The sequence below is a fragment of the Mchenga conophoros genome, linkage group LG12, assembly GCF_057382185.1.
Source record: "Mchenga conophoros isolate Kocher_MC1m ecotype Shallow Benthic linkage group LG12, M_conophoros_male_GT1.1, whole genome shotgun sequence".
Classification (NCBI taxonomy): domain Eukaryota; kingdom Metazoa; phylum Chordata; class Actinopteri; order Cichliformes; family Cichlidae; genus Mchenga; species Mchenga conophoros.
Window position 1 is genome coordinate 33,519,292 of NC_140537.1, and position 108,158 is coordinate 33,627,449.

At 39.5% G+C, this 108,158-nt stretch overlaps 4 protein-coding genes across 17 annotated transcripts; 3 read left to right on the plus strand and 1 right to left on the minus strand.

Moving 5' to 3' along the window:
• Window positions 1-688: 688 nt before the first annotated feature.
• On the minus strand, window positions 689-7,277 carry LOC146563053 (uncharacterized). Its single transcript, XM_085295406.1, has 9 exons — window positions 7,067-7,277; window positions 4,809-5,080; window positions 4,125-4,278; window positions 3,772-4,018; window positions 3,422-3,510; window positions 3,086-3,236; window positions 2,067-2,224; window positions 1,615-1,707; window positions 689-916 (listed from the first exon to the last, which is right to left on the minus strand). Exons 1-9 carry the CDS (start codon window positions 7,147-7,149, stop codon window positions 799-801), a joined length of 1,365 nt encoding a protein of 454 aa, XP_085151532.1. The 5' UTR covers window positions 7,150-7,277; the 3' UTR covers window positions 689-798.
• LOC146563054 (uncharacterized) lies at window positions 2,114-19,845 on the plus strand. 12 transcript variants are annotated; one of them, XR_014894709.1, is made up of 8 exons: window positions 2,114-2,285; window positions 4,855-4,983; window positions 5,673-5,727; window positions 7,719-11,116; window positions 11,861-12,101; window positions 14,911-14,985; window positions 16,006-16,125; window positions 16,535-19,845. XR_014894709.1 is itself a non-coding variant. In XM_085295410.1 (7 exons), the coding sequence occupies exons 6-7, from the start codon at window positions 15,864-15,866 to the stop codon at window positions 16,687-16,689; spliced, it is 417 nt and encodes a 138-aa protein (XP_085151536.1). In that variant the 5' UTR covers window positions 2,114-2,285; window positions 4,855-4,983; window positions 5,673-5,727; window positions 7,719-11,116; window positions 11,861-12,101; window positions 14,911-15,863; the 3' UTR covers window positions 16,690-19,845. The 12 variants fall into 12 exon arrangements, 10 of the variants coding, with proteins under 10 accessions (XP_085151536.1, XP_085151539.1, XP_085151535.1 ...); XR_014894708.1 differs by having other exon boundaries at window positions 11,861-14,985; XM_085295410.1 differs by having other exon boundaries at window positions 14,911-16,125.
• A 19,212-nt stretch (window positions 19,846-39,057) lies between these two features.
• On the plus strand, window positions 39,058-40,220 carry ier3 (immediate early response 3). Its single transcript, XM_085293187.1, has one exon. The coding sequence runs from the start codon at window positions 39,154-39,156 to the stop codon at window positions 39,739-39,741; it is 588 nt and encodes a 195-aa protein (XP_085149313.1). The 5' UTR covers window positions 39,058-39,153; the 3' UTR covers window positions 39,742-40,220.
• Window positions 40,221-68,114: 27,894 nt separating this feature from the next.
• ddr2l (discoidin domain receptor family, member 2, like) lies at window positions 68,115-105,840 on the plus strand. Of its 3 annotated transcripts, none has more exons than XM_085295419.1 (20): window positions 68,115-68,465; window positions 89,612-89,710; window positions 89,889-89,991; window positions 90,304-90,373; window positions 91,458-91,610; window positions 93,808-93,955; window positions 94,318-94,423; window positions 94,503-94,683; window positions 95,625-95,865; window positions 95,948-96,025; window positions 96,263-96,405; window positions 96,895-97,006; window positions 97,156-97,272; window positions 97,832-97,906; window positions 98,328-98,572; window positions 98,657-98,784; window positions 99,279-99,476; window positions 99,603-99,837; window positions 101,225-101,374; window positions 101,649-105,840. In XM_085295419.1, the coding sequence occupies exons 2-20, from the start codon at window positions 89,650-89,652 to the stop codon at window positions 101,781-101,783; spliced, it is 2,679 nt and encodes an 892-aa protein (XP_085151545.1). In that variant the 5' UTR covers window positions 68,115-68,465; window positions 89,612-89,649; the 3' UTR covers window positions 101,784-105,840. The 3 variants fall into 3 exon arrangements, with proteins under 3 accessions (XP_085151545.1, XP_085151547.1, XP_085151546.1); XM_085295420.1 differs by lacking the exon at window positions 68,115-68,465 and adding an exon at window positions 80,259-80,598; XM_085295421.1 differs by lacking the exon at window positions 97,832-97,906 and having other exon boundaries at window positions 68,116-68,465.
• Window positions 105,841-108,158: the final 2,318 nt, after the last annotated feature.

The following is a 108,158-nucleotide window of genomic DNA, read 5'->3' on the forward strand; positions in this document are numbered from 1 at the left end:
GCCAGTTTATTAAAAACAGATGTCTATGCTATTAATTATGTCTATGTGTGCTGCAGAAAAGCTTGTAAAACCCACAAGTGTATCGGAGCCTCGTGACTTGTATACGTATGTGTGTATGCGTGTGAGTATGGGTATTCCAGATTGGCCTCAACTTCCTGTTTGACCTAAGTCAACAGACTCACACATACAGCTGTAGCACTGCTGCTACGTCATGTTGCATCACTCGCCAACACTCACTGCTGCTGACCGTTCAATGTGCTTTCCTGTGCACTCAGAGTCACCTAGGAATTTTTTTGTAGTGAAATCTGAGGCTGCGTGCATTTTATCCAGTCGTGAAATCGCACTTTGGCGAAAAAAATAAATGGAGGAATGCAGAGGTCGCAGCAAATGTATGCAGGCCAAAATAGCTTAAACAGTGTACACCATGTGAGATTTTTTAAGAGCACAGACAGGTTGTCGTCTGAACTATCAGCTTATGCGGGCTGTCGTACATACATACCAGTATGATTAAAACTTCAACAGTGAGGTTTAATTGCCAGATTTGGATGATGACTATACCGTGCAGATTATGACGCGTGTGGGAATAAAACTTTAATCATTAATAATTCCTGAGACGAACACAAATTTTTAAACGCTGATGTTTTTCTTTATGTGGACATGACCTGACATACAGATTTGGACGTGTTAAATGCTTAAACGTGCTCTCAAGTCAGTATGTTTGTAGACAAATACATCAGCATTTAGAAGAAATGCAGGAACAGAATTCTAGGTTTTTTTATTTTCTTGCTGGATTTGGGTTCAGCAGACTGATGAGGTGGAGGGTCCTGCTTCTGCATGAGTGTCCCGAGAAGCCAGGTCAGATGGGTTAGACCTATCATCAGAGGCTGCGGTCAATGCCTTGTGACAGCCGGGTTTCCTGAGAGATTTATAAAGAAGCATAATGAAACAAAATCCAACCGCACAGTTTCTTTTTTAGCACTTCTAATTCTTAGAGGCACAAAAATATTATTGAGAAATGACATCACAACCAACAACCTAATTAATCTCACACTCCTTTTACTTCTGTTTTTGTCCTCTACCCACTCCAAAATCATACTGAGGATGTTGAACTCCCTAATGCTCCACTTTATTCCCTTTCGTAAGAGTTTTTTCTCAGCAAACGGCTGCCTGCTGATCAATGATGATGAGTCGTCTCTATTTTCTGAGGCGGCTGAGGTCCTTCGACATCTGTCTGACAATGCTCAGGATTTTCTATGAGTTGTGGCTAGTGCTATTCTCTATGTTGTTGCATGCTGTGGGAGCAGGTTCAGTGTCGCAGATACCAAAAAAAGACTCAATAAACTGATTGGCCAGTAATGTTGTGGGGATGGAGCTGGATTCCCTTAAGGTGGTGTCGAATGTTGTCCAAGATAAAGACAATGCTGAATAATACCTCCCACCCACTCCATGACATGTTGGCTAGCCACAGGAGCACATTCAGTGAGAGACTGAGATTACCTAAAAGCACCACTGAACGACCTGTGGCCATCTCCCTGTACAACTCCTCCATCTAATACACTGTAAGCCAGTGGCAGCTGGCTGCTGGTGGACTGATGTCCTGCACCAGAGACGTACCTCCATCTGGGTCGAGGTAAGAAGCCAAGATCGCCCGGCCTGTAGCGGCTCAACAAAAACAGTGGATCTGTGCCAAGGTTCAAAGTCTCTGGGCTGAGGACAAATAGAATGACAGGACTGTTGTTATTAATTAACATTTTTTTGCGTGTTATCATTTTCTACTTTACCTTAGCACTTTATCTTTTCTTTTTGAGAAAAAAACATATCATGGTGTTTTTGAAACCAAAACAAAAGTCACAGCAACTAAGCAAAAGCTTATTTATAGAGGCGTACATTGTTTTTTGACTATTTTGAGGCCAACTGGGAGATAATCTGGCTCTCATGGGCCTCAGTCGGGCAAAGATCCAGTTCACTGCTATGAAGAACCTGGCAGCTTTCAGCAGATATCAGGCCACCATTTTCACGACTCATTACACTAACATACACAAACCGGGCAAAGTGTTTCCAAGCACCTGACTGTTCTGGGGCCAGATGTCTGCAGTTTCTGCCCTCGACTGCTCTTCTCTGGGGAATTATAAAGAGCGGACTCTGTTCCATGGGATGTGTTGCTTTCCAGGATCTCACGCAGCTTCTGGATCTTCCCCTGAGCCTCAGAGAATTTCTCTAAGCCCTTCAGAGGACAGAGAACAAAACCATTATCTCGGTGGATGAGACAGTGTACACATTAGCGGGTAAGTCACAAAATAATATTTTGTTCTCATAATACTATAGCGTTAAAAGACAATAAGGCTAATCAGTTAATAGTGTTCACTTCACCCTAGGCCACCTAATGTGAAAGTGTTAGAATTTTGAGTTTCTTTTTGTGTTCAGAAAAAATCAAAGCACTCACCAGTAGTTGGCAAATTACATCTTAGTTAGGTGAAAGATTTATATGAAATCTTGCCTCTTGCAAAACAATAATCAATACAGTGGCTCAAAATTTCACCTAAAATGAATGAGGTTAATGTGAATAGAAGTAAACAAACTTGCAACAAATTACTGAATTTTACTCACATCTGAATCAAAAGATTAGTTCATTATCAGGCATCTGGAGAACTTCAAGACATATTGGGGAGGTCATTTAGCCATTTAAATGAGCTGTGTTGGATCAAGGACATGTCTAAAACCTGCAGGACACCGGCCCTCGAGGCCTGAAGTTCCCTGCCCCTAATCTAACGTATCACACACAGAATAACTGTTTCACGATACCATCGTTATTGTTGTGTATGTCTTATGATGCCATTGTATCATTTGTGAATTAACATTTATACCTTCATGCCAGAGTTTTACCTGTTGTGGAATATCTGGATACCTGGTTTCTTGGATGCCTGTCTCAATAGCAGAACATAGGGAGGATTTCCAGCAGTCTTCAATTAATACCAATCAAACTGGACCACCAAGCACAGAACTATCTCCCATACAAACATTATGATATGCTGTGGCTGCAATCAAATGGCTAAAGGCCATAGTTATTGTCAGGCTGTGTTCTTACCATCACAGCAGGTCTCAGAATGTTTGCTGCTTTCTCCATGTCTGCCTTGAGTTGCCTCCTCCTACTCATCTCCTCCTGGAGCTCAGCCTCCAGCTGAGCTGCCTCAGCTTTCTTTTGACTGCACACTTCAGAATCCAAGTTCAGCTGCTGTCTGAAATTATAACACAGAATAAAAGTTGACCCAATGTGGGTGTGGCTCAGTGGTAGAGCATCTGACTGTAGAGAAGCTGTCTCTGTTAAAGTCTCTATGAAAGCTTTTGTATGTTGCTACTATCAGGAAGTTAAAAAAATAATCTTGGAGAAACAGAAATAAATAAAAAGTAAAGAAGTAAAGACCTCAGGTCCTGTTTCTTGGCCAGCAAGAGGCTGTAGTTATTCAGCTGAACCTTGAGCTGCTGGCACTTCTTCGACAGGTCATCTTCTTTCTGTAAATCGGGTGATAAATATGGAGACATGAAGAATGAAAACGAGTTATCAGTTAAAATAGTGTTACAATATTTTAAGGCAATACATATCTTCCCACATGCCTCATTCTACATAATAATAAAAAGCAATAAGACTTGTATGTTGCATGTAGCAATGTAACATCAACTTTTTAAACAGAAGGCAGATGTACCAATTCAAGCTACCACAACCTCTAGGAATTACGCAGGCACATTTATGTCCCTTCTATGCAGACATCGTACCTCCTTGAGTTGGATGATGTCCTGGCTAGCTGCGTGGCTGTCCCTCTTCATGTTTTGTACTTCAAGACAGAGTTCACTCTCTTGGCATTGCAGGATGGATTTCTCTTTCAAGAGTTTAAAGCTCTCTGCTGTAAGCTCCTTGACTTTTTTAAGCACCTCTGCGTGCTGAATCTTCTCCTCCTCAACAATTGCTGAAACTTTATTTTTGATGGAGCTCCACACTTGTTTCTCACAGACTTGAAACACTCTGTTGTTGGAGAACAGGGGTCAGTAAGTCGACGCAGCATCCAGAGGGAACAACTCCTCCTGCAGTTATAACTGTAGCTTGAATTTAACTCTGCACTAGACCTTACTTTGCCCCCTGTAAATCCAATTGTTTCTGCAGTCTGGCGATGGCAGCTCCATATTCTTCCCTCGTAGTGTATAGCTGCTTCTCAATAAACTCCACGTAGGCCAGTCGCTGTGTCATCCTCTCCCTCTCCTTCTGCTGCTGGTCCAGCTTCTCCTCTGAGTGGTGGAAAGGAGGTGCAAATGAAAACAGGAAGCTAGAAACATCCCAGTGTAAGCTTCACACAGTCTCAACAACGGTTTTGCAAAAATCATGGTTTGGACACTGTGGTTATGATGTTTTTGCAAATCTCTCAAAAAGGCAGACACAAAATTTAAAACAGCAATTTTAAGGTTCAACCCACAATCAAATTAATATATTTTTCTCCTGGTCTGGCTATAAATGTGCACAGTGGTGCAGCAGCTAGCTCATTAGCACTGTTGCCTCTTAGTGAGAAGGTTCCTGGTTTCAAACTCCCGACTGGCTGGGCCTTGTGTGCTCGTCTTGTACCTGTGTGGGTCCAGCTAATCCACCTTCACCCCACCCCAAAGATACACATCTTAGGTTAACTGCTGATTCTAAATTGGGCATGTGGTGGTGCGTCTCTGTGATGGACTGGCCAACTTCTGCCCCATGTTTAGACCAGCTGACTTAACCGAACACAAGATGATGAAAAATAATAAATGATCTGACTCAGCGTCTATCTCACTTTGCAACGTGCTCTTTGACTTGAGTCTGTCCACTTCCTTCTGTAGCTCCTCCTTCTGCTGGTTGAGATGCAGCTTGAGCTCATCGGTTTCCTTTTTGTCAGCTTGCTGCTGATGCTCCAACACCTTACTCAGCTCCGCAACCTTTTTCTCTACTGCATTTGAGGAGTCTGTCAGGTAATTACATATATCGTCCCTGTCCCTCCCCATTGCTCCATACCAAATTCTGAGGTCATCTATCAGTTTCTTCAGCTCGTCACATCTGAGCTGACACCTGCAGTACAAAAAAGGACATATGGGTTTAGAATTTATGAATCTAATATGAGATGCTGAGCTGAAACTGCTGTAGCTGGTACATCAGAATAGTGAAAAAGGAAGTTTTAAGATTTTATAATTGAGGAAGAAATAAATTTACTTGGTCCTTACAGAGGGGTGAGGTGAGGTTGACAGGTTAAGGAGGTGAGTTGAGCCTAGAGTCTGAAAGATGGTTATCTTTTTGCCATTGTAACTTTTGCTGAACAGATAACCTGGTCCAGATCATGTCATGTTCAGAGTTTTGCTTTAAAATCATCTGGAAGCGCCACGTTTTCACTAACTCTTTTATTTACAGTATAGAGATATAGAGTCTCTGCTGATGGACTGCATTTATAGCAAATGTAGCTGTTAAGTTTTGTTGTTGTGAAATATGTGTTGTATTGTCATTGGAATTTGCATGTAGGTCTAATCATATTCAGATGGTGATACAGAAAAATTTCTTGTTATTTTATGCATAAATGCTATGTCATTGCCACACTGAAGAAAGTTTCAAGTTCTTGACTCTGATTCTGAAAAAGGATTGTAATGTTGCTTCCTTTTTTACACCTGAGGTAAAGATCATAAGGAAACTACGGGCTCAGATTCAGACGGAGGATTCAAACCCAGGTCAGCTAAAGTTATTCTTCTATATTTTACAGTAAATAGAATTTTTAGCTTTCATAATTAAATTATGGATTTGAGGCTGTTTGTTGTCACTATTTAATTTAATTTAATGTCTTTCAGATTTTTTTAAAATCACATGTAAGAAGAATTGCATAGCAGTTAGGCACCATGTTATTAGTAGCTGGTACTGTAGAAACCTTCAAGATAAAAACAGTCAGTCACAACATAGCTGCCATTTGATCCAAAAGCTGATGAAGCACACACAGATACATGTAACCTATGAAGCTGTTCTATAATCACGTGTTTAAAAGTTTTGGGACATTTTTGGTGGTGGTCAGAGGGCCCGGTGGCGCCTGTGTCCGGCAGCCTCGCCTCTGTCAGTGCGCCCCAGGGCAGCTGTGGCTACAATGTAGCTTGCTATCGCCAGTGTGTGAATGTGTGTGTGAATGGGTGAATGACTGAATGTAGTGTAAAGCGCTTTGGGGTCCTATGGACTAGAAAAGCGCTATACAAATGCAGGCCATTTACCATTTTTGTGTTATGTTAAAAGTCGTTTACCCAACAAGTCAAGTCAAGTCAAGTCAAGTTTATTTATAGAGCACATTTAAAAACAACCAAGGCTGACCAAAGTGCTGTACAGTAAATACAGATAAAAATACAATAGAACACAATTTCGTAATAACACCTCGCTGATAAAAATAAAATAAAATATATAAAACAAATAAATTAAACCTTTCTAAAAGCCAATGAAAAGAGGTGAGTTTTAAGAGCGGTTTTAAAAGTTTCTAGGCTTTTGGAGAGTCTGACGTGAGGAGGTAAACTGTTCCACAGTCTGGGTGCAGCCACAGCAAACGCCCTCTCTCCCTTTGTCTTTAATTTATACCTGGGAACATCTAAAAGCATCAGGTCGGCTGACCTCAAAGATCTCCTGGGGCGATAAGTACTAAGGAGTTCTGACAGGTAAGAAGGTGCAGTGCCATTTAAAACCTTAAAAGCCAGCAATAAGATTTTAAAATCAATCCTAAAGGCAACTGGGAGCCAGTGGAGAGAGCAGAGAACCGGAGTGATGTGGTCTCTTTTTTTTGAACCGGTCAACAGGCGAGCGGCAGCGTTCTGCACCAGTTGAAGGCGATGTAGACAGGAACGATCTAGGCCAGCATAGAGGGAATTGCAGTAGTCTAGCCATGAAGTAATAAAAGCATGGACCACTCTTTCTAGATCGTTCCTGCAAAGGTAAGACTTGACTTTGGCTAAAATCCGCAAATGATAAAAAGATCCCTTAACTACAGAGCTGATTTGTTTATCAACAGAGGAGCAGCAACATAGAGCAATGGTTTCTTACCTTTCCAGCTCCTTATCTAAGAACTGAATTTGTGTCAAATATAAAGCCTTGTCTCTGTCAGCAGGAACTGTCTCATCTGCCATAGTTGCTGATTTTTCCGCCTTGTTTACGATAAACTTGTTGGTGCTGTGTTTTATCTCCACTCCTTTAACAGCACATTTTCAAATAGCACAGAGAAACGATGTTAGTTGTTGCCAGGATACGCTGCATTCAGGGACCGCTTGAAATATTCAGCGCTTGATGTATTTGCTCTAAATGCAAATGTATATATAGTCTGCTGGTTGTTATGGTTCATTTAAGACTTCAGTTTGTTTTTCGTTTGTTTATTTGCAAAGTTGATTTTCAGTTTACAAATTTAGTAGTCACATTAATGAGATTAATGAATTATCTGAAAGGAAATCTAGCAATTCTAGCAACAATGCCCAGTTATACAGTTATTGTGATAATAATAACTGATTTATTTTATATATTATATTTTAGTTTGTTTTTTTAGTTTAGTTTAGTCATTTATATCATTGTTTATATGTATTGGGATTATCCTGAAGCACCTAATTACTAATTGCATGGTTTTATAGACACTTATAATCACTGTAACTGATAACTGTTTACTGCCCTTAGTTTTCATGCTCCTGAGCTTCTTATCTGTCTACAGAACCACCTTGCACATGCAGAGGAAACACAGCACCTCTCAAGCTGCAGAGCTGTACATGCTTGTCTGTTGGCTGACAGTCAGTCTGCTCTGGGTTTGATCGCATTACTCCCCATGACAAAAGCTCAGTACTGCTTTGTGAGGTAAAGAACACAAATGCATGGTCTCTGACTATCAACAGGCTTACATTTGTGGGCTTTTAAAGCGTAACTACACCTTCAAATTATGCAGTCACAGCAGATGCATCGCAACAGAGGAAGGAGTTATGAACACTTCACTGCCACTGAATATGTGTGTATATAATTTAGCCTTGACAGTTTTACTGCATTGTTCACCTTTTGTACAGAGAGCAGAGGTTGATGAAAGGTTACATGAAGACTTCAGAAGTTTTTATCAGTCCGTAGATTTTTTTTTTTCCCTCTTCTTCAGTTCTGACAAAATCCCTCAACACAAAAGACGCACCATGAGAGTCGTCCAACCCACGGATCTATTAATACCTGCAAATAGAGGTGCTCCCTGAACATGTGGCTGCCAAACCAAAATGTTTCTCTAATTACTCTGTTTGGTCTCAAACAGACACACAAAGTTCACAAAATCAAGTTGATCTCAATGACTCATTTACTTTGTTCTTTTTTTCATATCACTTGTTTGAATTTGTGACTTTGATTCAGTTTAATTTCTTTAATTTCTTGGTTTCAGGTTATGTTTCCAGTGTAGTTTTTATTGTTTGAAAATATTTAGTCTTCATTTAGTTTTTTGAAGTTGACTCGCAAGCTTGTAGACATCCGAAGTCAAAATTAACAAATACTAAAACTTAGGGTATTTGATTTTTTGGGTGATATGATTTTGTTTTAGTTAGGTTTACAAAATTATTTCAGTTGGTAAACTATAATAACCTTGATCCTTGGTCTTTTGCAGGAAACAGTAGGCGTACATTTTAAAAAGTGAATGTGATGTTTACAAGTTTCTATGTAACAAAGCGTGAAGTCTCATAAAAATCCTAATATGAAGACTACTACTTACTACTTAATTAAATAACAGACCTCAGTAGCTATGTTACAATATGACAACCACAGCTGGGCAAACTAATTATATCTAATTATATTATTTAGAACTAATTATGTGTTTTCAGTTTCTGAAGATTGAGCACGATCTTTCTTTTGGCACAAAGTAAAAATATCAATTCCAATATTCAGTCAGACCTTATAAAAGTAAAATGTTTGGTTAGCTGCGTGTGACTCGAACAGAGTTCAAACCCAGCATACACCTGTGTTTGCATACCTTCAGGTACAGTCAATCATAATCATTGCTGAGGTTTCTCCTATGCACATTGTCATAACCTGTGAAGTGTCCTGCACGCTACCTCCACCACCCACAGATATTCAGCCCGAGGCCGGCATACTGTAACTCAGCTGTCTCTGTGTTATTGTCTGTTTTTCTCTGTTGCATCGGCCCCTGGGAGGACGATGCTGTCAAAATAAAATAATGTGCTCTTTGCACGAAAAGTGAGATGGATATGTTTCCTCACTGGGAAAGGATTAGATGGTGGAAGACATGAGCAGAGAGACAAAACAGCTTGTGGTGGAAAGTGAGGGTGTGGAGGTTAAGACATTCAGCTCTCACGACACGAGTCGTGAGTTCATTTTCTAAAAATATATTTTCCTTTTGTGAAAAACTACAACTCTAGCACTAAGATATTTCATAGAAACTTTAGACAAATTAAACTCTCAGAAAAGGTTCATTCTTTTTTTTTTCCAATGAATTATAAGTTATCAATTATTCCAGCAAGATGCAAAAAACTTTTTGAGTTCTTCCTCTTGGCAAATAATCACTGATTATTTGCATATTAAATTTAATGTGAGTCGAGCAAACACGCACGTACAGAAAACATACAAAAATCTTCATTATCCTTGCATGTAATGCCTTGTCATATCTCACAATATTAAAACCTTTAGCCAGGACTGTCTGCAGTGACAGTTATGTCTCCATGTTTATGCAAAGATTTTTTGTTTTCTGGTATTTGCTGGTCCCAAACCATCTTTGGCTACAACAGCCAGCTTTATACCTCTCTCCTTGTCCTTTGATTACCAATATTTTAATTCTTGACTACTCCTGAACTTTGCCACAGTAAGAGCACCTAAACCTTAACCCTGTCCTATTAACATTAGAGTTTGTGTCCTAGTTGCAGCAACAACAGATAAAAAGAATGAGAGACGAGAACGTGATCTGCTGCAGGCCTCGGGCTGCTGAGCACAGGAGAGGCACACATCGAAATAGCTGCTTAAACAATGTTTTTACCAATCTGTGTGTGAATATGCTACCTGTTTGTTTCCCAGTTGTCATGGCAGCCGGTAATTAAACCTAAAAGCACACCAAGTGTTGCTGAACACAGCAATCAGCTTCTGCTCCTCCTCCAGTTAGTCTCATATTTTGTGTTGACTGGCTGACAATATCACAAAGAGATTTAAAGACATGAAGCGCATGAGACTGGCTCATTTGCTTGCTGTCGTAACACAGTTTTACCTGGCAACAGATGGAAAGTCAGCGCCATCAAACATTTACGTTTTCAGTTTAATTTTCCTTTAGTCAGTAAATCCAATCACACTGCTCTAAAGCATGAGGCCATGGGTATCTAACTCTCTAAAGTAGAATTTTATTAAATTACTTTAAACGAAAAAACCTTTAGGAATTGTTCTAGAGGATTGTGGTGGATGTTTGCAAATTTAAAGAGTGGCAGGTGGTGGCGGTGGTGGAGGTGGAGCATTCATCAGTTGTCATAACACCATAAAGTCAAATACGGACAGGCTGTTCAATTGAAACCCAGTGTGCTCACTGATAAATTCCACTTGGTGCTGCGATTATTATTATTAGCCTTCAAATTACAGGTTGTGCTTTTGGAACAAATATAAACGGATACCTTTTAACTGCCATGACAAAGAAGAACAAAACCTTTAGAAACCACTTACCAACTCAAATTACACCTGACCTTTACCATTTACAACATCCTGAATGCCACTGATGTTGTTAGGATACTAGAATGCTGCTCGCTTATCTCAGCTCAGAAACATTTAGATGTTCCCACAATAATTACAATATTTTCAAGTTATTCACTGCAGGAAAATGTTGTAAATAGAGGTGCACTCTGTAAAGTACATGTAAAGTAGGCCCTTGCATGAATGTAATGCAGTTGCATCTCTCACATGCCCTGCTTATAAAAAGGATGCAATGTTTACAGATGTTGCCTAATCACACCACAGTAATAATGTTGCAGTTATCTTTGTGAGGACCAGTTGGGTTCAGACCACGGCCATCAAACAGACCCCGGGACCAAAGTTGACCTGGCAAAGACTCCAATCTGGCCCACTCACATTTCCAGCTTTGGAAAATGTAAAGGAGTAAAGGTATAAATCTTGGAATTTTAACTGTATTTGCATATGATTTATAAAGTTTCCTACCGAAAAAGACCTCCTTCGTGGCCATGCATATCACACCAACGTAATTAAGTAGCAGATAAACAACTGGGCAATGAGAAACAGAACTTTTAAATTGAATTTACACATTTATCATGCAGAAACACTGAGGTGTACCATACTGTAAGATATCTCAGGGACTAAATGCATAGTTAAACTTCTTTACATTTACAGAAAGGAGAGTTTCACTGGTCCAGCCCCCCTTAAGATCAAAGTAGGCTGTGTGTTCTTTTTAATTATTATTTTTTTGGATGCCTCTCTTTGTTTTACATGGCTTCAGTGGTCTGAGGGATAAAACTTAGCTCAAATTGGTTAGGTAAATTGGTTAGGTAAATTGGTTAGGCTGCGAGTTTGGCACTAAATTGAGAGGGTTTCATTTAGAGGAGGTAGAAATGTTCTGATATTCAAACCATAATCGTGTTGGATGAAGTTATTATCCACCTACATTTTAAACCAATTATAAGAAGAGTTGGAACGAGGCCCATTTCACAATTTAGATGAATTGAAACTGGAATTTCCCTCTTTCGAAACAAAAGCTAAATAATGAAGCTGAATTCTTTGGGCAGGGTGTTAGCTCCTGTGATTACTGCTCAGGGAAATATTTGTCTGTAGCATTAGGCTGTAATAACTTTGATTTTCAAGCGCTAACCTGCCTTAACCTTTTGTTTCCTGCAGCCCAAAGGCCGAGCCTTTTCCTCTCAGGTATGAACCAGGAGATAGGTATTCCGTCTCCATGCCAGTACAAACGATGTGTAGCTGAGTCTGAAGCATCAAACAGCATTAGGGCTGCTGACAAACATGGAGGATTAAAATAAGAATGAAGGGGAGGAAGTATTGGTTGTCTGTGCCAATCGCATCCCCTCTGATACACAAAGACTTTCTGGTAATCCCACCGCACCAGGATCCCTTTTCCTAGGTAAACCACCTGAATGGAGTGGAATCTTTGGAATGCGTGCCTGTGTGTTCCTGCGCTGAAGAATATGCTATTAGGCAACTGAGTTTTAGTATTCACTAGTAAGCGTGCTTTATCATAAAAATGATGTATTTGTGGTAAAGGATGTGAGGCATTAAATCTCCTCCGGTGGGTTTAGCCTTGAGGGCAAGAGCATTTGAGCGTACGATGGGGGCATCTCCTACACGTCATCCTTCTTTTGCATTTTAGTGTTACAAAGTTATGGAAAAACGAACGCAGTTTTTACCAGAACTTGTTTGGTTTCTTTTAAGCAGAAAGCTCCTTGAATCACGACACTTTCAGTAATTTGAAAAAACAAAACAAACAAACCCGACAAACAACGAATGAATAAATTTATGCCTTGTTAGATACTGGGTTATGATAAAGATCCCATTTTCTAAATTGTTTAATCCTGCTGTGTGTCACAATTCTATTACTTTTAAATCAAAATTATTGTGGCTCTGTCCCTTTAGTTTATTTCTTTTAAACTTCAAATACAAATAAATCACATTTTGCCCTTTTTCAGACAACAAAAAAGCCATGATATAACATAAGAAACAGAACATGAATACAGAACTATAGAAAGTCCAATTTAATGTGATTTTATATTATTGTAGATTCAGACCCAGGTCTTCATATAGTTTGTACAGTTCATACAGTCTGTAGTTTTCCGTGCCATTTATAATATTGGTTTCTGCTTTTCTCTTTGTTTTATACCCACATGTAATTTTCCAAAACATGTAACTAAGGAGTCTTTGCAATTAACATTAATTTACCATTACCATTACCACCACCCATTTACCGTTTCATTTTAAGACAGAAGGATGAGCATGGTGTACCAGACTCGGCAAAGCCATGCCAGTACCTGTCCTACAGAGTCTGAATCATTTCCTTTCATTTGCACAGTGCTGAGTAAGGTTTCTCTAAAAGTTTATATCTGAACTAGGAGAACGCGATGATTAACATTCACGTTGAAATGTGTTACATCTCTAAGGAAAGTGTTTTCAAGAGAAAGAGAACAAGCTGCCTATAATAATATATCACAACCTCAAGTTATTCATGTCCAGCTATTAACAAATCAATGCCTATTATCAATTATGTTTCAACATCTAGCATGCTAGCCTCATTGGATTTTTTCTGTACAAAGTACACTTTAAAAAAAAACCTAAGAAAATAAAATGTATATACACAAAGTGTAGTAGGCTACTACTAGTCGCTTAAAAGTAAATACTGTCCAGAGTTGACCTGCTTTGGTGGAGGTTTGTGTTTTCAGAGTGCTTCTTGTTTTTAGGAAAACACTAAATTTGCCACAGTAGTGTGTGTTCACACAACTGTGTGACGTGTGAACCATTCACCGTAGAATGTTTTACCTGGTATAGTATGTGAACAAAAGAGTGACGCTAATGCTTCCAAAGCACAACGCGTGCACATGAGCTTTGTCTTACGCTACGTTCCTGCGCGCACTAAACAATGCTGATGACAAAAGCTGTTACGTTTTATTTTTTTATCTACCTATACAGGTGCTGGTTTTATTACAGTGTTTATTGTAAAATAATATTTATAAATGTATTTTTATATTATTTTACCCTAATGTTAACAGTCATTGAACAGTTGTGGTCTGTGGGATCAGCTGAGTGTGTTAACATCTTACATCTTTGTTGCTTTTTATTGTCAGTCTAAAATTGATGCAACTAACTGCAACCACAGCAAAAGGATTTCAACAGTATTTTTCTTCTTTTGTCTTTTATATCCTTTTCACTTTCTTTGTGGATCAAACATGAGCTTTGGGTGGGGACAGAAAGATTACATGAGTCTTAATATAAATAGGCTAAAGGACAATACTTGAGTGAAATATTTGTTCCCTTTGGTCAGGGCTTGAACCACTGACACTCCCTAAGTGAATCACAGCTTACGCTCACGTGCTCCTCGGATTTACCCTTTTTCCAAGCTTGGAAAATATTTCTTCTGATTGCATAGCGTGTTCTCGAGATTTTAAAACTGGAAAGCTGAAACAACGGATGCTACTGAGGATGCGTTGACCACACATTGATTTTGACTTGACATACTAAACCCAAACTAGATATAATTAACATACTAAATAAACAGATTAAAACTCCAATAAATGCTCCAAAATATGAGATTGATTATGTGTCATGGTTTGAGTAATTTTAAGAATTTATGATATAAAATGTTCATTTAAAATTGTGATTAGTTCAAAATGAGCGATTAGTTCAAAACCATAACAGTAACATCAAAACATGTTTTTGTTTAACTACAGCTTATCAAAAGAACCCGACAGAAGACCAGCACATCTAATACATGTCAACTGCAAATACAAAGTCATCACTTAAGAGCCTTTGCGAATGTGTTTGATTCATCATAATACAGAACACAGTAATCAATACAATCTTGACTGGAGAAGCAGATAAATAAGAACATATGGATTATGAAATGTTTGAAGGATTTGAGGCTCTGTGAGGCAACTTGAGATTTAACTGTTTGCGAGTTTTAACAGCACACAAAGAAGCTGTAAATGAAGAGAAAAGCAAAAAGTCTGTCTTTCTTACAACAGCCTTTCAAGTGCATGCGACTTATAATGTCAAAATTAGTGGAATCACTGCATGACAGTCGGTGTCCACTCACTGCCTGTTGCATGCAGCACTTTGGGATAAATGACTCTGCAGCTTTACTGTAATGCATTTGATGATATATTGTGTGTCGCGTGCAAAAATACAGACAAGAAGCTAATCAAAGCACCCTGAATACATTCCAGAAATTTCAGCAAATTTCTGTGGTCAAAGCCTGAGGAGAGAGGGAAGACACAAGTTCAGCCCACACGCAAGGAGAGGTGAGGAAACCTGTAGCTTTACTCTTTGAGCTCTAGAATTGTGTGCTTGTCTACTGTGCATCTTTTTTCTGTGGCATTCACCTTTATTGCAGAGGCTGACCATAAAACATGACTTGAATGTACTTTTATTTGATAAAAATCAGTTAGTTGGAGCTCCAGAAGATGTTTTGCTCGTGCTGCCGAAGGAACATATCCGCCAGTGATGATATGTAAAAACCAAAGATAAAAATCCTTCTGAAAAATAAAGTTCCTTCTAAGGAATTGTGGCGTTATACGTGGACCTGTTGAGTCCGTGAGTAAAAATGTTCCGTGTGTAAGGCCCCAGTCAAATGTATTATCAACAAGACACTGTTAGACACATTTCATTAAACTTCATGGCAGAATGGTGATGATGGAGAGTATTTAACTGAGCCAGCAATCCTCAACTTTGCCTTCTGACTTGAGGTGGTAATGCAGCTGCACCATGGATTTTCCCTACAGCAGGGATTTGTAGGGAGGAGGAGGCAGAAAAGCTTCCTTGGGGGGGAAAGGAGTTTGCGTGCATCCAAAAATAATCTTAACTCCTAACAACAATAATTCCCGAGGTGGGTGGCGTCCAACTGGCCAAAGGCAGACTGACAACACCTACTCTGCACATATTTAAAGAGTGTGTGCTTCAAACTCAGACCTAGAACCAGACTGGTGATGAAGATAGATAGGGCAAAACAGATGCATATGCTGCGTGCAAAAACTATCTGAAGTCTGACAAAGAGAAGCAGGAGCTGTTTATAATAGAGACTTCCTGATAATAATATAAAGGTATTAAGATCAGAATACCAAAGCACAGAGAAGCTGAAACATAAGACTAGCAGGACAAAGAAGAAGCTTAAGGGTCGACAATGCCTTTCTCTTCCTGCTGCAAACCTGTGCCTGTTGCCCTGGGGCCTCTGGAAGAATCCAGTACCCTGACAACATCCTACTCTTCTTCTCCACCTCCCTCTCCAACTCGGTTTCGCCGTCCCCGTCGGGTCCTGTATCCAGCCTTTCAGAGCAGGAGGCCCCCACTCAGGGAAGCTCCTGACAAGGCCTGTCGCTGTCTTCTGTTCCTGTCTGTGCTCGTCTTCCTGCAGATCTACACAGAGGAGCCACACACCTGCACAGGTTAGTTTGAGTACACTGACACGCACTGATAAATGAATCATTACATTAATGTCTTTATCTTTCAGAAGTCACTACAAAGTCTCCTTTATGACTGAATTTGATGCAGATCAGTAAAAATTAGTGTAGAGCACTTACTCGTGTCTGGGCGAAGGGTCGTTATGGGTTTATGGCTAAATGGCTATTTTATACAAGATGTCCATACATGTTTTAACCACAAATAAGGGGAATTTAAATAGGCATTTATAGAAAGTGTTGAACTTTAGTTGAACTTTGTTCTTTGAATTTGAATTTAAAATTGTCATTCTGTGGATTCACAAGATATTGGCAAATACACTGTTCATTTTTTGATCAATAATTAAGTGTTAACATACAATACTCTCTTTATATGAAATAAAAACTTATTTTACAGTAATTGAGAGCCAATGCCCAGATCCAGCAGTGTGTCAACTTGAGGCTGGTGATGGGAGCCTAGGCACATCCCAAGGATGGACAGGGGAGGAGCCCTGGAGGATTCAAACAGTGGATCGAGGATCAGAGACACAGGTGGAGTGTGTGGTGGCATGATGGAGGACAAAGTCACTAAATGCGAACAGAGTGAATGAGAAAAGGGTAAAAGAGAGGAATAGCCACACAGACAAGGTTAAGTTCGAATACTGTGTGGAGATGGTTTCCTCTTGAAAACATTTCTACATGCTAGTTTGATTGGGGATGGATAGTGGTGGTTTCCAAAGAATGTGCTCCACCTGTTCTGTCACCGCCACTGAGATGACACTCCAGCTCGACAACAGCAGTTATGTGGGACAGTGAAACGTGGATGAGTACAGTCAAAACTGATAAGAAGGGTAATATTTTCCACTGAAGATGTGTCAGGCAGATCTCAAAGTTAAACTGGTGTGACCACATTACAAACAAGGAAATGTGGAGAAGGACGAAAGCATGAAACAGATGTCACCAGAAGAGAAACAGAAATGAGAAAGGCCTAAGCTTACATGGTGTACAATGTGGCACAAAGACTTGAAGCAAATCAGTAGTGCCCGGCAAAGACACAGGATGACCTATTGTAAATAATAATGTTCAGTCAAAGGCTTACATTTTAACATTTCAAATAATTGTAACTATTTTGTGAATATTTCTGTCTGAGTGTGTAACCCTGTGGTAAAAAGTACGTATTTATTCAGAGAGTGTATTTTTATATAGCAGCACCATCCGTAATTTGTTTGCTACACTCATTTTAACACGCATCATCTGCTTTTTTAAAATAAAGAATAAATTGTTTATGCAAATGCCTCCATAAATATGACCATGCCTTACAGTACCTTTTTCCGTTAGTGTTATGCTTAAAAGATAATGTATTTTTTACTCAATGCATGTGACTAAAAGTATGTGAGTGCTTGTTTCACCACTGGTGTGCAGTAAAAACTCTTTGTATGATGACATGTTTCTGGTTTGACCTGTTCTCTGCTCCGAAACTGATCATTGTTGCAAGAGGCATTTTCAAACCAATCTTCACTCTAACTGCTATGTGAGGTAAACTGAGCAATGCCTGTGTGGGTGTTTACTGTGAGCACAGGGGTCTTTGAGTCACTGACTCATGGGTAATCCCTCAATCAGCCCACGCAGGCTGCTATAACAAACACACACAAGTCTGAGACTGTCAGGTGGAATACGCGACTGGCTGGTATCACTGTGAGAAAGTAGATGTGTTGGCACATGCCCGGTATGTCTACTTGTGTTGAGTTGTAACACCAGCTGATTTCTCTGATACAGTGTTGATGTCGTTATATATAATTTATATTCTGCATTAACTTGGATTACCTTTTGAACTTTAGACTGGAAGATTATGCTACAAAAACAAAAAACTGACCAGTGGCACAGAGAAAACTGCTAAAATTAAATAAAATAAAGAGCGTAAATGCAAATATTTGTACAAAGCTTTGTGCAAAAAGCAGTTTTAAAATCGTAATTGGTGTGAATGTGTGTGTGAATGGGTGGATGACTGAATGTAGTGTAAAGCTCTTTGGGGTCCACAGGGACTAAGTAAAGCGCTATACAAATACAGACCATTTACCATTTAATTAAAGCAAATGTGTTATGTTTAATCATTTAGCTTAAAAAAGGTAATGAATTGTAATTTCATGATATTAAACTTCTTTCCAAGAGGAGATTCTATGTGACTGGGGAAATTAATGATAACTTAACAACACAAATCACACGAAAACCATCATAAACCGTCACATTCAGTCTAGACATTCAAAACATTAGTAGTCAGAAGAAACGGCCTCAAGAAACGACAGAAAGAAGACATCTGCCTCAAGAAGATGATGTCAGTATGGACTCGTAATATTTAGCATTTGTGTCTTGCTGTTTTACATGTCTCTGCATATGATCTCATAAAATTAGTGAGTGCATGAGCTCATCGTGTCATTCAGCAATATGAGCATGTGCATCACCTCACGTCAGCAGGTCAACACACTGTCGGTTTGGAGTAGCAGATCGTGGAGCATGTATACCAGTGCACAAATGCATTTATAACCCCCTGCAGCTAATAATCGCATCAAGTCTGTGCTGCAGGTCTACCCCAGTCTGCCAGCATTTACCACAATATACCATAAATCATGTAAACAAGCCGAGCTGAGTGAGTTAGTGTGCCTGTGTGACTGCTGCAGAAGTGTTTTGTTGCTGATTTTATTTGGCACCTTTAACAGGAACAAAATGTAAGATATCCAAACAGCCCTTGAGGAAATACAGACACATTGAGTCCAATCGCTTTGTCAAGTGTAAAAGAAGGTCACCTGTTGAAATACCTTTTTCACGTTATAGTGTTCAAGTGACTGAGATTCCCATATTAAGGTCATCCCCTGTCAGTGATGTGAAGAGTAAGACAAAAACTGTCTGAAACCAGGCATGTAATCTGAAGCATGAGCTTTTGGCTCGTACAGAGTATTTGTATATACACTGACCTTGTTGTGTGAAACTTCAGGTTGAGTATGAACACCTACCATTGTAACGGTATATAGATGAAAGACATGGAAAAGCAGAGCAGGTCTAGTGCTCTGTGTGAAATTGTAAAAGTACAATTTGCTTTGTTTAGATAAGATCGGGCATACATATAATAAATTCACAAGCATCATAAACTATCATAGAATACACTTACGTAGTGTGTTCGTGTTCGATGTTTACAGAGAGGACAAAAAATCTTTCACAAATTGTACACTCAAGCTTATTGATGAGGTCATGCGACGTAATCTCAAAGAAGAAACAAAGAGGAACATGGCAAGCTGTTAGTAACTATCAATAGACTCATTAAACATTGACATGTGACATTTTTGTCACAGGTGTTTTAAAAGCACACTAACTTATGACCTCAATGGAGCTGTAAAACCTCACTCAGCTGGCATGACTGAGCTAAACAGAGCCATATTTAGACAGACAAGCACACAGAGAGATGTGGCTAAAGGCTGAGGTGATAGATTCAGCTATAGCACTGTGAGTGACTACTGAGGTGATTAAAAGTTAAAGCCTTTTAAAAAAGAAGAAGAAGAAGACATGGCGTCACCTCAGAGCAGGATGACAGTTTGATGAGCTGGAATGTCGGTTTCTGTCAGGGATTCCAAGAATGCGTGTGTGTGTGTGTGTGTGTGTGTGTGTGTGTGTGTGTGTGTGTGTGTGTGTGTGTGTGTGTTTGTTTCCTTCCGGCTGTCGCCAAAGTGCTTGCACATAGGGGGTCATATGATTGTTGGGTTTTTCTCTGTATCTATTATTGTACGATCTACTGTACAATATAAAGCGCCTTGAGGTGACTGCTGTTGTGATTTGGTGCTATATAAATAAAACTGAATGGAATGAATTGAATTGAAGTGTGTGTGTGTGTGTGTTTGTTGACTGTTGTGTATATATGATTCACAGATGTCTTAAGAGCAATAAAATATTTACTGTAGGTGTGTACGTGTGTGCAGGTGAGCGCACAGGTGTATGACTGTGTCTTTGTTCATTTGGTTCCCACAGTGTCACATTAAGGCACAGATGACATACACTTAGTAAGTTGGTCAGACTCCGGTAAAGGAAACTGTTGTAACATTGCAATTCTCCTTTGCCCTATTTACCCATTTGATCAAAAAAACAAAAAACAAATTAAAATCTGTGATAATTACAGTGAGTTCACACAGTGCCCTATTTATTCAGTAAGGTTGCAAAATTTGGGAGCATCTTATCTCTATGCTGAGCCTGGTTTCTGGTTTTGGTGTTTTAAAATTTGCATATTTTTTGTGGAAATCCCCAAGAGAGCATCCTGAAGGGCATTCCTCTGATCCAGTCTAGATAAAATAACCATGCAGGCCCGGGGGAAGGGAATGTCCATTCATCTGCTCATATATCCATCTTTTTCCAAGATACACCCTGGACAGGTCATCAGTCGATCATAGGGCTAACACAGAGACACAGATAACCACCCACATTCACATTTACACCAGGGAATTTTCTCAGACTAAAGATGGAATGAAATGCAAGGTTGGATCAACTCATCACAGATGGCTCCAGGAAAAATGGAATATGACACACACATACACATTAGGGAGGCAATAGCTAATATGCAGAAGTCATCCACTGGAACATCTTTTGTGGACAGGATATACATTATGTGAAGTGGAGGTGACTCCAGTGTACAGAGTCTGATCCAACCCAGCAAAGTAGGGTGACCACATGCCCCACTTCATGTGGGACACATCATTTTATTGGATCTAGTTTACCAAAGTTTGCAGACGTTGCTTAAAAAGTCCAATGACACTCGTAAAACAGTTTAACATGAAATGCAACAGAAAACAAAAATGCACACGTGTGCAAAGATTATTGTACAAGACCATTTGCACTGGGCCCATGGCAGTTCACCGTGACACAAGAAAGTGTTGTCAACTTTTAATCTCTGTGACCGACAGAAACTTGACACGGCTTGGAAAATTTGCAAGCTCGTCAACTAAAAATAGGCTGTGTGAAGATTTTGCTGTCAATCAGCCAACAATGACACTGCTCACATTGTCTGGCAGACAACCTTAACCGAGAGAAGGAAACACCCCTATTGTACGAGGAATATAAACACAGAAAGGTTATCAGATCAGAACAGGAAGCTTTTTTAGACACTAGAGATAATAATAAATGCAGTAGGTAACTCTTCTCTGTAAAAGCTGGACTCTATTTCCGATTTGTTGACTTTAAACCTTGATTTGGCTTTAGTTTACTGAACTTTTCTCATTGTGTGGTTCTCAATTAACATATCTGACATTTGTTGTGAGTGGAGAAAATCTCCATTAAGACCACAAGCATTTGTGTACCCGGCTGTACACATGTTTATTTGTACTATAAAGTAGACAAGGAGCATTTTAACATGAGATTATGTAGCGACTGACTCACCTCAGGAGCCTTCTTCAAATGGCCATTAGATAAGCCACATTTTATTTTATTTTTCGTGTTTTTCAGCTCTGGGGTTTTCCACATGTTAATGCCTGTGTCCCTGTGCGTGTATTAATGCCCAGAACTAATAGAAGCACACAGTAATTCTATTAAGGATGCATGCAAAACATATTTTCCTCTTCCTGGTTTTCATTCTGGGGTTTTTTTGCACGTTTGTGTATGAATGACTCTTTTCAGAAATAATCATGATTATCTCATAAACTCTCATGTTTTTCCTGTTGGGGAAATCCTTTGACGAAAGCTATCTGCAACCATCCTATTAACCATGTTGATAGTAAGTAAAGAGTAAGATGGAAATCATAAGTAAGCAGATTTGAGTTTGTCAGAAAGCCAAGAAGAGCTGCAGGATTCTACTAAAAGGTCTTGTAATATCATGAGGGGGCTGTAATCAAACCTAACAATACAAATGGGTAATTGGTATTTTAACATAACGAAATGAAATTTTCTTCTCATATTCCCTCATTCAGCCGGTCATTCAAATTTAGTATTTCTGTATAATAGGAAATTACATCAGCATGACACACTGTTAGCCAAATAATAAATAAATAAACAGGTTGCCAAAGCATGTCCCAACTAGTCAGACTCAGAACAGTCTTCTTTAAAGACAGACTCGAGTCCCGTTTTCTGCTTTACTGTAGAGATGTGTCTGTGGTGTACTATTTCTCTTTTGCCTACCTAGCTGATTGGCCAAGTTGTTCAGATGCACATCACCTTCACATCTCCCTTGCAGAAATCTTTGCACCATATCTGAGGTTTGCCTTTGGAACATTTTGTCTATGCCAGCTCCATAGAGGAGATGCTTGGGAGTACAGCCATCATCCATTGTCAGTACATGCCTGAGCCAGCACACCTCTGTTTCAGCAGGGTGCTGAATACTTACACTCCGGTGTAGTTAAGCATTTTTTTCTGCCCTGTAATGTTCAATACATGCTTGCAGCAGCACATATGAAAAGTGCTGAACTTCAGTTTCTGTCATATCAGTGTTCAGGTTTCGCTGTCTTACAGGAGAATACGTGTACTCGATCTTGATATAGTCTGTCATTAGTCTGTCACTTTTCGTTGGTATACCTTGTACCAGTTTGTCCTGTTGGTGCAAAGACGTGGCCCTCTTTCACTCCACTGTAGATAACGAACTTGTCTGAAGTTTTCCAGTTGATGAAGTTGAGTAGCTGGTTTGCTAACCAATCTTGCAGAGGCTCTAGAAGCGGCTGTCCCTGCTGTAAGGTTTATAAAGGTGATGAAGAGTGGCTGCTTCTATTCTCTGCAGCTTTCGAAAGGAGAAACTCATTTGATCTGTTGGTTTGGAATCTATCTATCTATCTATCTATCTATCTATCTATCTATCTATCTATATATATATATATATATATATATATATATATATATATATATATGTACATACATACATATATATATACAGCTGTTATACAATTGAAAAGCTTTGTGCAGTTTTTCCTGGAAAATCAGGTAGCTGCTGTGGAGAACTGAAAGATTGTTCATACAACTACAAAATAATATTATATCTCTTCAAAGATGTCAGTAACTCTATTTTAAAACGACTACAGTCATAATTTCTTCTGAACTGTCTTTGTTTCCTGACAGTAAGAAATTCATCTACATTTAGCTACATTTTCCTAGAAGGAATCTTTTTGTCACTGTGTATGATCAAACTTTTGCCTAAGACACCTCTGAATTTTTCCAGGTGCTGATGTTAGTCCAGCAGTTACAGGAAAAGGGGGAAAAATGAGTGACACAGCACCATCGTTTTTCTAGCTAAGACGAGTCTGGGTATTTGTGTTAATGATGGTTACTCGGAGTCAGAGCAGGTTACTCAGAGCTCGCTGAGGCCCCCCGGCCCCATTCTTTCCTCCCCCTCACACGTGCTCATCCAATCAGATCAAGAGAAAAAAGCAAACAAACAAACACACAAAAAAGATTTGATGCTTCCTTTTTGGCTTTAAAACAGTCCAAACGTAACACTTTAAGGAACAGAGAGATTGTTTCATACTACATTTTAAAGTGTTTTTTCATAAAGTTTATCATCAATGTGCACGCTTTTCACTAAATGCATTCTCTTGCAATTTTCTGTCTTGCTTTACAGATTTAAATTTCGTAGCAAACTTGCAATACACAAATCCTCAGAAAGAAGATGACCATAGTTGGGTGAGTTGTACAAGAAAGATCAAATAGTTTTACTTCGTGCTACGATGCTGCCCTGAAAAGATGGATTTATGGGATTAAGCAGACAAAAGTGATGACAGAAGCAGTGTCGGTAACTGTAGGATGCCCTGTTGCTGGAATCCCCAAAATTTCTAGACAGGAGGTGACGATTGCAAAGTCAGCAGTACAGTAGTCACAATAGACCCATTCATGGGAAACAGCCTAGGCTGAAATATGCTGGATTTATCCTTTGAATTCGTTTTGTTGTTAGAGCTACAGTAAAAAGGGGTTGTGTGCTAATGCACCCCTTCCTCCCCCTGCAGCTGTCGCCTGGACGCTGCTCGGTCCGGCACGTAGGCCAGTTCACATGGCAGCACGCCAGTAACGGGGGGAGCAGTGTCAATTAGAAGCGTCTTTGATCAGCATTACTGCATCACAGTGACCCACATGGTCAGTCTGACGGATATGTGACTGGAGAAAATGACGGATAATATGATGTGTGTGCAGAGTGACCACGATTCCTGGTTTAAAGGGTCAGAAACAAAGAAAACACAATGAGAAAGCACGAGCAGACATTAAAAGAAACATGTGGTCGACACTGCAAACAAAACTGTTTAAAGAAGAAAAAGCTTTTGTGCTTCGCTGGGTCATATTTTACAGTAAAAGTGGAAATATGTAAACGCTGTCAAAGAGTTCAGACAGCAGACAGAGCTGTGTGGTCATCTCAGTCGGAAATAAAACATGAGCAGCAGACGATTTGAATAGTATGTGGGAGGTTTTGCACAGCAGTGTTACTGTCAGGGTGGAAAAGACGTTACACTACTGAGTCAAAGGAAGCCGACTTTTTCACCTCTTTCTAAAATGATCAAAACCCCATTTACTGCATAGCTGGCTACCAAATGTAATAAAAAAAAAAACATAGAATAAAGTAATTGCTTCTTCAGTGACCTGAGTGAAGATGGGAACTTTTGTGGGATTTTGTCTTCAAAGCATTTAAGTTTATTTAAATTTAACCCGAGTCTGGCTTTCCACAACCTCACATAGTCTGAGCAGACAATGAAATGATCTTTAAAACACGTTTTCAAGTTTTTAGTCAGCCATCGTTGAGGTTTAACTTTCATACGTTAGCAATTTAGCACATATAAATCTTAGAAAAGAAAAAACACGATACATCTCTGTTAGCTCTGTGATTGCAATGCCGTGTAAACAGCTGCACAGGTGTTTTTGTGCCTTTTTCTTATTTGTATGTCATCTAGCTTTTTCAGCTTGCAGGCAGTTTGTCCTGTTTGTCTGCTTACAAGGAAAGACCTGGGTCTCTATGTTCCTCTTTTTTTCTCTTCACCTTTTGCATACCTGGTCTCAGCAGATGCGCCTCCTCACTAAGCCAGGCTCTGGTGGAGGTCACTGACTGTTGAAAGACAGTTGTTCTATCCAAGTGTTTGATCATATTTGCTGTGTAATATGAAACCTCTTCACATGATTGTTGGATTGCATTTCACTAAAAATAATGACATGCGCATTTTTATGCAAATTTACAGCAGTCTGTTGAACTAACAGATTGAGTATTATTTGTTGTCAGAAACAAAGTAAAATTGTGTTTTTGTTTTTTTTTACCTCGTAATACAAGAAAACGCTTACAAAAGGAGCTGCCATGTAAGGCGCAGGAACAGTCACGTTTTAATCTGGTGATTTGTCATGGTGATACTCCTCTTAGTGAGATCAGAATCTCTAACTAGACATGAGGAAATAAAGTTTACAAAAAATAAGGCACTAGGGGCTCCTGATTGTTGCAGATATTAATTTGTTTTCGCTGCAGACCCGCTGATAGAAGTAAGAATTTCCTATCATGCATCTGTAAGAAGCTAAGTAAGCGATAAGAAGGTAAGTAGGTATGTTTGCGATGTGATGTGCATGTATTAACTTGTTATATTGTAACTGTTTGGATGTGCTTGAGCAAAGAGAATATTTTAATCCATAAAATAGTGCTGACTGCACACTGTGAACATCTGGTCTGCTCAGCCTTTACACCCGACCCAACGGGGAAGGGTTAAACACAGAGGAGACATCATGGACTTCAGCTTTTTGGTCTGGTGAAACAGTGCACCTAACTTAAACAGGCTTCCCTCCATATAGTCTTCATTTATAAAGTGCCCTGGAAACCAGATTTACAGTTAAAAGGTGTATTCTCCCATTTCAGGACAGCGAGTGAGTATTTAAAAAGAGAGAGAGAGAAAGTGGACAGTATATCATTTTTTTGTTTTTTAACATACAGCCAGGGACCGTACAAAAGTGACCCCCCCTTAGTAGTTTTTGGTTTTAGTGTCCCTGATTTACACTAAGATATTGATCCTGTTACCAGTTTGCTAACATAAATCACTATACTTACACTATTAGCAGCAACCTTTGGCACTGTTAAATATAGAACAGCTTTTTAGAGTAGGGCTCCAAGGTGTTTCATGTCCACTTTAAAGTACAGCTCAGGGCAGATGATACCCTTGCAGACATTTTGTGTGGCTTGCAAATGCAACAAGACAGAGTGAAGCATCCACAGGTGGATGAGATTTAGCTGTGGGCTATGCGTTTGCTGGACATGCTGCATGTTTCTGCCAGTTTGTCTGTCTTTGTTGCCTTTTCGGGTTCCTGGTACACAAAGTTATTCAGTGTAATTGATCACCTAGATCTGGACAGATTACCTGGAGTATTTAAAAGATGTGCGTCTGAGCATTTGCTCTCCCTTCATCCATCCATCAATTCTAGATGTTCTATGAATCATTCAGTTCTTGAGAATCTGAGTTGGTATCAGTGATGAAACTGCACGTACACAATTGTTACACAACTTTGGCTTAAGAAGTCATGATGAATGAAGACAAGTTTACTTTTACTGTGAAAAAAGGAACTTCCGTATGTTTGTATTTATTTATCACTGATCACACTGGTGACTAGGCTTGTATACTGACGCAGAGAAAGAATAGAGAAAGATTGATTTAGAGATAATATATTCACTTTAAAAAACAAAAAGGTAAGCAACCATTCATGATTTTTAATCATACATTTCTTGACCAGGGTGTTCTTGATGTTTCAGTTCACTTGATTATTTGACACTGTATTCAAAAAGAGTCACTGAGGAAACCATAATTTACTGAAAAGACAGGAAATGACATCACACCTGACTAAAAACAATCCACAGTACAGCAGAACAAGCATATAGCAGATAGCATAGAAGTCCTGCTCTTTATGACTCTGAAATGTACCTGTGTCAATGAGTGTATCCTTCAACTTCAATTTCATGCTTTGGAAGTAGAGGAAAGGGAACTCTTGTTAGCGGCACAGGGTTTCAGGCTGCTTCAGCTAGATGTTCTCGCTTCAGTGATGTTACACCAAAACTCCAAGTGGACTCCAGTTGCATCCTAGACGATGAATCTGAAGTTGGTTTTTAGCACTAAACAATGCTAACACCCAATGTAAAGATCACAGCTAAAAGAAAAGAGGTAATAACAGGACTTTCAAGGAGGATACAAACAACAGCAGCCATGGAGGGATCTGCTCAGCGGTGCACAAGAAGATGACCTTGAAGGGGAGATCAGCCAAAATTGAAATAATGTTGAGTTGTATGGGTTGAGTCCAGGAGACTTTTGATCAGATCTTGCATGTAGTACCTATTAAACAAATTTGATGTTACTTTAATCTTACTTTTCCATTCTAACTACATAAAAGTGGCTCTTTGGGTGCTCGGGTTCACAGTTTTTCAGGATTTTCTCTGACATAATACCTGAGTTTTCTGAAATAAACACTTTTTCTCAAACTGTGCCTCAGTCTACAATTCAAACTCCTTAAGATCTGCATGTCTCTTAAACATAATATGCCTCTGTGGATAAACCCACCAACCCACAGACACAGAACACTGAGTATGGGGCAGAGAGCCGGACCAGCCCACTGGCCACCAAGATATTTCTGTATGAGGTCTAATTTCAGTCAATTTTGCTGTTAGTGAACAGTTCATCAGACAACCAGTGGCTTGCCTCATTGCATGCCGTATTTGGAAAGACTGGTCCAAAAGATTCTGACAGCATGAATGTGTTTAGGAATCTCACACCCTGCTGATGAAAAAGGTGAAACTTGTTGTGACACATCTCTCAGCCATGTTATCCTCTATTCACCCAGACATTCAGTCAAGGTTCCCACTGCTTGTCTGAGTGTTTGCCTTTGTGTTTAGGCATTTTGCAATAAGGACACAGATTCATCAGCTGTCTATTGGCTCTTGCTAATTCAATCGATTGCGCAAAATCAAGATACACCCTTCAGTAGAATTTAATTATAAGTGGATATCTGTACTCCCAAAGATATTTATACACCTTCAATCAATTAACATTAAATCACCAAGACATGGGTAAAACAGTAAGTTCTTGCACAGGCTCCTCTTATATATTAATCCCAGTATAGTCGAATTTTTGGGACTGACTGGAAAATGAAAGTGCAGAATCAGGTTTAGGTTGCAGTAAGTACAAATATGTCGGTGTGACGTAATACTAATTGTGTTCTCGGTTTCTGATAGATCAATGCTTCAGACGCTTCTAATGCTTTTGATGCCTAAGATGCATAAAGTTCTTTTGATTTTTTCCAACCAAAGATCACAGTTGAACAAAAGCAAAGGAATCAAACGTATTTCAAACATGCAGGAAGTGTACAGAACAAGTTTTAGACGTCTGCTGAGACTGAAACCGAGAGAAAATGTGACAGCATGTTTGAGCACTGAATTATGAAAATATCCCAATCAAAATCCATATCATTATCCGTGCCATTTAGCAGTTCCTGCATGAATTCATAAAGTACCTTCAAAAATTTTGTGTTTCCAAGATGTCTTGACCCTAAATATGAAGGCGTTTACAACTCATATCGCCAACCAACCTAAATGTCTGAGTTGTGCAACTGTCAATTTCGCTGACAGTTGAGCAACTCTCACATTTCTTTTAGTCTTGCTTTGTTTCATGTGGGTGATGACTGCATAATTGCAATGAAAGGAATACTGTGAAGAGAATCCAGGCATTTTTCAGCTTCAAAGAGGAAGTTACAGCCACTTCAAAGTAATACTGATGGGAATCTGTGATGATAATTGGCTTCAGCCACGTGTATGCTGACACTGCACGTGGAAAGTGCAGGTAGTAATGAATGGAAGCTTTAATGCAGTTGTTGGGAGTGTAGGTGCAAATAGTTTCCTGCCCACACAGTTTGCAAATGCAGGAATAAAAAATGCCAGTATGCAAGACGAGGCAAGACAAGGTACATCTATTAAAGCACATGGGCTTAATATAGTGGAGTAAAAACATAAAAACACAAAAACGAAATAGCAGTCTGTTTCCCTTTTAAATAAAAGAAGAGTGAGATGGTTCATAAAGAATATTTCAGGATCTATCATAAGTTTCTAACCCAGATTTAAATATGGTCTTTTCCAAGATGCCACTATCTAAAATGTCTCATGTAAAACCTTTTTTGAACAACATAATTAAATCAGTTAAAAGTGTGATGGTCTACATTAGGACACAGTAGAGAAGTGCTGGCACAATCAAATATTAATTTTGACCGAGATGATTAACTGTAAAAACGTATCTTTTGCATTCCCTGTTTGGTCTGGTTAGCTGCTAAAATCTTCTCACTTTCACCACTTATTTTCACATCCAATAAACATTAGGGTTAAAGTTTGTCCTAGACATGTTAGATTAGTTAGAGACCCAACTATTGGCCTGCTATGGCAAGCTAGTTAATATCTTAAAAGAGAGTCAGAAATGTCCTTTAGTCCTGACATACTCAGAGCCAATGCTGAAACCTGATAGCCATATTCATTATGTTAAGTTTTTTTGTTTTTGTTTTTTTACTTTTTATTGGATTTCTTTTGGCAAATTATTGATTTTTGAAAAGTGCTTTGTATAAAGATCTTGATGCATGCTAAATCATCCAGGTAAGTACATCCCAAAAGGTTGATTCTGTTCATCTAGACGTAGCGTTTTCAATGGGAGAAACGTTTTAAGAGAGTCACTTAGATAAGTGGTGAAATGTTTCTCCCATTAAAAATGTCACATGCAGATGAACAGAATCAACCTACTTTGCATAAACAGGCCATTATCCATGACGCCTGTGCAGTTGCCATTGTGAATGTTACCAAATGTCCAATGCTAAATTAATTCTGTAATAATTCTGCTACTAAATGAGCTAGAAGGCCAAAGGATCTTCAGCATCATATACAGTAAAAGTTTAGACCACAGCATGATTATCGTTAAACAGTCTCTTGCTTCAGACAGTCTATGCATCACAATGATCATCATCCTCTCTTTGTCTATCACAGCTTGGGAATTATCATCTTTGTCACACTGGCGGTTATGCTGACACAAGTCAGTATACGGTACATTCTTGGCTCTGTGTGACCATCAGCCAGAAACAACATTCGCATTTACACTGGCACCCCCTCAGCGATGGTCACTTGGGCTGGGATTACCTCTGTGGTCATTGGCTTTATCATGCCATCGAGTGTTTAAAGTATCTGTTTTGTGGGGGATCCAGCTACAGATCCTACAGATCCAGTAGCTGTTGCCTGTGTCCATACCATTGTTCAGACATGCAGAGTCAGTCAGGTCTGTCACTGATGCAGCCACTCACATCCTTGGTCAAACGTACTGTCAATGATTTTATCACCTTGTGTAGAAATTAGGCACAAAAAATGTACATATATACAGTAGGATGCAAAAGTTTGGGCAACCTTGTTAATAGTTCTTATTTTCCTGTATACATTGTTGGTTGTTACAATAAAAAAAAAAAAAAAAGTCAGTTAAATATATCATATAGGAAACACACACAGTGATATTTGAGAAGTGAAATTAAGTTTATTGGATTTACAGAAAGTGTGCAATAATTGTTTAAACAAAATCAGGCAGGTGCATAAATTTGGGCACCACAAAAAAAAAAGAAAAAAAGAAAAGAAAAAAAAAGAAAAGATAAGAAAAGAAAAGGAAATGAAATCGATATTTAGTAGATCCACCTTTTGCAGAAATTACAGCCTCTAAACGCTTCCTGTAGCTTCCAATGAGAGTCTGAATTGTGGTTGAAGGTATTTTGGACCATTCCTCTTTACAAAACTTCTCTAGTTCATTCAGGTTTGATGGCTTCCGAGCATGGACAGCTCTCTTTAACTCACACCACAGATTTTCAATAATATTCAGGTCTGTGGACTGAGATGGCCTTGTTCCTCTGCATGAATGCCTTAGTGGATCGAGAGCAGTTTTTCGGGTCGTTGTCTTGTTGAAAGATCCAGCCCCGGCGCAGCTTCAGCTTTGTCACTGATTCCTGGACATTGGTCTCCAGAATCTGCTGATACTGAGTGGAATCCATGTGTCCCTCAACTTTGACAAGATTCCCAGTCCCTGCACTGGCCACACAGCCCCACAGCATGATGGAGCCACCACCATATTTCACTGTAGGTAGCAGGTGTTTTTCTTGGAATGCTGCGTTTTTTTCCTCCATGCATAACGCCCCTTGTTATGCCCAAATAACTCAATTTTAGTTTCATCAGTCCACAGCACCTTATTCCAGAATGAAGCTGGCTTGTCCAAAATTGCTTTAGCATACCTCAAAAGGCTCTGTTTGTGCTGTGGGCAGAGAAAAGGCTTCCTCTGCATCACTCTCACATACAGCATCTTCTTGTGTAAAGTGCGCCGAATGGATGAACGATGCACAGTGACTCCATCTGCTGCAACATGATGTTGTAGGTCTTTGGTGCTGGTCTGTGGGTCGACTGACTGTTCTCACCATTCGTCGCTTCTGTGTAGCCGAGATTTTTCTTGGTCTGCCACTCCGAGCCTCAACTTGAACTGAGCCTGTGGTCTTCCATTTCCTCAATATATTCCTAACTGTGGAAACAGACAGCTTAAATCTCTGAGCTTTCTGTATCCTTCCCCTAAACCATGATGGTGAACAATCTTTGTCTTCGGGTCATTTGAGAGTTGTTTTGAGACCCCCATGTTGCTACTCTTCAGAGAAAATTAAAAGAGGAGGGAAACTTACAATTGTCCCCCTTAAATACTCTTTCTCATTATTGGATTCACCTGTGTATGTAGGTCAGGGGTCACTGAGGTTACCAAGCCAATTTTAGGTCCAATAATTAGTTCTAAATGTTTTGGAATCAATAAAATGACAACAGTGCCCAAATTTATGCACCTGCCTGATTTTGTTTAAACAATTCTTGCACACTTTCTGTAAATCCAATAAACTTCATCTCACTTCTCAAATATCACTGTGTGTGTCTCCTATATGATATATTTAACTGACATTTTTTATTGTAACAACCAACGATTTATACAGGAAAATAATGGTTGCCCAAACTTTTGCATCCTACTGTAAGTACAACAAACAAAGTCCTCTGGCTGAGGAACACATCCATGGTCTTTTTTGTTGTGCAATCTTCAGGTGCTTAAAGGTGGCCCTAGTGTGCTCGGGAGCAGACATGATAACAAGTTTTTCCATTGCTTTTGTTTTATCTACAACACAGGACAGGCATCTTGGCTGCCAGACAAATTCAAATAAGATAAAGCCAATGAGTGATATAACCAAAGTAACAGGGCACCATTGGTGTCCTTTGCATGTGCAGGTTACACAACGTCAAAGAAATCCGTTAAAAAAAACAAGGAAAAAATCACTACGATGTCAGATTGTGAAAAGCAGAGCTAACCTAATCGTAATCATACTGTGGTCTGACTGTTCACGTTATACTGAAGATGATTACACAAATCTGCAATGTTCATGTCTGTTAAATTAAAGACAAAATAAGTCAAAATAGATCTATAAACTTCTCTTTGTTTATTTTTGGTGGTATCGATGCCCTGGCCTTGAAAATTTTGATTTGGCATTTAAAATTAGTATTCTGGCTTATTTAAAAGCAGAGACAGAAAATAAATCAAATTCTTCTTTCTATCTTTTACAAAAAAATGTAGTTTTGTTCAGTGTTATTTAATTAAAATGGGTGATTCTGAAAAACCAGAGTTACAGTTACATTCAAGAAGGGTTAGGTTAGAAACGCAAAGCTTTTTTGTGTTCCTTGTTAGGGACAATTGTGCAGGACTCATTTGAGTAATACTTTAGCAACCTTTTTGTAAGTTTTTGCATTTTTAGTGGTCGTCTTAAAACAGGAAAAGGTTGAAAATCTTTCTACATCTACCCAAAGAGTGAATAAAAATAAAAAAGTATAAAAGCAAAACGCCAACATGGTGCACAAACTGTGTCACAGCCTTAACCTACTACTTCCTTGTGCAGTAGAAGAAATAATATACCTATTGTGACTCTGTGGACTGGAGAAATTGATGGAAATGAGGAAGATAAAAATTAAATCTGCAAAGAAATCTGCACCATTTAAAGTATTTTTGCACATCCTCCATGGATGTTTGCTAATGTCATACTAAAACTATATCCAAAACTGCTCAAACAATACACACAGATGGGAATAAAGTTGCACAATACTTCTTGTTATTCATTTCACTATGTTGTCAGTTTGTTTCTTCCTCATTTTTGAGGCAATGTCAAATCCTGTGCAAAATGCACGTAAACCTCATCTAGTTTCTTTCGAAAAAGATAATCTCTGCATTATATCACAAACCAGCCGTGTGAAACAAAGGCCGAAGTCATCTCTCTCAGTCCTTTGCCAACTGTACTTGGGAGTAGGTGGAGGAAGAGATTTCTTTTTTTCCCCTGTAAATGGTTGGCGGTTTAGCTGTAAACAATAAGAAACCTTCAAACAATGATTATTATCATAAGTCAAAGAGATTGTTTCCTTGAATCGTCAACCTCACCTCCCTGAGTGAAATGACCTTGAAGTACCTAAATGAATGCATGTGCTTTGAAGTACCTCAGACACACTTTTTAGGTTTTCTAAACATTGTGGTTTCAAATCCAGCTGCACGCTGTAAGAAGAAAAAAGAAGAGAAAAGTCAAAATAGCAAGGCACTATGATTCCATCGCGTTTTGACTTTCTTACCTGTTATTGTTGACTTTCAGCTCAGCTTTCACTGTCTTGTTACTGTACAACCCCTGTTGGTTCCAAGCCCAGTGGCATTGGTTGCATTTGGTGTAAAAATCTGCTACTGTTGATCTCATGACCTATTTACCACTATTTGCTTAGAAAGCTGCACTCTTCCTCAAAATCCTAACCCGGTCAGGTCTATGCACACACGATTATAGCCTCTTCCATTGTGATATGTTTTATTACGTTTCAAAGTTAAAATTGTAAGCAAGCGTTGCTAATTGCTAATTTTGCATCATTTTGCATCATTTTGATAGTGCCAGTTAGTAAGAACAATTCCCCCCTTGGTCTTTCAAGCTACTTTAGGTTTTGTGTAGAAAAGCTGGCCTGCACAGAGCCGTGAACAAAGCCTCATTAAACACTTTCGGCAAGAAATGGATTGGCAACTGTAAGCTACGCTGTGAATGCCAAGTGTTTATACGGTAGTTGTTCTGAATAGCTAAAGCTCATCTAAAACTGTTCTGTGGAAGACAATGAGAAAGGTTTTTTTTTTGTTTGTTTTTTATGCTGAAGCACAACTGTTAATGGTGTTTCATTGATTGAACACATCAGGCAAATCATCCTATGACATAGTTGGCAGCATTTTAGTGGTTGAACATACCCTTTGTTTGAAGCGTCCAGTTTCCAAACATGCTGAAGCCCTTCATCAGCCAAGATCGGTGGTTAATCTGCAGGTAGGTTTAAAAGTCTGGTGAAAAGCCTGAAAACAGAAGAACAGATTTAGCCTTGAGGTCGAAATACATTTTCCAGGCTGCATTAGAGCTAAGCTGACGCCTTATAAATATAAACTCTCCCTTAATTTATTAATAAAACATGGTGATTAATGTTAAATGCCCCAGTCTGTGCACAAATCAGCATCTAACCTCTGTAACAGTGGACAGGAATTACAGGAGTTTTAAAATTAAAATACTGAGACTCAACCAGAGTGTAGGAAAGATTTTGTTGCAGGTTTCAAATACAAGAAGCCAAATCTGAAACTACAAACAGAAAAGAAACAGCTCACATTTGAATTTTATAAACCCTTACTTTTTGTCAAGCTGAATCTTTCTGGATTAGATTGTGAAAGAAAGTGGAATTCCCTACAGGGCAGATCAGCTATGCTAAAAGATAATCTGGCAGTGTACAGTGAAACTGCAGGTTGATGCAATCCACTTCCAGAGAATTGTTGGCTTTACAAAGGGCGTAAATATACACCGTTTTCACTTGAAAAGGCATGAGTTATGCATGGAAAAAGAAAAAAGAAAGAAAATTATTTTATTAGATTTTTTTTTACAGTTTCTATTGACCATTTAAGACAGTTTTATACATTACACTTTGACTCAAAAACCAAGCATTTTTCTTTTATTTTTTTGACTTTCTTGAAAAACCCTGAATGAAATGAGCAAATGAAGCTGATTTGGATGACTTATTAGTACCGGGTTGGTTGCCTTTTGCCTTTAGAACTACCTTAACTCTTTGTGACATAGATCATAAGCTGCTGGAAACATTCCTCAAAGATTTATCTCCATCATGCAAATATCCCGTTGCTCTATATTCCAAAGTTGTTCTAATGGATTGAGATCTGATTACTGTGTACAATGTATTTGAGTAGAGTGAACTCTTTGTCATGTTCAAGGAACTAGTTATACATGATATGAGCTTCCTGTCATAGCATGTTATCCTGCTGAAATCAGCCAGCTGAATATGGGTTCACTGTGATATTAAAGAGGTGGACATGGTCAACAATAGGCTGCGGTATTTAAACAATGCTTAACTGATACTAAGGACCAAGCAGCCTGAACTGTTGGTACAAGGTAGGCTGAATCCTGACTTTTGGAAACTGAGGCTTCATTCAAACTGCAGCCTCAGTTTCCTGTTCTTAGCTAACAGGAGTGTGGTCTTCTGCTGCTGTACCCAACTGCTTCAAGGTTCAACATGTTGTGCATTCAGAGATTGTCTTCTGCATACCTTAGCTGTATAAGAGATTTTAATCAGTTCCATTTCAATTCAATTCTATTTATCTAATGCCAATTCACAACTATAGTCACATCATAACACTTCGCAATGTCAGTTAAAGACCTTACAATGTTAGAAGGAACCCCCAGCGATGAGATGACCCCTTATAAGCAAGCACTCGGCAACAGGGGAAACGAAAAACTCAGCAGAACCAGGCTCAGGAAGGGGCGAAAAGAAATCATTCCAGAAGAAACACAAAGCCTCCAGCAGGGGATCCAACCCTAACCCTATGCTTTCATTAAAAAGGAAAGTTTTAAGCTTAATCGTAAAGGGTGTCTGCCTCCCATTCAACACAAATCAACCTGCAGTCTGAGAGGAAAGTGCTCTGTTGGGATGAAAAGGTCCTATGATATGATATGATGATCTCTGTACTGTATGTGAGGAGAATGATTTTTAAGTGTAATTCTGAATTTAACAGGGAACCAATGAAGAGAAACTAACATGGTAGAAATAAGCTTTCTACATCCAGTTAGTACTCTCACTGCAGTGTCTTGGAACAAAAGAGGATTTTTCAGGGTGTTGCTAATTTTAGCAATATTGTGCAAATTGTTATGTCAGTGGCACTGGTGGTTTGCACTGTTGCCTCACAGGAAGTGGCAATAGTGGAGTTTGCATGTTCTCCCCATGTTTGCGTGGGTTTTCTGATACTCTGGCTTCCTCTCACAGTTGAAAGACATGCCGTCAGCGGGGTTAGGTTAACTGGTTATCCTAAACTACCTATAGGTGTGAATGTGAATATGAATGGTTGCCTGTCACTCTGTGTCAGCTCTGGGACAGACTGGTGACCTGATGTACCCTCGCTCTCACGTTATGACAGCTGGGATAAGCTCCAGCCTCCCTTTGATCCTGAATTGGATACAATTTCAATTAATGCTGCCTCTTATGAGGTGGAAGCAGTCTGGCCATTCTCCTCTGACCATTTCCTCAAACAAAAACTGTATATTTTCTCTTTTATGAGCCTTTTTCTGTAAACCAAAGATATGGTTGTATGTGAAAATTCCAGTAGACAAGCAGTTCAGCTGGTTGTCTTCACCATGTCTATGTGGTAAATGTGACTGGCTGATTTGATATTTGCATTAACAAACAATTGAGCATGAGTACCTACTGAACTGGCCATAAGAAAAAACAGAATATATCTGCTAATAGTATTAATATCCAGATTTCTAACAGTCTCAAAATATAGTCACAAATCAGCAATCAGAACAACTCAGCCTCAACAACAACAATACAGTTTTTACAAAATTACACGCAAGATCTATCTCTCAGAGTGTGGACTACTCTAACAGCATAACATAATTTCACCACTCACAATGACCCACAGCTCAGGGTGACAAAAATCACATGTTGGAAAACACATCAAAACTCCCCTCCGTCAATATCTGTTATAGGGAAGCACAGGGTAGAATAAAAATTCCGAGTCACGTTTTCACATGTCTTACGATCCTAGTTTTGATTTGACTTTTTTTTCTGTTCTCTCAAACACATGAAGAAAACACAAGATCAAAGGATGATTTGATCATGTGGCAGCAGGGCTTGTTCAGAACTCAGCTGTTGTAGTGTGATTACTTCAGAGAAGGATGCCAGTGAGATGAGCCTAACACAGCAGATTTGTGTTTGCTAATCACTCTCCCTGATTTGCCTGCAGTAGTCTGCTGGAAACCAAGGCCTATGTTAAGACACCGACATAAGCTTGGAGTGTCTGCACAAGCACAAGGCTATCGTGGACGTTTGACTTGGCCTAAAAAAGCCCGTGTGCACTCCCACCAGCCGGCCAGTTTGGGGAGTGCACAACGCTGTGTAACTAGTGTGCAGAGAGAGAAAAAAAGCATGCTGGCCTTTGTATTTCACGTTTGTGTACTCCGTCCTGTGCTGGCAGACTCTTTGGCTACATATTTGTATTTGTTTGTATTGATTTTTGTTCATGTGAACTGCATGCTGGGCATAGCATTACGCAAAGCAACAGACAAGGATTTTTGCTCATACTGGTGATTGTTATGTGTGAATACAGTGATCACAAACTGGGGTTTGTGGCCTGTCTCTGGTTTTCCTTTCTGTCACATTCAACTTTCACTTGAATTTAAATTTAAGCTGGAACTAAACAGAACAAAAGGCCAAAATCTTTGTTATTTGTTGTTATTTGTTCACTTTGAGTTTGTATGAATCCTTGTTCTTCTGCATGCAAATAAGCTGCCACAGCAAAGTTACTGTAGTCAGCCTCACTGTTTCCAGGTCAGCATTTGGAGAAGTCATTTAGCTGTAACACTGTAATTTGGGAATTGGAGGATTTCCTAAGGAAAAAAAAAGAACTGTCTGACTGAACGTGAATCATTTTTATTTTTATTTCAAAGTATAGGTTAGAGAAGTGGCATTTACGTTTACGTAAATTACAGTTTACTTTTAATCACAGCAGGATATGTTTTCACTCTTTGGCATGAAATGTGTGTGTGTCACTCAAGGTGTGGGAAGGAAGTTGCATTTGTTTTTCCCCCTTAATCTGCCCCCCCTCCCCTTTTTTTTTCATAATCTACATGGCACACATTTAAATAGTATTTTTCACATTTTCACATTCAGCCATTCATTCCCCTTTCTCAGGTTCGAGTTTGAGTGCTCAATAACAATAACATCCTGATGTTTATTTGAAGGAAGTTTCCACTAACATAACTGTCACATGTTGCTGACAACATACTGTAGAGCGTAAAGTGTTTAGAGTAAACTGAAACCTTGGGGCTCTCCCCAAAGATTTCAGGATGTCATGTGAGTACCATGTGAAGGTTAATTTTTATAAAGTGTCCAACAACCAAAAATGTGTGACCTTGTTGATGAAAATATGGGATTTTTTTTTTAATTCTGGGAGAAAAAAAACCTTTTTATTTTATATCTAACAACAATATATGATAGTTTAGTGGTCTATCATTAAACCAATATTTTAAAAATCCGCAAATTAAATGATCATTTATATTTAGCATTATATTCATATTATAATTTTAAGTGATTTTAAATATAATTAAGATTAAATTCGCTCATTTGATTGGTTCAAATACTGAATAGTCTTTTAATGTGGGGAATGTAGAATGTAGTCATTCTACCAAGCCCTGATGATTCAGCTTCCATCCGCAGCCTGCTCGGTCAGAGCCTTGGCACATACGACATATAAAAAATTTTTAAAAGGTTTTTTTTCCTCACTTGTGCAATACAGGGAGTGGCTAACGATGTAGGCGTGGTTAAAGTGAACAACCTGCGTTTCGAATGTATAAATTCGAGGTCTTGGCGCCTGGAGTATATCTAACTTGCAGCAAACTACGAACAAGCGAAACAAACAAATCCTAGAGAAAGCGACCCAAGACTACGAGAAAATGTACGCACGGTCAAACAGCACGACTCTGACTGTTGAGCAGGAGAGATTCGCCTCATGCAGGATGACGAGCCGAAGCACGGAGCCGGAGGTTTTTACCTTTGAGCGGGTACCGGCTCAGGCAACCGCCGTGCGCTCCTACGTGCCCATCCGGCCGAAGAAGCGCTGCACCCGGGTCATGTACCCCGCTAAAGTCCGCATGCACCTTCCTCCTCCAGAGAAAAGCCAGGCCAAGCGCTGGCTGGTCATCCTGTGCCTTGTGGTGCTGTGGCAGATCTACACCGAAGATCCTTGCACAGAGACGGCGCTGGGAAACACGGAGAGCCCGATCGGCGACTACCAGGGTTTCTCCTTCCAGTCAGCGGAGGAGCAGGCTTGCCAGCTCTCAGACCTGTGCGCCAAACCCGAACTGATGTCAGCCACACCGAGCAGCTGTGAGGACGGCGGATCATCCAACGAGCAGATAATCCCGAAGCCCACCTGCTCCCAGCCCGGCCAAGAGACAGACACCAGCCGGTCCTTCGAGCAGAGCGCCGGGAAAAGCATGGTGGCACTGCTGGTCTACCACAGGCTGGGCAGCGACAACTAAAACTATCAGGACTGGTTTCACTGTAAACCGCCCCAGACAGGGCTACTGGGTCCTAACCCGAACCGAACAGGAGCTGATCCTGAGTAGTTTTTGGAGAAGAGCGGTGCGCCCTGCGCGGTGTAGCCGGGAAAGGAGCTCCATGCGCCGGCTAACAAGTCTCGCTCAAAGCCGAAGCAGGACTATTAGCAAGAAATGAGACAACACTCGAAAGAATCAAGGAACTGTGAATACTGACAAGAAACTGAAACTTGATTTTAAGAAAAACTTGAACTTTTCTCTAACGGCATTATAGGCCTGCTGGCAAAGTGAATGTTTTACATGTTTAATTTTGTCAAGGAAAACTGTCACTACTATAGGCCAATTATATGATACTGACACTGCTGTTGTTGTTATTGTTGTATATATGTTTTATTTAGTTATTTATTATATTATTTGCTATTTATTTAATAATAATTTTAATAAAAAAATGTCTAAAAGAAGTTCCTGTTTCCTGCCTTTTTACTGAAGCACACCAAATGCTGTTTATTGGGTATTTTTATTTCTCTAAACACATGTTGCATGTGTAGTTTACAAGATGAATATCTTACAGCCTGCACAGGATCATAGTCTGCAGATATGCATCATTTGCATAGTCCATTTCCGTCCATCGAGTTTGAAAACTACATCAAAGTCAGTCATTTTTCAAACCCTTTAAGGCTCTATCACATTGCATTTTATATATGAATAACAAACTCACGGGATGCAGTGCATTCAACCACTCAGTAGAAAATCTTCTTCTTTTTTAGTTCCAAGACAAATGCAGAAATATCGAGTCAACAGTGATCCAGATTCTGGGATAAGCGAAAGGGAAAAAGTAAAATCAGCACATATACACTTTAAAACACAAAGGCTGCTTTGGTTTTAACTTTATAGATGCTAAGACGCTAAGAGCGTCATTGCCTGAATTAGGAGACAAAGGACCATAAAGGAATTCTTTTCCCAGTATGGTGTGGAAGAACATGACTTGTAAGCACAGTGTGCTTACATTTGTAAGGCTTTCAACAGTATGGGTGCCACATTCATGTTCGTGTGTCTGCAGAACCAGATACAGTTCGAGCAAGACATGTTTATCATTCAGCAGCTGCATCTAAAATTCTGTTAATGGGCAGATACGTTAGAGACTAAAGGGTGTTTGAGATTTTAGATTCAGTCCAGAGTGATTTCTGCAGACTTTAAGGGGGAAAATAAAATCCTTTCCCCACTTTCCCTTTTTTTCATGCTTTATCTCTCGAGCCTTCAGAAGGCTGCTGAGTCATGAGTGGTTCCAGCTTCGTGTTACATCACAGCAACAATGAGTCGTGTCTGAAAACCCTTCCCAGTACTTTGTTATTGTAATGATTAATATGCCGCTGCGCATTTCAGTTGCACACACAGTAGAGTGTTGAGATTATTCATTCTTATTGATGATATGCTTCAATAATGTTATACTTTATATGACTTCATGCTACTTCCGCCGGCTTAGGGCAACCATCGCCTGGAGGCACCCGGGGAAGATCTGTTGATGTTTGATATTGGAGGTTGCCATGTTGACACTGTAAGGCACAGGTAAAAATCGTAATATGACAAGTATGACAAGCACGGGGTGGAGGACCCTGAGAATCTGTAGGACACTGTAAGAATATTCCAGTTGTGAAACAAATGGCCTTTTTAAACAGTTGTGTGAAAATAAACCAGCACATTAACTCTGGAATTGTTAGATAGTTGTTCATGCCAGTTGATATAATGTAGGTACTAGATGTAATACAGATCTGATTTCTGGTTATAAATCTCAATCTGAAGAACTGTACATTTAATCACCATTTTGACTCAACAATATGTGAAAGAGCAGATTTCTGCCTGTATTAACATCCAAAACTAAAGCATCAGATAACGATAAGTACAACAAATGTGTTTGAACCCAAGTAGTTTTTCAGTTTTTCTGTGTATTAATATAAAATATATATTTATCTTCTTGTCCCATCACTCTCTCTTGTCCTTGTCCTTTTCTCATTTTCTTTTTTTTGGCACATCTCTGTGTTAGCCATAGAAATACAGTTCCCAAATTCTATAAAGTTGTAAAGTGTGGAGATAATTATCTAACATATCTTTTGTTGCGTTGGTGGCATGTTTTGGGTCATTGCCATTCTGGAAGACCCAACTATCTTCAGTGTTCTGGCTGAGGAAAGGAGTTTCTCGTCCAAGGTTTTACAATACATAGCTTCGCCCATCACCCGAGGTAAAGTCCTCCTATACGCTTAGCAGATAAAAAGCCCCAATCATAATGTCTCCAACTCTGTGCTTGACTGTGGGGATGGTGTTCTTTGGGTCATAGTCATCATTTCTCTTCCTCCAAACACGGCAGGTAGAGCTGATGCCAAAATACTCAGTTTTGGTTTCATCTGACCACAGCACTGACTCAAAAATCTTCTCAAAATCATTTAGAGATTAAAAATTATGAAAGGCCTGTACCATGTTTAACCTATGTGGTCTAAAGAAGCAGAGAGCGTAGCATGTAAACTATGAAGTTGCTTCTTCTATCTCCAACAGATCAGTATTTTGCACAGCACCTGCTGCACCATCTGTGTTTTTACACGAGTTGAGAAAAGTCTGTTGCAAGACCGGATAAAAAAACATCTACTGAAGAATTGTTATGGATGTACAGTAAAAACACTGCTTTCTCGAGCCAAGTCAACCAAACACATCACATATACAGTAGAGTTGCGAGGATGTTCAGTCACAGATGCAAAACAATGACTCACTTCCTGTTTAGTGTACGGCCTGATCTGGTTCAGGGTTGTTGGTCAAACGGAAAGCAAGCCGTGAAAGTCAAAGTGGATATTTCTGGAAAAGTGAGTTTTTATGTTCCAAGGGGTTTTGATCAGTAAGTTAGGTTTGCATAGTAGAATGGCATAACTTTGGTATAATAGTCCATGAACCTAGTGAATCTAATGAAGGTGAGCCTCAAACAGTAAATATTTTATTCTAACCCTTGAGCTCAGGTGGATGTTCATGCCTTTGCCTACCTTCAAGTGTAACATTTCATATGTCTTATTACAGACAGGAAACTGTAGGTGATTGAAAACTATAGACATTCTGCCACTGTCATGGTATATAGAGAGAGTTGATTTTCTGGTCAGTTTATGTTCCTACTTTCATCTCAAGCCATGGGTGTTAACCAAAAGAAAAAGAGGAGTGTAACTGAGTTTTCTCTGAAGGCTTTCTAGGCTCTCCTTTAGGGATGGGTGGGGAACTTAGCCATTCAGAGTCACTGCTCCTCTACATCAGAAGGAGAAAGCTGAGGTGATCTGACTACGATGTTTCCTGGATGTTTCACTATTACATCATGTGAGAAGACCTCTGTGACATGTTAGAGAAATTCCGTCTCTTGGCTGGGCCAAGAATCCGTCCGTGTCAACACAGAGAGGAGATCTACCTAGACTACTGTTGCTACTCCTGGAACCTGTAAAAGTGGATGAAATGAATGGAGAGATAATTAGTCTTTTTTAGTTTGTTTGCATTTAGAAACAATAATGAGTGGACAGATCAACAAGCCACAATTCAGATTCAGATCCAGTATCCATAATCCTGATTGACCAGAATCCATGTGCTAGCAGACCAGCCAATGGTTTTCCAGACTGTAGCCGACCTGGTTTAGAAATGATGCAGTTAATTCACTTTTTTGACAAATATCTTTAGGATTATGATTTCAGTTTTAAAGTTTAGCCTCCCATTAAGCCTTTCTATGTGTATTTGCCATGCTGAGTTTCTCTTTTATTAACTTAATTAAACATCATTATTCTACAGTTCATGTAAGTTACAACTTTAATGCACAAAGGCACTTGTGCTCAGACAAATGTTGGCTATTTGGAACAAAGCTTGCCCTGGGATGAACTGTGATCTCTCCGGGGTGTACCCTCCCTCACCGTATGACAGCTGGGATGGACTCAAGTAATCTTTGACTAGATAAGCTGTTAAGAAAAACTATGGCTGGATGGATGAAATAAAGCCATTTTTTTACAATAACTCAGACTCTTTAGTTTTGCACATGAAAAAAACTTGGATTTGCTCACTGATCCTCTAACGGGATGGTCAGATTATTTGGAAAAAGAAAAAAAAAACAAACCTCTGATGTAATGTTTCAGAGCAGTAAAAGCTGAGGTCAGTCAGCTTTCCTGGAAGTTGCTCAGTGGAACCAAACCAGAGTGAAATATAATCTCCCAGTGTCTCGACCAGTGAGGTTCCCCAGCTAAGATTTTCCAAAAAAAGCTCTTCCCACAAATGGAAACATACAGGCCAACATTCAGTCTGTCAAAATTATTATAAAGCTCTTCTTCTGCACTGACTGTACCAAATATTCACAATAATTTTATCAAACGCTTTGATCCTAAATTGAACCAAAAATCTCTCTAATGTAACTGAAATAATTGCTGATGTTTGCATTTTTTTTATCAACTTGTTATATATGATTTCCTAAGTAACCTATGAGAAGCAACAAAGGCTCCTCTCCTCCAGATTTGTTCATGTGCAGCTCTGTGTTCAAATGTTGCATAATGCATAATAAAAAGATGCTTGGAGACCAGACCAGTGTGAACATGCCCACACCTCACTGCCTCATCGGTTTTACCCAGTCAGAGCTGCTGTGGAAAGTTCCCACAAATTTCTTAGTTCTCTTTTTCAGTGGTCAGTCTTTTGCTTCATAATTCACCTTTACAAAGCAAACGTTACATCGCAGGAAAGATTTTACAGATGAGCAGGATATTGATCCAGAATTTGTTTGGTTTCTTCCAGTATGTAGGTTTCTTTTTTTTGTTTTTTAATGTCTTAGTCTAACTTTGGTCTCAGTTACTTTCCCGGTCGGGTTTGTTCCAGTTCAGTTTAGTTTTTCTTGTTGAAAAAAAATGTTTTGTTTAGCTTTTTTAGGTTCAGGGGTTATTTCTTGTTGTTAAAAATGTATATGGTGTTTGTCAGGGGGTAACTTACAATACTAACCATACAGTACTGTCTTGAGTCACCCCATCCCATTTCTCCCTCACAGTGGAACACTCCCCAAAACCTGAAAATCAGCATTATTGTAGCAGTGTGGGATCTTCTTGACAGAGAACAAAACAAAAGGCAGCTAACAGTTAAAGAAGAACTTTGGAATATCATTAGGAAGCCTGGAGAACTATTCCTGAAGACTAAATCAAGTAATTACAAGCAAGCAAAGAAAGATTAAGGACTTGAGGTGTGGCTCGTGACGTTTACACAGTGCTGTAGATGAAAAGACAAACACTTATTATTATGTCATGTGTCAGTAATCATCTAAATCAAAGCTTCCTCTGGCTTGTTGTCTACACTCTGTTGACCTGTGTTTGTTCAAAAGACAAAGTTTTTCCAGTTATTTGCTTCCAAAACAGGCTCGACGTCTGAGGTCAGCATTTATTGAACATTTCTAAATTAGTTCTAACTGAAATTCCAGCAGATCAGCTTATCTCAGCACCAGCTGATATATTTCTATACACCCTACTTGTATATAAGGTACGACATAAACTGCTTTAGCCTGCCTACAGTTGCTGTGTATCTATAAGCCACCGCTCCTTGGTGTTGTGTCTCAGTATATCTATTGCCATTAATGCCTGCTCTGATCTTTGGCTTCAATGTCTTTCCATTAAAGGTCCTTCAAGGAAAACAAGATTCCCATAACAGAACCGTGCCAACATCTATAACTCTGTGATTTTTTTGTATGAAGAATTTTGACCTGAGCTCTAAAAATAGTTGTGGAAAAGTGGAGCCAAGGTCAGAAGAGTTCTGTTTACCCACCAAAGTATGACTTTATGTCTGAACTTGCAGCCTGATAAGACACTGACTTATGACATAGTTTCATATCAAGTTTTGCCATTTACTGGTTGCAGCTCTTTCCCCTGTTTAACTGTTGGTAAACCGTTAAAGTCACTGATGATGAAGGACGATGGATGGTCCAACTTTAAGTGTTATCTATTAAACATTAAATAAATAAAACTAAATTCTTTGTTCTCTATATTTGTTTAAACCTGACAAATCTAAATAATAGCCTAGAACGAGGTGCACTCTGGAGTCAGTGCCCGAGGTTCATTTATAAATGAGTCTGAGTGCGTGACTTATTTCCCTGAAGTGGTAGGTAGTTGAGCTACATCTCTGACAACGTGACGCAAGCTGCTCAGGATCATTGGGATTAAACAATTGTAGATTTGTGACAGTTGACAGTTAGGCAGTCCTGTAGCTGCAGTAACACTCTGCTCTTGGCCAGATGACAACCTTCAGTTCGATATAGAGCAAGCTACAATAACGGTCACTAAAAATGTAATATGAGGAAAAAGAAACACTAACAGCTGGCGCTTCAGACAGTAAATGGTAAAAAAGAAAGTTTCCTTAACCAGGAGCTGGTTGCACTTCATTTCAGTGAGAAGCACCGTAATATCAACATTATATAAACCATTGTTCATTACTTAAATGTTGTTTTGTAATTGGCATACATTCAGCACAGAGACAGTTTTGTCTTGTCATCCATTGTCTGTTCCTTACATGAATGACCAAACTCCTCACCATGTTTCTAAGAGCTGCTTGTGTCATAGATGTAGACAGAAGTGTAGTTGACAGATAAATCATCAGCTGGCATTCACACCTTCTCACCTGTCAACCACAACAGCCCAGTACAGCATTCAATACATTTTAAAAGCCTAAAAGTTTTTAAATATCCTATGAAATGTTCGATTGCATTAACATTAGTACTGCAATATCTATAAAACGAACAAAGTCTCAAAACTAAAAAAAAAAGTTTGTTTTAGGCATTGATGCAAGAAAGAAATGACGAAAATGAAAAGATTCCTGAAAGTAAATATCAAAAAGAAGATTAAAACTTTCCATGAGATGCTTGCAAATGACGTGTGACATCTCTATGACCAGCTGAATGAGCACATATGGAAGAACTGCATGTAAACGGATCTACTGAGAGCTGTTTTGTTATTTTCAGCTGAGTCATCGTGATGTATTGTTACTCCTGCTGTGGTTCTTATTGCAGTTCTTCTGACTGGGGACTGTCTGACTAATGGGTCGTATCTGCTGAGGTTCACCCACATAAGATAACAACTCAATCGCATTGCATGTCTCCACAAAATCTACTGTTTACATCTCAGCAGACGCTCACACGCACACATTTGCCAACAGCCCACGTGCAATAAATGTGCAATAAACAGCAGCACAGACACACACATACAAATACATACAATGACACACGTGGATGAAGCATTGGCCTCAGTGGAAACTCTGCACTCTGCTTAACTGCGTGATCACTCCATAAACAACCAAACACACTTTATCCATCTTATTTCAGCGGCAGTCAGCGAGACCGTTTCATCTCGTGCTTGAAAACTTTTGTCTTTTCTTTCTTTTTCTTTTTTTACAGAAATCTTTACAGGAAATCTTTATTTGCAGGATAAAGCATGTTTAAAGTTTTGAGAGTTTTCAGCTGTTTAGCATAGTCTCGTGGCACTTCGTGAAATACTCCTGAGATGTAATCTGTTGAAAAAAATAGACCTATACCCCCTTAAAAACAACAGCTTTCACACAGTCTGAGGATGCTTCATGATATACTGCTGAAACGATCCATTCACTTAAGACTTTACATTATTTAGAGCATTTCCCGCCAAATTTATGTAATATCCTGTAATGTCCAATGGGTTTCACCAAGAAGAATGTCTTCCTGATGGAAACCACTTAGCAATTACAGAAATTATACCCAAAGAAATCTGCCCTAATATACATAAATGTAAACTTGTGCATCAGTTGCTGCAACTCTAATATATTATTTTTGTATTGATTTTGTTCATTTTGCCATTTTTTCTTGACTTGTGTCATAATTTCACCCTCTAAATGAGTTACTGTTTACTTCAAGGAAGGAGCTGAGCGTGATTACAAGGGTTAAAGAAAAGAAGGCTGTCCTCCTACACTTCCCTTTTTTTCCCTCCATACCAACACAATGAGTCACAGTGGTAGGAAGTATCGAGAAACCTACCGGTTTGTACTGGAGTGGAGCAGAAAGGAGGGGCAGGGTGAGCACTGAGATCTTACAGAGAGAGAAGAGTGGAGGAAAGGACAGGGTAGGGTAAAGAAGAAAAAGGGAAGACAAGCATTCAGTGGGAGATTCCCCGGCTGTATCAGAGCGGAAGCAGAAGACCAAGTCAGGATTTCTCAACAAATTTTGGTCAATAGTGACGTTTCAACCGGAAAGAAAAATCTTACTAAGTAGATTTCAATATCACCCGATGGGTCAGCCTTAGGGTGAAGAAGCATCATGTAAGGGAAAGTCCTTAATACTTCTTTTATTGCAAAAGGTGTCTCCAACACCAGCAGTATAAAACAAAAGTAGTTCTCTATGTGGAGAGCTTGGGAGAGTTATATCATCAAGTAAACTTAAAAGGGACCAGACACCAAAGAGGTTAATAATTCTTTCAAAAAATACTACTTGTAAAATGATACAAATACATCAGGACCAGTGATGGGAATAAAGGCGTTACAAGTAACGGCGGCGTTACAAGTAACGGCGTTACTTTTTTCAGTAACGAGTAATCTAACTAATTACTATTTCTATTGTTACAACGCCGTTACTGTTACTAACAAGAAAATGCGATGTGGTCGCGTTGCTATTTTTCAACAAACAGACGGTTGCAGCTGTGTTCAGCTTACCGCATTTTATATCAGTTGCCGGAAGTATCTGTAAGTAATCTGGGCGCTACAGCTTTAAGCAGCTGCGCGCGCTCCCGCGGACGGCAATCACTTTCTACCCGACAATCACTTTTTGGCACAACACCTGGAGCTAAGGGGGCAAAACAATCGCATGAGTGCTGCTGTTTGACTGAGGAAAAATATAGCAGTCGTGGTAAGCCAATCACATGACCACTTCAAGATGACAAAGCAACAAGGTGATATATACCAGTTTTTGAATTGTGTCAATAGGCCACATAAAAACAGAGTCATGATAAACAATATATATTTATATATATTTTTCCTCAATAGTTTCGTCACGTTTACTGTCTAAGGACAGCACTAGCAAGCACTCTGCTTATGACCAAAAAATTAAAAAACAAAACAAAAACCAGCCCGTTCGTGTTGATGGAAAAATGCACCATGTCGACCAATCAAAAACTGATATGGCAACATGACATTCGGTTGTTTAGGAAGAGGGGGAAGTTTTAGGAGTGACGACGAGAGGGAGAGCAGAAAAAGAGAGAGAGCGAGTTTTGAGATTTGTGACGTTTAGCATGTTTGTAGTGTGTAGTTAATGTGTTGTCTTGTGTAGTTAGTGTGTAGTGTTGTGGCTAGTTTTGTGTTGTGTGTCAGAACAATAAGGTGACTGCTGTCTCCAGGTAGAAACAGGAGTGATACACCTGCTGCTGTCAGACCTGCAGGTATCAGGCTTGTGATGTTCTCCTTTATAATGGACAGAAATCTTTAGAGTGCGGCATCTTATTGAATGCAGAACACCTGATTGGGGTAAAAGGTAAATGGCTGCAAATAACTTTGTTGTTTGCAAAACTTGTGCCTATGATTTTAAAATTGACAATTTATATTTGAATAAAATTTATGAAATATGATGATGATTAAACATGTTTGTGGTTATTACTAGAGATGGACCGATCCGATATTACGTATCGGTATCGGTCCGATACTGACCTAAATTACTGGATCGGATATCGGAGAAAAATAAAAAATGTAATCCGATCCATTAAATATCACGAAAGCACCTCACAAAACTTGCAACACGCCGTAACTCACCTCAGGTTAGCACGTCGGAGCAGTATGCATCACGTGATAGAGCGGCTGTGGCATGCGGGACCTGTTGGTGGTCTGGATAGCATGTGGAGCTTCGCTAGCAACCCGGCATTTCATCTCCGACAAAGTTATCCCGAGAGAAGTAAAGCAAGTGTGTAAGTCCATCTCTGAATGTTTGTAAAGCATTCCTGCGTTAAGCTTAACAAACGATATATGGAGCGACTGCCTCTTCTTGCTGCTACTTCAATCATGAAACTGCTTAACGATCAGCTGATCGGCTTTTCTGTCGTGAGTCCGTGTCTCTAGTTTGCTTTTGGCCCACTTTGCACCAGAAAGAGGAAACCAGCGGCTGAACAACAGCAGCACGTTTAAGCTTGATCAGCTGTTGTTAGAATGTATTTAATATTACTTTCTACTCAAGGATCTTTTTCTACGTAGCTGACGCTGGTAACTGTGCAGGGGCGGATCTAGCAAAGTTTAGCCAGGGGGGCTGATAGGGCATTAACAGGGAAAAGGGGGCACAAAGACATACTTTTCTTTCTTATTCTCATTTAAAATGTCTAGCTTTTAATAAATAATTATCTGACACACAAAGTTTTAATTTGATGCAAAATGAATAGAAGTCCATTACTGTATATAGTAACTATTAAGTCTAATATACCCTAGTAAGCTATACTACTTTTTCCTTTGGGAAGGTACCATCTGTGCAGTCTGCAATTTTGTTGAAGAAAGATGTTGAATCTATTTAATATTTCTTGAAAAATAATTGATTTCTGTGCATTTTTTTTCACACTGCATCAAATTAAGGTTAATTACGTCGATTAAGCATCATGAGGTGGCGCGTGAGGGGTGGTTCCCTATTTTTTATTTATTTATTTTTGTTGTTGCTGGGAGTTGGAACCCTATTAGTTAGGTTGCTTAATATTTATGCTAAGTACTCTTTAAAATACCAGAATAGGGAGGATGGTGTAGGTTTAAGTTTATTAGATTGATCAGTATTGCTGAACTATGAAATATTTTTTTTTGCATACAGGTATAACAGAATAGCTTTAGTGTAGTTGTTGTTTTAAACTTGAGTATGAACTTATACAAAATGCAGCAAGATATTTAAAAAACAGTTTTGTTGATTAAAAAACACCATATCGGATTCATATCGGTATCGGCAGATATCCAAATTTATGATATCGGTATCGGTATCGGACATAAAAAAGTGGTATCGTGCCATCTCTAGTTATTACAGTAAAAAATATTACTTTTTCTACTCGGATTTTATGTTTTTTGACTAATTTTAGATCAATTGTGTTAATACAGTATGTCAAAATGAAAACATAACTGTAAATTAGGACACGTGAGGTTGTGCTGAAAAGAATGATACCAAACAAGGCAAATAAACAGTTTTTAAAGGTGAAACGTAGAGGAAACATCAAAAGTAGTTAAAAATGGCAAATTATAACCTGGACCCCAGAGGGTTAAACTTTTTTTTTTAAGTAACACAATAGTTACTTTTCAAGTAGTTAATTACTTTTAGAATCTTGTAACTCAGTTACTAACTCAGTTACTTTTTTGAAGTAACTAGTAACTATAAATAATTACTTTTTCAAAGTAACTTGCCCAACACTGATCAGGACACATTTTTGTCTTATAATTTACCTTTTTCCCTTTCTAAGAACATGCTAAAGTACACATACTTTCATTACAGTGTTTTGTTCAATGATGTTATGATGGGAATTGGCTGTAGGGGTGTAGGAGGTGGGGTGGCAGCGGCCCTGGCATGCCCAGGCCCTATTTGTATTAAAAATGGATTGATGGGTGCCTGGAGCCTTCAGTGGTGTATACGTGCTCTCTGCATGATTGCTTGCATGACATCTAGGGGGTTAGGTGTGGCAAGGTCTGTAATTCCATTCACTTGCGTGTCACAGATAATTTGCTATTGGAGGGAGTTAACGTACTATGAAGGGGGGACAATAGAGGAGAGTGGGTTGCAAATTACTTCCACAGCAGAGAAGGTGTGGAGCAACACAAAGTGCTTTGCTTTTTCACAGTGAGTCTTTGTTCGCAGGTTTTTTGTCAGGGTTTATGTCACTGCACAACCTTTGTCGTGATCAAGGCTCAGTTTATTGTCCAGAGTGACTCACAGGCATTCAAAGCACTCACTTGTAAATGTCACAGGTACAAGAAACACTCAGCTATAAATAGTTACTGATGCAAGTAAGGCCTCCATAATTATTCCGAGTTATATTTAGCTGCAGGTAAAAGAAACAGAAAACGCCTCTAAAAAAATAAACTGTATTCTTAATTATATTTTGATGATGTTTTACTAGGTGATATTTATTATGCTTAACAAGTACATTTGACCCTGCTGCATTAAGAATAATACAGCAGGTCCCACACGTGGGAAATTTGTTGTGTTGCAGCAGAAAGTGGACAATACAAAGTTACAGCAGCAAAAATAAGGAAAACTAGAATAAGATCAAAAGAATAACATACTATATAAAATAGAATAAAATACTATATACAGTAGAATGTGTGTGGTCAATTTTGTTGAGGAGTCTGACAGCAGATGGAAGGAATCACCTGCGGAGTCTCTCTGTCCCACATCGTGGGTGCTGCAGCCTGCAGCTGAAGGAGCTGCTCAGTTCTCTCAGAGTCTTCTGCATTGGGTGGGAGATGCTGTCCAGCAGGGATGACAGCTTGTTTATGTACAGAGTGTATTTATGTACAAAGACCAAATATCTTCACCGAGGCTGAAAACTATCCTGACACTATCCCCAAAAGTTGATTCTATTCATCTGGACGCGGCGTTTTCAGTGGGAGAAACATTTCGTCCCTCATCCAAGTGACTTCTTCAGTCTCAGCTTACTGCAGATATCCTGACACTATGCTCTGAACTGAATCCTGATTCGTTTGTGATATTTTCTGGAGAACATCAAGATAATTTCTCACAATTTTCCTTCTTTCAATTTTACTTTTGTAAAGATATGATCCAAAATAACTAATACCAGGCTAACTCACAATGATAGAGCTTACTCTAAAATTTCAGGAAGAAAAATTAAATCCAAAAAGTATTTTTCTTTTCTTCTTTCTAGTAGAAATTTCTGTCATTGTTAGTTAAAACTTTTACTGTTTTATGCATGATGATATTGTATTCTTAAGCAGCAATCCTTCATGTTGAGTAACCGCTCCTTTAAATCCTTCGTTTATTTTTAAAGCTCATAACTAATTTTGCCTCAGAGCTGCATAAATCCAAGATTAGAAAACAATTTGAGGTATTTCCGAGGTGGGGAACACCCACAGTCCATCTGAAAGGCCTCTGGAAGTATGACTCTGCACTTAAATGCAGCTCCACCTGGTTTAGGTGGGGCTGCAGGGTGCAGAATCATACAACTTTGGGATGTTGCTAATTTGATATTTCCCACACCTCCCACTTTCTCACCAATATCATTTGACAGTGTAACTGACCAGTCAGGCAAGAGATTTAATCTGCACCCATCCATGACTGACGTCACATCTTATGAAGACTCTAGAGCGGCTCTTCCTCAACCTCCTCCGACCACAGGTACAACATGCCCAGGACCCACTACAGTTTGCATACAAGGTGGGTGTCGGAGTGGAGGATGCCATCCTGTACCTCCTACACAGAGCCCACTCACACCTGGATGGGGGAAAAGGCACGGTCAGGATCCTGTTTCTTGACTTTTCCAGTGCCTTTAATACCATCCGGCCCTGTATGCTTCAGGAAAAACTGAACAGGATGGAGGTGGACCCCTGCCTGGTGGCTTGGATCTCCGACTACCTCACCGACAGACCACAGTACGTCAGGCTGAAGGACATCACGTCTGACACAGTGGTCAGCAGCACAGGAGCACCACAGGGAACTGTGCTGTCCCCTCTTCTCTTCACCCTGTACACCTCTGACTTCTGCTACAACTCTGAATTATGCCACATTCAGAAGTTTGCAGACGACACAGCCATCATGGGGTGTATCTGGGATGATCAGGAAGAGGAGTACAGAAGTCTGGTGAGGAACTTTGTCGCATGGAGTCACACAAACCACCTGCAACTCAACACCTCAAAGACCAAGGAACTGGTTGTGGACTTCGGGAGGTCTAGAGCAGGTCCACTGCCAGTTCAGATAGAGGGGGAGGAGGTGGAGGTGGTCAACAAGTACAAGTACCTCGGGCTGTGGATGGACAATAAACTGGACTGGTCATGCAACACAGAGCACCTGTATAAAAAAGCCCAAAGCCGACTGTACTTCCTCAGGAGGCTGAGGTCTTTTAACATCTGCAGGAAGCTCCTGAGGATGTTTTACCAGTCGGTGGTTGCTGGAGTACTTTTCTATGCTGTGGTGTGCTGGGGGAGCAGCACAGCAAAGAGGGACTCATCCAGGCTGGAGAAACTGATCAGGAGGGCTAGCTCTGTGGTCGGCATGAAGCTGGACACTCTGGTGACAGTGGCAGAGAAAAGGACATTAAAGAAACTGATGGACATTATGGACAATGCTGGGCATCCTCTGCACACGGCCATAAACAACCAGAAGAGTCTGTTCAGTGACAGGTTGCTTCTCCCCAAGACAAGAACTAACAGACTTAAAAACTCCTTTGTCCCACACGCCATCAGACTGTTTAACTCCTCTCTGGAGGGGAGAGGGAGGGGAAACAGGAGGACAAAGGAGGGGGGAACAACTAAGCTGTAGTGCCTCTTCACCTCACTGTACAATACCTTGTGCAATACTTTTTGTAAATAGTCAACAGTGCAATAGACTCAATACTTGAAATGTGCAATTCACTTGTATTTTTATTTTTTATTCCTATTTATTCTATTTATCCCCTTTGTATATTTTATTTATATTTGTCTCTGTATTTATATATGTGTGTGTGTGTGTGTGTGTGTGTGTGTGTGTGTGTGTGTGTGTGTGTGTGTGTGTGTGTATATATATAACAGTTCTGTAACTGTAACTTTGGTCATTGCTGTGCTTTTTTTTGGAAGTCGAATTTCCCAGAGGAACCCACCCGAGGGATTAATAAAGTTCTATCTTATCTTATCTTCAATCTGAAATGTCACCATCATACCTCAGTCATGAGGTAGCAATGCTGCACATTCTGTGCCACCATGATGGTGCGGCGGCATTTATGAAACAACAAAAGAGGGTGTAGCCTGATGTCATTCAGTGAAACATACCTGAACGCAACAGCGACTGGTTTCACAGGATTACAGCAGCTTTCTTTGGTTTGTTTTTTGTTCTGTAGGACCAGTTCATGTGTGTGTTGTGCTTTAGTATTTAAAATGCTTCAGTTAATGTGCCTCCAATTTACGTGGTTGAAAAAAACGTGTGATGCCATCCTTTAACAACACGAGGGACGGAATTGTCTCAGTATTGCGTCACTGCACCGACATCAAAGGACAGCTTGGGTGTGTCTGCGAGATTCTAGCAGCTATGACATTCGATGCAGCAGGAATTAGAATGAGCTAGGAATACCTATTCCACCTCTCCCACTTCTTTATGCAGGCTTTATCACCCTCTCAAACAGGCTTGGTCTTGATATCTGCCAAAGCATCATGGTTTTGACTGGGATGCACAATTATACATTGTTAGGTACTGAAAACTGAGTAACCACAACAGTAGGATATACCTAGCAACGTGGTTATGAATCCTGAAACTTGAGCTTCGTGCATCTGAATATCCCATGTGTGTTGCACAAGGGAGTCACGCCTCTTGGAATTTAAAAAAAGAAAAGAAAAAAAGGACATTACATCTCCTTAAAGAAATATCGCTCTAACGGTGTTTCCCACATTTTAAATGTCATTTTTGAGTCTTATATGATCAATAATAATAATAATAATGTAATATTGAAGCAAAGCCCCATGGCCTTTAATTCACATAAAAGCGTAGAAATGTGCTGTATAAAAATATCAGTCATGTGATTCAGGGCACATGACTCTTTTTTTGTCTTCCTCACACAGTTCAGCTCTGTGATCTTCCTCCAGGAAAACTTGTCAGAAATGTATCCACATTTAGAAAAGAGGGATGTTTCATTGTTAATTGTATTTAATTTAAAGTTGTTACAAAATATACTGCATGTTACCTTGAAGTAACATTGTATTTTTATTAATTTCCTCTGTATAATTTTGTTATTGTATATTTTTACTGAGGTCAGAAACATAAGAGGGGATGGGAACTGACAACTGTGCCAGTTTAGAGCTTTTCTCAGTTGCTCAGGTGAATCATGCATTTCCAGGTGGTTCGATTCCTTTATCCTGCCATATCTTTCTTGTGGAGTTGCAGTTCCAAAAGCATGACGTCAGACTGATGCATCTTTTCACACACCTGAGTCACATCCAAGCCTTTTATCTGCTCCATTTCTTTCCGGTTTTCAGCCATAAAATTTTTCATGTACAGACTTTCTTTTCTTCCACAGAGAAGTGACCAGAATTTGATAACAAAGGTACAAAGAAGATAACGTGCATTAAATACAAAATTTAAAAAACACACTGTTATCAATAGAATAATTACAAAACCCTAACATCATAATATTCATACTATCCCTACAAATCATATGATAATGTTAGCTGTAAAATGTCCATGCTAATGTACAGTCTACTGCAGTAGGGTATAGTACCAAAAATGGTCATGTCTTCTAAAACCTCATGTTAAAATGCACGTGTTTAACATGTAGAACAAAAAATGACTTTAGTCCATCCATCCGACCAGTTCAGTTCAATTTAATTCAATGAAATTTTATTTATAAAAGATTAAGAACAAACTTTATTATCCCACATGGGAAATTTGTTTTGGACAAGCTGTGCTAAGCAATATTTGCATAATAAAGCAATGCCAAAAAGCAATCAATAAATAAGTTAATTAATTAATAAAAAAAATTTCCCATAATAAAACTCAATTTTTAAAAATTGTGATAAATCCTTTTTTTTAAAGTGCCATAGGGGAGGAAGACAGGACAAAAGATAGACTAGAGAGTGTATAAATACATAGTGATTGAAAAAAGGTGAAGAAATATTCAGTGCATCATGGGAAGCAATTAGCAGCCCAGGCCTATTGAAGCATAACTAACGTAGGATTCAGTGTCTCTTGATCCAGCCCTAACTATATTCTTTATCAAAAAGGAAACTTTAAGCCTAATCTTAAATGAAGAGAGGGTGTCAGTCTCCCAAATCCAAACTGGGAGCTGGGTCCACAGAAGAAGGGCCTAAAATCTGAAGGCTCTGCCTCCCATTCTACTCTTAAACACACTAGGAACCACAAGGAAGCGAACAGTCTTAGAGCGAAGAGCTCTAAGGTCTTTAATATAACAAAAGTCATAGGATGAGTTTATTTAAGACCTTGTATGTGAGGAGAATGATTTTAAATGTGATTCTGGGTTTAACAGGGAGCCAGTGAAGAGAAGGCAATATGATGAATCCAGCCATCTTTTTTATTGTCACTTATCCAATCCAGAGAGTTAAAGCCTCTCACAAATGTCATAGGTCAAAGGACACGATACACCCTGAACAGGTCGCCAGTCTATCCATGCCTCACATCATCATTTAACCTCTTTGAACTGTGGCAGGAAGCTGGAGTGCTCGGAGACTAGCCCTCTCTGCACAGGAGGAACAAACTGTGCACACTTAGTTTGTTTCTTAGCACTAATTAGCAGATATGTGCCTTGCCAACCAAGTTTGCTAGTATTAGCAGCTAGCTTAGCCGTCAAGCTTTTTATCTAAATATGGTCATTGGCAACTCCAAAAAAGCAGTGGTGAAAATGCCAACAATGACGTTAACATTTTCTCAGAGCAGTGGGGAGCACTACAGTGTTTCTGTCATATGGCAGCACCTATTGTAAGGAGAAAAATGCTGAAATGTGACTCGCTGATCTTGCTATGGCTATGATAACATTATTCAGTTCATTGTTATGTAAAATATGTTTAGACTACTTAAGGTATTCATTGCAATGGGTGGTTCCATACTGCAATCGCTAATCTTGCAAGGTAAGAGATGAGCTTCCCTCTGTAATGGAAGGACATTTTGAAATAAAGACAGCTGAAACTCTTCCTTCTCTTTTTTTGACCTCCAGCGCACCTTTAGCGAACAAAGAAAAGCACAAATGAAAACAGGAATAAAATAAAATCTTTTGAACAAGTGTCTATTTGTGAATCACTGTATTATTTCATTTATTTGTTTCTGTTTATCTATGTTTTGAACTATCATAATATTTTCTCCAAACTTCTGATGATAGTAGAATTTGGATGTGAATCCAAAATATGACTATCCAATAAAACTAGTAAATGTGTATTTGTATCAGACATCATTTGGGTTCATTGCAATTTCAGAACAAATTCTTCTTATTATTATTAGTAGTAGTAGTAATAGTAGCAGTATAAACCTCTATTACAAATGTATTCTTTACCTGTAATTATAAATTTGCCATTGTATTGATTTGATTTATAAAATAAGCCAAATAAATTATTAATTTTACAACTGAGAGTCCTATGTGTATGTTTTGCCACCATCATGGCTCTCATCAATGAACTATTTTTAGACATGCTGTAACTGTCATGTGCTCAAACGACTTTCTGTAAACACAATGAAGATTTCTATCCTTCCTGGTAGACTATTTGTGAAGTTTCAAGAACTTTGCTCCTCTGAAAAAGCATCACTCAGAGGAATGTTGGCAGTGAGACGATCAGACATGTAGAGCACCATATTTCATTCACCAGCAACAGCAGACAGCTGAATGGAAAAGTTCAAAGGTTTAAAACCACAACATTTGGAAATCCGGAGGATGCCATTTAATGTTGTTTCAGAGATAATTCCCCCCAAGTTATTAGTGAATATTTCATAATAGAAATGACCAGGTTTCCCTATTGACAAGGGTGTCATATTTGATACATGGGTTTTTGAGATCCTAACCTACTTATATGTTTTGTTTTGTTTTTTGCAGTTATTTAATTTTTTTATATGACTGTCCTTGATTATTTTACTATCTTGTGTATTTTAAAATTTAAAAAAACTGACAGTGTAAGAGTCAAGGCAGGGATTACTGTCATAGAGCTTTGAAATTATTTAAACTAAGAAGGAAGGATCATAGTAAAATACACGTTTAGAAGTTGAAATGTTGAAATGTAAATCTGTAAATAACAATTTGTAATACCTTTATTATATTATCTTCTACATTTCCAGTTAAGATTTAAAGCTCGGCTTGAATTTTGTCAAATTTATTTTTAACGTAAGTGACCTCTTGGGGGATTTTAAGGGTTCCAAGGAAGACAAGTAACTCGCTTAAACTGACATAATTATTGCATGTTTGCTGGAGTCAGCAAGCTGAAGACAAATTTGGATCTTACTGGAATCAGATCAGAGACATAACATCAGAAGTGGTGGGGAGGTTGGGAAATTCAGGAGACAGGAGGATAAAAACAAGCTCAGACATATCTGACGTTCAGTTCAAAGAACTCAATAAAACAGAAAAACTCTTTGGTGCAGTTCTTAGAAGCAAACGTGGGATGGGTTTCATCAGCAGGCAGGTTTCTTTCAAAATGAAACTACAGTTCAGATCAGACTCAGATCCATCTGTTCATTCACTTTCTACCGCTTTATTCAATTCAGGGTTGTGGTGGAGCTGGAGCCTGTCCCAGTTTCACAGGACGAGATGCAGGGGACACACCCTGAACAGGGTTGCCAGTCTGCCACAGGGCCAACAAAGAGAGACAGAGTCCTGCAGGAATGTGGGTTACTCGGTTTTGCCAAGAGAAAAGTATAGAATAGCCTGCCAGTCAGCAATTAACATATAACCACTCCAAGGTTAACCCTGTGCTATTTGAATATTAAATTTGCACCAGAGGCTTTACAAAGCATTTCAAACAAACACTTAAAGTACCATATGCACAAAAATGGTAAAAGTTGAGTAAAAGTTAGGATATTGTATGTTAGCATCGACTGCTATTTTAAGGTTAGCTAGCTATTTAGCTTAACTGTGCTCAAACTCAGAACTTCTCAAATAAAAATAATCTTTCTAAAAACTCCAAGTTTCCACAAAGCTGACATATTTTCATTACATTAAGCTAAGCTAGTAACGAATACTTACTGTAGGGTCTGAGAGTATTCCAGGCGAAGAAAGACCGCCACCTTCCCGCCACTAGTATTTCATGTTGCTGAACAGAATTTGATTCATTTTCCACCACGTGTATAATTTAGTTGACTAAAAACAGGCCAATACATAAATACTGAACTGCTTTTTAGGTTTTTAAAAATAACACACAAAATATGTCGAACTGTGTAACATATCAAGTGTGTTGACTTTTTTACACGTTTTAAATATTTACGCTGTTTTTTTTTACACATGATACATTAAATTAACTCATTAATGATTAATTAACACATGTTTTGTGTCATTTTTTAAACATCCTTTCTAAGAGTGCATGCGTCTGCATGTATCTCCTTAGCTAACCCGAACCACACTTTGTACAAACATTGATAATTTATTCTTATGATTTCTGTATTTTAATTTTATCATCCCCCTGCAAAGGTAATATTTTATTTTCCATTTGTTTTAGCACTGTAGGGTCACATAATGTTCTTTACCATTTTATCTCTCTTCACACGTGTGGATCTTATTATAGTGTAAGAATAACAAAGCTATTTGGCCTTTCGTGTCTGATGAATGTTTTGGATGTTTTTTATTTACCCTTTTTTTGACATTTTGACAGTCCTCTGTTACATTTGTCTCTGATCTACTCAACACAGCCTAGAAAATGTTTAAACCAAGCAGTCTGCCATGGCCTGTGTCTAGGGACCGAGGGCTCATGTATTTCTGTATTTATGTTTATGTTCCATGTGCAGTGCTTTGGATGCTCTCTCTCCTTTTTCCTCTTGTCTCCCTGTGTGTATTCATTTACGTTCGTACTCCCAGATGTTTTGGGTCGCAGAGGGATTGCAACCCGGAAGTGTTCCTGCGCTGGAAGCTGCCACACCTGCCGCTCATCAGCCATCGTCAGCTGCAGCTGATGGCCTCGTTTAGAGCGCCCTATTTAAGAGTGTGGTTGAGTCAAGCTCATCAGGACTGCCGTGATAGCTGTCATAAAAGTGACATCACATGATATGAGGCAAAGTGTATTCTCATTGTTAATGATATACGTAGGTTTAGGGTTTAATTCATACAGGTAGCGTCATTTAAGAGTTTCTTTCTCATGCCTTAGCATAGGCAGACAATGGGATTAGGCTGTGGACAATAGTTTATCTAATCTTTATAATACCTTTTGTACCTAAATGAGAATAGGGTGTGTTTTTTTTAACCATGTGAACGTAACTGTTATTAGGAGGAGAAGTTCTAAAGGTATAAAAAGTGAATTACATCAGTTTTACAAAACAGATAAAACCCACTCAAAATTATGATTATGCAAAAGTTTTGAACTCTTGTTTGAACTTATTGTTTGTTTGTTTGTTTGTTTTTCGGTTTCTAATCCATCACATTGTTTTATGGATCATCTTATGCTTTTGATATTAACTGATGTTATTAAGCCACATGCTTCATGTGTGACAGCAGCCAACTGGAATGTGTCCAGATAGCTTTTGTCTGACCTCCTACTCCTCCTCCACTCTGCTTCTGTTTTTCTGAATGAATCACAATAAGTTTGTTTTCACGAGGATAAGAGTGTGTCGTAATTCAGTCAATGAAACCACAGGAAGCTTTCATGCATCCATTAGTGACGACTACTGCTCGGAGTCTCCTGGCTGATAACCCAAAAATAAGCACTCTGTCCTCCTCCTTGTTTTTATCAGGAGATATGGGGGTGACTAAACTGATTTTTTTTTAAATAGACACTTTGTGGGTGGCTGCATCTTGGAAAATCCAAAGGTGAATGTAATCACGCTTTTTGTGTCTCACTTTTAAAGTTGGAATTTTGTTTTATTGAAAGATACTCAACAATGTTTAAAAAAAATCAGTAATCTTCAGTTATTTGGAGTAAGCTGAATTTAATTGAAAGTAAGCAGTAGAGTAAATTAATCAGGTCACCATGAATGAATCAGTATTTAATTTCCACTTACATCTCCATTAAGGCAAATAAAACACTGCTTTCAGTGTGACACTTTCATGTGTTTCCTCTTCTAACACTGAAATAGCTTCAACATATAGGCAGCATCCTCTTGTCTTTGGCTGATCTGATTGCTGAGGTTTCTTTTAATATTATAGTCTTACCTCACAATATAAAGCGCCTTGAGGGATAACATAAAAAACTGACTTATATCTTGCTGAAATTGAAGACTTCTTTTGAATCAGCTGTTGGGTGATCTGTGACAATTGGGTTTTTCCTGCATGCTTAGTTAGACTGGCATATTGGGAACTTAAAGACTGGGTTAATGCATTGGCCTCTTAAAGCATTAGACGATGCTGCCATCAGGATGTTTCTGGGAAAGTTTATGTGGTTGGTGCATGTCAAAGTTCAGTTCAAATGTATTTATGTAGCACAGCAATCACTTTAAGGCGCTTTATATTTTAAGGTAGCGACCCTACAATAGTAAAAAGTACACGTAAGTACCATCAACATTTCTCTCATTTAGTGTTTTAATGATATAGATGACCAATTTAAATCGCTGTGTTTGCGCTGATGTGACTGAATTAAAGGAGCAGGGTCCACTTGAGTCCAAATAATTTGAATTTTATCATTAGCGTGAACATATCCACATACTCAAATTTGTTCCAGGACTTACAGACAGATAACATTTAGCATAGATTTGTATTTCAAGCTGCTATGATTGGTGGTCTTTTTTATGTAGAAAAAGTACAAAGAGTGAAAACAAAACAAATCGGTGCATTTAAGAAAAAGCAGATTTAGACAAAACATCTTGTATTCCTCCTCTGACGGTGTCTATTTATTCAAACACTTTTAGGTTCATACACCGTTTTACTGAGAAACTGGATTTTTTTACTGTACATTTAACGAGAACATTTGTTCCTCTCCAGCATGAATTCTGCCTTTGTGCGAGGACCAGAAACAAGGACAAGAACTGTGTCAGTCGACAGCGAGCTGGACTGTGACCATCTGTTAGATAACCTGACGAGCATGACACCAGCATGTGGTCATACTTAACAAGTTTCTAATGTTGTTGTTAAACAGAGCTCAACTAACTTTGTTTCCTTTTCTTTCTTGTAATGTATTTTTATTCATTGTAGTTCATGTATGAGCAAAAGAACGTTTAAAAAGCGCAAAACTAATTTTGTTCTGTGAAAAATTACCTTCTAATTAAAACTTTTTGTTTTAATTAATTTCATTAATAATTGTTTTATTTCTGATTCTGACCTTTAATGAAGTGATTTGCCTATATAAACGTAACTTTCCCAAGCTGTCGCAATTATAAAGGGACTCATACATTAAAAATAGCTGCTGGAATTTTTTTTGGGCTAACAAGATGGTGATAAGAATAAGATACACAACAAGCCAAAGAGCCAAAATGCAGCAAATATGAATTTGCTTTAGAAAGTACAGGAAACATGCCCATCAGTCTTATCTGTGGAAACTGTGAGTGTTTCCTGTCTGCAGCTGTGTGACCGAGCTGAGGCCATTAGCATGACTTGCACTGGATGGACTCTTAAATTTGAGGGGGAGGAGTAAACTCATGATGAAACAAACAAGTAATGACGATAATGTTTTACTGCATGGAGGACCGAGTTGCTCCTACAACCAGATTTGGGAAAGTTTACATGCATGAGTCAGAGCAAGTAAATGTTTAGACAGTAAGATGAAGGCGGCTCTGCTAAGTTGTGGTTATTAACAGCTGTTTGGCATTTCCTGCTCACTGTGGATGACTTACAGGAGTTTTTGTCATCACCTGGACTCCGGTTTCAGTCTGTCTCTTGCCTATGGGTCCAAGAAAATATGCGGAAGCTGTTATTTCGTAACTGTAGAGCAGGGGTAGAGCAGACCAGCTACTGATTGGAAGGTTGGTGATTCGATCCTTGACTTCCCCAGTCTGCATGTAAGCTACTAAGTAGTACAAGTGGCTCTCCGATGCGTTAATCAGAGTGTGAAGGGTGGTTAGATTGCACTTGAGTTTATAAGTGCATGTATGAGTGGGTGTAAATGGTGAATGAGGCATGTTGTATACAGCGCTTTGAGTACTCCAGGAGAGTAGAAAAGCTCTATACAAGAATCAGTCCATTTACCACTCTTACAAGTAGATATATGGTAGTGCAAGACAAAACACAATATCAAAATTGCAATATTTTATATGCATATAACATTGCAACAGCAACAAATGTTGGAATTGTAGTTAAACATAAATTCCCATAAAAGAAGCTGCAGAAGCATTGAAATACTGGAAGCTGTTGCCTCACACATCAAATCATGAGAGCATGTCCAAAACAAAATAACAACTTTCTATCAAAAACACAACTGAATGTTTTCCTAATCAAATGTACATTTTTGGACTAGCCCCTGAGAGACCCATTCATTATATATCGGCTTGCATTGAGACAAGAAGTCATAGAAAGACCCTCCATAAATCACACCCTGCTTTAACCTCCTGCACATCATCAGGAAAGTGTTTGCTGGGGTTGTAGATCAAGTGAGCAGTAAAGCCCTTTTCTCATACACTTCTATCTTGTACAGCCGGAAGAGTCATCGATCAGTTGTTGCACCCAAGTCACAAAATCAGTGATTTTTAGTGATATGTTGGATTGAAATGTTTTTTTACTCATAAATAAGAACAAGCAGATTTATGTTGGAAATGAAACATAATTCACATAGACTAGGAAGCTCATGAATGTGAGACTAAGAGGTCCCTCCTTACTCTGCGTGTCATCAGGATGAGCTTCACTATGAGGAAACTGTGAATAATGTGGGGTTTTTGTCACTCATAACAGTGAATACTTCCTCTGAATAAGAATTTACATAGTTACATGGTTTGTTTTGGGTTTTAAGCATTTAAATATGTATTACCTTGTTATTATGAACTGGGTGGAAATATAATCAATTTAATGGTAAAGACCAAAAGAGGGGAGAATTTAGTTTCTAGTTTATTAAGAATTTGATCAGAAAAAAAAAATTCACAGTCATTGTCACACATTGTGACATATTACAGAGACAAAACCATGTCTACATAACAAACTTTTGTTACGTAGACATTACATTTAATATTTAATATATTATATTATAAATGCATGACTGTAAGGTTTAGGTATAAGGTTAAGAGAATTCACCTTAATGTAAGCGAACGTCCCCTGAAGTGACAGAAACAGGATAATGAGTAGGGATGGGTACTGGTGTCGGTTCTGACATAAACTGACATAAACTGTAGTAACCAGACCGAAAAGCAGCGCACATTTCGGTGCTTTATTTCGGTGCTTTTTTTTCCTGAGCTGTGATACACTTCTAGCCAATCATTTTACGTTTCCGAGGATAGTAGGCGGGGCCAGGTACGTGCGTTCTTTTAGAGCAGAGCTACAGATTAAAAATGTCCAAGGCGAAGCGGTCAAAAGTCTGGCTGTACTTCACAGCAAAATATGCAAACTCAGCAGCCTGCAACAAGTGCTTTAAGCTGATACTGCGATACTGTCAAAGGAGGTAACACCAAGAATCCGATTAAACAGCTGGCGACGCAGAGCGTTTTTTTTTAAAGCCGAGAAATGCGCCGTATTTGATAGCTTGCTGCGAGACCTCACACCGTGCACGTCGGGTGGGTTGCCAGTTATCGGACCCGGAGCAACATCCCCCAAAAACCCGAAGAATAGAGTGCTGGCCCCTACCCCTGCCAGTGTAGCAGAAATGATGACGGATGATGATGCAGCAGCAGCCGTTCTTCTCAGCTTCATGTTGTTCGTGTGTAATTTACGTTGAGTAGGCTAACCACGTTATTACATTAATGCATGTAAGGTGAACTAGCAAACATCATCATAGCTACATGCGGCTGTCTTCTTGTTTGATGGCAGATACTCCCTTCACCCTGGCTAAAAAGGCTAAAATGACCAAAGAAAAAGTGGGAAACAGTTAAACATGAGAGGTTTTTGGACAAAGTTTGTGTTTTTTCCATTGTTTAAGCACTGCTTCCAGCCAAGAATCATACCATATATGCCCCATAGCTGCAGAAAAGGCTAACATTGTTATCTTTTTACAAAAAAAACCAGCTGAACATGAGAGGTTTTTGGACAAAGTTTGTGTTCTCCATTCTTTAAGCACCGGTTCGAGCACCGTTTAAGCACCGGCACCGTTTCAAAAGTACCGATTTGGCACCGGTATCGGATAAAACCTAAACGATACCCATCCCTAATAATGAGTGTGTGGCGAATTCCCCTCTAATTGCCATCTTTGTTGTAGTGTACACAGCTCTTGCGTCACGCCACACTGAGGGAACTCTTGTCAACACCGGGTGACCCACAGGGAGGAAGTGATGTGTGAAGTAATGCAAAACACGAGTTTAAGGAAAATAATGAAAAACAAGCAGCAGCTCCCCCAGCTGGATGTGCTGCTTAAAGAAAGACAAGCAGAGAATAAAACATAACCTACAGAAGATTTTTGTATCCATAAGTTATAAAGACCTAAAAAAAAATGTTGTATTCTTGAATAAATTACTCAACAAAAAAGCTCAGAATAACATTAAACTATTTGCTGACAATTAAATGTTTATATGGAAGTTTTTTTATGCAAAGATGATGAAAAAACATAATGTCCTAGCTCCCCAGTGTGCTGGATTTAGTGTAAATGATGTCATTTTTTTATGGAAACATGCATCATATACCTGCGAGCACATGATACACAGATTTTTACCAATTATATATTTATTTTCTTTAAGAAACATTTCAACAAAAATCTTTCTAACTGTATTTTTAACTCATTTTTTCCATTGTGTGTTTCTCTTTCCTGCTTCATGATATGTGTGCACATTTGACCTTTTCTGTGTGTATTGTTCAAGATTGAATAGAATATTTGCCAGTGAGAGGCTTCCACTTGTAACAGAGAATTTTAAAAGTTCAGTACGTTTGCTGATGCTGATAAGCAGGCCTCTGCTTCCACCTGCTGGCTAAAAGACACACACACACACACACACACACACACACACACACACACACAGTGGTTTTAGAATAACTGCATATGTTTGTTAAAATACAGTCCTTATGTAGGATAACAACTTACTATGCAAAGTATGTTTAACATAAAAAAAGATTCAACTTTGTTTTTTAAGTGCTACAAAGTTGTGAGGCACAGGTGGGTCACAGAGTCCACTCAGATATAAAATGCTTCTGTGAACAGAGATGGGGGGCAAGAACGGTCAAGATTCTCACAGCTTCACAGCTTGAGGTATGAACCTGTTGAGGAACCGCAAGGTTTTTGGTTTTGGTTCGTCTTCTATATCTTATCCCTGATGGTAGGAAGGAAAACAGGCTTTAATAAGGGTGCGAGGGTGTCCTGGATGATGATGGAAGCCCTGCAGATGTAGTGGTGGTTAAAGATCTCCAGCATGGGAGAGAGGGTGGCAACAATGATCTTTGCTGTTCTCACGAGACTGTCTAGATATTTCTTTTCAGACATTTTAATGCTTTCAAACCACACAGCATTTGAGTTGAGAGTAACAACCTTTCTCATTAAACTGGAAACAGGATCCATGATGATCAAAGTCGATGGTCTTCTGGGCTATGTCATCATCAGCACAGCACAGAAGGTCCTCGGCTGTGCACTCCTGTCCTTACAGGAGCTCTGTAACAGCAAAGCCCACAGTATCCTGAAGGGAACATCCCACGCAGCACATCCCCTGTTTCAGCTCATGAAGGCAGTACAAGACCATAAAAGCCAAAACAGTCAGACTGAAAAAAAGCACACATTCCACGGTTGGTGCAACTATAAATAAAATTATAAAACAACTGAATACAATAAGTAAACAATGGTATGTCCCCTTTCACTAAACCGTTCAATATCGGGCTAATAGCTTATATTAACTTCAAAAATCCAGGTGCATTAGTAAAATGCTCCTGATTAAGAACGACTTCCAAGAATATTAGAGCATATTTGAGACTTTTGAAAGTTTAAAATTGGGGCGTTTATCAGCAAAAGTCTTGCAACTACCAGTCTGAATATTAAATCCAAATGAACAGAAAAGTAAACGTTTTTAAGGTAAAAATTGTTAAATTATTAATTATCCTTTATTTAGTGTAAACTAAAATGTTTTCTTCAAACAGTAAGTCCAGCAATGTTCAAGTAAATGTAACTAGGGGAGAAAACCATGAAGTACTTATAATCTAATGCATGTCATGTGGTAATTTAAGGCAGTTTTTTAACTGGTTGCTGAACTTCATTTGTTTTCAAGCGTTTAAAAACCAATAAATCGAATGAATGGATCTGTAAGGTTTTTAATGTGCGATTGAACAGTGAACTAAGCGTAATTCGGATATTTAGCGACATTTAGTAGCCATTGTGCCGCTAAATATGGCGCTATTCAACAGCAACTAGCTGAAAGTGCAGCTCTGTGTAAGTACTATGATAATAACACGTTGCACTTTACATCACGTTGATGTAAAAGCCCTATCTTCCCTCCGTAGTCCCTTTCATAGGGCTCTTGTGCGCATGTCCTCCAGGCTCAGATGTCAGACACTCAGGGGGCTCATTGCCTTCCTCCTCCTCCTCCTCCTCCGCCTCTTCGGAAACGGGATGTGATGTAAATACACAGAAACTTTTTTTTCTGTCCCTCTCTCCTTGGTGTATGTCTTCTTCTTTCAACAAACTGCTGCGTTAAAAGTAGAATAAGAGCAAAAGAAGTAAAGTAAAAAGTCGCGTAAGTGAAGCATCCGGGAGGTAGTTTTGTTCACCATGATCCTGTGAGCTCCTACGTCTGTCTCCGACAACAAACTCAAGAGAAGCCGGACTGCACTCTGAGAAAAACGAATCGAAGCGGAGAGAGGCTCGCTGCTGGTGTGGACCCGGAGGGAAACTGCGGACAGGTAAAACAGCTGACACTTTCTGTGGGTTTGAAAGGACTGAGAGCGGAGGATCCACGCTGCGGGAAAACTCGTGATGATGAAAGTGCATGATGGTAACAGGGCAGAAATCAGATTCTTTATATTGAGGCCTAGATGAGATGGGACATCATATCTCTTCTTTGTTGTATTGAGAAAGATGCAGGAAAAATAATCAAGACATGATGCAACCAGCTGCAAATAGATATTTACTAATTGACCTACTAATCCTACCGTCCGAACAACAGACATGTCAGAAAACAAAGGTGTGATTAGGTTTACAGAGAGGAGGAGTTTGAAAATTCTGGGAATACTGTAGAAAAATGTGCAGGAAATAAAATAGTTAGTGAATTACTATTAATCTTTTAGGACAAAGGCAAAACTAAACTGTTTAACGTAAAACTTGAAGATGAAAAGTATGATATTGAAAAAGCCCACAAGGTTAGATGTTCAGTTGGTCATGATGTGTTTCAAGTTTCAAGGTATAGAAATGTTTTTTCCCTAAAAGAGAAGGTGATAGAAGTATAGTTCTGTCCTGTTTCACAATCATCCCTCTTCCAGATTATGTTTAACACCATGCGCTGTAGGGGTGCTCGATTGTTGTCTTCTGATGTGGTTGGATTCATTACATCTTTTTGTGTTGTTGCGATTTCAAATATGCATTACTGAGCTAGAAAAGTCCTTTAATGGCAGAAGCTGTGAAGCCTTTTAAAGGAACAATGTGTAACAGGTTTAGCACCAAAGTGAAAAGTTAATCAAAGCCAGGTATTTACACCAAAGTGAGCATAAATCACAGAGCTTAAATAGAGGAGTAAATGAGGTCTTCTGTATATTTTACTGTGAACTGCTGTGGTTATGTTGTTATCGTGTAAAGAGAGAGCTCATTATCATGTTTGTGTGCAAAGACATTGCATGTGTTTGCAGTTTACAGTAAGTTAATGTCACCAGTCAGACAGCAGACAGGTACTGTTGCCGTTTAATTTAGAACAGCTTGTTAACTGCTTCAAGTGAGCACACATAGGATTTGCCAATCAGAGAGCAGGACTTTCGGTTGCATTGTGAGAGTCCTGCATGCAGAGGTGCGTCTACAGAACTTTGGTGTAAAAGTTTGTAGTCTGCTGTGTTATTATAAGCTTTGCATGTACAGTGTATTTGCATGCAGGTCCATGTGTGCGTGCTGCTGCTGACCTCTTCACCTGCAGTGGGATCATGTTTGGTTTATTTTCATGTTCAGCACTGAGTCAGCTCACGTTACAAGGATGAACTTATGGCTCACAGCAGCAGACCTTGAAGTGCAAACCCCAGTACGTTTGTTTTCCGTATCGCTATGATCATCATCAAACCTTAATTTCATCTGTGGCTCAAAAGTAAATATATGCAAAAGCAGAATGCAAACACAAATGGACAAATATGACCAAAAACATGCAGGTTGTGGACAAAAATGATGATGATACTACATTTACCAAGTATTTTTGCCACTTAATGTTGAAAATTAATAAATCAAGGTCATGGTGTTCTTATTTACTGCGCTGTTATCTTATTCCTTTAACCAGGAAGAGGTTTTAATATTAAGAATCATGTTTTGTGGGTGTGTTACTGGCTCACACAGGCAGCATTAACCCAACATGTTTTTCAATGGCAGTAGGGCAGGAGAAACTGGCGCTTCCAGAGAAAACCACAGGAAGAACATGCATACTGCCCACTCAAAGGCCCTGCCCAGGTTGGTTTGAACCCAGGACCCTGTTGCTGTCAGGCGACAGTCTTAAACACTGAGCCAGTGGTGCCAGGCTCAGCACAGTGGTCAAAAGTCTTCTTGAACAATATTGACACAGTTGTAATGGAAAAAACATGGTTTCCACATCAGTTATGGCTGTAACTTTTTTCCTTACAAATTTTTAAGTTGTTAACAGCTCTCTTTTAGTCATCTGACACATATTTTATATGTTCCCTGCCTGTAAATAATTCCAGGCTTTCATAATATCTAAGCTGTGTTATTGCCGGGGATGTGTTAGTATCTAAACTTAAGAAAGAGACATTTGAGGGTTTAGCAAAAGAACATCTGTTGACAGTTTAGTTTGATGTAGATTTAGAAATTCGATAAGCGTGAGCTTTAGATGCATTTCCCGAGCAGCCGATGTTTGGAATAATAAGAGAGTACAGAATACAAGAAAGAGGAGAGCGGTGCAAGGCTGAAAATCCCCTCCACACCATGCATGAACCGAGTCCAGAAGGATCTGGAGGTAGTTTATGAGATTTTCTTGAGCTCATCAAGATGATGTGTCCCAGTTTTTTGTTTTTGTTTTTTCAGTTTGATTTGTCCCGTTATTAAATTTGCTTTATCTCTCAGTAGTAAAGGAACCTTTCAAAAATGTGTAGATCTGGAACAAGTCCAAAAGTTAATCTGCCCTAAGCTGGGCCAAACCCCACCTCTGAAGAAGAAGAAAGAAATCCATCCATGACTTTTTGAGTAATCCTTCTAACAAACAGGCAAGTAAAAACCTATAGCACCAACCTACTTTGTAGTGGAAAAATATAGCTGTTCAGCTCACAGACACATTGCACAAGTTTCCAAAATTAGTGTCAAAATATTAATGAAGCAACTTTTTCTTTGCATTTTTTTAGGTACACTGATGCTAAAGTCCTAAAATACAGACTATTTATCGATGCCTTCATTTACTGATACTAACTAAACTTTCTATTGTCTGAAATATTCTGCTGAAAAGCTCTCGAAGGGGAGGAAAGTCATAGAATCGGACTCCCTTTAAAAGTCCCCAAATCAGTGTAATGATCAGCAAACCAACAAATAACCAGCAAACTGCAAAGAAGGTGACCACAAACGTTTGACACTAACGTTTAATACACAGCTTGGTTAGTTATGGTACTTAAAGCAAAACTCACTTCATCAGCCTGACTTACAACAAATGTTATAAATTATACAGGCTTAAGTTGAGCCCACTGTGAGAAAGGGATTTAAATACTGCCAGTTTGTGAATATCTATGACTAACAGTAAATAATACAAGTGGTTTATTTGGAAACTACTTATCGACCAACAATGTGACGCAGTCTCTGCTTCCAGCTTCTCTAATGAGAGAACGTGCTGTTTAGATTACAGTGAACTGATATTTTAGGACACTTAGACACAAATGGAGGCACTGTTTTCTGACATTTTGTAGATAAAGCGATTTCTCTAAAAAGTAATTAACAGTGAGAAGTACCCCACCCCCAAACAAAGAACAAGGTTATTTCTATCAGCCTGGAGTTGAGTCAGTGACTATCCGACCCCTGCAGGTATTTAAGAGGCTTCATGTTTATGACGTGAGATGGTAAAAATTTCATTTGTTGTTTCTTGAAGAGACTCTGAGAGCAGCCTGGAGCTACATGGAGAGAGTGATTGCACAAGAGCAGGAGCTCAGTGTTTGGCTCACACTGTGAGAGCTGACACCTCAGCTCACTCACAAAGAAAAGCAATGAAAGACGCTTCACTCTGCTCAACTTGATGATTCTTATACCAACTGTGCAGTATATTACTCTTATTAAAGAAGTATAGGTCATGTTTGAGTGTAGCAGCAGCCGAGAATATAGCAAGCAGGATCCGATCTTGCGCTGCTACTGCTGTCATCATAAGCTCATGATGCCTAAACCTTCACCTTAAATCACATGATACTGAGGTGATTCTTGGGGAGGTGGAAAAAAAGTCAACTGAGACAAAGACCTGCAAAAGTTTTGTAGTCTCCACATGTAAAACTTTATTAACTCTGTTAACTGGGAAAATATTTGGCAAGAGCCAAATTTCTCAAGAAATATTGATGTTGCGGCGTTCTTCACCGATTTAGATTTCTTTTCTAGCAGAAAGGACTCTGCAAATGTTACACTGGCCACGTTCTTTGTGACAGTGAAGTAACAGATAGCAATGTAACCTGGTGCCTCTCCAGTGAGTCTCTCCAACTCCTCCGTCTTGTACTACAGCTGGCGACAGTCTCGGTTTTGCTCTGCAATCTTGGTGAGCTTGGCATAGAGGCATGTCTGTGCAGTGAGACCGTGGCTAGTTGTTTACCAGCAGCTGAACTTTCAAACTTATTTGTTCTCCCTTTGTATACAAAGAAACTGCTTAAATTAGTTGCCAAGTATACTTGGGTGGCTGTTAATATAGTGAAGTGTGGGAAAACACCGAGGGAGCATTGATGCAGAAGTCTGTACCTTAGCTCTGTGTAAAACTGTGACAAACGTCAAATCTAATTGTTTACAGGAAGAAACTGTTTCTTGGGTGTCAAAAAAACCCACCAAAGACAAGCTCATCTTATGAGCGCAATAGTAAACTAACCTTCATTATTCTTTGCTCCATTGTGAGTCAACAAAGGGCACCAAAAAAGAGGAAAAAAGGTACGAAAATGCAGATATTTCCCATGTACAGAGCCTTGTTACAAAGTAAAGATCTTACATCGGTTTGCATTGTTTGAGTGATGAAACCTTGTGTTTTCAGTCAAACGTGAGAAGGTGTTAAGAACATTTAAATAGCAAGTCTGGGTATCTGTTTTGGTCTATCTGTTGGTAATGACCATTTCCCTCTCTTTTCAATTTTTATTTCCCTTTTTTAAAGAAGATATTGGTGCTCAGCCAAAGCGATTCACATTCATGCTAAAAGATGTAGCATGTTTGCTTTTACAGTTTTGCTACAGAGAAAGAATTGATACTGTCTGAGAGTCCCCAGATGGGAAGTGTGTAATTGGACTCTGAGTGGCAACAAGCCACTGGCGGAAAGTGCTAAAGAGAAAGCAGAGAGATGCTGCTCAGACTTTCTTTTATCTGCATATGCACTGATGTCTGTAAACCTTGGCGTGGTAACCTACACCGTCGATGTGTTGATAGAAAGCAGGGGATAGTCACTTTACAGCCAAATAGTCTTTGTTTTAATGCTTTGGCCTCTCTGCACTCTGAGTCTGGCTTTGAGCTGAACGTTAACAAGATGACGTCAAACCATCTTCAAGAATCTCGATGAACGCTCTGGCTTTCCCATAAAGGATCATCAGACTTACAATATGCACGGCATTGGAGTTGCATCTCTTCTAAAATCTATCCAGCTCAATCTGGAGCCAATAAAGCCATCTATCTGTGGGAATCTAGGAAAAAGTAGACCTTTTTTTAGATTGTATCTCGCATGTTATATATTATATAATGCTATAATATATAATATGATATATCATCCTTCGCCCAACTAAATCTTTCACAAGTTTAGAAAAAGTTATCCAAAGTAATTTAACTTCAGGTCATTAAGTTACCACATAAATTCTTCGACCTTCTCGTCAGGTATTATTACGACATTCACGTAAAGCCTTTTTATAGAAATCCCACCACAGACGCACTGAAAAACACAAACACTTACAGGAAACTTCCACAATAGTTTTTGGAGAAACGTGTGCAGATAGTAGCTGCGGTTGGAGCCGAAGGAACAGATTACAGATAAGTTTAAAGGAGCCCATGTTTAAGTGTATTGAGTTTCCACCAGCCAGGCTGCAGCCAGCAGCTCATTAAACCCTTAAGAAACCACAAGGAGGATCTGTTAGAGTGGATCTGTGCAAGGCACATGAAGAGCAGAAGAAGAACGGCCAACATGGCAGCTGCTGAGAGAAGATGATATTGACTGAAATCGTCCGTGCCTATCACAACTTTATTAAAATTACATTTCTGTAAATTGCCAAAGGGATGCTCTGGTGGTTTGTGCACTGTCTGCTCTGAGATTGAGTCTTATCTGGTTTTAAAATAAGAAAAACAACTTGTCACTGCACTCTCAAATACTCTGTGTAGCTACTCTGCATTATTAGAAGTCTTATAGAAGGACTTTTCAACCGCCGACACTCCCATTCACAGCTTTTGTTCATATTTCTTGCAGTGTGGGATCCATTTCTTGCTCAATCATTTTCAAGTAACTCTCTCATAACAGCCCTCAATGGCTGGTTTAACTGTTGCTGCAAAGTACCCACATAAAAACATTGTTATTTTACAAGCTTCAATTTCCAAATGAACGACTTGCCGCTGAAAAGTTTGCTGGAGAATCATGTGAAGTCACTAGTTACTGAATGTGTTTTGCTTCAGCTGTGGTTAATGTAGCGGTCATATTCCCACCCGTTTACTTCCAGTAAGATCATTGACACCTTTGTTAGTCCTGCGGGGTGAGGAAAGGGTGAACAAGCCTCAGTGATGTATCACACCCTCCTTATGGTGACTATGAGACTGATTACGATCAGGACAGACCTTTCCTGACTTCCCCTCTTCAGTGATCTTTTAAACTTTCCTGTGTAGCTTTGTTAATTAAATCCAGATAATATGAGGTAAGTGTCCCTTGCATTTTGTCGAGCACACTGATTTTAATTATTTGTAGCATCTTGATTTTTGTAGTTGCATCTATCTGACTGTTGCCACAAACTTGATGAGAATTCTTTCTAAAGTCGCTACAATGTGGCTACAATGTAGCTTGCTATCGCCAGTGTGTGAATGTGTGTGTGAATGGGTGAATGACTGAATGTAGTGTAAAGCGCTTTGGGGTCCTATGGACTAGAAAAGCGCTATACAAATGCAGGCCATTTACCATTACCATTTAATCAATTAGACCAATTGTTGACGACCCACCCTGAGACACCTTTTTGGATTTTGGTTTGGATTCTTGCAGCCGATTTGTGACAAGTGGGTTGGTAATGGTTGATCTAATCTATTAGTCCAATTGATTACCATGCCATAGGCTCCTGTATTGCTCCTTAGTATCAGACAGGTAAATTAGTAGTTTGTTAGTACACTCCATTTTGGTGTATTACATCTTCTGGTAATCAAATTAAAGAATCAATACCTATACTTATGTATAAAAAAATAACTTGTTTTTGTGCATTTTTTTACAATGTACTAAATCAGTGCTGCTGTACTTTTGCTAAAAGTCTATAAGATGAGTTGAACTGCACATTTATGAGTCTGCTGAGTGGATTTGACTAGTTGATTTGCAGAAGGGTTTGGTTTGAATCCAAAGATGCCCTGAATGCACTTTGGGATGTTAGCTGTTGGTTTATAGCTTTTTGGCTCATTAAGAAATTTCTCTCCTGCCCATGCATGCAAGTCAGGCTGGTAAATATGCAGATAAGTATATTCAACAGTTAAGTCACTCTTTTTCAGTTCTCCTGAGTTCTCCTGAGTTTTTATTCAAGTCTTACTAGGGTTTATCCCCATAATAACCACCACCTGCTGACCCATCACTTCTCCAGAAAACAGCATCAACCATTTCTGAAAATCCCCGTCCTGTGTAGTGAGAGATTACGTAGTTTTTAAAGAATGTCTGAAGTCTCTTACGTTCCGTGATAATCATCCATAAGGAGTATAGATTCTCATGAACAACTTGACTCATTGCAGTTTTCCCCTGTTGACTGAACAGTTAAAATGAGTAAGTAAACCTACAGACTTTTTCAAATTGTTTTTTTTTTTTTTGTACTTGCTCACAGCTGGTTTAAAACCTCGGGAACTGGAGCTTGAAGAACACAAGGGAACATTGTCTTGCACTCCATGAGAATAGCTACCTTAATACAAGCAATGTGTCAGTTAAACTGAAGTCAGATCTTAGATAGGCTGCGTTTTTCTTTCTTGTGACACCTTACTTTCTTGGCTTTAAATGCCGTGCTGCTACACATGGATCTCTACAAGTTTGTGACTGGTTATGTGCTGACAACACGGCCTCTTTCTTTTGAAGGGTTAAGTTTGACTTGAATGGTTTATCTGTATTTATCTGAGTTCCTAACCACTTTCATGTGACTGCTAAACCTGGTTTTTAGTGTTAGGGTCAGTAAAAGCAACCGAGGAAGGGCTGTACTGGGTATGTTGAATTTGCTTGTTAGCACAGGCCCCTGGTGAGTTTTTATCACCAGTAATGGATGAAATAAAGCAAATGAATGCCAGATTTACTTCAGCCCTTGAATATGCCAGTTGATCTTTAGCTCATGCAACTCTGTGGTCTGTGTAATCATCTGGTGACAGACTGGGTTTACTCTGCATCTCACCAAGTGCATCCTGGGATGTCTGTAGTCCACGTGTGCTAAACGAGACCTAGTTCTGCCATCCGCCTGGACCGTCACATTAAAGTTAATGTACTCTGTGCTGTAGAAATTTGTGCAAACAGTAAACTGTTGGGTATCAAAAACCAAACAGTGGCCGTTTTTAAAGTGACAGGAGTCGTGAATAATGCTGTTTGATGTCAGAAACAGATTTTAGTTTACAGTTCTTCAGCGTCAACTTGTGTCTGCTCAGTGATAACTTCACTGAGCCTCCTGAGAGAGAGGAGTCGTCTGCTCCCTCCACCTCCAACCACTCCTGACAGAATTATGATACCCTGCATACCTGTGTGTGTATATCTGTGTGTGTACTGCTTGCATGTAGGTGCATGCATGTGTATAAACCTGCAGTGCTTTAAGGATGTATGGTCCTGAGTGTGTTTTAAATGGCTCCAGGTGTGTGCTTGCTTGCATGTGTTTTGTCGTGTCTCCAGGGTTTGTATTCAGACTTAAGCAACAGAGTCTTGAGTGACATTTTGATATCAGAGTAGTTACAAATTCTCCATCTGATTTCCAGAAGAGCAGCACTGAATCAATTAAAAAGAAGATGTGAATGAAGCAACACTTGCAAAACAAAACATTGAAGAGTTTTATGTAATCTTTTACTCAGAACTGCTTCAAGGCCAGTTCTGAGTAATTGTTTGAAAACTGTGATGGTTTACTCACTGAAAGTTTTAGCAGTTACTCAGCCATGCTAGACGAAACAGTTAAAAAGGAAGATGTACTACAAATATTGTCAATAAAATGCGTCTTGCAGAAGGTTTGACTATTTGCCAATCATAGGGCTGCATCTATCGTCAATTTCTTGGTGGATACTACATGTGTTTAAAATACAGTTGGGCTTATTCCCAATACCAGTAAAAGTAACTGTACAGTGTTTTCTATTAGTGGTAAAATAGTTTATCTGTTATTGCAGGTTGTGAGGATTTTGTCTTGCGAGGAGATCTCGAGGCTTGCATGCATGGGCCTTTCTTTTTGGGACTCGTTACCTCTTTGGTTCTCAACCCAGAAGTTAGAAGGAAAATGCCAGATGTCACAAGATGAGTAAAGATAAGAAAAAAGACCCAATTTTGGTCTTTGCTTTCATTTCCTGGCATCAGCTGCACATTTCACACACCTTTTAGCTCTAATTAAAACTATGTGACTCTTGAATGCAAACATTTCCAGAGGTGATGTTAGCAAATCAGTTAAGATCGGGTAAAATATGTCTTTGAAATTTGGAGTTAGCAGGAATTTCCCAGTTTTAGGCTTAGCATGTCCCCCATTCATACTTTTCGGTGTATTTAATTGTGTTTAACTTGGCTTTGGTCTTTGCTGTCAGTTCAAAGCTTTACATGTTAAATCAAGCGCTCCTCACATTCTTCAAATGCCAGCAGCTTTTTCTAAACCAGCTGCTTCTCGGCTCGAGTTCAGACCTCGCAACCATCACCTGCTCCAGGGTTACATTTGCATCTTAAACGTTTTTCTGACTCCCAAGAGCAGCTTCACTCCGTGAGAAAAGTTAATAAAAGAACATAAACATGGACCTCAAAGCGCTGAACAGAGACAGCAGTCTATAGCAGACAACAATAAATGACCACAAAGTTTTGCACAGACTGAACAGGCACTGTTTCTGCTCATAGCTGTGCTTGTGTATGAAATGAACTTAAGAAAGGACTCCACAGATTTTACAGTTGATTTGCACAGCATGGTCAGCACTGTGAAAGCTGTGTATAGCTTCTTTTGTGTGTGTGTGTGTTTTAGCCCAGTTTGAACTTGAAGTCTAGACATCTTGTGACCTGAGTATCACCAAACTTAACTCACACTGCTGTGGATAGAAAATAAAAGCGGCAGATTTTCTGTGAATGTAGCCTAAAGCGAGGGTTTTATGGATGGCCATGAGTCTATGTTTATCACAACCCACAAACAGATGAAAAAACCCTCTTTTGGCTTTCGATATGTCTACAGCGCTATTTGAAGGAAAACACTGGGAAGAAGGATGGCGCAAAATGTTTTGACGGTGAGCACACATCTGAATTTGGCTGCTCTCGGTCGTGTGGTACGGTTTTGATAAGAGAATCTCTTCATGAGTCTAATTATGGAAGTTTTATTTCTCGTCCAATTGCTCTGTTGTTTCTGTTGATAAGCAGCTGGGAGTCTTTACCGTCTAACAACTTGATGGTGTGTTCCATTACAATCTGGACCCAACAGGCCTCTATGATTGTGTGAGCGCAGCCTCATTTATTGTGTTGCATAATCAGGCAGACATTGCTGCAGTGACAGAAAGGCTTTACAGCAGATTTTGATTCATATTGACTTGATAGCATCGCACAGCTGCTACAGATTTGTCAGTTGCACATACATGATGCAAAGCTCCCATTCCAATACATCCCAAAGGTGCTCTGCTGGAGATCTGGTGACTGTGGAGGCCATTTGATTACCAGCTACTACAAATCACTGGTTTATTTCAAGAAACCAGTTTGAGATGATTTAAGCTTTGTGACATGGCACATTATCCTGGCTGAAGCAGCCATCAGAAGAATACTCAGACTGTGGTGTTCATACCATGCTAAAGTGGTACTAAGGGACCCAAAGGATGCTAAAAAATGGAAAGTATCACTCAAACCATTATACTGTTGATGCAGGAGAAGATGAATTCATGCTTTCATGTTGTTTACACCAAATTTTGACCATGTCAGAATGTCGCAGCAAAAATTGAGAAACATCAGACCAGGCAACATTTTTTCCAAACTTCTGTTTAGACCCTGACTGCTATATCAACATGGTATTGGCATTTTAATGGCCAATTAAAAGCTAAAGGAGAAATGCCCTTCAGACATGTCATGAGTTTTAATGTTCCACAGGTAACTTTCCTACTGGCAACTTGTGTTTTGAACGACATGTCAGATTTTTGAATCACCAAGTATCGGTATGAGTATTGGTCTTAAAATCCTATATCAGTATATACATCAGTCTCTACTTCCATTGTTTCTGTTTTTGTGAACCCGTGTGTGCCAAGTGGCACACGGTGTGGTCTTCTGCTAATGTAGCCCATCTGCTTTAAGGTTCAATGTGTTGCACATTCAGAGATACTTTCTTGCATACCTTAGAGATGGTTGTGTGGGAAAATCCCAGTAGATCAGAAGTTTTTGAAATATGCAGCACCAACCAACAACCATGCTGCGTTCAGAGTCTTGCCAAACGTTTTTTTCCTCGGTCTGATACTTGGTTTGAGCTTCAGCAGATCTTAAATGCATTGACTTGGTTCCATGTAATTGGCAAATTAGAAATGTGCATAAGCAAGCAGTTGAACATGGGTACATAATATAGTGCTAGTGAGAATACACAGAAAGATGTTTTTGTTCATTAGAATGGTGATTCGATGGAGAGTGATACAGACCAGCTAACATGGCTCTGGGATTCATAGAAGCAATCACAATTGAAAAAATCATTTTTAATTAACACATTTATGCATTTAAAGGCTTTAAACTACAGAAACTCATCATAAAGACAATTAAAACATTGTGTCCATAGTCCTTGACAAAAGAGTGGGATTGTGGTATCACCTAGAATATGTGTGTGTGTGTGTGTGTGTGTTTGATTGGTTTATAATAAAGTCTTGCTCAAAGATCCCTTTTCCCTAAAGTGAAGTCAGGCATAACGACAGATAATTTTAGGTCAGTGTTTGTTACTAATGGTTTCTATTGTGTTCTCGGCGGGTCTGTTCAGTTTTGCTCTCAGTGAACTCTGTCTCATTCACCCCATCAACCAGAGAGAGAGAGAGAGAGAGAGAGAGAGAGAGAGAGATGTAGATTCCTGTGTGTAGCTGTAAGCGAGAGAGAGAGCCTTGGAGAAAGGCATGTGGATTCCTGTGTGTTTGTGTGAGCGAGAGACACAGAAGGAGAGAAAGACAGAAAGAGAGCGAGAGAGAGAGGTCTGGGTTGCGTTGAATGTTTGGAATGTTGAGGCTTTTGGCTTCAGTTTGTTCTGACGGGAGGAGGGAGGAGAGAGAAATGAGGGACAGAGGGAGAGGAAAAGAAAAATAGGGAGAGAGGAGGTAAGTAAGGGGAATTAGAGAAGGACAATGACGGTTTACTCTGTATAATAAGGAAAATGTACTTGAAGTAAAAGTAAAGGTATGAATGCGTTCTAATGGCCATGCCCATTTATGAACATAATTGTAGTTTGTTAGTATTTTGTGACTATTTTTGGCGGCAGTCAACTTTTTCATACTGGTTTAAACTGATGATCGTTTCTTTTTCCTTTGGGTGGTTCCAGTTACTTTATAAAATCCCATTCCCACGTGGCTGACATTCTAACCTTTTTAAACACCTGTTGGTCACGTTTGCATTAAAAATGTTTAGTACTTTTCTGAACTGTGGCTTTAGCAATCATGGTGTAGTGTGTGAACTGTAAATGCCAATGCCCAAAACCACTGGAAATGAGGATAATATTTTTACTTTAGTTACCGTATTTTTTGGACCATAAGGCGCACTGTCGATGAACGGGTCTCTTTTCATACATAAGGATTATTTGGATTATAAGGTGCATTAACCCTTTAAAAACGGTCAGAGCGGGCATGCTCCGTTTTGCGTAACTATTTTTAAATCCCGGTAGCACTGCAACCACGTGAGCTAGCGCAATAATTTTTTTTGCATATGAAACCAGAGAAGTTGTACTTACATCTTATGCCATCAGCTTGTCCTAGGTCACAGTTTCCTTCCACATATAGCTTTGCAAAAACTGCATAAAAAGCACTTGCAGCAACAAAAGCATAATATTCCAGAAACACACTTTGCCGATCCGATCAGCTGTTCATAACACTTCCTACGTTGGAACAGACGTCAGCGCGAACTATCGCATGTCCGCCATGACCTGCCCGAAACCGGAAGTGATATCATTTTTGCGGAAATGTAGTTTTTTACCATCAGGGCCTCATGAGCTTATACTGGTGTTTTTAAAAGTTATGTTTGACTTTATGACTTTCTGTGTCGTTTCTGGGATGCTTAGAACTAAAATTGCACTGCTGGAAATAGTTTATTTTGATGCATATGCTGCTTTTTTGCAAATTTGCACTATAATATTTATTTTCGTTTTTCCTGCAGTGTATAAAAATTGGTGTATTTCAAAAATAAAACTATGAAGGCACTCAAAATAAATTTCCTGTGGTGGGAAACTATTTTGTGCAACTTTTTTGTATTTACAGTTTTGAGGGATAAGCCTCTTACATTTCTCTAACTAGAAATATATCTTAAAAAAACAAAAACGATTTTCAATTTTTTTGTAGTTTATTGCACTTTTTTGCAATTTATGTAATTACTATGCACTTGATGCATTCATATTATTAAAATTTAGGCTGTAATGGTTGTATTGATTTATAGCAACTTGAAATGCTCCCAAAAATGGCACTACAGCATGTAAAAATATAATATAAGTTCTGGCGGACTTGGTTCTATGGTAGATCTTAAAGGGTTAAGCGAAACAAAACAGTCAGTCAAACTCCCACCTCCACTTCTGTACCATTGATTCATTAATGTTGAATTCTCTTGCAGCTGCTCTATTCCCATGTTGTTGCAGTATATTATTGACTAACCTCGTATTGTGGATGGATTATCTCAGTTGTTCTCCTGACTGAAGTTTGGTCCGTTTACAACATCCTGCCATGCAATTGCATTTGTCCCTAAACATCGGGAACCCTCATGTAGGGCTGGGTCATATCATACCATTCACAGTAATACCGGTATAATATTAGGCAATGATAAAAAAAATTTAAATATCGCAATAGAATATGGGTAAAAAGTGCATATGCAGTGCCTTTGTTTTCATACGCACATGGCAGAAGAAGCATGGCGACGACGGAGAATGAGAAGGGCGAAAGCGGATCGTTGAATGACAGATGAACCAAAATTGGTTTGTAAAAATGCTGCAACTTCAGTGGTGTGGAACTGATTTGGCTTTCGTCTGTTAACTTTTATCGAGTGGAAAAAAGTTACTATTCATCCTCTAGCTTCACTGTGTTTAACATAGCTGTTTAACATTTTAATTTTTTCAGAAATCTCTGTCAGAACATGCTATATCATGTTTAGGTAGAAACTAGCGAGCTAACTAACTTCTAACTCCGTTAAATTTAATAAATTCTGTTTTCATGGATCCATGGATGTTAAACGTAACTGTTACACCTGGTAAAGCAGCAACGCTGAACATTTTATTACAGATGAAAGTTTTTAACTCTCAGTGATGCCGCAATGTTCGTTTGACTTTGGAACCTGAAGCGCTAGCCGTAATGCTCTGACTATCCATCAAGCGGTGCGGCTTCGTAGCTTACCAAAGTTGTACTAAAACATTTTTTGACAGATTTTTGAGTGCCGTGTACCACATAAGATCGGTTCATGGTCAGTAAGCACAACCAGAATTCATACATAAGGCGCACGGGATTGTAAGGTGCACTGTCGATTTTTGGGAAAATTAAAGGATTTTAACTGCACCTTATAGTGCGAAAAATGCAGTACTTTAAATTAGGGCTGCCACGATTAGTCGACCAGTCACGATTACGTCGACTATCAAAATCGTCGACAACTAATTTAATAGTCGACGCGTCATTTGAAGCTTTGTAAGATCCCAAAAGACGCAGGAATAAGTAGTAGGATTTAAGAGTGTAATAACGGACAGAAATAGAAGATGGCAGCACAGCATGTACAAGGATACCAGCTGCCGTTAAATCCCGAAGAAGAAGAAACTGTGTCCCAGAATTCATAGCGCGGCCCAGCTCAGTTTCCAACAATGGCGGCAGCTAGTTAGTTTTAGTATTACTTGTATTATTCTTTCTCGGTCACAAAATAAACGTTTAACATATTTTCAGGCGAGAATGTAGCTGTGTAAACCTCAAATATCTGCTCAGTTTATCGAGACACCACATATTTTAAAAAGCGCTCTGACGTTTTCGGAGACGTCTGTTACCCACTAGCTCGATAGCTAGCCGGGGTTCAAGGCTAACTAGAGCCCGTGAGAACACCGGACTCCCGGCAAATCGTTTTCAAACCCACCGCCGTCTTTCGCTACTCAGGTTAAACATGATATATAAGTCACTTAGATAACTTACAAATGTTATTGTTTGGCTTTTTTTTGTATTTTATTTGTTCCTGAGTAAATCGGTTTGAGATTAAAGTTATAGTTTCTACGCAGCTGAATAAACGTCAAGCAGACAACTGATTATCAGAAGTGTGAGATGGTCAAGAATATACTCCGGTGTCTTGTTATATTTTAGATAGCAGGGAGCAGACGGCTGAGTTTATTAAACTCCACCGAAACAATCTGCAAATTTCATTAAAATTTAATAAACTATCGTCTTGTCTTTGTGTTTAGTTAGCACATACCTTAAACACTTAAAGCTGTAAGCTAATGGTAGTTATATAAGAGCAGATGCTGCTGGTGCAATAAGCTGTACGTTTTACGTCCAATGGACGCATGATCTGATTAGTCGACTAATTGCAAAAATAATCGGTGACTAGTCGATTATCAAAATAATCGTTTGTGGCAGCCCTACTTTAAATATATTTTTATGCTGAACTTTTGTACTAACAGCAAATAGTCTGAGTACATAGCTATTCTTCTATATATCTATAGTTTATCTGTTACAAAATAACATTGTCTTTTTTCATGTAATGCAAAAGTGCACATAAGCTGGACATGAGCCTGGGCATCCTGCACAATGGTTTCTACACTGGAAACACCCATGTTCAAACAATGGTTTGTCAGAGTGACTGTGACTAAGCAGTGATGTAATCATTTAAAGCACACATAGCTGGGCTAGGCAAAGAATCTCAAAGTGCAAGTTCTGCATAATTGAAACAAAGACAGTGTTGTATGCTTCCATATAATGTGACTCTGATTTTAATAAGATTTAAAGTTATTGATTAAATGCCCCACAGACCAGAGTGCGCTGAACAAAACTAGTCTTTCTGTACTTTTCTTTTATGATAACATACTTGTTTGATGCAAACTATCTTCAGCTATATTGTGTGTTAATTTATTACACAATAATCTCTGTATTGATGCAGAACGGAAATGCTTTTAAAAAATATCAAACTATTTAATGAATCCAGTTTTTTAAATGCGTAAATTTCCTTTCACTAGTTTCGATCATGTTCTTTTTAGGCTTTGTGATGGTGTCAGTTTTGATCTCTGACACTGTTTTCTATTACACTCAGGTGGGTACACAGACCTGCTAAACCCATTTGTGCTTTCTGTCAGTGCTGCAGATTTACAGTTCGGAGGTTTTTGGTCAAAAGAAGGTTGTTATTTCCATCTGCAATAATTTATATTTGGCAGTAAGGCTCTGCTCTGGAAAAGCAGCAGCAAGACCCCTCTACAGAACAGGTCAGGCATCAATAACTTGTGGCTCCTAGAGTTTCCAAAAGAAGAATGGGAAGCAGAATCCAGCCCCTCTCCTGTGGAACCAGCTCCCAGTGTGCACTCAGAGACGCACACCCTCTCTAATGTTAAGAGCGGTTTAAATGTTCTTTTTGGATAATGCTTATAGTTAGGACTGGATCAGGTTACCTTGAGCCATCACTTAGTTGTGCTGCTGTCGGCTCAGACTGCTGGGGGACTTTCCCAGGTTGCACTGAACATTTCTTCTCCTCTCACCTCTTTTCACTGGCATTGCATTTATTGTACAGCTATTGCATGTTACTAACTTTTGCCTGCTCTTTCCTGCAGTGTTTTTCTTTTTTCATTTTGTTTGTTGTGTGTGATCTCTCTATGCTCCTGTTTTTTTCCCGTCTCTTTCCCCTCAAACCCCAGCGGGTCGAGACAGATGGCTGCCCCTCCCCGAGCCTCGTTCTGCCAGAGGTTTCTTCCTCTTTAAAAGGATGTTCATCCACATAGATGATTGTTGTCGTCTCTCCACTCAAATATTATTTGAAATTGAACTGAATCAAACTGAATTTATTTTTTTAAGTCTCTTATCTGTGTAAATTGCTGGACCCACATGTCTTCGTTCACTCAGGTCAGCAGACCAGATACTTTTGCTGATTCTGAAGAGAAAACTCAGACGTGACAGTTGCTTTTTCATTTGTGGCACAATTTGCCACTGCACACCAGGCAGACTTAAATCTCATTTAAAAATACACCTTTGCTCCCTAGCCTTTGTCCCATTGTGAGATACTGACTGTGATTTTAAGTCATCTTTTAATTGTGATGGTTCTTTTGTGTCTCCCTGTTGCTGCTTTAAAAGTAAAAGTGGCGAAAGTATTTTATAGATAGTGAATGTGGTTTGGTATGAATTGAACAGATCATGACATTGAAAGCAGGATGCAGATCTGCATCAACTGTGGACATGCTAGAGCGATTTAGATGAGATTTGCCAATTGGATCCATAGAGCAGTATCAGTAAAGCGATCGGGTAATGTAGGCTGATCCCAGCTGATCTGCTGCGATTTTCTGGACTTTGTAGCCTGCTTGAGCTAACCCTAAACTTGATTTATGCTGCTCTCAGCAGCAGAGAAGTTTGAAAAAAACACAAAAGGCCCTTTGCCAAGTCCACAATTGACCCATTTACTGTATCGCTCTCATGTTGCACACTCATCTAGAACAGTGGTCTAAAGCGAACACAGACCTTTAAAGTAGTTCAGATCTAAACAAAGACGTGGATGATGCATAGACACTGACAAACAATCTCCTGTGTTGTTTAGAGAGCAGGACCTAGTTACATAATGTGCACACTTTGGTAAGGCATGTAATTGCAAGGCTTGATGCCCCAAAGTTGTTTTATGGCGATTTAATTTCCAGAAATCTGGTTTATTTATAGCAAGCCTGAAAAAACTAAATGGTCTGTTTGTCATGGTGGCTCGAGAGGTCAAGAAATACTCCAGGAAGTTATTTATAATTTGCTTATAATGAAGCAGAATTTTTTTCATCACTTATTTGTTACAAAAACAGTTCAGTATCAGTCTTCATTAGATTCTTCCAAGGGTTACTTTTTTGTTTCTCTTTGACTTCTCTTTGTCTCTTTTACTGTCTTTTTCTCTCTGTTATTTTCTCTCCCCCCCCTCTCTCTCACTCTCTTGTCATGTGATTTTGCTGTAGAGATGAGCAACAGAGCAGGAATCTGAGGTTCAGCCAACGCATTACATAAAGCTCCCTCCTTCTCCCCCAGTCGTTGCTAGAAAACAAACGTGAACCACTTCTTCTTCAGCTCGGCTAAAGTGAATGAACTCACTTCCTGAAGGCAGAGCAGGGAGTTTTTCATTAGGGAAAAAAAGAGAGAGAGAGAGAGGGAGAACGATTGTTTCAGGAACAGACTGGATTCTCTGGTATTTAAGAACAGTCAGTATGTGCAGAAAAACATGCAAGTCTGTCTGAAGCGGGCTGCAATCAGCTGCTGCAGCCTGTTGTGTCTACAGACCGAAACATTCACATCCATGTCAAGATGGCAAGGCTTCCCGTCTTTAACTCCTGTTAGCGCTGGGCTGGATGTTTGCCACAAGGACAGACAGCAAAGGTTTTGATTCATGGTCACTTTCAGATTTTGCCTGTTGAAGTCATCACGACATAAACTGGACGCATCAGACGTGATTCTTCTTTGTGTTTTTCATTTCATTGTAGAGCAGAGGGTCTTGAATCTGAAGCTCCCTGTGGCTTTGACAAAAAAAGGAGAAACTAAACTTAACTACAGTAACTTTTCTATATTTTATAAGTGAGGTCTGGTACCAGAACTGTGCTGCAACCCCATCAAGAGAAGTTTGTGTCTCCCCCTGGTCTCAAGTCAGACAGAGCCACTGTGATTGTTCTGCAGATGGAGTTTACTTTCTTTTTTACTTTTAACCTCCTAAGACCTGAACTCTTTCATGGCATGCATTTTCAGTTTCTCTTGGGACCTGATGAATGTAAAAACAAAGAATTACGAGATTTTTTTTTTTCTTTTTACCTGATTTTTGTTTCTGAGAGAAATTAGACTGACATATGAGGACATTCGCTTTACATTTCGATAGAACAGTGGCAGTATAGTGTCCTCGGAAGTGGATATCAGGCCCTTGTAGAGCAAAATTTAGTATTTTGGTCTAGACCAGCGGTCCCCAACCCCCTGCCCACGGACCGGTACCAGTCCGTGAGTTGTTTGGTACTGGGCCCGCGAGTTCAGGCACAGGTGTAAAATTTAGGGTTTTTATTGGTTTTTAGTGTTATTTTTTTAATTGTTTTTATAGTTAACTCTGTTTCCCTGGGTCTTTTCCTGTGTGTTATGAATTAATCTTCTTTTTTGGTACCAGTACTGGTTTTATTTTGCTGTATTTATCTGCGACACCTTAAAGGCCGGTGTGTGAAAATAGTGTCGGACATAAACTGGTCCGTGGTGCACCTTTACTGGGTTAGCATCAGGGTCAAATTCCGCTCTGATCCCAAAAGAGTTTAAAAAACCTGGAAGTTCGTGTTTGACTTTAACGCTGTCCTCTCTCTCTTTGCTTCTCCCTTCCACCCATTGTTGTCCTCCCCACCTTGCTCACCTCCCTCCCTCCTCCTCCTCTCTTTGTGTTTCTCTCCTTTTCTTCATTTTCTTATCGGCCCTTGGCCTCAAACCGCTGTCTGCGTTCTTTCTTCCTCTCTTTGTCTTTTTTCCTGTCTATTTTCTTTTTCTGTCCTCCTGTCTCTCTATCACCCCGTCTTTCTCGCCTGCCCAGCTGTTCTGACCCCAAGAACTTTACACAGAGTGAATGTAGAGAACAAGACAATACGAGTAGACAGCGGTTGTAGTTTTTCTATATGTGTCTATGTATTTATGCTTGAAATGCTTTGTGTGCAACAATAGGGGTGTGTTCGTGTGCGTGTGTATGTATGTGTGTGTTCTTTAGTGTTGCGTAACCTCTGTGAGTGGGATGCTGTTTGCGTCCAGTGTTTATAAACTACTCCGCTCCAACAGCAATAACGTTGCGAAATCAAACACACACACACACACACACACACACACACACACACACACACACACACACACGCACGCAGTCCTCTCGTAAATGACGGTAGGAGTCATTCAGACTCCTCCTCGTCCATCCATCCTGCTGCAGTTGTGTAAAACAGTGACCGCTGGAGACAGTCGACTTCCTACAGCGAAAACAAAGATTTTCTTTGTTTTGTTTGGAGGAAATTGCAGTTTTCAATGTTTTAATGTCAGATAATCAGTTAAATTACTCTTAATGTGCACAATGGAACACCTAAATCTCCAGAGTTCTGCTTGAATGAGGGATTCACGTCTATTCAAGCCTCAAATGAGGGATATGATAGCTGAAAGACTCTTTAGATTTTATAGTAAACCGTAGAATGATTCTTTAAACGTAGATAAATTAGAAACAGATGAAAATATGTTGCTGGATAAAATGGGATTAGAGGGAATAAATCATTTTAAGGAGGGAATAAGGATAGGAGCAGCAAAAATCAACAAAAGTAGAATTCTTCAAATATTCATCATCACACAGGAGACGTAAAAAATTCGTTCATGTACTATGATTGTCAACTGTGGGTGACGATGGCGGGCAAAATCAAAGACTTAAACATCTATTCTAGTTATGTGTTTATAGGACCTTTTTTATTTTACAATGGCATTAATGGTCTTTGCATATGTGCAAATTGGCATGTCAACTTAAAGACAAAATAATGCTGTATTTTATGGGTCAGTTTACTGAAACTTTCCTCATAATTTTCCTAAAAACATGCAAAAATTGCAAAGATATTTCCCAAAAGAAGTCAACGTGGTGCTGCAGTGGTTAGCGCTTTTCCTGTTTTGGAATGAGTTCTTTACACGCACTCTTGGCTTCCTCCCACTGTCAAAAGACATCCTCGTTAGGTTAGCTGGGTATTCTTAATTGGCTATAGGTGTAAATGGTTGTCTGTCTCGATGTGATTGGCGGCCTGTCCGGGGAATAAGCTCCAGCCCGACTACAACCCTGAATTGGATAAAATGAAGAAAATAGAGGGATGGGTTTCCAAAAAAATGTTTACTGTAACACTTTATTCCCTTGTTGTCTGAGCCATCATTCGCTGTCAGCTGCAGATGTTCATGTTGTTTTTTCTGTGTCTCGCAGAGATGTAGCGTGTGTGTTGGTGTGATCGGCGGACCATCATGCACCTCTTCTTGCTGCTGATCCTTCAAGCTACAGCAGCCATCGGACAGATTGATCCCGGTACACAGGCACACACACACAAACCCCACTTTACCCCATCTTGATTTTAAATCTAAATCAGTCCTCTGCAATGAGCCAATTTAAACAGTTACAACTCAATAAAATGTTTCATTTGTAAAGGTCTAAAATCCGTCCTTGCAAAACACATAAAAATAAAATTGTGAATGTGTTTTTCCAGCACACTGTCGCTACCCCTTGGGCATGGAGGATCGACGGATCAAAGATGATGCGCTCAAAGCATCCAGCCAATGGCACGAAACAACAGGACCACAGTACGCCAGGTAGGTGTGGCTTAAAGGTTAAGTCGACTGGTTTTAAAAAAGTGTCTTTTATTGTTTTTAACTCTTGAATAAAGAAAAAAAGAAAAACCTGAAATGGAATTGTGCGATACAAAAATTGATTAAATATGCTTTAGAATGAAGTCAAATAAAAATTAGAAGATTTTAGAACTCCATCTTTTGGTTAAACTTGTGCAAGTGTGGTTTATGTGTTTTTGTGTGTGTGTGTGTGTGTGTGTGTGTGTGTGTGTGTGTGTGTGTGTGTGTGTGTGTGTGTGTGTGTGTGTGTGTGTGTGTGTGTGTGTGTGTGTGCAGGTTGAATCGTGAGGAGGGAGATGGCGCCTGGTGTCCTGCAGCGCTGCCATCAGTCAGTCAGTACCTCGAGGTTTGTGTCTGAAGCGTGCTCAGTCATGTCCGGGTACCTGCATTTGTTATGTGGCGAAGTTCTACTCCATAAGTAAGAAGGTGTCGTGCATGCAGGAGAAAGTGGCGCTGCGCAGTCAGTGTAACATGAGAACGGGTGAAAAGATCACAGTGGATCAGAATCTGAGGTTTCAGAGTGTAACACAATATTTAAGTGCTTTGCAAAGCAGCTAAATTCAGTACATTCTGATTTAAAGGTGAAGTCTGTGTGTGGTCTACAAAGTTATTCTTTGGATAAATCTAGAAGCTCATGTGTTACCCAGAGAAGGCTGTTATTACAAACTGGCATATAAACCTAAATCTGTGTATAACAGCTGACTTGTGGGACGAGTGGAAGACAAAGAAATACTTACCTTCAGAACTGAGCGATCTTTTAATAAAGTTGGTTGTATCGATACTGCGCCACATGTGTGAATGCTGCAGTGTGAAGCTGTAGGTATTTAAATATCAAAGGAGAGAATCTGAGTCACAGTCATCTGTGGACATCAAAGACTGTATGGAAAATCCTCAGTTTCACATGATATTTATGCGATTCAGACATTCTTACACTTCACATCTGTTTAAGTCGCTTTAATATCTGTATATTGACATACGTTTAATATGTTAAAATGAGGAAAGTAATTAAAAAATCTAAAACCTGAAAATAATTTTGTGATGTTGCAGAGGTTTTTGTGTGCACACTGTTGAGTAAAGGCACACAGAGCATCTTTAGTTTTTACAGTTTTCTTTATGGGCCGATTTCTGTAGAAATGCAACAAAAATCCTGAGACGCTGCAAACACTCAGCTCACGATAAAAACCAACTTTGAAGCCTGTTATAGATCTCTGACTTAAATGCATCTCGTATTTGGAAGCTGCATGCCTCTTGACATTAAAATTGCAGGATTAACAACCAGATGTGTGGACGGCTTGCCTCTATACTTTTGGGGTGAACCATTTTCCCACGTTAATGATACAATATTATCTTTAAATGCAGCCTTTAGTTTTTAGGTTACTCGCATGTTACAAGATTTGACCGAAAGCCTTTTGCTGGAATTTTCTTTTTAGGTGGATCTCGGCAGACTCACCTTTCTGACGGTTATTGGTACTCAGGGACGATATATCAGGAACTCTGGGAATGAGTTTGCCCGAGAGTATCGCGTAAACTACAGCAGGGACGGCAAGCTGTGGAAGTCCTGGAGGAATCGGCAGGGGAACGAGGTGAGTGACCCAAATATCTTACAAAAAGGACTTAATGAGAGGAGAGAGGAAACAGACTGAAAAATGGGACATGAGAAGGGTCTGAGCCGAAGGAAGAATAGGAGGAAATACGTGAGGACTGATGGAGGGAAGACTGGAGAAAGAGGAAGAAAAAAGAAACGAACAGGATTTTTTTCCTCTCGTTTTTCACTCTAAGCTGCTTCTGGTCATTCATATTCATATCAGAGGAAATTACATTTACACGCCAGCTTCCTGTTGGCATTCGAGATCCCCGCAGCTACGCAACACTGTTAGAACAATTTAAAACACCAGAATCATGTTTTTGATCTGAGGCTCCTCCCTCACATTCACATGGGGAACTTCCCAGAGTCTGTGCAGATTTCTGGTTATTTTGTGCCCAGCAGCACAAAGATTCACATTCCAAATTTCTCAGGGTGCTTTTTTTCACTTTAGGAAATGAAGCCCGGAAACATCCGCTGAGGAGTAACTGATGCATGCCGTCAGCAGAAACTCTCAAGCTTGTCTTCTTTGCTTTGAATGTTCGGCTGCTTATTTCTACACGTGCAGTTGTGCAGGGGCACTGTGTGAGAGAAGTGAATATTAAAAAATATATATATTATTTTCTTGAGAACATAAATTTGGCATCATCCTCACCGTCCTTTTGCATCTATTTGTGATTATTTTTGTGGTTTTTGTCACTTTGTTCGATAATTCTGCTCATTTAGGGTGTGTTTGCGTTTTGTATTTGTTTAGCATAGCTTTTCTTGTCTTTTTAAAGAGATTTTCCTGCATCATTATAATAATGTTGGTCCAGGATCTACGTTGCAACTGACCAATCAGCTTTCAGTTTGCACTGGCCAAGAAGTTAGTTAATTATTTTAAAAGTATCACTAGCAAACTTACATGAGCAAACTAAATTTGGCTAACAGAAGCTAACTTGATAATATTTTTATTCGATTGTATAGATTAATAAAGAAAACAGAGCGTTTCTTATAAACATAGCCTTTTTTTTCTTTTTTACCCCATAATACAAAGCTGTGACATCACAACAATGTGACTGGTCACTTTCAATGTTGATCCTGGACACACATTGTTATGATGATGCAGAAAAAACACCAACACAGGGATATCAGATGCACCAATCGTTGGTCGCTGCCCCTCCCTGATCTTGATTTTGTCGGTGGTCTCTATTGCCAAGCGCTGCTCATAGCAGGTTGTTTGCTCACTGGGGCTCTCTCTCTAATATTGCAGCATATTTAACTCCCTATTGTCAGGCACAAATTTTCCTCTAGACACCATCACAGTGGATTTTAATCAAGCAATCAAAATGTGACTGAAATGCACACCTTCTGGTCTAAATCAAGGGATTTAACAAAAGTAACACAAAACCTATAAAAGTGGCTAGATAGCAACATTTCTATCTCTTTAATTAGCCCATTCTCACTCCCAATGCCTAATATACCGACGATTTGTCAAATCCTGAGGTGTTCCATGGGAATGTGAAAGGTGACCTTCTGCGTTCCTATGCTACGCACTGGATTGTGGATGAAATCGAATAGAATGAAGCTCCCACGGTAAGACATGTTCCAGCCGTGTATTCCAGCCCTAACCCTAACCTTATCCCTAATCGTAACCGACACCTTAATCGTGTTAAATAGTGTTTTCCAAAGCAATTTAAGTAAAATAAATGTACATGTGTGGATTCGTTCCAACGGTTCTCATTTTCCGAACTTGTAATATAGCGTTGGGTGGCTGAAATCGTAATATACCGACTATTTGTCACCTAGCATAAAATGTTACACTTTGGGAGTGGGAACGTGTTGCTTTAATAGCTTTATTGTTTGTTTGTTTTTCAGCCTAAAAAAAATCCCTCCTTCACTTGCACCAATGTCTCTTTGGGAGGTCCAATGCACACCTTCCAAACACAAGTTCAGCACTTGGAATCAACTCCAGATCTCTTGTCTGGTTCATTTGTCACTGAATAATGAGGGCACAGGCCTCACCTGGCCAGGACACTGTTTGTCAAGCAATTCTCTGAAAATCAATGGACTGTATAAAGATGGCTATAAAGTCAAAACATGTCACATGACAACTTGTAACAACACTAACCTACTGATTGAACAGATGTTCCAGGGGTTTAATCTTTCTGTACTCCTGGTGTGATGGTCTTCTTTGTATCCCTGATATCTGTGTACAGATTATTGAGGGAAACAAAGACGCCTACACCTCTGTCATAAAGGACCTCCGCCCTCCGATAGTCACCCGCTACGTCCGGCTGCTCCCCGTGACCAGACTGTCCACCACCGTCTGCATGAGAGTGGAGCTGTACGGCTGTTCATGGGACGGTAGGACACATAAACACACAGTTTCCTTGTTAATGTGCGTTTTCGTCAGCTCAACTGCCATTAGAGACTGTTTACGCTTCCTCAGAGACAAGTAAACCTCTTCATGTCAACAAGCTTTTAATGTCCATAAACAACTGTTTTACATCCACAAGCAACACTTTTATTTAACAAACACTGCTGTTTATCAGATCCTTATATCGAGCAAAAACAGGAATTTGAATGATGTGAGTGCGATCCTCACACTGTTGTCATGAAGGTTGAAAGTTTGCTGTTCTGAGTGCAGCTGTGGGATCTTATTGTGGTGAGATAACAGTGAAATGGGATGAATTGCACCTTTAACTTTCCACTCCTCCTGGTTTCAGATGGGCTGATATCCTACAGCGCTCCAGAGGGTCAGCGGATGCAACCGCCGGGTTATCCCATCGCCAACCTCAATGACTCCACATATGATGGAGTACACGAAAGGGGGTGGGTCTCTCTTTGCTGCACTCGTTCATACATCACATATCAGCGTTTCCTGTTTACTGACTGCTTTGTCATCCGATAGGAAGCTTTTCGGCGGCCTGGGTCAGCTGACGGACGGCGTGATCGGCCAAGATGACTTCACACGGACCCACGAGTACAGCGTGTGGCCTGGCTACGACTACCTGGGCTGGAAAAACGACTCGCTGGAATACGTGGAGATGGAGTTCGTGTTCGACAGGCAGAGAAACTTCACCTCGATGAAGGTTTTTCATTTTTGCTTCCTCTACCTCATCAGTACTATGAACTCACCACAAACTTTGTCATAGCAGTAGTGGTTGACAGCACTTTTACATGTGCTTTTGCAATTACCAGACTTACTCAGAGCCTAGAAATTGCCTCTGGTTCAGATCCAGTGTCGGGTTTCTCTAGTTTGCTCGGCACCATGTCAGCGTCAGCCTAGGCTGATGGCAGGGGACATGTTTAAACATCTTTGTGAGGACAGTAAATTGCATGCTACTATACTTGGGGGGGGCCAGCAGTCACTTATGGGGACAAAATGCCCGTCCCCACGAGTTTGAAGGCATTTTGGAGATTCAAAATGTGGTTTTAGTGTCAGTGTTACAATTAGGTTATGGTTAGGTTTAGGCTCAGGGTTAGGCATTCATTTTTGATGGTTAAGCTTAGGGTAAGGGTATGGTTAGGCTAGGGAAAGCATTATGTCAATGAGATGTCCTCACTAACATATGAAAACGTGTGTGTGTGTGTGTGTGTGTGTGTAAAAACGTACAAAGTAACTTAACTTTGTACGTTTTCAGGAGCATGCACAGTATTGTCGCATAATAAAAGAGATTGAAAAGTATTTTCTGCCTACCTTTATATCTGGTCAAGCTTTTTAACCAGTTGCTTACAGCTCTCCTTCATCACTGTGTAACTGATTTAACTGCAAACTTACTTTCCATCCAGCATTTGCTCTTCCTGTAATATGGAGCGCAGTCAGCAAGTGCTCCAGCAATGTTCAGTGGAGTCATGTGTTTACTTTTAAGTCACGCATCAGCAGCTGCTAGCATCTCCTCCTACTGTGCCATCATTGCCACTTTGTCTGAGTCCATTATAAATGAGCTTTAGATCCCCGTGGAACTCCCTCACGCTTTACAAACAATAGCAGATGTTCTGCTACTTACTCTTACTTTCATTCTCCATCCAGGTCCACAGCAACAACATGTTCTCCCGCGATGTGAAGATCTTCTCCTCGGTCTCCTGTTGGTTTAAGCCCCACTTTGTATGGGAGGCGGAGCCTGTGGAGTTCAGGACGGTGCTGGATGACCGGAATCCGAGTGCTCGCTACGTCACCGTGGATCTGAACCACCGCACTGCCAAATCCCTCCGCTGCCACTTTTACTTTGCTGACGTCTGGATGATGTTTAGCGAGATTTCCTTTCAGTCAGGTAACAAACACGCACGTGCAAACAAAAGTGCAGAACAGTAAAAGAAGGAAAAATAAGTGACTTCCTGTTTTTTGTTTTTCAGTGGATACCATATTCCTGACCCAAATGACATCTCCTCTACCCACTAAGGACACCATCACAACACCTGCACAGAAGACAGGTGTGACAATTAATTGTTTCACGTTTTAAAGTCGCCACTTCAAAACTGCGACAGATAGAGGGCGCTGTTTTGTCAGTTTGTGCTCAGGTCATTTTTTTTTCCTTTTTCTTAATTTTTGAGGACGTATATCTTTTTTTAGCATTTCTGTCATACTTAGTGGAGCTACCACTAACAAATGTATTTGCAGAAACAAATGATAAAATCTTTGGTATATGGTATTCTAACCTGTCTTCTCAGCCGCTGCTCCATCAGCTAGTGCCACACCAGATGATGGGAAAACACCCATCCTTATTGGCTGCTTGGTAACCATCATCCTTTTGTTGGTCATCATCATCTTCCTCATCCTATGGTGTCAGTACGTCTGCAAGGTATTAGAGAAGGTGAGGATACAAATAAATGAATTACCTTTGTTTTTCTGAGTGGAAGTGGGGGTTTCTTAATAAAGTACCTTTATTTTGTTAACTTCCTGTCATGTCCGTTGGTGTTAAACATGCTGTAATCACTTAATCGCTTTAGGTTTTAAAAAAATGTTCCTGTAAACAGCTGCATTCTCTGCTGAAATGCAAACCATTTCCTAATAGATGTCCACCAGGAGGTCCCTGGTTCCATTTTATGGTCTTTAAGTCACCTCACACATTTGTTTTGATTTTTCAAAAAGAGGTTAAAAGCTGCAGTTTAGATCCCAAACTCACGTGGGAGATGGGAGGCATTTCTTTTTCTTTTTAGGAAATAAGATTATAGCTTATGTTTGTGGCTAAATCAGGACTATTAAGCATTAAATCAGATTAAAGAACGAATAAGAATGAACTGACTGACTCTTTACAGGCATCTGTGACCCCATGTTTTTTCTTTCTTCCATCCTAATCTAGGGTCCACGTCGGATTCTTGATGAGGAGGTGACGGTCCGGCTGTCGTCCTGCAGTGACACCATCATTTTACAGACTCCACCTGTGCCCCCGCGCTCTGGACGCGCCCCGACTGGTACTCTTCTTTTACTTGTATCGTTTAAAACATGCCTTTGTTTGCCATTATTATTCATGCAGAAAGAATTGGTGAAAGTTAAGGTGTTAAATTTCGTGTTTGTAGGAGAGATATTCTTATCCTTGACTGATTCCTGCTGTTTTCCTCAGGTCCTGTGAACACTGACCCTCACTATGAGAGAATTTTCCTGTTGGACCCTCAGTACCAGAACCCAGCGGTGCTGAGAAACAAACTTCCAGAGCTGTCACAGAGCGCAGAGGCATCTGGTAAACACCTTCAACGATGAAGTCGATGCAGGCGTTCATTTAAGAATTAGTGAAAAAGACACAAGTTGAGAAATAGCAGAAAGTCCTTTGAACGCTGCGTCATGATGTTTGTCTTTGAGTGACCGCTTCATAACCGTGTGTTTAGGCTTGTAGTAGGAATTTGTGTTAAGAATCATTGATGCCTCAGAGATGTTCCAGATCTATCCAATATGACATGATTAATCACAGCTGTAGAGGAAAAAAGGTCGAAAGCCTTTCAATAAGAGAGTCTGCTGCCTCCTGGTGGCGATGTCAGTAATTTCAAACAAACTCTACAAACTTCAAGCATCCATCAAAGTTCTGATCTTCTGTCACTCATTAACAGCTCCTCAACCTGTTTCTCTCCTGTTTATTTACTTCAGAACGTGTTAAATAAGCTCTTTTTTTTCTCCTTTTTCTCTCTATTTAAGTTTCCCGGATGAAGTTGAACATGCATGCTCATTCATACTTATTCTGCAGTGCTTCTCTCCTTTTTCTCTTGGCTCTCTACGCCTCTTTTCCAAGTTTCCTCTTCTTCCAGCTCTCCTCCTTGGTAATCCTCTCTATGACCTCCTCCTGCTGACTTCCTGTCATATGACATCAGGATGGCTTCGTGGTAAGAGTTGAAAGGTGTGACTTCATGCAGTTAATCAGATCACATATACTTAAGTGAAATCAAGTGAAGTTTGGAATTTTATTTTATTTTTATTTTTCAATTCTTTTCCTTCTATGAATCATCTTATGACCTCTCATGACCTACTGGAGGGGACCTAACCCTGAGAGGTTGGGATATCCTGGATTGAAAAAACTTCTGTAAAAAACAAATTCAAACTAGTAAAACTTCAGTCAGCAATTAGAATAATGGTACTAGTAAAATGATAAAGATGTACTGCTTTTACTTTAGATAGAAAACTAGAAATTACCAGTAATTTAATGTTTTTACTATAATCTTGTGCTGTTGGTACTTTTCAGTAAGCTTCACTTCATTTTTTATTTATATTAGACATTAATTAAACAAGCGCTTGTCTTTCCAACAGCATGTGGAGGTGGCTATGCTGAGCCAGACATCACCCAGTGCACGCCGCACCAGTGTTTCCATAGCAATGCGCCACACTACGCTGAGACGGACATCGTGCGGCTGCAGGGCGTCACTGGCAGCAACATGTACGCCGTCCCCGCCCTCACCGTGGACTCTCTCACCAGGAAGGACATCTCCGCTGCCGAGTTTCCTCGGCAACAGCTGATCTTCAGGGAGAAGCTGGGGGAGGGGCAGTTTGGCGAGGTGAGCTTGTGGGAGGTTTCGTGGGCTTCAAAGTTATCCTGGAAAAATCTTATTTCATCCCTATTTCATCTTCTTCCCTGGCAGGTCCACCTGTGTGAGGCGGAGGGACTCCCAGAATTTCTTGGGGAAGGCTCGCCCCTCCCTGACCGAGACGGTCACTCTGTGCTTGTGGCTGTTAAACAGCTGAGGGCCGACGCTACCAGCCAAGCCAGGTACTCTTTATGAGTGTGTATATGAATCGTGACAATGTCAAACTATATAAATTTGGAGCTGAGGTGGTTAAAGGTTCATCCCCTGGAGAGCATATATTGGTTAAAATCAGTGTATTCATTGCTTTAATGTGTTCATATGATGAGAATGTTTCACTATTTATACACTAAAAACAAAAATATAGTCCATAACTAGTCAAATGAATAACGTGCAGGACCGAAAGCTCCAAACTGCATTTCCTGGTTGACTATTTTTTGCAGAGAAAGCCCTCCTACCTACAAATGCAGACCATGTTATTTGAAGTGAGAGCAGTACTTGACTCCGTAGATGAGAATATATTAGGATAAACTGGTGTAAGAGCTTTAAGGGATGTGCAGGATCTATCTGTGCATCAGGCTTCACTGTAACACTGAGAAATACATACCTGTAGTTGGTTCCTTTGAGTTGAAGAACAGATCTGGAAATGCTTCCTCTCCTTTATCTGTCCGTCGATCAGGAACGACTTCCTGAAGGAAATAAAGATTATGTCTCGTCTGAATGACCCCAACATCATCCGACTGCTGTGTGTGTGTGTGTCGTCCGACCCACTGTGCATGGTTACTGAGTACATGGAGAACGGAGACCTCAACATGTTCCTGTCGCAGCGGGAGATCGAGAGCACTCTTACACATGCCAACAACATCCCTTCAGTCAGGTTAACCATGCACACAGTTCGCACAGGTCATACATGAAAACAATCGAGCGTCAGGTTTCTAAACTATCTTGTTAGTGCACTTTTGATTCTCACCACTTTGAATCGCTTTCTGCTTCTCCACTTCAGCCTGTCTGACCTCCTCCATATGGCGGTGCAGATCTCGTCGGGGATGAAGTACTTGGCATCTCTGAACTTTGTGCACCGTGACCTGGCCACAAGAAACTGCCTGCTGGACCGCCGCCTCACCATCAAGATTGCCGACTTTGGTATGAGCCGAAACCTGTACAGCAGCGACTACTACCGTATCCAGGGCCGGGCGGTGCTGCCTATACGATGGATGGCCTGGGAGAGCATCTTGCTGGTAAGGTTTGGACGAAGGGAGTTGATTTAAGATACGATCTTTATTTTGCTCCTTTTAAACTTTACACCTCTGTCATGTGTTACTTTTTGGTGGAAGTTCTGCGGTTATTCTGCTGCTGCATTCAAAATCTTCAGATACTTGAATGAATGTTACCCTGATGATACTTTCCTCTGTATTAGAGAGCTGAGAGCTGCTGTCATATGAGATAAGCTGATACGTTTTCACAGGATTCTGTCTGTAAGCACTAATCATGATTCAGTAGCTTGAAGAACCATCTTTAAAGTCATACAGCATTTTTTTGCTGTATGACTTTATTAGTCTAATATAATTGTGGAGGAATTTTAGCCCACTGTTGTAGTTCTTAGGTCTTTTTTTTCCAAACTGGGAAAACATCTGCTGGTAAATAGGTGGTCAGATATTATTGTATGTTTTTCACATGTTCGTACAGGATATTGTATTTGTTTTAAATGTTATGCACTTGTGTGGTACATGTATTTTGACTTTTGTTGCTATGATGCCAGGTCTCTCTTGGAAATGAGATTTTTAATCTCAATGAGATTTTTTACCTGGATAAATAAAGGACTAATAAATAATAATAATGATGATACTAATAGTAAAAAAATTGCTGATTATGCTACTTAGCCTATTTTAACCCCCAATACTTCACACATACTACCAGCCAAGCCAGACTCTATGCAATGCTATAAATAGTCTTTTTCAAATGACTGGTAGTCTATAAATGTCTTTAATATTCAAAAGAAGAAGAGCTAAAAGTTCCAGAAGTTTATATAGGCTTGTAATTGTATTCAAACCCTGCGGACATTTGCCTAGATCAGTTCAGCGACTTATAAAAAACATGTACGTTCCCCTCACATCTTCTTTTTTAAAAATCAACGGCTGAAAGCAGTAAAACAGTTTTCCACAAAACAAATAACAAACTCTTTACAGTTGCTTGTCTTTAAAATTGCTAGATGCATAAATGCAAATGCAAACTGTTTCACTAAAGGAAGTTTAGCTAAGAGTTCTTCAAAAGCTTCCTGCCCTCCAGAGGAAGCACCAGTAGCGGTTTGCACACTAAAACAATGAAACATCTTTTTTGCTGCAGTGTTTTCTTTCAATAACTTTCCTGTTCTGCATTATGAATGTGGTTGCATAAGTTTAATGTCTTTTGCAGCTGTAAAGTTAAGCGAAAAAACAATGGATCCAAGCGGACCCAAACCAGGTCTAAAGCAGAAGCTTTTACGTTTTTATCGTATCGTATTTTTTTGTAAGTCTCACAAAGTATCGCAATCAACATTTCATCAGCAGCTGTCTTCAGAGAGTCACTGAAAATAATAGTATTTTAAAGTTGGAGTGTTAAACTTTCAGATGTGATTTTTCTCCTCAGGGTAAATTCACCACAGCCAGTGACGTGTGGGCCTTTGGAGTCACCCTGTGGGAGATCTTCACTCTGTGTAAGGAGCAGCCCTACAGCCTGCTGTCTGATGAACAGGTCATAGAGAACACTGGCGAGTTCTTCAGGAACCAGGGCAGACAGGTGAGGCGAAACACAGGACAGAGTCACAGATTATTACCTTCTGTCACTGGATTAAATCATTTTGCCCACCTGAGAGTAAAACTGCAAACATTTAATTTAATTGCAACTGGATCCAAGACAGCTCATAGCAGTCTTTACAAACCTGGAAATCAGGACCCTTGTAAGTGCCTGCAGGATAAATTTGAGGGGCTACTAAACCTAAACCAACATTTGTCTTTTTTAACAAATCACTGGACTCTGTCATCACTCTTAATTCTCCCGTGTCCCTCACTAGATCTTCCTCTATGCCCCTCCACTCTGCCCACCTTCTCTCTTTGAGCTGATGATGCGTTGCTGGAGTCGCGATATCCCTGACCGACCCACCTTCGAGGGACTTTACCAAGCCCTGAAGCCCCACGTCAACCAGTGAGTCAAGGCTGCTGGGATCTGCTGGTTGGGATTTCCGTGGCGGTGGGACTCTTATAAGAAGACAGACTGACACAAAAGCACAGAGGACTGGAATTACAGTGCAGAGGGATTGTTGGTTTGCTTCACGGCACTAGCGACTCCCTTTTCTGAAAGACCAGGTGATGATGGAGGGAGACGTGACTAGTCAGCTCAGAGGAGAAAATATGGCAAGCTTCAGACCTTTTGGTCCATAGTGAACAAACCATTGGCAGTTTCATAGCTTCTTCTGTTTTTTTACAGCCGCTTTACCCCAAGCCTTTTGACTTGTTTGTGCCAAAAGTTGCCTTAAACCATTTGTTTCCTTCTCTTTGACTTTTAGAGATTACAAAAAACTGGATAGTCCTTGTAGTTTCTCCTTTCCCTGTGGGTTTTTATTATTATTATCATTATTATTATTATTATTATTGTTATTATTATTATTGTAAAGCACTGTGTCTGTGTCTCTCAGTTATTCATGTTCATATATTAATCCACACTGGAGCTAGGGCTATAGGGTCAGATTTTAGTGTAGGATTTTATTTTTTAGATTTATTCTATTTTAAAATTTTGTTGTTTTGTGGAGTTTCACAATCGTTGGTCTTTTTTTTTTGTGGATATGAATGTTGGTCAGCTGAGGTTCACGTCGCGGTGCCAAGAAGCTGAAGAAACCTGTGTGGCTCACAGACTGAAAATCAGTCGGTGGGTATCTGTGGGAAATTCTGAAAAAAAAGAACTTAAAGCCACATGAGAAAAAAACTGAATCATGCCACTTTTGTTCCCTAAGAGACAAAAAAAATGTTGAAATGCAGTTTTAAAATAAAAACAGAATTGTAAGCATCTTTGTGAAGATGGGCATGATGGTCAAAATTTATGATCCTTTTATTCAAAGTGCTTTGCATATGTAGCAAAATCGGTACCAGAGGGAAAGGTCATGGACGCCTGACCCTCAGATGCTGGTCACAGGGAGATTAACCAAGTGTCGAATACCAAGGTGTCATTTAACCTGTCGGTGTTTGTCTTTGGGGACCTGCAAAATATACATTTTGTGGATAAAAAAATCAAAAAGCATATCTGATTTAAACGTGGGCACCACGTGGTCAGAGTTTAGTGCACACCAGCATGCAAAACATTAAAAAAGCAGGATTTTCACTCAGCACTTGGTTTGTCCTCTCAAAATGAAATTCAGGTTCATTGGTCACACACGTCAGTGACACACAAATGCAAATCTGATAGTTATGAGCCCTGCTTAGGCAGCCCATCTCTGTGGGGAGATTTAAAACAGGTATCCTTTTTGATTTTTGATGGGCATTGTGGAACTTTATGAATGCACCTTGCATATCTCCTTATTTGAACTCACAAAGCTGAAGGTGTTAAGCTCTTCTCTGGCTTCATGTAGTCGGTTTTATTCACAGAAATAAACTGCAGTAATACTTACTGCATTGCTGCACATGTAGATGTCTCACCATTTGATATGTCTAGTCTTCTGTAGTCTGAATTTGCTAGGATTTGAACTCCAGACAAGGCATTTTGTCTTGACTTAATGTACCATCTACATTTGGGGCTGTGAGTTCCCAAACTACTGCGTTACAACAAGGTTCACTGATGAGTGAAAGCTGATAGACTGTGGGCAAATGGAGGCCTTACACCAAGGCTGGATTTCCAACTAGGCAAAGCAGGAAACTGGGAAAAAGCCATTTGTCTGTCACCACTGGTTGTTGCTAAAAAATGTTTTAAGTGCTTCCAACACTGAGCAGGTATTTAACCGAAGAGCGCCCTGCAATAATAGTTCATTTTCTGACCCTGTGTAGTGGAATAACCCTGTGGCAGATTGTACCATTTTAGTTTAGTTTGTCCGTAGCGGAGCCTGTTCCTGAAGTTATATTTAATCAAATGTAGGTGTAAAGACTAATGTTTCAGCTCAGAGGATCTGATTACACGGTTCATATTCAAAGGCACGCTGGTCAGGAGATCAGTGTTAGCTATCAGTGTATGTTTTACATGGGGGCCACTTAACAGGTTCATGCATCAGAGAAGTCACTGCATCCAATCACTGCAGCACCTTTACTGAAAAAACCATAAAGATTTTTATGTTTAAAAAGCAATGCATTCATTCTGACTTTGTTTTGCATAGCATTCAGATGAGTCTTGTTTACAGAACTAATGCTGGATCGATGCAGACTGTAGACTGGATTTATTGTTCTTCTGTCAGGATGTCTTAGGAGTAATAAACTTTTAACAAAAAAAACCCAAAACAATAAATGTTTCATGTCCAAATGTTTCACGATGATTTCAGCTTCAGCCAAAACTGACAAACGATACGAGCGTTGGAATTTTCATGATTCTGTCTCATCTTCAAAGTGTTGGCATTAACTTTAATCCAAGTATCAGTCCTCACCTTCCTTCTTGCAAGATTAAAAATGTATAACCGATAAGGAAGTTCATGTCGACAGTGCAACGATTTAAGCGAGCAGTTACAGATATAAGGCCATACAGATTCATATAGATAGGTGACCATAGCCAGTGAGTATTTTGCACAACCTGACAAGGGAGGGATGGATCTGACTATGAAACTGAGGGATGGGTCGTAAGGAAGGCCCGTTTGCATAAGCAAAGCATACCCTGCTTTAAGTCCAGTTAACTCTAAATGAACCGTAGTTTACAAAATAAAATTTGTGCTGAATTAGGTCAGACTAGAAACTATTGAATAAGACTATAAACTACCTGGGAAAGTCTTTACTTCACAAATGAAGTTAGCTGAAGAGAGATTCTCATAGACTTCTGTACAATCAGACTTTTTGCCACTAATGGAGTTTCCTCTGGGAAATGGGAGGTTTGAGGTACTTCTGTGTTCTGTGCCTCATTTTTCAGACACAGAGACTCTTTCTGTCTTTTCTACAGTCTGTGGATGGTAGCGGACGGTGCAGCCTTTTGACTAACTAACTCAAGTGATGCTGATAGTGGCTATCATGTTAGTAGTAGCAAGAGCCGCTTTGCCCCCATGCTTCCTGCACCATTCATTTTAACATGACTCAATAAACTTCTGATGTGTCTGTTTTCAGAGTTCTTGTCTAATGTATAAAGGTGGTAAAGCATAATTTAATGTCTTTTTTTTTTTTTACTGTTTAGGTCACTCAGTTAATGTCAGTGTGTATTATTTGTATGCAGTACACATTTGCAGTATTTTAAATCCTCCCTGAGAACAAATCGTATAAAATTAAAAATGGCACGAACGGAGAAAGACCAAACATGTAGATTTTTGAGTACATTTTTCTGTGTTTTGTTGTTGTTGCAGTAGTGTTTTGTTATCTGTACTGTATCTTACATTTCTTTCAGCGTGTTTGTGTGAGTGTTTAAGAGAAAGTGAGATACTGAGTGAGTCTTTTCAACATTCCCTTGAGCACTGGGAGCTAGTTGAGGTTAAAGTGGTTAACTGGATTTGCTCGGTTGTGCCAAATTATGTTAACTAAGCAAAAGAGGGAGTTGGGTTTTGTTGTTGTTGTTGTTGTTGTTGTTTTCAAGGCAAGAGGAAAGATGGACAGAAGGAAACCACTAAACTCAATCTCCCAGAGTCCTTTGCTACAGTGAGCCTGTGTATTTTGTTTTGGTTCCATTTGAGAAATCTTTTAGTTTGATAGTGTACAGTATAATTGGTCTATAATATCTCAGTGTGTGAATGCAGATTAGGTGTGGTAATTTTTATTAATAATTAATTGTCTATCTGAATTTATAGCTATTTCTGTTTGTTTTCCCTTTTTTTTTTTTTTTTTTTACACAGGAATTCAGCATTTATGGACATTTTTCTGAACAAGATGTTCTGTTTTGTTTCCCTGTTGTGTTCACAGTAATTTCTCATCCACACTGTTTAATCTTTGCTCCCATCTTCAGTATGTTTCAGACACATATTGTACATAGGCTAGTAGCTGTTTATATTAATATATAGGGAGGAGGAAGCTTGGTGTTCTCTGGTCCCAAGTGGTTTTCACTCTGTACTTTATCTCACTTTGGTTTGTTTTCCTATAATAAACAGTAAATGTGTCAAAGATGGGGTTTTTTCTTTTGTCTTTGTTTGTTTGTTTGTTTGTTTGTTTGTTTGTTTGTTTGTTTCATGAGTAGAGAAAACACTGCAAATTGAAATCTAAGCTTTTCAACAGTTGACGTTACAGTTTTCAGTCTAGACCACATCGATGTTCTGTACAGCAGGGGGCAGCAGAGAGATTTAAAACACACACGTATACAGGACAGCCTATATGTGGAAATGAGTCCTAGAGAAGCTTTGTTGTTCTGAAGGAACACTGAAGGCCTGATTTCTGCACATTTTTATGCCTTTTGTTTCAGGTTTGAATGTTCTGTGAGGATTTACGCCTTTTTGGTTTTTTTTCCAAGAAAAATAAAGGTTAGCAGGGATCCAACACAATAACAGGGTCCGTGGTGGGCAGGAACTTTTTTGTGAATTAAGGCACTGGTAATAAAACGTAACAGCCAATGATTAAAAATGACAAATTTCAGGCTCTTTAAGCTCTACTTTGGTCTCAACCTCCTCGGGAAAATATGTCTAGAGTAACCGTGGGTTTACCAAACTATGTGGGTTACATTATTAAGCCAAGATTGTTGCATCACTCGCTCCCTGTTCAATGTAGAATTGAATTAAATCCTTCTCTTCATAAACAAGGTCTTGAATAATCAGGCCTCATCTTGTCTTAAAGACCTTAAGTACTGCATTACTGGGATATTTAAAAGTAGAATGGGAGCTTTCATGCCTCTCATTTGTGGCACTAACTCTCAGTTTGGATTCGGGAGACAAACACCCTCTTTCATAATGTGTTAAAGGTTTTCAGTTGGCTGGACTGCAGGCAGGCCAGTTTAGTACCTGGACTCTTCTACTACTTCTTCTACTATAGGTGCTGTGTGCGGTTTAGTATTGTCATGTTTAAATATGCAAGGACTTCCCTGGAATAAGACATCATCTGGATGGAAACATGTGTTGCTCTAAATCTTGTATATACCTTTCAGCATTGTTGATGCCTTTTAATGTGTGCAAACCACCAGTATAGGCACTAATGCAACCTCATACCATCAGAAATCAAACAGCTTTCCCATTTGGATTTCTCTGACTACAGAAGAGCTTTTCCACTTTGCCTCAGTCCATTTTAATGAGCTTTAATGAGCCACCGTTTCTGTTTTCAGACATTGCTTCTTCTTTGCCTCATAGCACTTAAATCTGGATTTTAGGACTGGAACAGGGAATTGTGTTCACAGACTCACAGACGATGATTTGTGGAAGTTTTCCTGAGCATGCAGTGATTTCCATGACAGATGCATCCCTGTTTTCAATGCAGTGCCCCCTGCAGTTCTAAAGATTACAAACATCCAATACTGAGTTTTGGCCTTGTCTCTAGCACACAGAGATTTCTCCAGATTCTCTTAAGCTCTTGATGATATTATGTACTGTAGATATTAGATATTCAAAATCAATTTTTTTACAGATTGGTGAACCTCTGCTTATCTTTACTTCTGAGAAACGATGCCTCCCTAAAGATGATCTTTTTTTTCCTTTTCTAGCCTTCTGATGCCCCATTTGACTTTTTTTTAAAAAAAAATAGGGATTGCTGCCATCAAATTAAAAATGACTTGTTTTAGTTTTCCCATTGGAAACATTTGATATGTTTTCCATGTTCAATTGTGAATAAAATATGACTTTATGAGATTTGCAAGTCATCTCATTGTGTTTTTATTTCCATTTTACTCAACATTGCAACTTTTCTGGAATTGGGTTTTGGTCTCTTTTAGTTGAGATGTTTCTTTTGTATCTAGGATTTATCATGCATCATAATCAATCAGTTAGTTTCCGTAGTAACTGCACAAATTCAGTAATGAAAGAGAAGTGTTATAAAACCTTTGCAGGTTGCTCATGAACTCTGCAGGAATCCTGACAATCACAGATTTTGTAACTGTCCTAAATTTGGCAAAGAAGCCAAAGGCAGAGGTTTGCCTGCATGTGTGGGCTCAGTGCCGGCAGATTTCATAAGGGTGGTTCACGGCCAAAAAGCACGGCGCAGGTTTTACTTTGATGGAAGTTTGTTTAAAGTTGCCATGTCTCTCTGTAGGTATGAAGTGTAAATGTCTCTTGGTTGATAAATTGACAGCCTAAAAATGTGCTGTAAGTTTAAAAAGCACTAAAAACCTTCCACACGTGTGAAGGTTTACACAACACTGGGCAAGGTGACAACAGCTTTTATACAAGTGGTATGATGCTAGAGTAGATCCAGCCAAACCCAACCTGACTGTAATTGTTGGTGCTCTGCTCCCTGCTGTCCTTCCAAATATGCGAGTAGGACTGGTCACAGTAGGGACTATTTTT

Bases quoted from the DNA above. Each gene is read 5' to 3' on its own strand.
- LOC146563054 (XM_085295410.1), top strand. From the start codon at position 15,864: ATGCCTTTCTCTTCCTGCTGCAAACCTGTGCCTGTTGCCCTGGGGCCT. The intron at 16,126-16,534 runs GTTAGTTTGAGT...CTTATTTTACAG, and splicing joins GGAGCCACACACCTGCACAG to TAATTGAGAGCCAATGCCCA.
- LOC146563053 (XM_085295406.1), bottom strand. From the start codon at position 7,149: ATGGCAGATGAGACAGTTCCTGCTGACAGAGACAAGGCTTTATATTTG. The intron at 5,081-7,066 runs GTAAGAAACCAT...TTTGTACTGCAG, and splicing joins TTAGATAAGGAGCTGGAAAG to GTGTCAGCTCAGATGTGACG. The intron at 2,225-3,085 runs GTAAGAACACAG...TGTCCTCTGAAG, and splicing joins TTCTGAGACCTGCTGTGATG to GGCTTAGAGAAATTCTCTGA.
- ier3 (XM_085293187.1), top strand. From the start codon at position 39,154: ATGTACGCACGGTCAAACAGCACGACTCTGACTGTTGAGCAGGAGAGA.
- ddr2l (XM_085295419.1), top strand. From the start codon at position 89,650: ATGCACCTCTTCTTGCTGCTGATCCTTCAAGCTACAGCAGCCATCGGA. The intron at 90,374-91,457 runs GTTTGTGTCTGA...TTTTCTTTTTAG, and splicing joins CAGTCAGTCAGTACCTCGAG to GTGGATCTCGGCAGACTCAC. The intron at 97,273-97,831 runs GTAAACACCTTC...CTCTTCTTCCAG, and splicing joins ACAGAGCGCAGAGGCATCTG to CTCTCCTCCTTGGTAATCCT.